This window comes from Pimephales promelas, chromosome 2 (assembly GCF_988280905.1).
Source record: "Pimephales promelas chromosome 2, fPimPro1.hap1.1, whole genome shotgun sequence".
Taxonomy (NCBI): domain Eukaryota; kingdom Metazoa; phylum Chordata; class Actinopteri; order Cypriniformes; family Leuciscidae; genus Pimephales; species Pimephales promelas.
In genome coordinates, this window is record NC_142770.1 from 9,147,454 (window position 1) to 9,291,632 (window position 144,179).

General features: G+C 37.7%; 5 protein-coding genes and 2 long non-coding RNA genes across 11 annotated transcripts in view; all 7 read right to left on the minus strand.

Annotated features, from left to right (window-relative positions):
- Window positions 1-2,597: 2,597 nt before the first annotated feature.
- Window positions 2,598-68,515, minus strand: LOC120480666 (von Willebrand factor D and EGF domain-containing protein). Of its 3 annotated transcripts, XM_089134587.1 has the most exons (34): window positions 68,252-68,515; window positions 66,868-67,306; window positions 65,882-65,913; window positions 59,740-59,924; window positions 59,441-59,669; window positions 57,398-57,463; window positions 57,076-57,308; window positions 53,003-53,092; window positions 52,667-52,808; window positions 52,274-52,491; window positions 50,603-50,676; window positions 49,028-49,304; window positions 48,043-48,245; window positions 46,463-47,415; window positions 41,637-41,773; window positions 37,732-37,893; window positions 36,381-36,482; window positions 33,605-33,719; window positions 29,019-29,269; window positions 26,863-27,082; window positions 24,519-24,656; window positions 20,617-20,814; window positions 16,309-16,476; window positions 14,120-14,926; window positions 9,831-9,926; window positions 9,660-9,755; window positions 9,188-9,283; window positions 8,972-9,067; window positions 7,713-7,808; window positions 7,164-7,259; window positions 5,897-5,992; window positions 5,657-5,752; window positions 3,139-3,236; window positions 2,598-2,837 (listed from the first exon to the last, which is right to left on the minus strand). In XM_089134587.1, the coding sequence occupies exons 2-34, from the start codon at window positions 67,038-67,040 to the stop codon at window positions 2,817-2,819; spliced, it is 6,060 nt and encodes a 2,019-aa protein (XP_088990713.1). In that variant the 5' UTR covers window positions 67,041-67,306; window positions 68,252-68,515; the 3' UTR covers window positions 2,598-2,816. The 3 variants fall into 3 exon arrangements, with proteins under 3 accessions (XP_088990713.1, XP_088990718.1, XP_039529922.2); XM_089134592.1 differs by lacking the exon at window positions 65,882-65,913; XM_039673988.2 differs by lacking the exons at window positions 65,882-65,913; window positions 66,868-67,306.
- Window positions 68,516-75,476: 6,961 nt separating this feature from the next.
- On the minus strand, window positions 75,477-83,266 carry LOC120475857 (uncharacterized). Of its 2 annotated transcripts, XR_016169587.1 has the most exons (4): window positions 82,133-83,266; window positions 81,856-82,039; window positions 81,115-81,200; window positions 75,477-75,494 (listed from the first exon to the last, which is right to left on the minus strand). XR_016169587.1 is itself a non-coding variant. In XM_039666683.2 (2 exons), the coding sequence occupies exons 1-2, from the start codon at window positions 82,601-82,603 to the stop codon at window positions 81,866-81,868; spliced, it is 645 nt and encodes a 214-aa protein (XP_039522617.2). In that variant the 5' UTR covers window positions 82,604-83,262; the 3' UTR covers window positions 81,657-81,865. The 2 variants fall into 2 exon arrangements, 1 of the variants encoding a protein (XP_039522617.2); XM_039666683.2 differs by lacking the exons at window positions 75,477-75,494; window positions 81,115-81,200 and having other exon boundaries at window positions 81,657-82,039; window positions 82,133-83,262.
- Window positions 83,267-83,943: 677 nt separating this feature from the next.
- LOC120480662 (uncharacterized) lies at window positions 83,944-88,562 on the minus strand. The gene is made up of 3 exons (XR_005623144.2): window positions 88,442-88,562; window positions 86,306-86,870; window positions 83,944-86,149 (listed from the first exon to the last, which is right to left on the minus strand). It is a non-coding gene; the product is annotated as an uncharacterized LOC120480662 (long non-coding RNA).
- An 11,864-nt stretch (window positions 88,563-100,426) lies between these two features.
- Window positions 100,427-102,074, minus strand: LOC148995794 (uncharacterized). The gene is made up of 3 exons (XR_016169589.1): window positions 102,007-102,074; window positions 101,279-101,902; window positions 100,427-101,052 (listed from the first exon to the last, which is right to left on the minus strand). It is a non-coding gene; the product is annotated as an uncharacterized LOC148995794 (long non-coding RNA).
- Window positions 102,075-111,093: 9,019 nt separating this feature from the next.
- Window positions 111,094-115,174, minus strand: LOC120486847 (calcium homeostasis modulator protein 5-like). Its single transcript, XM_089134608.1, has 3 exons — window positions 115,094-115,174; window positions 113,046-113,620; window positions 111,094-112,914 (listed from the first exon to the last, which is right to left on the minus strand). Exons 2-3 carry the CDS (start codon window positions 113,532-113,534, stop codon window positions 112,699-112,701), a joined length of 705 nt encoding a protein of 234 aa, XP_088990734.1. The 5' UTR covers window positions 113,535-113,620; window positions 115,094-115,174; the 3' UTR covers window positions 111,094-112,698.
- Window positions 115,175-121,580: 6,406 nt separating this feature from the next.
- On the minus strand, window positions 121,581-125,559 carry LOC148995795 (uncharacterized). Its single transcript, XM_089134625.1, has 2 exons — window positions 125,018-125,559; window positions 121,581-123,651 (listed from the first exon to the last, which is right to left on the minus strand). The coding sequence occupies exons 1-2, from the start codon at window positions 125,447-125,449 to the stop codon at window positions 123,499-123,501; spliced, it is 585 nt and encodes a 194-aa protein (XP_088990751.1). The 5' UTR covers window positions 125,450-125,559; the 3' UTR covers window positions 121,581-123,498.
- Window positions 125,560-125,641: 82 nt separating this feature from the next.
- The window catches only part of lrp1ba (low density lipoprotein receptor-related protein 1Ba), a 260,042-nt gene continuing 241,504 nt past the window's right edge, over window positions 125,642-144,179 (minus strand). Inside the window, exons 82-92 of one of the 2 annotated variants that reach the window (XM_039682988.2) lie at window positions 143,310-143,435; window positions 141,810-141,974; window positions 139,685-139,846; window positions 137,104-137,278; window positions 136,902-137,006; window positions 132,013-132,126; window positions 129,742-129,818; window positions 128,926-129,016; window positions 128,187-128,337; window positions 127,244-127,351; window positions 125,642-126,809 (exon numbers count right to left, since the gene is read on the minus strand). In XM_039682988.2, coding sequence (XP_039538922.2) covers window positions 126,669-126,809; window positions 127,244-127,351; window positions 128,187-128,337; window positions 128,926-129,016; window positions 129,742-129,818; window positions 132,013-132,126; window positions 136,902-137,006; window positions 137,104-137,278; window positions 139,685-139,846; window positions 141,810-141,974; window positions 143,310-143,435 — 1,415 coding nt within the window. In that variant the 3' untranslated portion in view covers window positions 125,642-126,668. The remainder of the gene's footprint in view (window positions 126,810-127,243; window positions 127,352-128,186; window positions 128,338-128,925; window positions 129,017-129,741; window positions 129,819-132,012; window positions 132,127-136,901; window positions 137,007-137,103; window positions 137,279-139,684; window positions 139,847-141,809; window positions 141,975-143,309; window positions 143,436-144,179) is intronic. The other variant, XM_039682989.2, reaches the window with a different exon arrangement.

Consider the following 144,179-nt stretch of genomic DNA (forward strand, 5'->3'; position numbering starts at 1 on the left):
TCTTTCTTAGATGTTTATCAAATCTCACAGATGTACCTGTGCTATCGCTGCAATTAGAATGAATAGGGTCTGAGGCAAAAAAAACAACAACAAAAAAAAACCACAAAAAAAAAAACAGAGAGACACAAATAGAATACTATGAAACATTACAATTTAAAATAGCCATTTTCTGTTTTAAAATATAATATGTGATGACAACTATGGATCTCCTACAGGGACATTAAAGGAGCATTTCACCCATTGCAACATTAATCTTTATTGAAAGTGGATCATATATGTAGTCGAAATGTAAAATCATTTTTTTAATTTGGTGCCCTCTTGACTGAGAAAAGACAGAAAATAACCAAGGGGCGCCTTTGTGTTAAAAAACTACAGTTCCCAGAATTCCCCAACACTGCACAGCTCCGCAAGACACACCCACTAACCCACCCACCGGAACAGCGCAAACAGAGACGCAAACACACTCTTCCGTCTACAACGCTAACATTAGCTGTTACCAGAGTGAGAGTTTGAAATTCATTTCAAACAAAATGTCTAGTTAGTTGGCTGTGGCGAACAGGACGATCGAGGGCGAGGGATGTAAGAGGACGGCGCGCTGCGCGAGGCCGGTGGCGTGAGTGATAATGAAAGACACCTGTGAGGCGCGCGCCGGTGCGTCTGTCTCTCACGAATAGAAGGAGCGAATGCATAAAATGGGGAGCGACGACGGCAGATCGAGAGAGAAACAGGCCTGATTTTATGTTTTGTTTTTGTTGTGTGTAACGCTGGCTTACTTTCGTTTTGTATTTGTTCATTTTACTATTAAAATGTTTAAATGTTCGCCGGTTCATGCCTCTTTCTTCCCACAACATTAAACCCCGTTCACGTTACATTTGTAAACACATTAACGTTAGTGAATTACTCCGCGTTTGTATTCATTTCTGTATGGTGAATTACTGCATGATACCTGGATGTTCTGAAGGCGAAACTATCACAACACAAACGTCCGTGTGCTCGTCTGATTTAGAGATTTCCTCCAGGAGAAATTGCCATCGTTGAAATTCTCTGCAGCAGACGGACTCTGTGTCCGTAGGCCGTGACACGCAGCGAGAGTACAGGCAACAGCAGGCCGCCGAGCTCGACCCAGTCCGGGCGTCTCCTGCTCCTCCATCAGCCTCAGCTGCACTAAACTATACCGCAGCTCGTAAAGATAGCCACGAACATCGGATTCAAGCAGCAGACTTTCAAAAACCCTCTTCTTCCATATCATGTTTAGTTTCTTCCATTATCATAACTTCATATCTCCACAGGGCTTGTTAGCTTAGCTAGCTTCCAAACAAGATGGCGGATATTGATTTCAGGTTCTGCAAGTGAAGTCCCACCCACTGATCTGTAATAGGCCTGTGGATGAGTGGGTGCCACACCCTTAAATAATAATGAGCTAATCATAGTCTGTTGACGTTTCAATGAAATGTGACTTCCTGCTTATCGTGACGCAAAATGACGATTTTTACGTCACGATAAGCAGGAAATAAAACACTTAAATCCTTATTCCTCCCATCTCTGGGGAAAATAAGGGAATAAACCATGACCATTCAAAAATATGACTGGGTTTCTAAAGATACAAAGCTTAATGCAAATGGGTGAAGTGACCCTTTAATGCTTTTGGGTTCCTCTGAGACGTTCCCTTTGAATTCGTTTACAAAACCTTTGAGTTCCCTTGCAAAAACTTTGGCAAAAAGTTTCTCTGTGGAACACAAAACTTTTGCAAGAAAATGAAAAGAGCAGTGACGTATATTTTTTTCCCCTCCCATTAAAATTTGTTTTCCACCAAATGGCCCTTTAGGGGCTCCGTAAAAAAAAAAAAAAAAAATCAGCATCATTACTCCAGTCTTCAGTGTCACATGACCCTTCAGAAATCATTCTAAAATGCTGTTTTGCTGCTCAAGAAACATTGCATATGTTGAAAACAGTTCTTCTGCTTAATATTTTTTTCTAGAAACCTTGATGCACCCCCCCCCCCCCCTTTATACGGTGCTTTATAGTTATTCATACTCAATCAATCAAACACTAATCGGCCACCTTGTAACCCTTTCAAACCACAGTTTGAAAGCGTTAAACAACAGCGAGTTGTTTAATGTTTACCGTCCTTTTTTGCGCACCTCAGGTAATCGTATACGAACAGCTGGATTATTAGCTATGCATGAGAGGAACTATCTATGACTGGCTCATTAATGGCCACCATCAATGAACGTTAATTAGTTCAGATGCTTGTTTGTGTTGTCACCGAGATGCCTGTTTGTATTTGCGGAAAAACTGGAGCCACTGCACGCTCAGCCAGGCGTGACAAACAGCATGTTTATGTGTTTTTTTAACATTCCAGTCACATTAAAGGGGACGTCCTCAGAGAAATAGAGTGCAACTGAGTTTCAGGCCACATAGTCAGAGGAAGGATAGCAGAGGATGCTAAATTGTCTGTGCCTTGGCTTGAATAACAAGAGAGATCGTTTTTCTGTCAAACTTAACTTAGAGGTGAAGCGTGTCATTTCCGCATCACTTAACGGAATTGTATAAATGTGAGTGGATGTTAGAAAGAAGTCAAACGAGCCCAAAAAATGTGTAGTGAAATACACGCATTTATTTCAGGAATCATTTCCACAAATATAGTAACGTTTGAAAAGCGTGAAAAAACATTATATTATACCTTATACATAAATTAATATTTTCAGCTATGATATTTACAAATTGAAAATGATATTGTAACCCTGTCAGGTTAATAAGTAGTGAAATATGGGCCCAGTGTCTTCAGTGCAGCAATAACACCTCGTGTCATTTCCTCATCCTCTCTGGACAGGAAGCTGTAAAATAATTAGAAACTCTTAAAAAATAAAAGTTATTAATTTTTCCATGAAAAGCTTTAAACATCCATTCGAGCTTTTCCATTGCACAAAAACGTATTTATAGTGGGAAAAAAAAAAAAAAAAAAAAGATTTATTAAATTGTTAAAACGTCCTTCACACTGAGAAAGGAAAGGTTCTGATGGTTCTTTGAGGAACCAAAAAATGGTTCTTCTACCATGATTTTGGAAACTAAATTATTAAGAGAGTGTTTGTATGCATGTTTTTCTAAAGAAAAAAACATATATTTATTTATAATTACCTTTCTAGAGCAAAGAGTTCCCATGAAGCCACTTCTACAAGCGCACACATTTGGTCGGACACATCGGCTTCCATACAAACACCTCTGTTCACAGATTGCTGTAAAAAAGTTTATCAAGTTATATTTTAAGTCGTAGATACATTTTTGATGGTTGATTCATTACTTTGCAAGTGTAAGTCACATTGTCAATTTGTAAGGTTAGTTCATGGAAAATGATGGAATGTGCACATTTGATGGCAGAATTGATACTGGAATGAAAAAAAAAAATCTATATTTATTATATATTATCAATATTTAAATATTCCTGGTCTAAATGATAATAATTACTTAGTGCGTGTTTTTCCTAAAGAATTTTTTTACATTTTATTTATTAACCCTTTCCCCAGTAGCTCTTTTGATCATTTTCACGAACATTCAATGGCCCCAAGAATATTTCGTTTTATGAATATCTTGCAAGGAATCAAAACAGACCCTCTGATTTTAAAACTTAAGAACCCATTTTATTCACTTGAATGTGGGTAAGTTTCATGAACAAGACAACATTTTGATCAAAGAAGCTTCGAATTCTTTTTCAAAGATTACAGCGGGCATTAAGCAATGCCTTTATCACTTGGGGGAAAACTAACATTAACCATTTATTTAATAAATGTAGTTTTAAAGATCCAAACAAATGCTGGAGGGAAAAAACACCCTAATTTTAATGTTAGTTCACCTTTCAGTGCCTAATCCTGTTCACACACAGTTCGGTAATTCACGAGATTGACAACCTTATTCTACCAGCAAATTAACTCTGTTGTGAAAAAGGCATTTACAAAAACTCAACGTAGTGTGTACGGAACTTTGACTCATTTTTGTTGCCAGATCCAGCTAGAAAAAATCACGAACAAGAACAAGCCATAAACCCGAGATTAATCCAAGACCAGGATATTGTGACCCACACCTACCCACTTTAATATCTCCATAAACTTGATGGCTTTAAGGACCAAACAACAAGCCCAAAAAGCATAATAAGTGGACATGGCAACACTTCGAGAGTGCGTTTTGTGAAGAAGCTATCCAAACACTGCAGGTTTAGTTAAAGGATTAGTTCACTTTTGAAAAAACTTTTGCTGATAATTTACTCACCAAGATGTCCATGTCTTTCTTTCCTCAGTCGAAAAGAAATTTAGGTTTTTGATGAAAACATTCCAGGATTTTTCTCCATATAATGGACTTCATTGGGAACCGGATGGTTCAAGGTCCAAAAGACAGTTAATAACTGTTTCAGATGCAGCTTCAAATGTCTTTAATAAACGATATCAGACGATGAATAAGGGTCTTATCATGCGAAACGATCGGTTATTTCAAAACTTATTCCAAAAATGTAACTTTTCTAAGGACAAATGCCAGCCTTGTTGTATTCTGTGAGGCGCGTTTGCAACGTCACGTATTACGTAATTACGTTCAAAAGGTCACGGGCGACGTAGCCGAAAGTACAGAGTCAGTGTTTACAAGTTGAACGCATAGGTTGAACGTGCAAACTAGCTCAAACACCGTTTACAAAAAAAAGGAATTAAAAGGAAAAACAACGATGTCGGACGATTTTGATTCTGTACTTCCGGCTACGCCGCCCGTGACCTTTTGAACGTAATTACGTATTACGTAACGTTACAAACGCGCCTCAGAGAATATAGCAAGGCTAGCATTTGTCCTTAGAAAAGTTACATTTTTGGAATAAGTTTTGAAATAACCGATCGTTTCGCATGATAAGACCCTTATTCATCGTCTGGTGTCGTTTAAAGACATTTGAAGCTGCATCTGAAACTGTTATTAACACTATCTTTTGGACCTTGAACCATCTGGTTCCCATTGAAGTCCATTATATGGAGAAAAATCCTGGAATGTTTTCATCAAAAACCTACATTTCTTTTCGACTGAGGAAAGAAAGACATGGACATCTTGGATGACATGGGGGTGAGTAAATTATCAGCAAAAGTTTTTTCAAAAGTGAACTAATCCTTTAACATTACAGAACATAATGATTCTTTGGTTGCTGTAATATTATTTTTGTCAAAAGTAGTGGATATCAAACATATGAGAACGCCAAAACGTTCAACACACCCGGAACGATAATTTAGGGGATTCACTTCCGTATTTAAATGGATTTGTCCCTCCTGAAACTTTACAAAGGCCAAATACTCCAAACAGAACCAAAATGGAAGTTATATCTAGTCATTTTGAATGAACTATTCCTTCAATAACGCAGGTCAAGCTCAAGGAAAAGCCATTTCAAACTCCCCGATCTATACCCTCATGAGAGTATCATTCATCGTGCTTTACTTTCAGCAGTAGACATGAATTCCCACTTCCCTGCGAAACACAGATGATCTGTCCGTTTATCAACAAACATATCACCAACAACCGCAGAGCACAGGAACGGAAGAGATGCTATTTAGATTATTTTACAGAGAACTCGAGCGAGTCTTTTGAGTGTGCTTGTTGTGGTGAGACGATTACATTTGGGATAGGAATCACTTACGGATTTGGCAGAGACTCCCCCTCCAGCCGGGACCACAGTGACAGGTGTTCGGCCCCACACATTCACCTCCGTTTAAACACTTCTGCAGACAAACAGCTGGCGGAACAGAAACAAATAGAGAAACAAGGCTCAAACCAGTGGGGTCAGAGGTAACCTGGAATTCTTCACACTTTAACATTTGTTAACATGAGGTAAGGAGGTCACTTCAAGGTCTTTTTCAGGATTAGGTTTGGTACTCACGTTTATCACATCTCTTTCCCCTCCAGCCTGATGCGCAGTCGCACACATCTGGTCCGACGCATCGCCCTCCGTTCATACACACTGGCTCACACACACCTGTGGAGGAATGGGAATAAGGTCAAGCTTTGGATTTATTCAGACCAACAGGGTAAAGTAAGTAAATACAGGTACATTTTTGCAGTCAGATAATTCCACGCCATAATTTAGAGTTTGATTGATTGAAGATGTGGCTGAAATAATCATTTAAAACTCTGTAAGCAATAATACAATACTGAATAAAAATAAACAATAAAAATAGAAACAGTTATTGTATTAAATGATAAAAAAAAATAATAGAAAATGTTTTGATAATATTATTAATAATAGTATTACTTTTTAACCTTTTATCATGAATAAATTGTTCATTCATTATGCTTTTTTTTAAATGCGTCTTATTATTATTATTATAAATACTTATTAAGTAAATAATAAGTTACGGTAGGCTATAACAGTACCAAGAGTACAATAATAACAGAAATAACAGTTATTGTAATAAATGATACTTTTTAAAAAATGATTTAATACGTTATTATTTAAATTATTTATCACTTATGAACAAGTTATACATTTCTTCAATTCTATATTTTTTATTAATAATACCATAACTATAACAGCAATGATATATAAAAATAATATTTTTTTAATCAATGGCTTAATAAATTAATCATGATATTTTTATTTATTTAACATTGTCTACCTAATAAATGTAATTATTTACCTTATTATTATAAAGTTCTTTATTCCCTCTGTATTTAAATATAAAAAAATAATCTCCCGTTTACTGACATAAATATATTTGGATTTTATTTTACACTTGACCTCAACATAAGGATATTCCCAACAGTTCTTCAATGTTATTTTAATTGGAATATTCATATAACGAGTTATTTAATTTAGTCCTGATCCCATATTTTTCATAATTCTCACAGTTAGATAACTCACTATCCACTACCTCGATCAGACAGGCCTCATGTAAACTCATGTCATGTCTGATCTTTGCTCCCAGAGCGCCATTTTAATCAACAAAACAACTCTATGCTAATCTTCCATATGCTTTGATTTCACTCCCATCATGTTATGTGCTTCACATGGGGGAAGAACAAAACTTTCAGCTTTTGGTTGGAGCTTAGTTTGTGGTTATACACGTGAAACTGACCCGACACCTGATCCTACCAGTCTCGGCTTGGATAGAAGTCCTTCGTAAACACGTCAGGAAAACAGCACTTACTTTTCTCGCAGTGCATCCCTGAATATCCCTCCACACACGAGCAGATGTTGTTTCGTACACAGTGACCGCCGTTCTTGCAAGGTGGACTGCACACGGCTGAACGAAAGAGAAGACGTCCAAGATTTGATGAGTTAATATCAGACCTGTGTTCTTTGAACATATGATGGATACGTCTGACATGACCATGAAAACGCACTCTAAAAGCTTTACAATTCACCAAAATTGAAGCAACCCAGACTTTAGAGTCATTCCCTATTATCAAAAACATCTTTACCAGACGACTGTTTCAAGCCATTAAGCGAATCATTCCTCACCACATGGAGCTGCTATGAAGGAATCGATGTATACACATCAAACATCCTGAATCTAAGGCTATGACATGAGCGAAAGACTTCCAAATGGATTTTAGGCCTGCTCCATTTTATAGTTTTAAAGTGCAATAGTCATGGTTCACACCTACGCTGTTAAGAAATTGATATCTGGCCTCTGTAAGCTGTCAAAAATAAGGCAATGCTTCAGGAAAGTTGATTTAAAAAGAAAAGCCGTTACCGTTTTGACAACGAGCCCCGTAGAAACCAGGTTGACAGGTGCAGGAGTTCGGCCGTACACAGGTTCCACCGTTGAGACAAATGGGCTCACACAGAGCTAAAGACAAACACATTTATTAAAGGGTTAGTTCACCCAAAAATGAAAATTCTGTCAGTATTTACTCACCCTCATGTTGTTCCAAACCTCTATGTGTTTATTTGTTCTGCTGAACACAAAGGAAGATATTTGGGAGTATGTTTTAATCAAACAGATCTCATTCCCCATTGACTACCATGGGGAATGAGATCTGTTTGATTAAAACATTCTTCCAAATATCTTCGTTTGTGTTCAGCAGAACAAATAAACACATAGAGGTTTGGAACAACATGTGGGTGAGTAAATACTGACAGAATTTTCATTTTTGGGTGAACTAACCCTTTAAATAAGACATAAATGAAACCCAAGCAATTGTTTTCTGATCAGATCTCACAATTGTGAGTGTTTGTGTGGTCAACATCACATCTCTGCTGTTGAAAAACTATGATTTAGATCTTCAAAGAGACTAAAACTGACTTACTAATGATTAAAAAAAGGAAAGTTATTATCTTTCACTTTTAAAAAAGTTTTGAAATTATTACATTGAAATTATACATGCTATGCTACAATATCGTTTATTCAGTAGCTAGTTCCAGGATAGGTGTTTTTTGAACTGAAACTCCAAAATCTTCTGGACCTTGAACCATTTGGTTCCCATTGAAGTCCATTATGTGGACAAAAATCCTAGAATGTTTTCATCAAAAACCTTAATTTATTTTTGACTGAAGAAAGAATAACATGGATATCTTGGATGGCATGGGGGTGAGTAAATTATCACCAAAAGTTTTTTTTTTTTTTAAAGTGAACTACTCCTTTAAACATTGCCAATTCATTTATGCACCAATAAGCAATGTTTGTGTTGTTCTTAAAACACTTACCTACACATATATTGCTTCACCTTTTTGCTTTATTAGGAGAGTCTGAGTTGATGTATATTGTTTTTTGTAAAATGTTATTAATGTGTAGCACAAAAACTACATTTTTTACTCAGGTGGACGAGAAGGAAGTTATCATCAGGCTGAAATAATGGCTGGTGTTTTCTCTGAGCCGCCAGAACGGAATGAAAAATGAACAGATAGAGGTTCTACAACAGCTAAATGCCACCAGGAAGCAGCACAAACACATATGATGGATTTAGTGAGAAGAGATTGGTCCCTCTGGGAGCCAACCACACACGCTCTCACCTGTCTCGCACGATGGTCCCGTCCACCCCGCCAGACATTCGCACTCATCCGGTGATGCACATTTCCCTCCGTTTTGACAGTGACGGTTGCACACCACTGTGTAATTGAAACCAAAACACATGTAATGTCTCCTGTGACCACTAGGGGTGTAAGAGTTTATGTTTAACATCCACATGCGCATGAAATTCCAAGCAAACATGATTTATCGGGACTCACTGGTTTCACATCTGGGCCCTACGAAACCATAGGGACATGAGCAGGTGTCTCGACCCACACAGGTGCCTCCGTACAGGCAGGGCGAACTGCAGAGAGCTGCAGGGATATTCATACGACCAAATGCACACAAAATACAGTCATATTTCACACAAAGCAAACAGCTAACACATAACTCATCAAGGCTGCACAGATTATTTAGCACAGTTGCCTCTTCATGGAAAGGGCAAACAGCACATATTGCAGATTCATATGCTACTTCACACTATTAACCCACATAAATGTAAAACGTTTAGTCTTTTTCCTGCATAGAAAAATAAAGATGTCTCCTACTAAATTTGTAAATACCACCTGACTGCCAACTAGCAATAAAGGTAGCCAATCATGGCCAAACAAAAGGTCATCTGCCATAGTCCGAACTTTCTGTTTAATAGGAAATACATCAACACAGGAAAGAACACATCTACGTACTTACCGCTCTCACAGGTCTCTCCGTGGTAGCCTGACATGCAATCGCATATATCAGGCGCGACACATTTTCCTCCGTTCAGACAGGCTGGACTGCAGATAGCTGTGAGAATCCAAAATTACATTATTCTACAATTTTATTCACAGTATTATAAACAAGTACGTGTTTGTTTGTGACCTGTTTCGCAGTTGGGGCCACTGTATCCATTCTTGCAGCGACACGTATTGGGGGCCGCACACTCCATGTTTCTACCGCAGGCATGTCTGCACACGGCTGAGGGCACAAATGGAATGCAAACACAAATAACACATGGTCAGATTCACTCCATCAACATGCAAACACCATCTGCGGCATGAAGCACAGGAAGCAAGAGTATATACAGATTATGTATGTACTATACCTATTTTAAGGGGATAGTTCACTTTGAAATACATTTTTGGTATGTTTTAGCTTACCTCAAGGTCATCCAAGATGTAGGTGTCTTTGTTTCCACAGTATTTTCAATTTTGATATTTCTAGGTCAAACTGTTAGTGTCTGTCTGTCATATAATGGAGGTATATGGGGTCTACCTCAAAGAGCATGCACAGAGAAGTCCAATTAAACATCATTTAATGACTCGTAAATGTAAGAACACATTGATGGCCTAAGACACGAAACGAGTGGTTTGTGTGAGAAAAAGAACAGTATTTATATAGTTTTTACCTCTTGTAACCATAGCCACGTCCAAGTGATCTGAGGGCATGTGTCGGAAAGCGTCGGAAGTGATCTCTCACGCGGTTGCGAAAAAAATTCAACGTTGTCTGTTGATATATCAAAATCGTCTTCCATTGCTATTTCCTGTATACACTCTTAGAAGAAAAGGTTCTATATAGAACCTTAAAAGGTTCTATCAGTGCTACGTATTCGGAACCCCTAAAAGGTTCTATACACTCTTAAAAAAAGGGTTCCTCTGGGCTCTATATAGAACCCTGGGGTTCCATACTTGGCCAATAGAACCTTTTACCAAAAAAATGGTTCTATATGGAGTTCCATATATGAAGCGGGGGATGGAAACATTTTTGGTTCTAAATAGAACCATTTCTTCTAAGGCCCCGTCCACACTACTGCGTTTTCGTTTAAAAACGGAGACCTTTTGCTTCGTTTGCATCTCCCGTCCACACTAAAACGGGAAAAAACGAAGACCTAAAACGGAGAAGTTTAGAAACGCTGCAGCTGCGTTTTGAATATCAGGAGGGCGTTTGAGTGTGGACGAGACAAAACGGAGAACTTCAGAAACGCTGACGCAGAGGCTGACGCTTGGCTCTATGATTGGGTGTTATCAGTCATGACGTATCCTTCCCTGATTCGTCATTCACAGTTTACACCGGCGCGCGCATGCCCAGTGTTGGTGAATGGTCACGTAATCCGCGTTTTCAGTCGTTTTAATGTGGACGGAGATCGTTTCTAATACGCAGATAAAACGCTGGTGTGGACGGAGATCGTATTCGTTTTAATTCTTCATTTTTAAACGAAAACGCAGTAGTGTGGACGGGGCCTAAGAGTGTATCTAAATATGTTTAGATCTTCACAGTAAAGGGTAACGCTTCCGAAATCTCTGTGTAAACAATGAGTGACGTAAACGTGCGGAGATCACTTTTCCGGCAAAATAAAAATACTGCGGAAACAAAGACACCTACATCTTGGATGCCCTTGAGGTAAGCTAAAACATATCAAAAAATTAGTTTCAAAGTGAAATATCCCTTTAAATGTGTGCCTTTCACTTTAAATTACAGTGAGTTGTTGTAAAAGTGAATGTGTTATATTTTTAGATAATTACCATGCTTGCTTTTTAAGCTTCACCCTTAGTTATTCCTTCGAGCATTCTGAAAAACTACAGGGCAGATTTGAATAGTTGGGTAACTTTCACCACATGTTTAATGAAAAAGCTAGATCCACTGCCATCTGCTTTGTAGCACTCAACACAAGACACCTGTGACTGTTTTGTGCATGTTCACACCATATTCATACCTCGAAAACAGTGCCTGAAAATAATTCATGAATGCATAAGTAATCATTGGTGAGTAAATTTCAACAATACAATATCATGGGGTTACAATAGCAAACATGTTTCTAGTGATTCTTTCACCCTATGCTCCTAATTTTCTCTGGGATGGAGCTCAAGGAATGTATTTATTCCTCATGCCTAGAGCATGCTTGGGGAATGAGCTTATTTTTTACAGCAGTTACTGTCAGTTGTCAGTCTAAAACTCGACATGCTGCATACTTTTCCGTAGTTTAGACCTTAGACGACATGCTCACAGTTTGTTCACTGACCTATTGCATGTAAAACACCAATTACTATGTAAATAGTGGTAGCTCAGATCGACTGGCTACCTTTTTTTAACCCTAGTAGTATCTTTAAAGGATTAGTTCACTTTTGAAAAAAACTTTTGCTGATAATTTTCTCACCCCCATGTCATCCAAAATGTCCATGTCTTTCTTTCCTCAGTCGAAAAGAAATTAAGGTTTTTGATGAAAACATTCCAGGATTTTTCTCCATATAATGGACTTCAATGGGAACCAGACAGTCCAAGGTCCCAAAAGACAGTTAATAACAGTTTCAGATGCAGCTTCAAATGTCTTTAAACGACACCAGACGATGAATAAGGGTCTTATCATGCGAAACGATCGGTTATTTCAAATCTTATTCCAAAAATGTAACTTTTCTAAGGATAAATGCTAGCCTTGCTCTATTCTGTGAGGCGCGTTTGTAACGTCACGTAATACGTAATTACGTTCAAAAGGTCACGGGCGACGTAAGTACAGAATCAAAATCGTCCGACATTGTTGTTTTACCTTTTAATTCCTTTTTTTTGTAAACGCCGTTTGAGTTAGTTTGCACGTTCAACCTATGCGTTCAACCTGTAAACACTGACTCTGTACTTCCGGCTACGTCGCCCGTGAACTTTTGAACGTAATTACGTATTACGTGACGTTACAAACACACCTCACAGAATACAGCAAGGCTGGCATTTTTCCTTAGAAAAGTTACATTTTTGGAATAAGTTTTGAAATAACCGATCGTTTCGCATGATAAGACCCTTATTCATCGTCTGATATCGTTTAAATACATTTGAAGCTGCATCTGAAACAGTTATTAACTGTCTTTTGGACCTTGGACTGTCTGGTTCCCATTGAAGTCCATTATATGGAGAAAAATCCTGGAATGTTTTCATCAAAAACCTTAATTTCTTTTCGACTGAGGAAAGAAAGACATGGACATCTTGGATGACATGGGGCTGAGTAAATTATCAGCAAAAGTTTTTTCAAAAGGGAACTAATCCTTTAAGGGTACATACTACTTTAAGGTACCAATATGCATTTTTTTTTTTACTAATGCCTAGTTCACACTACATGATTTTAAAATGTCGGGCTGAACTGTGCAGTTCACACTACATGACTTGCTCTCAGTTGAAGTTGTTTAGCTGTTCACACCACACAACACAACGTGATTGATCCACAACAGGAGGTAACTCACTACACGAGTTAACAACGCACTACATAGAGATACAACCACGATCGGATGATAAGAGCATATCATTTGTGACTCAATGAGAGCTGTTTCAGTACTATAATACGGTCTAAATCCTGAAAATAATCAAACAAATAACGAGTTGACAACAACACGATTCTATCTGGTCTAGAAACCATGTTTTGTAACGAAAAAACACGCAATAAAACGAACCAGAAATGACGCGAAACTGCAGAGAAGAACACAACACGCGAATATGGACGTCAGACAGAAACTAGTGCTGCACACTGTTTGCTCGACGATCTGCTCTGAGAAAAAAAAAATGCAAAAAAGAAAAAGTAAGATTTACCTGGTGTCCTCAACCCATGCGTTGCTATGATTGGCTGTACTCATGACATCACTGAGATTGAGTCGCGCGACTGCGCGAGATATCTAGCATGCTAGATATTTTTCTGAGCTCGGTGACCTGTCTGCGAGCTGTCTGCGAGCTGTCTTTGATGCGTTGTTGGCTCTTTCACACTAACTGATTGGCGAGCGTTAATCGTCCGCTAATCGCCCGCGATTTGCACGCGATAACACCCTGACTTGTCGGCGACTCAACGATTTGCAAATCGGGCTTAAATCGGGCTTAAAATCACGTAGTGTGAACTAGGCTTAAGTGTAACCCCTCCACGTCTCCGGCATGAGAGTCGGGCGCTCTAACAAGGAGGCTAAAGACTGCAGCCTCTAGCATCTGTCGTTAGAGCGCCTATTGAGATCAGAGGAGTGAGGTTTACTTGCACAGCAACTACTAGCTGGCCTCCGTTACATAAGGTACTAATATACACAGTTTTCAATATTTAGGGTACTGTCAAGTGATGTTGTACATCTAAAGGGGCAATATTTTTTACACTTTTTTGACAGTGTACTCAAGTAAGACAAACTCAAAAAAGTCATCTATACATCTAAAATTACCTCTGCACATTCGGCCATCTCCAGTGTATCCCAAAGGACACCGACCGCACCTAGGTTGCCCGTCACCTGCAAGCTCACAGTGGACACCTGGGAAGCAAGGGACATCTGCACAGGTGAAGCTTCTCTCCTCTAACAGAACCACATTTCCACTCTTGCTTTGGTGTTCACGGTTCTGAAGAGTTGGTTGGTTATCCAGAGATTGGGTGTTGCTTTGTTCACCAAGGTAGGAGAAGCTCTCCTTGGGCAGTGGTTGAGTCTCGTATGGGTCTTGGATTCCAGTCCCAAGGCCTCCATCTGCAGAGAACTCGGTCTCCGAGAAGGAGAAGGAGAGGGAGGTTAGGGCTGCTGTTAATGGTTGCTGGTTGTCGGGAGGTGTCAAAGGTTGGGATCGGGTAATTGTGGCCAGACTGGATTGCTGCCTCAGTGCCTCGACATGCCTCGAAGTGTGAGGTAAAGAGTCTTTTCCAGGCATGACGCCTGCAAATCCATGTGCCGAGACTTTAAATGAAGCATCTCGCTCCTCTGGACTTGGAAGAACTTTCAGTTGATTGTGGGAGCGAGAAAGGAGTCGATCCCTGCTGTTGGTTGAGGTAGGTGTGTGTCCCGCCATCAGCGCCCCTTTCCCTGTAACAGGTGGGAAGGTTGGCGGGTAGTGGATGTGAGAGGTGGCCTGACGGTGTGGGGTCCCCCCTAGGCGTCTCTGAGGTTGCCTGAATGGAAGGACGGGGAGGTGCAGATGGGGAACACTGTGGGAGACATGGGGTAGGTTGTTCTTGGCTTGGGTCAGTTGCGGTGAGTAGCGGGGTGCTAGATGAGAGGACAAGCTTATTACGCAAGATGGCAAGCAACATATGAAAAGTAAATACTTTTTGTTCAGCTTTACAAAGTTTACTTGTCAGCCACAACAAGGCATGGTAAAGCTCATTACCAAGCAAAAAAAAAAAAAAAAAAAAAAGAATAAGGACACCAAAATAAAAGGAAGAGATTGACTGTATTCTGCAGTTATCATTCATGCAAAATCCTCTGGAGATTTCGAACAGCCCTTTGAAGATTTTGCACAATGAGTCCATCAGAAGTGCAGTTATGATGAAATAGTGCTCAGTACTAGCTGAAAACCTTTGGTGACGCTGGCAGATTTACTCATAAACAACATATAGTCGCTTTGGCCTCTCAAAAAGATTTATTCTGTCCCCCATCCACAAGCAAGGAACAAAGACGCAATACAACAAAACACAATGCTAACAATAGAGACACACTGCCGTTTTTGAGTGTGTAGGAATCTGGGCCGCATGTGGCGACAATGAGGGAATTAGCAGAATGAAGCTGTTTCTTTTCTAGTTCCCACTGTGGCTGCTCATGGATTCACTTCTGATAACAGCACTATTAGGAATGATTCCAGCAGTGGCCCATTCACAAGGGAAATGCATTAAAAGTCATTACCTAGCTCTGAAGGCTTTTACCGTCGTGATGCGATACTGCAGCATAGGAAAATGTATTCGAGGGATTTGTCTAGCAAAATAACAGATTAAGAAGTCTAACAACATTTCCATTGAGTGAAATGTAACATACTGTACTCCGGGGATAAGAAAGGATAAGATGCAGTCTGGTAGTTTTGCTTTTCAAATTAAAAAAAAAGAGAGAGAATCAAAGACCAAAGAACTAAAACTCTTCCTCTCCTCATCCCTTTTCTAAATGAGTTTACACATTCTTTTCCTAATGCCTTACTGTCTCTTTCTGTTCCCTATTCTCATCAGCCAAAAACACATTGTGGGTCAGCAACCACCATGCCGCAGCCTAGTGCATGACTGAGCATTAGACGTTTCCAGGTCTTAGTTATCAACCGTATCAAAGCACCTGTCGCGTTCTGAGGATTACGAAAGCCTTGTTTCCTATTCGTTATGTTTTTCTCTAATTACTGGAGCTCTGCGCTTTTGGGAGATGAAACAAGGAGGATTAAGAATGGATTGAAGGGGAAAACAGTAACAGATGATTTTTTTTAAACAAATCTAAAATGCAATTTAAGACTTCATGGTGATGAAACAACTTTGAAAAAGTTCTGTTTAGTTTTGTGTTAATTAAAGGAGCTCTAAATAATATAATTCAGCCAAAAAATAAATTAAATCCAGTTGACTCATTTAGGCTTTCCATTGATTCGAAGAACTGACAGCAATGTTTCGAAAAGTACTTACGGCTATGCTTTGATTGTTTCGTGCATGTACGTCCATTGCCGTGATAACCTGGTGGACATCGTCCGCAGACATAGCCAGTGTAGGGTGGCCGGAGGTCAATGCACTGAACTCCAGGAAAACACGGCCTACTTGCACACTTGAATGTCATATTTAGTCCGTTGGGAAAACCTGAAGTAGAGAAACATGACATGGTTGCTTTTTAAAGCTAAATATATATATATATATATATATATATATATATATATATATATATATATATATATATATATATATATGTGCTCATTCATGTACATTTACTGCGTTTAAGTAATAAAGTATTCTCGTGGGTGTATAATATGCCATTGAAAATACACGGGTAAGGCGTTCTAATGTCGGTCACCATGTTGCCCCTCCATCTTGAAAGTACGTTAGCCAAAGAGGGACTTACCTGTTAATTCAAGCTTTGCCTTTCGCGTTTACGTTTGAGTTAACACTCATGGACGAGGTCGAACTGGAAGCCATGTTAATCTTGGACTACTTTGGCCACCGTAGGAGTTAAAACAAAATCGGAATTGAGAGGAACAGAAACTAATATTCACTGGATGGTCATATACCTTCTCACCGTTAGATGGGGGTAAAAATCACACAGTGTATCTTTAAGTTTGCCATAAATTTTGAATTTAAGTTCAGTCAGCCTTTAATACTAATCATTAGTATTTTAGAAGGAGATTGATGTGAATTAGGGTCAGAACCTCTCTGGGTTCTGGATCCTCTGGTGCTTTCACCTTTACTTCAACTCCTACCAACAATTTCACAGTCTCACGTGGCCTCCATATCCTACAACCTAATTAATGTTACCCAACCGCTACAGATTGGTTAAGGATTAGCTATGCAGGTAAATTGAGGTCTCGCTCATACACTAGGGAAGATGTGGTGTGAAGCAATAACCTGAAATCTTTACACCATTTCCTGAGACTAAAAGTTACCCCATAGTTTTATCCACAACTAAACAAGCTGGCATCCTTTTTACTCCACCACATAGAGGCTACAAGACTCATCTGGGCAAATGATTTTAGCAGCAGTCAATGGGGTTCACCATATCACATCACCATATTTTATTGAATAAGTACGCCCTCATCTTGCTCACAATCACCCACATGCATGCACCTGTTCTGTCGAGCTTCACGTGCCATGTCAAATAAAACAAGACGCCTGCCCTCTGCCAGCGATGCAGAGAAAGATGAAAGAGTTAGCAGCTGTCTTCCATTAAAAATAGATTTATCGGCCCTCTGATTACACATATCAAGGGTTATTGCCCGGGCTTTTTGTCCCATTTTCGCAAGGTCAGCACAAATCCCTTAGACAACGGCAGGATTTATTGGCCGAGGGGGTGACAGCTTGCATCCCCTCTGCTTGCCATTTCAATTTCCTCCATAAGTGTGATGGCAGGCAATTTGCAAGCCGGTAAGACTGTGTTAGCAAGAGATGAGGTGCTCCCAAGGATGATAGCGTCTTTCCAGAGAGTGCTATTTGTCCCAGTTCCCCAAACTCTGGCCTTAACTACCTTTCGGAAAAGATGACTCATGGGATAGCAAATCGTTGTGGACTTTACAAATCCCCTGTCGTCAATCGCGCATTAATTATGACATAGACAAGAAAGGTAAGTGCAAACGAGGGTTCGACAAGGAGACGTATTGTTCAGATTGCTTTGAGTACTGCCTGGGGACAAACGGCCATTGGGGACACTGTCTAATTTCATTTTCAATTAGTATTTACAAAAGGACGAACAGGGTACCTGAGAACGACAAGAATTCATTTAACCTTTGGGTTTGTAGCACACAGTAACTCCAATGTAAGAGTCTCTATTGGGATCCTATTAATTAATGTTTCTACATTGGTAATAACCTTTAAAATACAGACGGCAATTCCAAACAATTACACGGGGTCCCCGTCTACATTGACCCTCTGAGTTTGTAAAATTAAAATGATCTCTGCATAGAGGGAGAGAAACGATGTGCTCCATAAAAAGCTTTCCATAAAAAAGGACAATCCCAAATTAGATCTCTTGAATGTCACTATTGTTTCTTTTAGACTGCAATTTGGATTATGAAGGTAAATTATTAATACATTCTGGTTCACAATTTTTTGTCTTTGAGAATTTCAAATAATCTCAACATTATCAAACTGTTCTCGTATTTTCAAACTCTGCAACCAAAAATCTGAAAAAGGCGTCTGAAAATCTTAAAATGATGCTAAGTCTTACTGTAGATCATCTGTCTCATTTTCATTGCTCAAAACTATTTTTGAAGAAAAATGATTGTGTGGTAATAAAATAAAAACACAAATCTGCAAAGATTTCTTTGCAAAGCTGGTTAGAGAACAAATATTCCCTTGGGAACCCTGTCCAGTCTCTGTGGTTGATGTCTCTTCTTTCTATCTTTCCATTTTACTCCCAGAGGACATAACCGGAGGGAGTGAAAAGGAGAAGAGAGGGATGATGAGAAGAGGGAACAGAGCCATAAAGCCAATTTACATCCCCCATACTGATGTCCTCCAGGGGCCTGTTGTGCCAGTCCCAGCAAATATTGTTAGGCCCCTGAGCTATTTGCAACAAAGTGCTATACACATAGGTCTTATGACTTGTGTGCTCTATTTCTCATGAGATTTCTAAATCTCTCTCCCAATCATGTTCAAGTCAAATGTCTTATAATGATGCAAAACACCCAGTTTAACATAAATAATTTAACTCTGTACATCTGGTTCTTTTAGTTTTTCTGCTGAGAAAAAAAAGACCCCAATAAATCTCAGTCGTGTCTCCTTTAGAGTTTATGGAACCAACAAGAATTTGATAAGAAATGTCATATTTAAACATTTTACTCTTGAGTGCAGACTGCCGTGTCTTGGTAAAAGTGATGGAAATTTGCAGACTGATCTCATGAAGTGGCGTACGTTTGACACGCCAATTCGTATTTCCATTTTTGGCGTGCTATCAACACGCATAATCACTTTTCAGCGTGTTTATGAACGCCGGCCGTTGACTTAACGCTACATTTCTGTATATATAAATCTATGACCTGCCCCAACCCGTCCCTAAACCTACCCGTCACTGGGGTTAATACCATTTATTAGTCTTCCCCTACCATCCTAGGAAAAAAATATCGTTCCCCAGATGTAGATCTATATTTTGTTTCGTTTCGCTCGGACATTTAACGGCGTGTACATACACGCGGAATCACGAAGACATTTAACGGCGTAGACATACAAGAATACACGCGGATAGCTAAAAATGCGTATAGATAACACGCCACTTGACTTGAAAATGGCGTGTATGTTTACGCTAAAGTCATGATGTCATGTTGGAAATTTGTGACGTTTTTGAGATCTCTTTCCAACTACTCTAAGGTGTTTTTGCCCAGGAGATCTTTCAGACATTAAACATGTTTGGTTTTTTTCCCCCGTCCTGCTAAACAAGTCTGCAATCTCAAATACAATATGTCTCCTCAAGAGTTTTAGATTTGCTGAGAAAGCAATGGTTGGAGTTCATATTGAGACCATATGAATTACAGATGTCAAAATGTAAGCACAATTTGAGACATTAGATCTTTCCCAAAACTCAACATCTCAGTTATGTCAGGTAAAGAACAATGAGATTGGATGGAGAAAATTGTTAACATCTCGTGTTGTAGATTTTCTCCTGAGAAAAAGGCACAAGTAATAATTTGTAGAGTGTCTCCTCTAAAATATAAAAAAATGAGAGATTTAAGACTTAACCGAAAATCTAATTTGCATCTCATTGCAGAAGAAACAAATGATACAGTATATTGAAGAGATCTCATTTGTGAGTTCACTTTCCTGCAGGATTATGCAACTGATTTGACTACGTGCCATTTGAGTAATAGGGCCTACTCTTCGAAATAGTGAGTGAGAGACGTCCTTTACCTAACCTTGCTCCGTCGAGTCTCACAGAGAGCCCGAATGCCCGGCATGGCTAATTAGAATCGCTAATTTCAGGCATTATACCAAGACGAGAGGGTAAGAGGTGGGTGCACAAAGGCATGCCAGCAGGGCTTGTCTTGCTTTGTGCTTAGCAGCTGGAGGAAAGTCATTTCCTGGGAACATCACAAACACACAAAAAAAAAACCCAGCAAAGGAAATGACTCTAGGGGGATTGAACGGACATCACGCTGCGTCAGGGAAAGACAAAGAATCGTTTTCTGCAATGTCATGACACCAGCAGTGGGCGAATTGGCTCCAAACGAAACCCTCACGGTTTTGTTTCCTGGCCATCTGTGGACATGTAGAGACAGAACAATGGAAACAACTACTTGCCAGTTCTCTGACTCGTACTGGTGGCAGCTTTGGTGACCGAGGTCTTGCTTGGAGCTTCGTTTGACTCTGTCGAGAGGTGAGTGGAGGTCGTTTTAGGAAGGGGGGCGGCCATTTTGCTGATGGGCCTCACTGTGGGAGCCGCGGATGAGGATACAGCCTGAGAGGTGACGGGACGAGATGTGACCAATCTTGCTGGTGCTGATTAAAGAGAGAGAGAGAGAGAGAGAGAGACAGAGAGAGAGAGACTGATTCAAACTTAACGCGACAGCCTTTGCTACTGATGCCAAAAGCGTAGAATAAATAACACAGTCTCATCCCAAGACGTCATTTAACTGACCATACGTCAACATCTGCCGTTTTAGGGTACCCTTTAACGTCAGTTACATGACGATCCTGGGACGTCATAGAACTGACGCTTTACCTTTAGCGTCGGTTAGGTGACAGGGTAGGTTTAGGTCTGGGGTAGGGTTAGGATCCGATAACGTCATTTAACCGACGTTAAAGAGTTCCCTAAAACGGCGGATGTTGACGTATGGTCAAAAGACGTCCCAAGACGTCAGTTATATGACGTCTTGGGATGAGACTGCGCTGGAATAAAGGATTGGGCTAAGATATTTCTCCCGTTTTAATCTCGCAAACTATGGACAATTTTGTACAACTGGACCCCACTGTAAACCATTATGCTGCATTCATATCAAGCGCGAATAGAGCGTCAAATTCACATCTACCACGTCTAGTTGGACGCTTGAACATTTTGAATCCATTCGTGCGCAAAAATCAAGCGTTTGAAGCTAAATTGACGTGCAAATGAGTCAAATTTGCTTCTTGTGGGAGGGCCAAATGCTAGGCGGTTGTCTGTTTGCAAGATGGCTGATGTTGATTGAGCATTCATCGAGAGAGTCGCCGCTCTCTCGGGTCGGGTCACGGGTGTAGGGGTCATCATCCACCAGACCCTCCCAGTATGGCAAGTTTCACCACTCGCTCCAGCATGAGCTTGGTTTGAGAAGTGTATGTTAAATGTTTTATATTGCTGTACTCATTCAGCAAGTGATATGCTATGCTGATGCTATCAAAGCATTGTGTCAACAATTAGCAAAGAAGCTTAGCTAGTTATAGCAAGCCAACTTTCCACTACTAAAAATATATTAAGATTACACAATCATTTTAAATTGTATGAATTAGCTTTCTAAAGTATTTCAAAGTCAGAGCAATTCTGACTGACTGATTTTTTTCCCTCATAATTGCGAGTTATAAAGTCAAAATTGTGAGATATAAACTCGGAATTCTGAGAAGAAGAAAAAAATCCCTCTAATTGGACTTGATATTTCGCAATTGTGAGATTATAGCACGCAGTTCTGACTTTATAACCTGCAATTGAGAGTTTATATCTCACAATTCTGAGAAAAACAAGCTTCCATAGTGAGGTTATTGTGCATATTGTTGTCCAAGGAAACAGAATAACTTTCTTCACCTTTGAAAAGACTGCAAATGGGCATGAAAAATTATAACCCAATAAACAAGTTCTTTTTTTTTCTCATATAATATGTTTTGCGAGATACAGTATCGGATGGATGACAACAGTCCTTGTGGTTTGAGTTTCACTCCAGTTTCCACTGGAGAATGAAAAAAAAAATAGTTTGATTGAAGATATTTTTTGGCTCCATTTTCCAGTAAAACGTATACCTTGCGTAAGTTGAACATATCGTGCCGTACAACAACCCTAGCAATTTCTAATGTTCAAGGAAGAGTTTCAGTTTTGAGGCTGTCATCTCTTTGGCTTGTCAGAGAAGCTGCACACCTGAGATGTTAGAAATGTACTCCATCTCTCTCTCTCCACATGGAAACTACAGAGGAGATGTTTTACCAATTATCTCTGGACAAGAGCAGAGTCTGGCACAGTGTCCGTGTGTGCACAGTGTGGATAACTATCTTTTGCCATCTGGATTGTATTGCTCTCCCAACCCGCAATCAAAGAGGATCTGCAGATCCAGCTCTCTCTGCTCTGTTGTATTTCTGCATGCTGCAGTCACACAGATTGTGTTTGTAATGGCTGCCCAGGCCTGGATGAAGAAGTCATCAAATCACTGTCCCTCTGATGGGGGAAAACGTGAACACAGGGCTCCTGTCAACACGGGTTCATCGCTTGCAGATTATAGTCAAAAGACATTTGCAGAGCATTTTGTCAAAGCGCATGGAGGAAGATGGAAAGCAGCTGTGAGAAGCCCCTTGAGCAGCAGTGCAAAGACAAACACAATGTATCTTTTTGTAAAAAACAGAACCAAAACCAACCACAAACCAAACAATCACTGAGATTTAAGGCCCTAGGTTTATGAGAGACTTAATAACAGTAGATGTATTCATATTCAACACATTTCATTTTCAATTAATGTTTTCATCTAATTACTTTGTCAAGTGGTTTTGTGTTCCTCCCCTTTCTGCTTTTAGAGGACAATACCCTCATGCCAGGCAGTCATTGTGAATAAAACTTTATTTCTTAAATACAAATTAGATATGGTTGAAAAATGCTTAATTAAAAGAAACATTTTTTTGTTTTCAAATGAAAATGTTCAAAACATTAGAAAATATGTTAAATAGTGATTACGATGTGTACAACATAAAATAAAAATTATGTATTTCACATATATTTAAACTGGCAAGTCACTTAAGGGATAGTTCAACCAAAAATGAAAATTCTGTCATTTACTCACCCTCGTGTTGTTCCACGAACAACATTCGGGTGAGTAAATGATGACAACATTTTCAGTTTTGGGTGAACTATCTCTTTAAGGGACTGTTTAAATAAATCATGATACATCATTTTATATTCTATTGTTGTTTTAAAAACATATTTTCATTTGAAAAACCAACAATTAGTCTTTTATTCAAGCTTTTTTTCTGCTACAATATCTGTATTGTATAATATTTTTGTATCGTGAATATTAATAGCCATTTTAGTGATTACAAATGTTTAGTCTTAACTAAAAATGTTTTAAATAAAATATATTTGAAGAGTTCAGATGCAAAAGCCTCTAAGTGCCATTTGAAATTTTCTTCTAAAATGATCATTTTTATCAAGCTTGTATATTTAAGTTCAGTGATTTCACTTAAATGGCAATGATAATTACCTATTAATTGTTATTTAAGTGAAATTACTGAACTTAAATATACAAGTTTGATAAAAATCATCATTAAAGAAGAAAATTTCAAATGGCATTTAGAGGCTTTTGCATCTGAACTCTTCATTTAAAGATTATATTTTATATTATATTTATAATTATTTCATTTTAAAAATGAGTTCAAAAATATACACATTTTTGTCAAGACAAAATATGTACCTGTTTTTTTTTTTATTGCAATACATTATTTTGACTTCTGTTTGGCAATTCTGCGAGCATATTATACATGGAAGCACTCAAGCTGAGACTTTGATGCTTTGAATTGAAAAGCTCTGTGTTCCCTAAAGTAAATCCTGGGTAGAACTGCAGAATTGTGCTGCTTTGGCCTCTGTGGGTGACGTAAAATAAGAAAAGAAAACCATTTTCCCCCTTTTTATATGTGCAACAAAGCTTTTGTCAATATTTAGTTTGGCATTTGCTCTTTTTTCGGATTAGTTCACCCCAAAATGTAAATTCTGTCAGTAATTACTCATCCTCATGTTGTTCCAACCCCGTAAGACTTTTGTTCATCTTCAGAACACAAATGAAGATATTTTTGATTAAATCTGAGAGTTGGATCACTCCTCCATAGGCTTCTTAGGGATTGAAACTTGTCGACATTTTCAATCCCTTAGAAGCCTATGGAGGAGTGATCCAACACTCAGATTTAATCAAAAGTATCTTAAACTGTGTTCTGAAAATGAATGAAAGTCTTGTATGGTTGGAACAGAATTTTAGGGTTCTTACCTTTGCAGGAGATCCCATCTCCCTCCAGGCCCCGAGGGCAGGGGCCACACCTGAAAGAGCCAAATCCGTTCATGCATCTGACTCCAGGAAAACATGGCCTTCTCACACACTCATTCACATCATCCTGACATGCGACACCTATGGACAGAAAACAAATATAATTATTATAATTATTATTAGCAATAAATGCATCTGTCCACCCAAAATGGACATTTGGTTTTTCTCGCAAATGTTTAAAACGCAAATTTTTTTAACCTGCTATATTAAGTTATCTTTAAATAAAACTGAATAGCAATTGCTCCCGTTCCACCACATCCCAAAGATGCTCTATTGGGTTGAGATCTGGTGACTGTGGGGGCCATTTTAGTACAATGAACTCATTGTCATGTTCAAGAAACCAATTTGAAATGATTCGTACTTTGTGACATAGGGCATTATCCTGCTGGAAGTAGCCATCAGAGGCCATATGGTGGCCATAAAGGGCTGTGGCATTTAAACGATGCCCAATTGGCACTAAGGGGCCTAAAGTGTACCAAGAAATCATCCCCCACACCATTACACCGCCACCACCAGCCTGCACAGTGGTAACAAGGCATAATGGATCCATATTCTCATTCTGTTTACGCCAAATTCTGAATGTCTCAACAGAAATCGAGACTCATCAGACCAGGCAACATTTTTCCAGTCTTCAAATGCCCAATTTTGGCGAGCTCTTGCAAATTGTCGCCTCTTTTCCCTATTTGTAGTGGAGATGAGTGGTACCCGGTGGGGTCTTCTGCTGTTGTAGCCCATCCGCCTCAAGGTTGTGCGTGTTGTGGCTTCACTAATGCTTTGCTGCGTACCTCGGTTGTAACGAGTGGTTATTTCAGTCAAAATTGCTCTTCTATCAGCTTGAATCAGTCGACCTATTCTCTTGCATCAACAAAGCATTTTCGCCCACAGGACTGCCGCATACTGGATGTTTTTCCCTTTTCACACCATTCTTTGTAAACCCTAGAAATGGTTGTGCGTGAAAATCCCAGTAACTGCATACCACGCTCAAAATTGGTTAAATCACCTTTCTTTCCCATTCTGACATTCAGTTTGGAGTTCAGGAGATTGTCTTGACCAGGACCACACCCCTAAATGCATTGAAGCAACTGCCATGTGATTGGTTGATGAGATAATTGCATTATTGAGAAATTGAACAGGTGTTCCTAATAATCCTTTAGGTGAGTGTATCCTGATTCATATACATGTAGATGTTTGTTTCTTATTGTCACTGTGAAGAACAATAGCATTTAGAGTCAATGATACGCTTCAGAACTCTGAAAAAAATGGCTTTTTATCCGATTATCCGTTATTCAAAGTTAAGCTTTATGCGTCCAAACACACTTCTCAGATACAGAGGTTGGACTCTAACCAAATATAAAGCACATTTGAAATTCAAATGAGAAATAACGGTGAAGCATTGTTTTTAGAGAATGACAATAATTTCCTGCACTTCTTTCCTCAGCTAAAGCATCAGGAGTCCACACCAAACACTGCTTTCAGCAAAGATAAAACATTTCTAGACCGATTCATCACTGTGTTTTGGCCTGTTTACTATTCCCAGTAGCAGAATAGCATACAGATACTCTTTCCTCTGTGTGGGTTCAGTAGCTGCTGGGCATTCGTCCATTTTTTCATTCGTATTTGTGTTGTTTTGTGGCTTCTCTTAGAAGTGTGTTTGAAGGGGATCTTTAATAATGTCCAAACCATCTGCAAAGGCCCAAAGCATTACGAGCAGCAGCAGAACACAAACTTTCATCCAATCAGCAGTGTCTGTTTATCTCACGCGCATGCAAATAGACAAACTCTCTTCTGACCTGGTTCGATATACGTACGCAGTGCGCCCTTAAAACACAACAAGGTAAAAATGCTTGAGTCCTGACAGAGCTTTTCATTTCAACTTCAAGCAGTCATTGCATTCAGCCAGGAAACACTAATTCACACATCACTGGTGAAGAGACTTCAACCACCAATCTCAGAAAAGACAGTGTGTGAAAACATCAACAGTTAAGCATTTATCTGAAATTCCCTGTTGCTTTGGAGCCTTTTGTTTTCACCCACATGTATTTGGCTGTTTTCAAGCTTGGAGAAACTAAATGAGCTCGTAGGTCATTACTAGAGCCGTTTTTTTTTTTTGTTTTTTTTTGGCAAGCTACGATTTTGTAATTGGATCACAAATGAATCTGAGCCAAGAGTTTGTGCTATTTTGACCTGCTTGGTGGTAATCAATACGAAAAATGCACACACTAGTCAAACCTAGTCATAATTGTTCCATGTGAAAGTTAAGGAAAGAAAATCTAACATAATGGAATACCTGAGAGTCCAGTAGGACACTGGCATTCGAACCCGTCGACCAGATCTACACAGGTTCCGACTCCACACGGACTGGAGCCGCATTCGTTCTGCTCATCCTGGCACAGGTCGCCATGGAAACCCGCCGGGCACACGCACAGGTACTCGCCGCTGCCCGCTGGATACTTGATGTTAGTCACACACGTCCCTCCATTCATGCAGCCACATGGCCGTACTATCACCTGTAACCATGGAAACGTGGACATAACTTTAAGCTAACGCAAATAGAAATAAAACTAAAACACTATAACTTAGTTTATTTATTATCAATGCTAACATATGAATTATTATCAATATTTAAATAATCACAAATAATTACAATATCTAATGATATATTGATTTAAATTTTGATTGAATTACAAATTAGAATATATAGGTACATGCGTTTGTGTGTACAACAGCTATATATATATATATATATATATATATATATATATATAAATGTGTATCAATGTTTTTCATTCATTTCTACACATATAGACTATTATATATATATATATATATATATTTATATTTATAATTTATAAAATTACAATTCACTATATAATATAAAAACTTAATATTAAAAATATAAAAGGTATATATATATATATATATATATATATATATATATATCCATGTATGTTTATATATATATATATATATATATATATATATATATATAAAATTATACACAGTGCACCCACACATATTATGTAAACACAAACCTTTATTTTGGATGCGATTTTGACAGCCCTAATATATATATATATATATATATATATATATATATATATATATATATATATATATATATATATATATATATATACACATATATATGAAGTAGCTTGCTGACTCTCAACTTTTTTCAGCATTGTTGCTAATTACAGTCTCTCTCTCTCTCTCTCTCTCTCTCTCTCTCTCTCTCGCTCTCTCTCTCATCCTCAATCGACTGCATCTCTCAAACTCAGACAGCATTTAATAAGCGCTAGCAGGCAGGAAGCAGATGCTTGTTAGCCGCCTAGGCCCCCCAAAAGATATGCAGAGGACGTTTGTCTTTCGTTGCACCGGCTTGCTGTGACACAGGACTCGGGAGAATCCCGGTAGCTGAATTCTGCTGTCCTTATGCCATGATAAGATATTTGACATACTGGGAACTCTAAATACCAACTCAAATTAAGGTAGCACGATGATACTGAATGATTACCATATTCATTCATATAGTACAGAATATACACAAGACTCCAAGGAACTTCAGAGAAGGTACATATGCAAAAATGCACCATTTTACTTGTCAATTGTCATCAAAGTTTAAAGTATGAAAGCAGGACCATAATCCAGTCCTGTTTCAATTATTAGTTTAATCTCGCTATGAATAAATGTTATTGAATAATTGTGAATAAACCCATCTTTGAAGGAGATCATACAAGCTTGGCATTTACATGTATTCATTTAGCAGACACTTTTATCCAAAGTGAAGAACAAATTGATTCACTAAAATGAATCAGATTGCCTCAACTCACATGATAAAATATGACAAAAACGCAGTGATGTAACATTTTGTAATTCTACAACTCTGCTCATTAGAAAATGTAGCTTGTTCCTGAAAATCCAACACTGTTCTACTAAAATGTAGTCAAGTTAGTATTGTGGCTGCTTTTATTTATATAATTTTTAATTCACTTTATTTTATAATTATAACTTTTTTATAATTATAATTGATATAGAATAAATTTATTTATTAATAGAATATATATATATATATATATATATATATATATATATATATATATATATATATATATATATATATATTAAGTTTAATTTATTTAATTTAATTTTATTATTTTATATTTAACTTTATTATTGTATATTTAATTTAATTAAATTTAATTTAAGATCCAGTTCTCCACTTCAACTTAATGATCTGAAACAAAAAAAAGAGTTTACAGGTTTGGAACAACATACATTTTTAGGAGGACTGTTCCTTTAAAACATCCAAGAAGAGACTTGGATCATTATTACAAAACTAACATTATTATTTACAAAACTGAAGTTTTCTTCATGTTTCATAGAAATTCATTTCTGTCCTAAGCATAAAAATCAGTCAGGCATCAATCTCTGAATGTCTCTCACCTCCACTTTAAATCTGCTCCGGGCATCACACTCATCAGACACAGTAAAATGAAAACTGTGTGCTTCTGACTCGTGCACTTTCCAGATGAGGAGCCCGGCCGGGGAAATTGAGGCCCCTGGGGGCCCCGTCTCCAGCTGGAAGAGTAGGGCCGAGCCCTCGGGGTCCGTGGCTGTGAATTGGTACACAAAATTCTCCCCTACAAAGGTCTGCAGGCCGTCCTGTGGCTTGTGGAAGGTCGGTGGACGATTAGCTGCGGAAATGAGAGGGGAATTTCAAGAAAGAATACTGTGAAGGAATCGCAGACTCCCAGAGCTGATCGACTGCAGAGGTTTTGTCGACTGCCGCTTTAAAAGTTTGAGCGCTATCAAGCAGGATGGATTCTGATTGGCTGTCAATGTTCTTGTCACTCACCAGCTGAAAAACAAAATGTTCTGAAAGTGATTCCAACGATATCATTCCTTGGTCGTTATTGTTATAGTTGTGGTGTGGATTTCCTATTCTAAAAATTAGAACAATTATTAAAACTTTACTGTTATTGTCCTTGTTGCGAACCTTAAGACCACAAGCCTTTGGTAAGATTCCAGTAGCTTTATGTTAGCTTGTTGCTAGCTAACGAAAAACTCTTCAACTCTTTTCCCGCCATTGACATTATTTGTCCGGCTTTCCATGTTTTATATATATATACATACATTAGGACTGTCAAACGATTAATCGCGATTAATCGAATCCAAAATAAAAGTTTTTGTTTACATAATATATGTGGGTGCACTGTGTATAATTATTTTATACATATAAATACACACATGCTTGTATATATTTAAGTAATATTTTCATGTATATACTGTATATAGATGTATAATTTATATTATATATAAATATAAATATTTTACATATAAGTAATATTTTTTCTTAAATATACATGCATGTGTGTGTATTTATAAATATATACAAAATAATTATACACAGTGCACCCATATATATTATGTAAACACAAACTTTTATTTTGGATGCGATTAATCGCGATTAATCGTTTGACAGCCCCGATATTTATATATATATATATATATAAAATAGCATTTATTATCCTTAGCTATTCATAAACTGCAAACTTTAACAGACCATATATAGTCTAAATATTATTATTGTTTTTATTTTTAAACACTTAATAATTGGAACATAATAAATTGAAACATATCATATATATTTGTGTGGTAAGAAATGTAAGAAATGTCTTACAGGCACAAAATGAAAATCTGTTTTTGTAATATCTGGCATGAAGACATGTGTGGGATAAAATCTGATTTAAAGCATCGTGTGTTTGTTTCCGACAGTTATTTCCCGCTTCTTGTTTCTTGAGAAACTTGACAAAAATCGCAACGTGGAGCAAAAATATCAATCTTAAGTGACATGCAATTATCCACAACAGAACCACAGAAAATAAACCAACCCTGATCGTGGAATATGAAAGCATTCTCTGCACCAATATGTCACTCATATTCAAAATCTCATTCTCGAGCAGCGTGATGTATATGAGTTTGTGTGTTTCTGGCTGGGAAATGTCAACTAACAACAAAATGCTCCATAAATCTGTTCTGACATCATAAGGGGTAAACAAACCCAATGTATAATACCATGATAACATTCAGCTAAACATACTGTTGCCATTTTATCAATGCAAACATGCAAACCATGTAAAAAAACAAAAACAAACAAATGCTAATTGTTTCAAAATGGTCTGATGTATATTTTCCTCAGTTATGCGACAGTTCAGCTGCAGCACAAATGCTCATTTGAATCACTTAACATTTAAATTTCTTGATGATCATCTCATCTAAACTTAATTTGTCTGCATGAATGAATGGACTCTCAATTTTGCCACAGAATGGTGGGGAAAAAAGCATGGCAGAAGCACAGGGGAAATAACTATCAGGAAGATAAGTGGGTGTGAGGTGAATGGGTATAATGTTCCTTCATGCTGAATGGTGTGTGTGTGTGTGTGTGTGTGTGTGTGTGTAGAGTCTTCAGATAGCATCAGCCCGGACCTCATTTGCAGTTCAGGCAAACAGACGGATGTTTACTGGATGTTCTCACTGTACATGGGCATGGTGTTGGAATGTGTGGATAAAGAAGAGGGAGTTTTTGCTGAAATGAAATGCAACATGATCCCTAAACAACTTGACATTTTGTGTGTTTGTAATGTTGTTACACTCTAAAAAATGCTGGGTTGTTTTAACCCAACTTTGGGTCAAATATGGACTAACCCAGCCGTTGGGTTAAATTTTTACATTACATTTTTAACCCAACATTTCGGGTTTGTCCATATTTGACCCAAAATTGGGTTAAAACAACCCAGCATTTTTTAGAGTGTACTTGTGTGTCTAATTGTTTTGCTATATTTAAAATCCAAGTAAAACTCTTAAATAGGACTTATGTGGTTGGTCTTTTTCAAAAAGGCTCATCAATCTTAATTAAAATGCTATAAAACAGAAAACTATACTATTATTAAGAGAGAGATTGTGCTGTATAATAATAATAATTATTATAATATAATCAAATATTAAAATGTCTAACATTAAAAGGTACAAATGTAAAATAATTTTATATAACACAATAATATACTTTAATACAATACATAATATTACTTTTATGTAATAAATAATAATAATAATAATATTTTATTATTTTTATTATTAGTAATAGTAGTAGTATTAGATATATGTTGGGTTATATATATATATATATATATATATATATAATGTATATTAATTAAAATAATTATACACAGCACACACAAATATATTATGTAAACACAAACTTTTATTTTGGATGCGATTAATCACAATTAATCTTTGCACAGCCCTAATAATTATTAATACAAATATTTGAAAATATATTTAATATTGATATAATATTTGTTAAGAATAATATTAATAATAATAACAATTATTAACATTATGGTTATTAAATATAATGTATGTAATGTAATACAACTTATTTTAACATAACATAATATTATTTAATGATTATTATTATTATTACTGGTGGTGGTAATATTAGAAGAAAGGAGAGTTTGTGCTATATAATAATAATAATGATAATAACCATTATTATTATTATTACTAAAATAAAATAATTAATAATAAAAATATTTAATGTTAACATATTCTATATTATTATTATTATTTTATAATAATTCGATTTTATTAACAATTTGTGAAAACAGAACATTGTTTCGCCAAATTGTTTATTCAGATAATTGGCATTTTATAAAATGAATAAGACATGCGAGGGTGTGTCAGGCCATTTACGCGAGAACGCTCGCGGGTGAAAACGTAAAAATATTTTATCGGATGTGCCTTTCGTTTACACGGTGACGACGTTTTTGGGGCTTAAAAACACAAAAAAGTGAAACCACCCTCCAGAGTGGAAATCTTAAAAACGCAAAAGTCTGCTTGACAGAGAACGTTGTACGCAGGCGCGCGGACTTGGTGTTGTTGTGTGGCAGTGCTCCACATTGCAACCTAGCCGCCTGGAGTGCACACTACATCAAATAACACACTTTTGCGTCACCATATGCACACGGATTTTCCACCAATGACGCTTGTCTAAACGCAAAATAAAAAGTAATAACACAACACCACTTTTGTGTTTTCTCTTCAGATTGTTTCTGTGTAAACATAGCCTAAATAGTGTTTTTACCACAGCAAAAGCTGGTTCACTTTCACACAACTTTGCATCATGCTCAACAGCCCCTCTTAACTGTGGTAAATCCACTACAGTTCTACGTCTAATACTTCATCAGTGTCCTATAAACATCCTCCAGTTCGTCTACTGAGACGAAAACAATATTTAAAAGAACCTAATGAATTATTACACATCACGACATGCCTGAAGTCCTCTCAGTGTGATAATAAAACCAAAACTAAAGTTTATGACCTAATGCTTTACTTCACTTTTTGCAATGCTGTAAAATACAGATATGCAATGTCAGCTAATTGAAATCCACAGCTAGCATATTCCAGCTGACTCGCCACATAACGTCTCTGTTTAGCTGCTGTAAAAAAGTCTGTTCGTAAAGCGGGGCGCTTTTAACTTCTAACAAACTCAAAGTAATAGCAAGACAGCGCATCCTTTCAGATCTCCCTTCCTACATCCTTTTATAGTTTGATAATGAATAATGCAGTAAGTGCTTCACACAATATTCAGTTAAATACATCTTGTAAAGGTCACAATCAGTCAGTCTAAACAGCTCTTCGTTATTTTATAGGACTTTTTTTAAGAGCAGGGGTGGGATTCGAACCTAAATCTGCCATATGAACATCACGGCTCAATGCATCTGCAGCATGTTATGAAATACTAGACCACAGCTCGTATTTGAGATCTTTTTGAATGGATTTGTCTTTATTAGCACCAAATTAGATTTCAATTGGACTGTGCCGTAGAAGGTTGTTGGGTCGCGTCCAATGGCTTGTAACTTTATTTGTAGCGTAATGGTGTGCTGTGATTGTAACAAGTACAGATAATGTTCAATAACGTGAGCTATTGCCATAAGATCTCGGTTTGACTTCAAATCGACTGTGCTTACCTTGATTAATGGACCAGGTGTATTTGGAGGCCGTGGAGTTACACAGGAGACACGGAACAGAAGGGCTGGAGTCTCCCTCGGCAAAACACATCCCATCTATATTACACGTCCTCTCCTGAGAGAGAGAAAGAAAGAGGGAAGAACTGTTATTATTGTTCATGAAAACTAATTAAAGAAGGTCTTAAGAGATACAAACAAACAAATTATATTAAAATAGATACATAACTGGGTGAACTAAATTACATTAAACTAAGCTAAAAAACTAAAAATAAACTGAAAATAATTATTAAAATAACAGAAAGTAAAAAAACTGAAAGTAAACTAGATTACATGAAACTAAAATAAAATAAAAAATATAATACAATATGTTACTATTATCATAACCCTAAAATAAAAAAATAAAAATAAAAAAGGATAGCTTGAATTTTTTTAATTAATAATATAAAATATTATATAAAATATGTAAAAAAAAATATAATAATAATAATAAACTATATAACCCTGAACACATTTTTATCCAAAGTGACTTTTTTTGTACTTTCCCTGGGATCAGTGTTGCCAAGTCTGTGGTTTTCCTGCAGAATTGGGCTGTTGCCGCAGGTAAAAAAAAAAAAAGAAAGAAAAAAAAGTGCCTTGTGGGTTGATTTCCACCTGTAAATAAGATTTCGGTGCTCAAACACCCCCAAAACACCCCAAGACGTACAAATTCAGTTGAGAAGTTGGCCAAACGACGCTTTTGGGCTACTTTTGTTGCAAACACCTGGCAACCCTGCTTGGGATTCGAACTTACAACCTTGTTGTTGTTAGTGTTCAAATTTAGCAATTGAGCTAGAAAGAAAGAAAGCGTGGAGATATTTTGCTACTGTTCACGGTTACTGGCACTCAAACCAACTTCCCCTGTCAATTCTTTCAGATAAAGCTCAACCGTATTTGCTATAAACCACCAAAGTATAAAGCTTGGCAACGATAGCATCTCTATATTTCAAGTTTTTAATATCCAGTGGGACGTGTCAGTCGCAGCGCCCGGAGGACATGCGTGGCAAAGCAGAGACGATAAACACAGACCAAACGGATCCACCTAGATAACTCATCTCTCACGGTGAGATTACATGCTACTGTATGTGGCAGTCGGAAACCCAGAGAAAGAAAGCGCGAGCGAGTATGTCAGGTGCTCAAGGGATTGGTCTCCATGTTGTGAACATATCTGTTTTCCACATCCACGCTCTGGGGTTTTCCAACACACACACACACCCTCGCGTATCGCAGCTGTCCTGTTGCAGTTAAGACAGTAAACGGGCTATGACAGACTTTTTGCCTTTTGAGTTCATAAACCCGCATCCTCTGCGACTTATTTTCCAGTGGAAAATCCAGGCCATTAGTTGAGGAAGTCATTTTGCGCACAGTGAATATAAAGTTCAGGATGATGGACAGATGGATAAATGAACGGAAGGGAAGCTGTGCAGGAACAATCATGGATGGCTTTAATACAGTGCTAGAAACAATCTTCATCTGTTCAGAAGATTTTAAACCAAACAGGGGCTACAACAGCAGAAGACCCCACTGGGTACCACTCATCTCCGCTACAACTAGGAAAAAAAGGATACAATTTGCAAGAGTTCACCAAAATTGGGCAGTTGAAGACTAAAAATGTCTGATGAGTCTCGATTTCTGTCGAGACATTCACATGGTAGAGTCCGAATTTGGCGTAAACAGAATGAGAACATGGATCCATCATGACTTGTTACCACTGTGCAGGCTGGTGGTGGTGGTGTAATGGTGTGGGGATGATTTCTTGGCACACTTTAGGCCCCTTAGTGCCAATTGGGCATCGTTTAAATGCCACGGCCTACCTGAGCATTGTTTCTGACCATGTCCATCCCTTTATGGCCACCATGTCCCCATCCTCTGATGGCTATTCCAGCAGGATAATACACCATTTCACAAAGCTCGAATCATTTCAAATTGGTTTCTTGAACATGACAATGAGTTGACTGTACTAAAATGGCCTCCGCAGTCACCGGATCTCAACCCAATAGAGCATCTTTGGGATGTGGTGGAACGGGAGCTTCGTGCCCTGGATGTGCATCCCACGAATCTCCATCAACTGCAAGATGCCATCCAATCAATATGAGCCAACATTTCTAAAGAATGCTTTCAGCACCTTGATGAATCAATGCCACGTAGAATTAAGGCAGACACAGTATTAGTATATGGTGTTCCTAATAATCCTTTAGTTGAGTGTATATTGTATATATATATAAATAGTCAGTAATAATACTTAAAATTATATAACACATCAAATTAGTCATGAATTAATTACTAAGAAGAACTATCAAGAAATGTATTCCTACATCTCCCATACATTTTATTTCAATAGCTTCAGCAGTGACATCACTATTTATGTCTTCTTTTTTTCCTGTAGTTTCTAAAAATGTATTTCCATACTAAATTGTGATTAGTCTGTGATTTCATGCATCTATCTATTTACAATCACTTTTAAATGATAAAGGCGCAGTCAATTTCTCATAAACCGCCAACATCATGTTCGAAAACTGCAGAATGGCTCTGATGTTTATAACAAACCTAAACTTACTTAAAAGTTAAACTTTTAAATTTCCATCAGACAATGCAAATACAGTTAAAAATCAATTTAACCCATAACTTGTTGGAAAAAATGCTATGTATGCGTATTTTTTTCACATTTTCTATGCTATTTTGTAGATGAAAAACAACAACTATTTACAATCTATTGGCCTATTCAAGACTATATCATTACCTTCAGCTTGCAACGTCCAGAGGGATTCACACACAACTGGCAAATACCGTCGTAAAGGGTTAAAAATTTCCCCTTGCTGTACTGACGACCATCATTAGTCACCTGAAGAAGAAAAAGAGAGACAGAGAGGTTTAAATACATATGATAGATAAGTGAATGTGGTATTACATTCACTCAAGGTCAAAAGAGAACATTTAATTTTTAAGGTAATGTGCAGTCAAACAGCCATAATTTATCGCAAAACAAAGAAAATTTGTGATGAAGACAAACTAATTCCACATTATGCTGTTCATTACATGGCTTTTTACTAAATTTGCTACTTGGTGTGATCATTTTACATGAATATTGATTTAAGTCATAAAAATAAATATTTTAAATATCTTAAAAAACAGGTAATTATGTATGTTGGCATTGCATGCAAAATAACGTTTTCATTAAGATAATGCAAAATGCATATTCAGAAATATTTACGATCTGCAAACTTCCGCCACTGGCAGGTGATGCAAAAAAGCACGTCTTCTTGTAACACTTCAGAGCATCTTTAGCAGCACAAGTTTGAGTAAATCCAAAAGCGAGGTTCATTTTTCAACCCCTCAGTGAGTGTTTAATCCCACAAGCCTTTGAGATTAATGCGGGCAGGAGTTTAGGTGGATTTCGAGATGTATTATCTCACAGATTCGTCTTTGCTCTGACCTTCGGAGACACCCTGTGGCTCTCTGAACGCAATTTATGTTAATGATTCCTCATCACGAGCTATCCATTTTTTACAACAGTAAACACACTCATTAACACACACACATAGATCAAGGCCCACTTTGGGACCAAGCGATAAGGTCAATGATCTCACAACCTGAATTGAGTTTACAAACTTTTTAATGTTTATGTTCGCCATATTCTTAAAGGTAAAGTCAGATTGGTTTCCTACATGGGCCGTCAAAGCATAAAAATGATTAAAATGATTGTGTTGCCTTTATGGCTGTCATTCAGAACGGAAGAGCTCTCCTCCATCTCATGGTTTGATGATTTCGACAGATATAATATTTTAAAGCGCCCAGGTACGCATCATTTAGCTTGGCCTCAAACAGCGCGTGTGACGGCATAAATTCAGGCTGGTTTTAAGCGTTAAAACCCACAACTGTGAAGGAGACTTCGGGTGTAATTACATTTTCGCCAATATAGAGAAGCTGGCGCTTCATCTTTCAATCACAATGGAAAGTTTAGGAAAAGATGGCCTGCTTTTATCAGACTGATGACATTTTGATTCATTCAGTCACTGCAAAAAATGGCAGTGGGAAATCAATCACACGAACCCTCAGACATTTTCCTGTCCCTGAGATTGATGGACAGGTACCTTAATCTCCCATCTGGCATAGGGCTGCTCGCTGGCCATGAAGTCCACCGTGTCGACGGCCATGTTGCCGAGTCGAGGGACGGAGCATTCCACTGCTTTGGAGCTCAGGAAGGACGCTTTGGTAGTCCCTTCCTCTTTAGGGATCCAAACGCCATTTGTGTGCTAAAAAACATCAGCAAAAAAATAAATAAATAATTGACTTGTGGTAATAGAAGTATATTTTTGCATACTTTTAAAGCATGAAAATAATATACCGTCAAATAATACTTAAGTGTGAACTGGATGTAATGTTTTCAGACACTGTTATTTAATATTTACAATGACATGAAACTGATATTAAACATTAGAGTGCTTTTTGACCGATTGGCTTAAGTACATTACTTAAGTAACTAAATGTACAAGCAATTTTGGTAAACTAAATTACAATTTAATGTAATTTCTATCACATTTGTAATGATGTAGTTGCAATTTTGTACATTCAAATATCACACAAGAGTTAAAGGTTTTTACATGTGCATATGTTAGTAAACACATCAAATTATGTGTACTTTAAAGCATTAAATTATTAAAACATAATGATTTAAAATCAACTTAATTTCACAATATTACCAAGAGCACTTTTAGTCATAGTGAACTCTTTAAGTGCACTTAAGTGGCCTTTTATTTCATTAGCATTTGATTTACTATGGGATAATTCACCTAAAATTAATATTTTTTTAATAATTTATTTTCCCAAACTGTATGACTTTGTTTCTTTCGTGGAAGACAAAATGAGATATTTTGAAGAATGTTCTGGCCGCTCTTTTCCATATCATGAAAGGATTGGAACAACATTGCACAAATCGCAAGAAAATGTGGCAAATGAAATTAAACGTGACATTTTTAAATAGAAATATGGAAATAGTATTTGCTTGGAAAACATACTCCAAAAAACCTAACCCTAACTTCGAAAAAGGCCTTTTATTTTCCAGTGTACATACATGTGGAAATGTTCATTTTTAAAGTGACTTTTCTTTAAATTCAACAAACTTTTATCAGAAGATTAGAGCAATATTCACCTCTGAACCTTCAATGTTTGAGAGAAACAGAAACAGCTTGCCAAATCAATTTGCTCAAATGGGATGACCCCACAGAGGAGGTGAAATGCCTTTCTGGGAAAAAGACAGCGAGTGGTGGACTTTAAATGAGAGAAAAGAATAAAGGGAGCATATTCAGAATTACATGGTGGATGTATACATGTCAAAGTATACATGGCCTTTTTATAGATTCAGAAGCACTAACCTCTTCAAGGTTAAGAATGATTTTGAGTTATTGGGGTCTCCGATTATGAGGGTTAAACTCAGCCCTTCAGGGCAGCGATTTGACATCATTAAATGAACTTCGAGTGGAAAGCTTTTAAGTAAAACAATATTCACAGCACATAATGTGTGCTTTTGCATGTTGTTTACCAGTCTTATTGCACCGTGTTTTCTTTGTATGTTCTCTGCTGTGTTGACTGATGACTGTTTTTATTGCTTTCTTTATCTCATCAGATATCCCCCTATGTCGTTCCCCTTATTCTTCTAATTAAATACACAAACAGATGGCAAGCAGGTATTAAAAAAAGGCATGCGAAGATTCATAAAGACTCTTTGATGAAATATTAAAGAAGACAGGATTAGAATAGTCGACTGTGATCTTGGCCATTAAAACAAACAAAATTATATTCAATTAAGTGCGGGGCCTTGTTTTCGCGGCTATACTTCCTGCTCACTAGTGCGCATGTCTGGTCCCGAAATCACTTCTGCGCAAACTCAAGTTCCAAGATGTCAGCGCCATGTCGAGATACTGGCGGCTTCACTTCTTTGACGCAAAAAGTTTTGACGCAGATCGCAGTGTTGTAGTCGAGACCACCTCACTCGAGTCCGAGTCAAGACCGAGACCAGAGAGAGTCGAGTCCGAGACCAGAGAGTCGAGTCCGAGTCGAGTCCAAGACCAGAGACGGTCGAGACCGAGACCAGTGAGGGTTGATTACCTAATTTACTTTTATTTACTTAGAGAAATCTTTTTTTTTTTTTTTACTGAATTTGCTTAGAGTTTAAAAAAATATGATCAGTTTAGGGTAAAAAGGTCACATGGTAGGTGGTATTAAAAGTAATTTTATTACAATTTGTCATGCGCAGTTGCGCACTAGAAAATCACCAATCACTGGGCGTGTCAATCAATTTAAATAAATATTTTATTAACATACATTAATAATCATGAAAAATATTTTGAATTGAACTCGAGTGGACTCGGGAATAAGTCCAAGTCCTAAAAAAAAAAAATGTTTGAGTACGAGTCAATTCCGAGTCCAAATGCACACGAGTCCATGACCATTAAAATATGGTCTCGAGCCCGAGTCCGAGACGAGTCCGAGTCTCGAGTACTACAACACTGGCAGATCGAGTTTGAATCCGACTTTTGCCAAAATCACTCGACTCCCTTTTCCCATCACATATGAAATTTATTTCTTTTCAATAAAAATTGAGAAAATATTTGAAAATTGGAAATAAAGTGTATAACGTGTTTTATAAGCTCAAATGGTCGGCTTGCTCTGTTCTGTGATGAGCGTTCGTGACTCTCCTGTTCAAACTTGTTCATCAAAAATCTTTTTTCGTGTCATTTGGTTCATTCAACGAATGAAATGAACAAATTGACTGAGGAAAAGATTCTTTCATTTTGATAAATGAGTTCGAACAGGAGAGTCACATCAGAGAACAAAGCAAGGCGAGCATTTGAGCTTATAAAACTTAAACTTTGTTATTTTTTTTAAATAAGCGATCATTTCGCTTGATAAGACCCTTATTCATGGTCTGGAATCGTTTAAAGCCCTTTGAACAGTTTGCACTGAAACTGTCTTTTGGACCTTGAACCGTTTGTTTCCATTGAAGTCCATTATATGGAGAAAAATCGTGGAATGTTTTAATCAAAAACCTTAATTTCTTTTCGACTGAAGAAAGAAAGACATGGACATTTTGGATGACATGGGGGTGAGTAAATTATCAGTAAAAGTTTTTTTAAAAAAAAGTGAACTACTCCTTTAAGTTACCTTTTGATACAGTCTTTGTGTATATACATAAATCTCCTGACCCATCGTCTTCATCCTCATCTAATTTTCTGTCGCTCTACATAAGTCATCTGGTATCATTGACCCGATTGGCTATGAGCTACGTACAGGCGCATTTGATAAGCCCCTTTCACACAGAGATTCCAGAAAATACACGGATAATATGACCCAGCATTTGTCCCGGAATTGTTTGATTTTGGTTCATTCACACTGCCAGTGATTTGCCGGGATCTGTGAGTGCGTTCATACACAACCCGTAAAAATCCCGGGAAGACACATGACGTCAGGATGAGACGTATAACGGACGCGTCGAAAACATGTAAACGCGCATACCGTACACGCGCTGGTGAACGATCTCAGCTTCAGTACGGATAGTGAGGAGCTCCTGGTCTCTGCTTCGCTCCGGTTTGCAGGTATTTGTTCGTCCTTTCTTTGTTGATGACGAACACAAACTTTCTTCTAAGAGCAACAGAGTCGCGCGATGGCACGAGCGTCATCACTATGACACACCCTTTACGGCATTGGTCCTGGCTTTTGTTCACACAGCGCGCGTTCCGGGACTGATTACGGCAATGTTACTAGGTCCCCAACCCGGCATCAATCCCAGAAACAATCCCAGGTCGTGTTTGCGTTCACACAGAAGGCGTTCTGGCAATTTCCCGGCAATTTCCTGGGATCAACTCGCTGTGTGAAAGGGGCTATAGACAATCGTAGCACCCAATAATACGGCTCTGGGCATTCGTAAACCACGACAGGCTAGATAGGGAGGGCTTTAATGTCCACAAAATAAACACAAGTGAAATCATTAATGTCTGACCTTTAATCTGATCACGAGACATGCAAGGCCAGGTGAGTCGATGAAACCCATCCCGAAAACCCTCACGCTGTCACAGTCGAACTCACGTACATCACACAAACCGCCGTTCTCAAGATCGGTGACTTCTATTGGCTGACCTGAGGAAACCAAAGAAACAAAGAATTTACAGCAATAGGAACAAATATGAAATTGTTAGGGGTTTGTTTAAATAACATTAAGAAGTACATTAGTAATAGTGCCTTTCATAATATTTTCTGATTGTAAGTCTCTAGGGGCGTGGCCTGCCTGAAGGGCATGGCTTGTGTATGGGTTTTGACATTGAAGTTTTACTACTCAAGAATACACCCATAAATAAATACACACAATTGTGGGAGAAAACTGAAGTATTATGCACTTTTCTGTGTTACAAGGTAAAAACCAATGTTCCTTTGTCATTCATCTCAACAACCTCATACAAAAAAGAAAACGTCTTTCAGTCGAATGAGACTGCAAAAATGACAGTCTGCAGTCTACTCATTGTTGATTCATTGAAAAGGCACTATAGTCTCGTTAAACCCAGAAACTCTATTGTAAATTAATGTGAAATCTTTAAAAATGTACTCTGCAGAAACCGCCACATCCTTTCCGAAAACCACCAGTAAAAAAAGTTTACGGGGCTCAAATGGAAAAATGCAACAGCGGCAGTTTGAAAGACGTCAAAACGAAAGTAGTACACTGCCACTAACAAACACAAAAACAAAACAATCCAGGCTTTAAGCTATTCCAAATGTTCAGCCTGCTGGATTCTGACCCTGCCAGTCTGCATTTGCCATTAAACAGAGAACGGATACATGCTGAAAATATCACAGTACAATTAGAGCAGTGGAGTATAACGTTCCCTATAACTGAGGTTCTTGAATAATGCAAACGAGTAAATACGAGCTTGTTTGGGCATCTCTCAGGCCTTATAAAACACAACAACATTTAATATGGTTTCAGCGACAGGCTGAAATGACTTTACCGAGGCAGCATTACGCTTTCTTAATGCCATTATCGCTCCCATCTTGGCTCATTTCAAATCAGTGTTTTTATTACCAGAGCATAACCTTACGTTCAGATCTCCGCAGGGTGGAAGTCTATTTAAATCACATTTCTGAGACGCAAACTAAAATGGATGTTCTGGGATGGCATGCTAAACTAAGCCATAAGTGGAGAATATCTAAAAAAAAAAAAAAAAAAAGGAAGGAAGGAAAACAATAAAAGATATGCGAGAAAATGATCCTCAAAGGAGAACAATTAAGCACAGAAGTGAGTGCTAATGAATTTTAGCCTCATCAAAGAACTTCCTCCAGATGGTCTCATTTTGTGTAATTTTACACTTGGTAAAGAATTGCAATAAAATAATTACGAAAACAAATCGCCCCTTAGCACTGTTTAGGAAAGATATACTACCATCCGAGACATTCTTCAAGGTCATTTTAAATTATTGAAGAAAAAGGGTCGATATTAAATGTTTTGTTAGCTTAAAATAAAAAATAAAAAATCATATTAAAATATTATTTCATGTGATGCATTTTTATAAACATCTTTGCATGCATATTTAGCTTGTCATTTAATTTCTATAACATACATTAAAATTGTTTTACTAATATATATATATATATATATATACATATATATATATATGTGTGTGTGTGTGTGTGTGTGTATATGTATATGTATATTGTAATGTTGATGCTAATCTTTGATGCTAATGAAAAAAATACTCTTTACAATTAGCATGTTATGTAAATTTAAAACAATTGGCAAGCAAAAAAAATGTTATTAGCAATTGAACCAAGGATCATCATGGCTTTACCACACAAACTAGGACCTTAAAAAAGCTTTAATCCTCACTTTAGGAGTGCCACAAATATACCTTCCTAATCGCCTCAGAGACAAAATGTCCAGCTCAGCAGGTCAGTGAGGTGATTTTCAGACTTTCCCATGATTCACTCTGTTCCCGAGCTCCTAAAATGCAGTTCTGAACCAGACAAGCCTCGAGCATCGACGCAGTGCGCGCACACACAAATACACACACTCACACACTGTCCCTGACCGGCCAGGAAGGGAGCGTGAGAGATATTCAGGAGTTTTTAATCTCTGCCACAAGGGCGAACGCTTGTGCTTTATGTTTGAAGAGAAATGATAAATGAGGAACGATCGGATGACTCACTGAACCTGCTGTAAAAAAAAAAAAATGAGTCCGAGATGAATCCAAGCGGAGTCCTTTCTACAGAATGTGACCCCTGCCTCGCTGCTGAAAATCACAACTGAATGAAGGCAATAGTGAGGTTTTCCAGACTGTTCCACTATTGAATGAAACCCAGATATGCAGAGGTATTGAATATGGTCTGATTGCCTTTTCTATCGACTTGCTTTTCACTCTACCTGGATTATATGGGAAAGAAAGTAGTAGTAGTGCCAAATGAGTCCTGGACACCCTTCATTGAGGCAGTAATAGCATAAAATGTGCCAGAGGACTAAGAGAATATGTGTGGAAACTGAAATCTAACCTTTTATCTCTCATTCATCTGCTCTACAAGCAGAAAAAAACAACAACATATGAGTTTGGAACATAAATAATGACTGAAATTTCCTTTTTGGGTGCACTGTCCCTTTAAAAGGGTCATAGAGCAGCATTAGTCCTGTTATAGCATTCACATTTCCAAACATTCCTTTTCTACGACGTTAGTAGTATAGTATAGAAAAAAATGTTTATCGATTCAATCTTTGTGTAAAAACGCCTTTCCAATCAAATAATGAGAGATGAAAAAATAGCTGTAGTTATTACGTTCAGTTCCTTCATCAATCTGGAAATTGAAGGCCAGGTTGAGTACAATGAAAATTTGTGGAATAAAGTGTGCTCTGTCGTACGTTTTGATTAATGTAGAATGGAGAGAACTAGCATACAGAACACAGTAAACTATATACTAGCCTACATGCTAACATACATAGCATGCTAACATAACTATTTGCACATTATGAGGCCAAAAGATAAGAGAAGACATGCAAAAATCCGCATTTGACTGGATGAAGTGCAAATAAAGTCAACCAAAAACGCTTAGGCATAAATGTGTCATGGCTTCAGAATAAAAATAATGAATGGGGTTCCCAGATGTAGAAGAGGCATCAGCCGATGATCAGTTGAGCAATTAAGCAGATTTATCTAGCCGTCCTCCCTGAGCTACCTTGCACGTTGATCCTAGCGTGGTTACCATAAATCAGAGTTCGCTCTCGGAGAGGTTGAAAAACGTCAGTCTGTGACAAACAGCCCTCTCTAGCACTCCTAATCTGCTCGCTAATTTGTGTTAAAACTGCCATTTCGTCACCAAGTCAGCCCCAGGGAGCATGCGAAAAACGTCGAGGAAGATAGCGGCTTAGCGAAGATCCCAATGCTAATCAGGGAGAGGGCATGGGCATCTGGCACAGTGCCAGGCGATAGCATACCTGCATAACAATATGAAGCTTGGCTGGGAAATCTAATGGCACTTCTGAGCCTCGTCGTTATTGCCAGAAACAATCAGTCGATAAACACGCTAAACGACTTTGCCGTTCCGAAAGGAGTTCCATACATAATTTCAAATAATTCATCTAATCAATAAAAATCACTCTTGCACAAACGCAAGCCATCTGCGGTTTCTTTGAAGACATGCTTGAGGGAGTAGGAAATTATTCTTCGCAGAGTGTAAAGAAAAGGAATAACGAACAACAGCATCCAAAGCACACAACTAACAAGATACTAAAAATACACACTTGATGAAAAGAGCTGCCACAGAAATGTTGAATCTAATGCCACAGAAATGTTCTGGCACTTTGGCCACCATCTGGTAATGGCAGCTGTAGTGAACACTGTACTTGTGCCAAAGTACAGGATTTTAATCACACACATTTGGACAACAGAGCAGTAAAATTCTGACCCATAAATATACAACAACATATTACACTAGACAGTCATCCACTTACAAAACAATGCCGGTAAATGCAATGGTAGATTGCTGAACTTCTCACGTCAACTCCCATTTGTACAGTACACAGCTTTCTAGTGTTCCAGCTCTAGTGTTATCAATAGAGGCAAAAAATCAGTGTGTTGCATTTCATCTGCTTTTCCTTCAGGAACAGGAAGTGATGTGACTTTTTAAACAGGAAGTGACAGTGCAAGGATTTGGAAAAGGAAACCTCTCCTAAGAAGTTCTTCTGAGAAAAAAAAGACCAGAATAATCTCAAGAGTCTCCTCCAGAGTTTTAACAATCTATTCTCAGATCTACCGAGATTATAAACTCAAACGTTCTCATCAAAATATTCCAAGACCAAATTAGCTAAGATTTACTACAGTTGACTTTGATTTAATGTCTTTGCACTCAAAAGTTCTCATTTTCCTCAACTTCAACGAACTTTAGGAAAAAGTTGAAACCTAACCTTAACATTAAGTCACCTCGGCTGTGAATGAACAACCTCTGATCAATAAAACTCCTCTTGGACCACAATTCCTTTGAAGAAAACTTTCAAATGCTCAATAAAGGATTGATGGATGAGACTCCATTGTGTCCATTGATCGTGAGAACAAATATATACTTTCCCCAGGCCACCTGAACAAAACTCAAAGACGACCTTTATCTACAAATGCGGTCCCTACTCAAACTCCACAAACCCCTGCAGGTATATCACACAAAACATGTTGTAAAACCCCATTTGGCTGCTTATTGATGGATATTTTGCATATATTAAAGCCAAAGTGTTTCTGATAATCGAGGATCCCTAGGGGAATACATTTGAAGCAACAGACGGATGTCAAAACAATCACTTACTGATGGTGAGACTGCAGTCGTAAAAGCTGTAGCCTGGATAACACTGACATCCCCACTCTTCACATTGCCCGTTCCCATTACAGAAGTTCGGACAACGTAGGGCCATTGCAATATCCGCCAACGATCTGGAAGCGCCTTGGGTACGATGGGTCCGGTTCTCCAGCCACTTTTTCTCACATTCGTTCTCTAGGAAGGGCACGAGTGCGTCCTCCCAGGCCAAATCATCTTTCAACTGAAGATCCAGGATGCAGAGATCCACAGCTTCTTCCAGGCGTCGACCCAGCAGACTCTTGCATGCTGTGCCCACAGTTGAGTTAACCAAGGCCAATTGGCAGACCTCCAAAGCCTTGGCAGAAGTGAGGCCACTAGGTGTCGGCCAGGAAGGGTAGGCAGCTGGACGGCTGGAGGAGTGGTGGTCATCTGGAAAGAAGTAGGCTAAACTTTCGAGGTCGGTCTGACTTAGGGCCTGGGCGGTGTAAATGGGCAGAAAGTCAAGGGTTTCTCTCTTAGGCATTCCACCTGAACTTAGTAAGGGCACCTTAAATTCATTCAAGTTGGGGGCATCAACTTTAAATAATGACTCCAATTCTAACTCCTCTAAAGAAGGAGAGTTGTCTGCCTGACCTTGGGGCACCTGAGACTCCAGTTTAACACCTTTCATCTTGGCTAACTCTAACACCTCAGCCAACGTCTCCCGCTTCCGGACGTTACGGGCAGAGATAGGTTTAATGGCGTACTCGGCAGTGGCATCTTTGAAGGGGAACAAGGACGTATAATCTGTGTCGTCGTGAGATAGGCACCGAGAGACGGGAGGTTGGTTTAATAGGCCTTCGGAGGTGTGCATTGAATGGATGGAAAGGCTGTATCCCTTTTGACAAGCACAGAAATTCCACTTTATCTCCTCATTCACGGCAGGTGGCGTGCTGTCAAACAGGCTCTCTCCAGGCGCGATCCTGACACAGAGAAATAAAACAAAAATATGACTGTCTCAAATCAGCCTTTGAATTAAGCCCTCAAGCACTGCGACAAGAGAGGATTTAGAGTTCGAGAAAGGTTAGCCCATTAGATTAGAGACTTTCCTCTACTTTAATTATATTTGACATTAAAACGAGCGAATCAAGGTTAAATGGTGATGCAAACTCTAATCTGAAACCGAACTGCTCTCCACGTCTCCTAAATACTCCTACTCGAATGGGATCTTTTCCGGAAGCTTTGAGCTAGGAAACTCCCATATATTTTTGTCTTTTAGGTCTTACCAGCAAATTTCAGACCAGGACCGAAGGTTCACCTTAAAGCATGTCTAGTTCTGGAGGGCATCTTGAACTCTAAACAAACAAGCTAATTAAGTTGTTCAGGGCTACTTGCAGAAAATTGAGATTGGTAATAAAGTCTACAGGACTCCGGCCCTCCAGGACTGGGGCTGAAGAGTCCTGCCTTAGAGGACCTCAGTAGCCCAGTTCACGACGGCTCTGGTTAGACTAGATTTATTACCCTTCTTAAACTCAAGAGATCAATTAAGTACTATATATTGTTTCTTGTGAAAATGGAGACTACACAGTTGTTGTAAAAGCATCACTCACCTCCAGCCTTGAATGAATTCCTCTAGGTCTATGTGACGGTGGCTTGTGCCTGCAGGATGATGGAGGTCGTTGTGGCTGTTCCGGTCAAATAACCCACACAGGCCTCTGGTGGCGTTAAAGTCCTGACTTGGAGCCCTGACGGACAGACTCATTCCCCAATCACTGACGTCTGCTCGCACAAACGCCCCTGAGGCAAAGACGATCTGCAGGGGTCAAACAAAAATCCTCGAAATTCGTACATATATAACCTTAAACATTAAACTGAAATCATGTTCAGAATCAGGCCATGCTGACCCTTATATGTAAGGCTAGTGCTTAGGTTGCGTCAAGTCCCGTTTTATTTCTTGTTAATTTATTCATGTCCATGCATGTACTAGATCCAACGTCATTACCTAATCTAATCTAGAGTTTACCCCAACTTCAATCATAAACTAAATGCACATGTTAGTAAAAGATCCCATTTCCCTGCCAGCTGGTTGCGAGGAAATTAGTGGTGATTTGTCAAGAGTCTACATCAGAATATTACAAATCTAGATAAATGTAGCCATCACAATATACTCCCTCATGCAAACTGAGTCACAATGCAACAATGACAACATCTGCTGCACTGACAGACTGATGGTCTTTTGAGACCGAACTTTAAAATCCTTTTGCTGGGGAAAAGGCCTCTTTTCAAAACAGATGAGATCTGTGTTTACTTCTCAGACAGTTTCACCAAGAAATTGAAAATCTGCCTGTCCTGAACTTGAACTGTATACATTTCACAGTGAGATTTCCTGAGTTTGCATGTCAATGAGGGATATAGTGTATTGAGTCAAATCTAAAACAGTTGATACTGCGAGTTGCAATAATAACACAATCTTTCTTTGATTCGATTGTTTTGTCTGGATTTTCACTTCAGCATAAGTTTACATTTCTTATTTTTAAAACCTATCCACTTTAATTCAATGTTATTAGCTACCACAGCACTGGAATGTAACCGTACCGTGACTTTCTTCCCTTGATGTGTCTCGTGGATCTTAATCTGATTGGTCACGGATGGTCCCATGGACTTGACGGACAAGTGCGGGCGTGTTTCCTGCAGATGCCCGTCGCACATGTCAAAGGTCACGACCTCGTTGCCCTCTCGAGCAGCTATGCCACAGGTACACGCCACAGCGTAATGCCGACTCCCACAATCCCACTGCCTCGTGTGGACTTCGAACACACGTTTGGTGCTTTTATAAAGCAAAAACGTGCCCGTTTGCTGGTTCTCATAGCGCCTGGGTGGAACAACAACTGATTAGCACTCACATTAAATTTCTTACTGTAGCTTGATCGTCAGTGTAAATATTGGGGATGGTAAATGAAACAAAGATAGATACATCCAGTTGCATCCACTATTGCTCCAAAGTTTGTCATATTGAGTTATTTTCTGTTCTGTTTTACTCTGCTAAAAGGTCTTGGTGATTAAAACAGATGAAATCCAGAAACCTCAGTGTGCACTTAAAAAAAATCTTTAAACACAGTATCATCTCAGAGGACTATTTGAACTTAATGGCAAAGTGGAGGAGAAGCAGGAAGAAAGAGCCTTTAAAAAAAGAACTGTAAGATAAAAAAAGAGAGCAAAAAATTGAGAGAGCGAAACAGAGGCAGTAATTTCCACAGGACAGTTTCAGTATCATTTACTTTAATGGTGACTGTGATACTTTCCTATTTTTGCTCTGTACGTTTGGCATCACAGTAAACACACATTGCTCAATACATCAGCTATACTGTACACTTAAATCCATTGTCCAATCGGGCCATATGCGCCTCTCTACTGGAGGAAATTGTGGCACAGGGCCGGTGTCTGTCAAGGACACATTCACTAATGAGGACAGTTCCCGTACACATTCATAAAGATCCCTCCTTCTGGGCCAAATTCAAAGAGTACAAGTGCTAAATCTGTGCCTCACAAATCTGAAATTCAAAGTGACCTTTACATTCCTGCCTCATTACCTGAAAATGTAGCATTAGAGCATCTGTCATGTAAAAGTCACACTACTTACTGTATGTTGAAATAATCACAAGCTATCTAGAACGATTTAGAATGTCTAGCGCAAATGTCAAAGAAATAAATAAAAAGCCTTGGGTAAATTCAGTGTATTTCTTGGGAATCGAACCCAAGACCTTGGCATTGTTTGTTGTTAGCGTAATGCTTTACCAGTTGAGCAAAGTAACAGGTCATGATTGGAACATCTTGAACTGATACTCTTTCACAAAGTACAAGTGATACATGTGAGCCTCACAAATCAGAAATCCGAAGTGACCTTTACATTCCCGCCTCATTACCTGAAAATGTACCATTTGAGCATCTGTCTAGTAAAAGTCACACGACTTGTGTAAAAATAATCATAGGTAATGTAGAATAATTCAAAGCATCCAGCGCAAAAGCCAGTGAAGAAATAAGAAGCCTTCAATAAATTAATTGCGTTTCTTGGGAATCGAACCCACGACCCTAGCGTTGTTAGCGCAACGCTTTATCAGTTGAGCTACAAGAAAAAAGGGAACACACCCTAAAAACTCGTAAATATTTTACCTGCCATCAAAAGTAATGATATGTGGGTCAGTAAGGGAGTAACAGGTCGCTGTTGGAACATCTTGAACTGTGATCTGCATGCAGAAAATAAGAGGAAATTGTTAATGATGCATTCATAATGGCAGCTTTTTGCAGTGCAATTTCATCTTACGTAGAAAAATGACACTTCACTTTTATAAAAAGCATAAACAACCACCTTAGAGAATTAACTTGGTGTTGCTATGCTCTCAAAACATTCACAATTGAGACGGCATTGATGGGGATAATCATTGCGGAACTATGCCGGCTCTAGCCTAATTATAACCCAGAAGAGTACTGTCTTTTCCCATTATTAAAGGGAACCGAGCGGCTTTCATGTTTACAGACAACACAGATGGTGGTCTGGGGCCGGCGGTGACACATTATTTAAGTAGACTGGCGGTCTATTTGTGTTTACGTTTCTTTCCTTCTGAATTACTGCATTCTTGTCTGTCCTTTCGGTGTCTGTCTGGCTTATTAGAGGCTTTTTCTTTCTTTCAGCAGGGGTCAATTATGAGAGCTGTGAGGCCGAGTCAAAGTATACTTCAAATCTGGAGGGTTACAAAAAAACTAACCATGACACGACACTACTACTAGTACTTCTACACTGCAAAAAAAAAAAAAAAAGTGTCTTGTTTCCTAGTAGAATTATCTAAATTTTTTTAAAGGAGCAGTTCACTTTTAAAAAAAATAAACTTTTGCTGATAATTTACTCACCCCCATGTCATCCAAGATGTCCATGTCTTTCTTTTTTCATTCGAAAAGAAATGAAGGTTTTTGATGAAAACGTTCCAGAATTTTCTCCATATAATGGACTTTAATGGCAACCAAACGGTTGAAGGTCCAAATGAGAGTTTCAGTGCAGCTTCAAACGGCTTTAAACGACACCAGACGATGAATAAGGGTCTTATCTAGCGAAACGATCGCTCATTTCAAAAATAAATAAAAAAGTTTAAGTTTTATAAGCACAAATGCTCGCCTTGCTCTGTTCTGTGATGCGCGTTCGTGACTCTCATGTTCAAACTCGTTCATCAAAATGAACAAATCTTTTTTCGAGTCATGACTCAAAGAGTACTAGATAAGACCCTTATTCATCGTCTGGTGTCGTTTAAAGCCCTGTGAGGCTGCAATGAAACTCTCATTTGGACCTTGAACCATTTGGTTCCCAATGAAGTCCATTATATGGAGAAACTCCTGGAATGTTTTCATCAAAAACCTTGGCTCAAATACTAGTAAATTGATGAGCACAAACCTTAGTAAATCATCTGATTCAGCAGGATTAAATTAAATACTTTCCTCCCATAAATTTTGCGTCTGAAAGCGAAACTCCTACAAATGCATATGCAATAAGGTCAGTCGCAAGAATAACCCTGTCCACGTTTGTTCAGCGCTAATTTTTCTCTTTGTGTGATTTGTACATCCTGACAATCCATACGATCAACAACTAAGTTCATCATGGGTCAAGTTGTAAAAAGAGCAAGAAAAGTCCCCTTGAAAACATTACCAATGTAAATATATTGTAATGTCAAGCACTTCATTGTCCTGAAGGGCATTTCAAAGAGAACTTTGTCTTATTAAATTAAACATATTAAGTACAAAACCACTCAAGCAACTAATATTACATTTTAAGATGCATGCTTAGGTTTCTCTAACCTTCAGTGCAGGAGGGTTGTAACCTCTCCAGAGGCGAGGGCTGCCTTCGGCAGGCTGAGTGGAAAGGAAGCTGGCCCGGTTCCCGTCCCGGGTGAAATCAGTAACAGCGGTGAGAGTCACGGTACCCTGAGCACAGACGTTGTTTCGACAGGGCTGAGACATCAGCTCGACCGAGCAGGATGATAAGGCCACGTTTGAAACCTCCACGACTACATTGTCTGAGACATTCAGACAGATTATCAGTAGATACGTCCTCATTTGAAAGGGAAAACTCAAAGACAAAATGTTCTTGAGAGCGAAAGGATAATTCACGCACACTCCCTTTCAAAGCCTTTTACCTTCATACAGCACGTTTATGTATGTAACACACTAATATTAATAAGAAACACACACCTGATTCATGTACACTGAGAGCAAGAGACACTTTGCAAGGGTGGTTGTGCTGGAAACCATGGCAGGGAATAGGGACTGTGCTGTGTACGGTCAAAACGTGCTTTGTAGCATCCTCACGGATGTGGAGGACATCTGGAACAAACTGCAAAACAATTTACTCCGGCCGAAACCAGAGTAAATCAAACATGATAATACAGCTCTGTTAAGCATTGATAGTCATGCAACATAATATTTGCAATGTTTCAATGAGTGTTTAGCCAGTAATTATGGCTTCAGGCGATGTGCATGATGCATGAGCCATCATAATTATAAAGAATTAGATATAACCGGATTTACCTTAATTCCCGCGAAAAACCCAGCGCTTTCTTTAGACGCCGACTGCAGGCTGGAAGAGTTTAACAGGAAGGTGGACACACTGCAGGAGAACTGTCAATCAAACCAGACTGTCATGAAGGTCATGCAATGTAGCGTTACCAATATAGAAATCAATAATTATTTACTTTTATTGGATTTTTTTTATTAAATCATTTTAATAATGAAATGAATAATTAAAATAATTCAAATGTATCAATGTATGTATTTGGGGATGTAGTATAGCTATTATGGCATTCAAATATATGTATAAAATAAAAATGATAAAAATTTATGATTATATTAATCTATTTTAATGCCATGTTAGCAAGGTTATATTTGTAGCAAAAATAAAAAAATATTCTAAATTTATATATATATATATATATATATATATATATATATATATATATATATATATATATATATATATATATATATATATATATATATATATATATATATAATTAAAATGCATCAATTTATATATTTGGGGATGTAGTATAGTATAAAAACGTATGATTATATTAATTTATTTTAATGCCATGTTAGCAAGGCTATATTTTGTAGCAAAAATAAAAAAATATTCTAAATTTTATATATATATATATATATATATATATATATATATATATTTAAATAAAACATTTAAATTAAATATATATATATAAATATTTTTTTAAATAAATAAAACATTTAAATATATATATATATATATATATATATATATATATATATAAATAATATTATACATAACTATCTAATATATCAAATTAAGTATGCTATATATAAAATACTAAAAATAATAAAAAGATTAATAAAATGTAATGCCATATACAGTGCCCTCCACAATTATTGGCACCCCTGTTTAAGATGTGGTCGAGGACTTTTAAAAATTCTCCCTTTTTTTTAAACAACACAGAATCCAAATGCAAAAAAAGAGAAAAATCCAACCTTTTATTTAAGTACATTACTTTGGTGGTAAAAAAAAATGTTAAAATTTAAAAAAATAAAAACTTCAAATCATGTGTCTCACAATTATTGGCACCCCTGATGTTAATACTTTGTACAACCTCCTTTTGCCAACAAGACAGCACTTAATCTCCTCCTATAACATTTCACAAGATTGAAGAACACAGAGAGAGGGATCTTTGACCATTCTTCTTTGAAAAATCTTTCTAGATCATCCAGTATCCTGGGCCCTCTCTTGTGCACTCTCCTCTTTAGCTCACCCCACAGGTTTTCGATTGGATTGAGGTCTGGGGACTGAGATGGCCATGGGAGGACCTTGAGTTTGTGACTGAACCATTTTTGTGTAGATTTTGCCACACGTTTTGGATCATTATCCTGCTGAAAGACCCAATGACGACCCATCTTCAGCTTTCTGGCAGAGGCCATCAGGTTTTTATTTAAAATGTCCTGGTAGTTCAAAGCGTTCATAATGCCATGCACCCTAACAAGGTTCCCAGGGCCTTTGGAAGAGAAACAGGCCCACAGCATCACAGATCCTCCACCATACTTCACGGTGGGCATGAGGTACTTTTCGGCATACACATCTTTTGTTTTACACCAGATCCACTTAGAGTGTTTGTTGCCAAAAAGCTCAATCTTAGTCTCATCCGACCAAAGCACACGATCCCAGATGAAGTCCCAGTGCCGCTTGGCAAACTCCAGACGTTTACGTTTATCAGTGTTAGTGAGAAAAGGCTTTTTCCTAGCATGCCTCCCAAACATCTTGTTGGCATGTAGAGAGCGTCTGATGGTTGTTTTGGAGATTTTGTGACCCCAAGATGCCACTATTTGATGCAATTCTGTGACAGTGAGCCTAGGACTTTTTTTTACTTTTCTTAGCATCCTCCTCACAGTGCGTTGTGGCAAGATAAACTTGGGACCTATTTCAGCCTTGTTTGTCACTGTTCCTGTTGTTTTAAACTTCTTAATGATTCCTCTAACTTTAGATATGGGCAATATAAGGTGAGTGGCTATTTTCTTGTAGCCATTGCCTGACTTATAAAGGTCATCACACATCTGCCTCACTTGAATGGTGTGTTCTCTTGTCTTTGCCATGTTGACAAAAAGAGAATTAGGCCTCTGTGTCATGTCATATTTATACCCCCAGGGAAATAGGAAGTCATGAATTACTAATTAAAAGTTCCTAGATATCCTGACCAACATTAGCAACTACAGAAAATATATATTTTTTTAAAAATCAATTACATTTTTCAGCGGAATTGTTAGGGGTGCCAATAATTGTGGGACACAGGATTTGAAGTTTTTATTTTTCTAAATTTTTACATTTTTTTTTTACCACCAAAGTAATGTACTTGAATAAAAGGTTGGATTTTTCTCTTTTTTTGCATTTGGGTTCTATGTTGTTTAAAAAAAAGGGAGAATTTTTAAAAGTCCTCAACCACATCTTAAACAGGGGTGCCAATAATTGTGGAGGGCACTGTATATTCTTTTATTTGAATGCCATGTTAGCAAGGATATATTTCAAGTAAAAAATAAATAAATTTACAAGGAACCATTAATACAAGGAATAATTATTTACAAAACCAAATAACAGCAACACAGATGGACCAAAAATCAAAAATATTTTTGTTTCATAATTTATCAATGTATTTGATTCACTTACATGCCATTTCATGCCATATATGGCACTGAAACAAACTATGATGGCTTGAATGTCCTTTTGTGTTGAAGAATTTTCAGGTCTGTTTTGCCTGTATATGGGAATTATGGAGAGCCCAAGGTGTGTATGTGTGTGTGTGTGCGTGTGTTTAACTAAGCCCAGCTGTGACATATGTTTAAGAAAACCACACAGCCCAAACCAGAATGATGCTGTTTCTCAAACTGGGGCCTCTATGATGTAAAAACATGTTTTTTATAACCACAGGTAGCGAAGCATATTTCAAACTCTCTCTTCAAACCTGCTTCAAAATTCACATCAGAACAAACAAATCAGAATGAAATCAAAACGAAGTTCAAGACAACGTTCGGCCTCAGTGTTATTTATGGTTTGTATACGTGGCCTCAATTTGACCTTTACTCGTTCATGACCTGATCTCACTTCCGCTGGAACACTTTCTGCACTCATACGAGAGGTCAAAGGGCATTATGACTAAAGACAGCCCTCACAAAAGACCCTTTCCTTTCTTGGTCTGGTGAGAACGAAGTGTGTTTAACGGCTGTCTGGAGCACATTACGCCACAGGGGGAAATAAATCTGGAAGACAGTGATGCCGTTTTAAGACTCTGGCGCACAAGATGTGCCCTATATTCTGAATCTTACACAATTCAGTTAATTATTAAATAATAATTAATTAGTTAAGGGAATCTTAACTAATTGAGGGAATCTCCTCAACCACCATCACAATTCACTTATATTTTTACCACTGCTGAAAAATATGTAACATACAAAAAAAAAAACATGCAAACGTTTGTTTGATTTCAGTTCCGTTTACATATAAAACCTTTCCAATAGCTATGTTTCCATCCAAAGTTAAGAATTCATTTATTTGCAAAATTGGAAAATCGCATAAAACATTTGAGAATTTTTCATTAAAGTAACTCGTAAATTTTTCGTTAAAATTTAATTCAGAAAATGAACTCTTGCCTAAACTTAAAAATGAAAACGCAGCTTGAAGCAACAAAATCATAGTCAATCACACTGTTAGACCTTACCAGGTTTTTTACAGTAAACACTGTTGCCAGTAATTTACTGTAAAAATGCACTAAAACTAATAAGTTGTATTTTTTAGTTAACTTGAGTTTTAGTGCATTTTTACAGTAAATTACTGGCAACAGTGTTGCCAGTATTTTACTGTAAAAAACCTGGTAAGGTCTAACAGTGCAGAACATATTGACTATGATTAATTTAATTTGCACACATGGATTTTGGGCCAATGAGATTTGAATGTGGGCGGGGCTTCCCAGCCTACAATATCATTGTGTAACACTGGATTCACTTTAGAGTGCTTTACTGAACAGTGTAGCCCTTTTAATTTTCGAAATATAACCTTCCAAACTAAATTGTACATTAAAAATCATTTCTTTTACCGTTTCTCCCAGCCTAAAGTGAACTCCGTTCATCTCAACCAGCGAGTAGAGTCGAGTCGTTGTGTCTCGTCTGATCTCCACCTTCATGGTGTTGGAGGAGTATCTGGCCCACACCACCTGATACCCCACAGGCCACATGGACGTCACCCCAGCGAAGGAGCATCGGAGGTGGACGCTGCTGCCGACCAGCTCTGGGGCCACCAGGGGTTTTGAAGGTAGTGAGGGGACGTTTGCTTCACAGAGGAGAACAAGGTCATGAGATAAAATGTTTATACAGATGTAATAAATCAAAATAAAATTGCTAACATTGAAAATAACTTACCCTTACATAGACCGTTAACTACGGTTTCACCAGGTGGACAGGATTTAGGCGTGTATTGTGAAGCAACTAAAAAAAAAAGAAAAAAAAAGCAGTTTCACTTCCCGTTTATAATTTATATAATTGCTTTGTCTTATCTTTTGACATATAAGAGATGCTAATAACATCCTCATTATAAACAAAGCATTTATGCTCGTTTTGATATTTGCATATGACATATGAGTGCAAGACAGCGACGAATAGTATACACATACAGTATGGATACATGCATTTTCATCCCTTTGCCAAAACCCAAACCCCAGTAGCCATGGAACTGTCCTAAATCCGTGAAATATTGCTACATGAATTCAGTAATCTGATTTGCTCCCCTGCAGAACTTCAGTCACCAGAAATCGATCCCAAACTAAAAATGACCTGAATACTCTTGCACACGGTTGATGATACAGTCATTTATTTGTATCGAAGAGATGTTTGAGAATGTGAAAGGACACAAGGCCAGAGAAAGAGAAATATTGATCATCCATATTAGAAATTGAATGGTTTCTCTCTGGGCTGTTGAACAAGGAAACATCTTGTTCTCTTCTACTGGTGCAAGCATCTGCTGTATGTTTTAAAGTCTATTACAGCTAAATTATGTCATTAAAACCGATTCAAATCATGTACATAAGCAATGTACGTAATCATTTTTCAAAAAAAGAAAAAGAAAATAAATTATATTTTGCACAATGACCATGAATGCATTTTTAGGATCATTACGATTTGTCCAACTTTGACATTGTTTTCATGACTATATAACATATTTTCACCCCAAATTTTCATTGCAAAATGTTTTATTCTCATTGAAATGAGAGAAAAATAAAATCATGGTTGTATTTGTTGTAATGCCATAGTACTTTCAATTTATGCTGATTTAGATTAATAAATAAATAAAAGCGAAAAGAAATAATCAATATTAATACAAATATTATTATTATTTTTTTTTTAAAAACTAAAAAATAGCCATTGGAAATAATGTTATTTTTAAAAAAAGTAAACCTAAAAAGTAATGACAATTTCTTGGGTATTATTAATTTATTGATATTAAAATAATATTTAGTCTTAACACTTCGTATTTATTTTTACTTCCATTATTATACAAAAAAATAAAAATATTTAATACATAAATAAAACAATTTGATTTTCCAAAAAAAATTGATTTTCTCTTTTATTAAATAAAATTTGAATGCCTTTTTTTGCCAGAAGATCCATTACAATTACTGTTTATACTTTTACATTTTATTAAAAAAAAAATATATATATATATATATATATATATATATATAAAGATAATAAAGCAATTATTTATGTGTGTGTTTGTTTCTCTTATTGAAAAAAAAAAAAAAAATCAAATTGAATTTTTCTTTAGATTTTTGGGATGAAATGTGACCTGGACATGTAGTCGCCATATTAAAATAAAGTTATTTATTTTAGGTATTAGTTTTGAAATAGTTATGACGCTTTTCCATTACCTGTACCAGCTCGACTCGACTCATTGCAGACAGTACCGCCACAAATAGTACCCGGTCGTCATAGCGAAGCCTTTCGTTCCTCGTTGCCCCATTAAGCTCTTACTGGATCCTCTCTTCGGCAACCAAACAAAGGAAAGTCTGCACCTCCTCGTTTGACCACGGCGTATTCTTCCGAGTTGCCATAATAACAATAGTTGTAAGTTTAGAAACTGTCTCTGGCCAAACTATTTTAAAATGGCTGGATTACTCTGGATACTCCATCTGGCACATACAACGATGACGCAGTGAATGGCGACGATTCTCTTTGACCAATCAACAGTCGGCATTGTTTTCACATCACATTTTAGTATCACCTCAGCTCGCTCAGAACCTCGCCGGAGGTGATACTAAAAAAAGTACCCGAAAGCAGTTACAGCAACGTTTACACAGTGGAAAACCAGACAAAGGCAAGCCGAGTCGAGTCGAGTCTAGCTGGTACTGTGTAGTGGAAAAGCGTCTTAAGTAAAGTATTGGGAAAACGAGTCACATAACTGCGTACCTTCTGCACAGTATCCCATGCAACCTTGTGTCGGCTGAAGGAAGTACAGCAGGAACTCGCCACAGTTCCGGACCGAGATTGGGATGCGGAAAAGGCAGCAGTCTTTAGTGCTTCCGTGAAAGAACTGCCACGTGGCACAGGCCGAGAGCTGCTTGACCTCTCCGGGCCTTGGAAGATAGCTGTCCTTCAGAGACAACCACACCGGAGCCTGCGTACCACAGCGGTTCATCTACAAAAAGAGACGGAGATCAAGAAACTGCAATTTGGAAACTGGTCAGAACTGACCTGAGACTGCTCACCTCAACACAGCGGGTCGGCATCTCCGCAGGTTTGTTGTTTATGGAAAACCGGTACCATCCGGGCGGCAGCGAATGGTCACAGACCAGATCCTGTATCGCTGTGTTCTGAAGTTCAGTAGAGTCGAAGTCAACGCTCCGATATGGGTTCCTCAAGGTCCTGTATCCACCGGGATAGCATTCTGGAGCTGGGAGAACCAAGTACACCATCAAACAAAGGCCTGTTTCCCTGAATTACAACCTTTTATATTCATAAATGAGTTTAAAACAACCTTTCGGCAAAGACAAGGTCAGCGCTCAGAAGGTCGAAAACTGTGTCATTACAGTGGCTTGAAAACGTCACTCGGGTTCATTAAAACCCAAATGGGGGTTAACGTGACCTCCTCAACGGCTGACGTTTAACCAGGGTAAAAATAACACACCTTTATCTGACCCCCTTTTCCTCGCTCATAACTTTACGCTGCAAAGGTCGGAGAAATCGGCGACGTGTGTCCGGGTCTCACGGCAAAACGGAAGGGCAAAAATAGACGTGTGACTTTCAGGCTAAAACCTTTTTAATCCCTTGCCATTTCTTCAGACAGCACATCTGTAACACCTAAACCCTTCTTCTTCCGGTATCTCAGAGCTCAAGTGGATCGGATGTCACCATCTCGACTAATTACGCAAGGGAGGGAGAGCGACAGCCACTGTCTCACTTTTTGTATAAGGATGCCTGAGGCCACTATGGTAATCCTTTAATGCTCCTCCTGAACATGCTAATAGAAAGTTTGGACGAGTTTGCAAGAGTGTCTGGTCATCGCTGTTATTGTGTAATGGAAGCTGAGACAGGGCAGATAACAGCATAGACAAAACAGACTAGTGGGAAGACAGTACAAAGGAGTTTCACTTGGTTATAATGTAAGCAAAGTAACAAAACAAAGTTGTCAGCAAAGCACAACAAAACAAAAGAAAAAAAGCAAAGCAAAGCAAAGAAAAGCAACAAACAATGTCAGTGAAGCCAAACAAAAAACAAAGCAACAAAACAAAAAGATAAAAGCAAAACTACTAAACAAAAAGATAAAAGCAAAGCAACAGAATAAAGGGAAAAAAAAAAAGAAAAACAACAAAACAAAATAAATATGTTTGGACAAAATATACCATCAGGACAATTTTAACTAAGGAATTATAAAAATAAAATAAACGCCAAATCACAATGGCTGGGCACCATTACATCATAAAATAAACATAAATCATATTCATACCATATATAAAAGGAGAAAATATTGTATTATTATTTGCTGTGTTTTGTGGAAAGAAAATGTTGAAGAGGAGCAATAATAAAAAAAACTATTTTCACTTGAAAATATGAAGATCTATTTTAAGTTCTTCTCTCAGTGGCGCCTCAAAGACAGACTTTGTTCAAAGGAACATGTTTCCACCAACCATTTGAAAGTCCTCATAAAGAATAAGGGCAGATGACCTTTGACCGGTGTGGAAAAGAGCAGAAAATCTCTCCTCTAATCCTGCCTGCTTTACTGAGGGATGACGAGGCCAGGTCGAGAGGTCTTTCTGCCCCACTGAAGCGCTGATGAGATCATGCGTCGGCTGGTTTAGAGTCCATAATGCCCTGCTCTTTCCAGCCTAATTCAAGGACCATTACTCTGCAATTACGTCCTAAGCTTTACTCTCTGAGGTGTAATGGGGCAGGAAGAAGATAAATATATTTAAGTGTTCATTTTATAAATTCTTAATAATGGTTTGGTGGGGAGATACAGGGATGATTTGAGGGGACGCTTCTTAAGGGGAGGTAATGGAGTTTCAAGGTGGCCGACTTAAAGACACGACGAAAGTAAAAGCAGCTACTGGTTGCTCACTTTACTTCCCAAGCAAACATTCACAGATTCAGAAAGACATATGTAGGAAATCTTCACTGTACTGGTTTTGATGTGTCTTATAGTCAAATAAAAATACATTTAAATTTAAAGAAAAGCAAAGTGACATCACAACTGTAAAATACAAAATGACCACACCAAAGTAACATCACAAACGTGAAATAGAATAAAAACATTCGGCAAATTGACAACACATCCTTAAAATAAAGTAAAACTATTTAATTGTAACAATAGCAAAATGACATCATAACTGTAAAATAAAATAAAAATAAGATGAAAAAATAATAATAATAATGACCACAGCAAAGTGACTTACACAAACATGAAAACTGACATCACAGGAGTAGAAGTAAATATACCGTGTAATATTATCAAATATAATCTTTTATTCAACCTTAAATATATCACACCGAAAACTCAGAGAAGAGGTCCTGTGTTACGTCTGAACAGAAAAGGTTATGTCAGTAGCTCATAATTAACCTATTTAAGACAGCAAGGCACATTTGGCATCTGTCTGGTCTTGCAAGGGTGACAACCACAGTCAGATCTTGCTCTGTAAGGTCAAAGGTTCCACAAACAGTCGTTTTTTTCAGCCCTCAAACAAAAGCTGGGACAAGTGCTGCTGGGTAAACACCTCAGACGGCCCAGTTAATTTGTTGACTTAGAGACAGGGTGCATTTCAGACACTTACACGATTTTTGTGACCAAAATACAGTTTTTCCTCACATTTCATATTATTTCCATCACAGTTTTGCATTCACTCGAAAAGTTTGAAACGTTTTGAGAGATTGTAAAAGTTTTCTGAGTAAATACAACATTTCTCGGGGAATGCAAACTTTAGCCAGCGAAAAAATACGTTTTGTGCTAGCGTATACGTTTCAAGAGAACACAAACGTTTTGCCAGCAAACGTAACGTTTCTTTTGGGAATGCACAACTTTTGCGAATGAAATATATATATATATATATATATATATATATATATTTGTTGCCGATCTCATATTATTTCCATTACCAGTTTTGCTCTTCCTACGTTTCGCGAGAACACAAAAGTTCTTCCACGTCTTCCACGTACGTTTGCGAAAAAGTTCGCAAACGTAAAGTATCTTGGAGGGAACGCAAAATTTGTGTGACCAAAATACAGTTTTTCCTCCCATTCCATATTATTTCCATCACAGTTTTGCGTTCAGTCGAAAAGTTTGAAACATTTTGAGAGATTGTAAAAGTTTTTTGAGCAAATACAAAGTTTCTCGGGGAATGCAATCTTTTGGGAGCGAAAAAAATAAGTTTTGTGCTTGCTAGCATATACGTTTCAAGAGAACACAAATGTTTGCTAGCAAACGTAAAGTTTCTTTTGGGAACGAAATATTTTTTTTTGTTGTCCATCTCTTATTATTTCCAGTTTTGCTCTTCCTACCATACGTTTCGAGAGAACGCAAAAGTTGGGAGCAAACGTAACGTATCTTGAAGGGAACGCAAAATTTGTGTGACCAAAATACAGTTTTTACCTCACAGTTTTGCGTTCACTCGAAAAGTTTCGAAACGTTGAGAGATTGTAAAAGTTTTGTGAGCAAACACAAAGAATGCGGAACTTTTGCGAGCGAAATATCAGTTTTACACGTACTAGCATACGTTTCAAGAGAACGCAAACATTTTGCCAGCAAACGTACATTTTTCCCTCCCATTTCATATTATTTCCATCACAGTTTTGCGTTCACTCGAAAAGTTTCGAAACGTTGAGAGATCGTAAAAGTTTTGTGAGCAAACACAAAGAATGCGAAACTTTTGTGAGCAAAATATCAATTACTTGGGGAATACAAAAGCTTTTAAATATCACTTCCCCCTTCCCATCTCATATTTTTTTTTCCATCAACAAATGTGAGATATAAAGTTACATAAAGATATAAAGTCATGATATAACCTGCCAAACACTATATAGCCAACTCAAGACTCAACCCAACTCCTATAGAGCAAAAAATTCAATAAGAAGGATCCTACTGAGCCAAACAAGCTGCAAATAATCTTTATTTCAAGCATGTCTAAGGATTGCTAAAGCTGGAGAACTTTCACACAAGTTCAGTCAGTGTGTGTGTGTGTGTGTGTGTGTGTGTGTGAAAGGAGTGCAGGGCTGGTTAATGGGAGTTATCTGTTGTGACAGTCTGCCTCTCGGCTGAATGAAGAGCTGATTACACAGCAGGAGAGGAACAGCTCCAGATATTCACACTCTCCAGCCCCAGTGAGAGACATTCTCATTCAAAAAATGGTTTGGCAAGTCTGGGTCTGTTACGTTTATGAAATACCAGTGACCACAGTAAACTGTCCTTGATATTAAAGCGAAAGCCTTTCACAGTTGCACACGCACTCATGCATTTCCTCCTCTCGCTCAGCCAGGACTTCATCCAAACCCTGAGGATTCAGAGACATCCCTTTTTCACCCCATTGTGTTGGTTGAGGCTTGTGAGGGATGAGATCCCATGACCCAAACACACAGCTGTCAGACATTTAATAAAGACTGAAAAGGCAACGCTGATGATTCACAGGAAAAATATCACGGACAAGGATATATGACGAGTGGACACCGCTGGGAGTACATTGAGTAAGAGATACCAAGAATTGAGACATTTAGTCAAATGTCTTGTGTACAGCTTTGTTTATCCTCAAAACTCCAGACAAATTGAAGATTATGAAATAAATACCGTAGTTAGTTCACCACCACCACCACAAAAAAAAAAAAAAAAAAAAAAAACGTATAATGACATTTCTTACAATAATGTTGGTTCCAGTGACGTGCAATTAAAAAACGAATCTACGAACTCTATGAACGAACTTATCTACTCTCAAATCACACTTACGGAAAAATATTTACCTCAACACATAAGGCCCTGATATACAGAAACAATCGAACTGGTGTGACGTCATTTAGAACAAAATCAGAAACGAATTTCATCTGGAGTTTGAAACTATGGAAGCTTGTTTCCACCCACAGAATAAAACATAAAAAAGGTAATTGTGACGTTTTAACTCAAAATTATGACTTTTTTTTCTCACAATTGAGAGAAATAAACTCGCAATTCTGACTTTTTTTGTGCAGAATTACATGTTCATATCTTGCAAATGCAAGGTAATATCTCACAGTTCTGACTTTATAACATGCAATTGCAACTTTATATCTCGCAATTCAGAGAAATAAATTCAGAATTGCGAGATGTAAACTCGCAACTGTGAGGCTCTGCATTCTTAGACACGGAAAAGTTCTCCAGTTCATTTCTTCTGTTCAGCATAAACACACTGGAAAGCTGCTTTATAGTAGAAACTGAAGTTGTAAGAATTTTAATCGAAAGCGATACTTCATGTTTTACACTATAAAGCTACTTGATTTAAAGCAATAGTGCCAAGTGACTGACTGGAATGCCCTCATCCCAAGGCGTCATATACGACACTTTTGCCAAAGCATAGACATCCAACGCACATGGCAACTTTTAGCGTCAAATGAGACAATTCAGTTATGGTAGGTTTATGTATGGGGTAGGGTTAGGGTTAGACCACTAGGAGGCGCCTTCTGCCCCATATATATCTGTGTCTTATTTGACGCTAAAGGGTGCCATGTGCGTTGGATGTCTACGCTTTGGCAAAAGCGTTATATATGAGGCCTTGGGATGAGAACGGGCTGGAATGCCGCACTGCAGATGTTGTGCAAACATCCACATCGCTACGATCTGATGCTTTCTTTAACTTTGTTTTCTCACCTCAACCAGATTTGCTGTGTGTTCATATTGTTACTGAGAAGAAAGCACATATTTACAGACAGTGTGTTGCAGCATCGGGATGTTCGCTAAAAAGGTATTTTTATACTTCTTTTTGCCCCTAAGCAAAGAACTTTGCTGCGAGCATATCAGTGCCCCTGGTGGTCTGAGAAGGAATGGGATGGACAGACATTTATTTTTTTTTACAAAATTGGATGAACAATGTTTTCAGAAAATGTTAATGTAGTCGTATTTTGATGGTCTCTAAATCTATAAATAAAATGAAATACTTGAAGCGTTCGTCAAGTAAATATACCTTGCAATTTAAATAATTACAAATTAAATTGATAATATGCAGGCAAGTTGCGAATGACTGCGTGAATGACTGCAATAACACAGTTCTATAACCTGTAATGGCACTGAGGCATGATAAAAGGACAGTAAAGATATCACAACCTCACTAATCCGTTTGACCCCACAATCTTGAGGATCACATTCCCACAATTACTGCATCCCTGAGGCGTAATACTCACCTACTGACTGCTCTAATGACTGCTCAAAACATCTGCACAGACAGAGAGAGAGAGAAAGAGAGAGAGAGAGAGAGAGAGAGAGAGAGAGAGAGAGAGAGAGAGAGAGAGAGACAGACAGACGGTTGCTGTCTCCACAGAGCACGTTAATTCTATCCGAACTGCGCAGACTGACTCTCCATTTGGTGCGCAAATGGATGTCAGTGCGCAGTTAAAGCAAAGTTTCGCTCAGATTTCAAACAGATGCTCAATCCCCCTGGAGAACCGGGATATTGAGCACTAATGGAAACAATGTCTTTGGATTGAAAACACATTTATTTCAACACCATGTTCCTGACGCAGCCAGACAAAAATCTTATGCACAAAAATAACAATGTTTTAAACATGTTAGGAAGTAAAATAGCCAGCATAAAAAAAAAATTAAATAAAAAATAAACAACAATACAGATATCATATAAATTATCAAATTAACGAACGCAGTTGAAAATAAATAAAAGACCTGTTACCTGGTTAATAACAAAAAATAAATAAATAAATAAATAAATAAATAATAAAAAAACTAAATTTAACCCAAAGCGTTATCCTACTTATAAATAAAATACTGTAAATATATACAATAAGAGAGTATATATAAACAAATCAATGCAATAATACAAAAATAACATAAAATAGCCTAGTTAAATTAGCCTATAGGCCTACATGTTGATATAAAACAATTGAAATTGTAATAATAATACATATTTCGTGCACGATGTTTGGGAATCTTTTGAAATGACCATGTGAATATGGTAAGTTCTTGAATAAACGCGCATTGCATTTCAAAACGCAACGCTTTAAAAGTGCACGTGCAACCGCTAAAACTTTAAATATAGTCACGTTATTTCCACCGATAGCGCAATCTGCTGCGCCACACAGAAACAATCGTCTTAAACGTGCGCACATGCATTAAGGCATCGCTAGTATTGAATCAAAGCATGTTTTTGACTTACCCAGCTGCGCAAGTAACCTCAGAGGAAGCAAACACAAGCACCAGATGCAGATGGATGACTTTAAAAACACTTTTAAAACTTCCATGTCTGAGTCTCACAGTTGCGCGTTTTTCCACGGGGATCCCATCGGAAAGTTTTGTCCAGTTTGAACACTCTGCTCCTGATGTTGGCATGTATTCCTCCCAAGACTAAGGAAGTTTCCTTGCGCACAATATATTGTCCTTAATTTATGGGCAGTAAGAGGAGTCTTGGACCATTTTTGCCTTGTGTGTGTGCGCGTGTAAACAGTCAGCTGTCTTGAAAGAGTGAAGGGGGCACTTCTATAGCCAAAAGCCCTCAATTAACTGAGAGTAGGAGGACACTTACAGTACAGGGAGTCTTTAGTGAAACACACTCACCAAAATCACTGAAAACCTCAGAGAAATGTAATTTAATGAAGCTGAAATGGAGAAAAGATGATTATATCCACATTAAAAATGGGCGAAATAGCTTTTTCCAGGGGGGCATATTCAAGAATTCACTGTTAAATATGCTTCCCATTAGAAGAGAAAGGGTTTTTTTTACAGAATAACTTTTTAAAGGTCTACAAAGAATTTGATAATATCTAGTTCAATGCTTTTGACCTGATGGGTTACAACAGAAAAAAAAAAAACAACGAATGCAAATAATATACCACAACAATATACGCTGAAAAAATGGTTGTTTCGACTTTAATCTCGAAAGGTTTTGACTTTAATCTCGAAATGCTAGTTTTTTTTTATTTTACGTTTTTTTTATACGTCTTTGTGTAAATGTAGTTTGATGGCGTACACGGTGGCGATGCGGGTAAACCCTACGGAAGCCCTGAACCACAACGTAAAAAACATAATAATAATCTGTAAAAAAAAACATATAGTATTTCGAGATTTAAGTTGAAATGTTTCGACTTTAATCTCGAAATTCTAGATTTTTTTTTTTTTTTTTTTACAGATTTTTTATTTATTTATTTATTTATTTTTACTTTGCGGTTCAGGGCTTCCGTAGAAATTGCTAGTAAACTTCACAAATAATTACAAAGAAAAAGCAAGTAAAGAATTTAAAAGCGGAACTTTTGAATTGAAAGTCTTTAATAGTATTTTCTTATCTTACAGCGTATAGCAAAATAAATAATGTTTTTTTTCAGTAATGGTATAAAACATTTGTATTTATTGTTTTAAAAGTTAATGTTTATTGTATATACAATATAGGCTATCCTACACATACCTGTACTTCTGCTGCTAATTCAACAAAAAAAATTCAATAGCATTTTTATATTAAGCATGTAATCTCATATATTTGGGCCTATAGTTGAATATGAATATGGAAACTCTATTGAATAGGAAGATAATACTGTAATTAAGCTTACCTAACATAATATTTTCAAAGTACTCAGGAAGTCCAAATCCATGCATCCTTCATCATGATCCCATTCCTCTCCTTTTTCCACATGTAAAGTACAGCAAGTCAGACGCAAACAAACCACAATACTAAGTTCTCCATACAAAACAAGTGTAACCAAACTCCAGCACGAAACCACATCAAATCCATAGAAAATAATTGGATTACAAAACAACACAAGAACAAGCACATGCCCATTTGTGCTACAGCTAAAAAGCCACATGACAACCAATTAGGAAAAAAACAGAAAACAGGAAACTCAAATTATAAATAAATTATATGACAGCCTTCATAATAAGAGTCCTCAAACCATAAAACATTAATCTGCTGCTAAGTAGGTCTGTCTTTCTCCCACTGTCCTGTTACCCCAATATAGCAAGAAAAAAGTAATAGAAATGTGTAAATCTAGTACTTGACAAAGTATTTTTATCATTAGCATAGATGAAAATATGGTGCTTAAAGAAAAAAAGAATGGATTAACATAAAAAAAGGTCAGTAAATGCTTTTAATGGACAGATAAATCTATATTTGACGTCAAGCTGATGTGGGAACAATTTTTGAATGCTAACATGTAGAAGGTCTTCAAAGAGCCCTTGACCTCTTTTAATGTTTGATACCTAAAGCCAATTCGCTGAACTGTAAAATAGCTAAAAGACGATCTGAATACACAAATAAATCATTTTCACAGTTAAAGGGTTACCACCTTGCGCCTCTCTGGGATTGTAATTCCCCAAACAAATTCCTGACTGGCCAAGTATATCCATCTCAATCCGTTGGCACAGAGCGACTCGGATGCCACCTGGAAGAGGGTAAGATGGTTGCGCTGCCTGAGGCTGAAGTTTTAGCCCTTATATCCGCTTCTAATGCCTACAGTGTGGCTGAGAGCAGAAGTCGAGGTCCCTGTCATGAACTGGCTTTAGTGAAGGTCTTTGGGTCTCATTCGCCCTCAAGCTGTTGGATTAAAGTTCAAACCACATGCCAAGGAAGAGCCTTTAGACCCTCCTCACAATTGATGTGCATCTCTGAGAAGGGATTTTCCTTTGAGCTGCAGCTTTGAATAGAAGATCCCCAGAAGTTGTGATCAAGGATCAGTCTGAAATCTTTTACCATCATGAGAGAAGTTTTCACAGATCATCTGCCTGGGATGGAAAAAGCTTCTAGACTTTACTTGAGAGGAGCCTTTAACGGTCCATTTTTTTTCACTACCAGACAACTACCATTTGATGCTTCAAAACGTCCATAAAGAGATCGCAAAACAATGAATTGACTGGTTTAGTCCTAATTTTCTTAAAGGGATACTCCACTTTTTTTGGGAAATAGGCTCATTTGACAACTCCCCTAGAGTTAAACTGTTGAGTTTTACCGTTTTCGAATCCATTCAGACGATTTTCTGATATTTAGTAGAATATCAGTAACCAGACAGTTTCTGGTCTCATTGACTTCCATAGTAGGATAAAAATATACTATGGAAGTCAATGAGACCAGAAACTATCTGTTTACTGATATTCTTCTAAATATAAAAAAAATCGACTGAATACATTCGAAAACGGTAAAACTCAACTGTTTAACTCTGCGGGGACTGGTAAAATGAGACTATTTCCAAAAAAAGTGGAGTATCCCTTTAAGAGACATGATTAGGCTTTTACTCACATAAACATTCATCAAGGATCAGTGTTACGCAGCACGTTTGAGCTTCAGTAAGAGCCAATGAGGTTCATTCTCTTGTTACGCAGCGCGTTTGAGCTTTACAAGAACCAATGAGGTTCATTCTCGTGTTACGCAGCATGTTTGAGCTTCAGCAAGAACCAATGAGGTTCATTCTTATTTATTTACTTCAGACTTATTTATTTCAGTTAATTATTCATCTCTAATGCAATGCTTAATAGTGCTCTTGTGCATCTGTTCATTAATGATAATGATGTTTTCTAAATATGTGACAATGAAGACCCTACTCACCTTAGAAAATGAATTATCTAGACTAGGCATTCAATCAGAAAATGAACTACAAACTTCTTCAGCTTAAATGTGAAAAACATAAGTAGGACTTGTACTTTTTTTTTAAAAAAATAAAAACTTCTGGAATAATGCATGTGCTAAATCAGGATCTTTCATGTTTTAAAAAGGTCATGCTGTCGCATAAAGGTGGCAGTTTAGGAAACCTGTCACTCGGAAATACAACTTCAAAGGTCTCTTATTAAAATGTTCATCCTTTCCACACTTTCCAGTTTTCCCTTGGAAAGCAAATGACTGCCTGAGTTGGCAGCACGAATTTCAGGTTTCTTTGTATTTTCAAAGCATAAAAGTATTGAAATTTGATTTAAAAAAGATGAAATTGAAATGACATTGACATACAATTAATGATTCTTATTTCCTGTCAGATTAAGTTCAGATCTACTGAGGCCTATTTAATGCTAACTTCTCAAAAGCTATTTTAGGCAAAAACTATTCTTATCAATGCGTTTCATGCTGAGCTTTTGACTGAGAGTGTCTCGCTATCACAAACAAACACGTGTTTTCCCGCCATCTGAAACTGGCTTTTGTCAGTATATTGTGTTGACAAGGCTGCAGTCTTGCTTTTTTTGCTCTAGCGCTCATAAACAAACTTCACGGGGGGTTGAGTGTCAAATCAGCAGGTAACAAGCCAAGCCGTCTCAATTCTCTACGACACACTGCGTCATTAAAGTGAGTGTTGGTCATTTATGAAATGTTGATGCGTGCATTCAAGCCCAAAACCATCAAAACCTTTGTAGGGTAACTTCAACAAAACTTAGAGGAAAATTATTCACTTAAACTGCTTGGCTGATATCTAGCACACATTTACTGTAGTTTATAGTGATATCTTATTTGGACTCTTGTATAACCTATAAAACTGAGATTTCTTTACCTTTTGTACCATTTGAAAATGTTTTCAAGTTTCATTTAATTCATTCTGATTGTTAAGTATGTTAACATGTGCTACTTCTAGCAAATAGCTAGCTATAGTCCATCAATTTAATAGTGTGTCACTGAAATAAATGAAATATAAATAGACGAATGAGTATAAAATAATACCTGAATCATGCCAGGAAGCCTTTAAAAATTGATGTTGAGACCACTTAAATTGGGTCACTTAAAATGACTTAATTCCATGATGTTGAAGTTACATGAATAAATTATGTTTGTTTAATGAAATCCAGTTATGTGGAACCTGTTGACGAAAAAAAATAAAATTAAGTAAAGCCAACATACCATTTTTTTAGTGTACTTTGCATGCATTATAAATCAATTAATAATTGTTAAATTAATAATTATTATAAATTAATTATTAATTGTAAACAATTATTTCAACCCCATTATAGAAAGTTTGGAATTCACATGCTGATAATTTGATAATTTATTGAAAAAAAACAAACAAAACTTCTTTACAAAAACATAAACATTTCATAGTGATTCCAAACTTGCAAATTTTAATACAACTTTGTACCAATAAAATATTTGGAATTTATAAAAAAAGTGAATAAATAGTATTTATCAAAAAAAAGTTTATTTATTTATTTATTATTATAAAATTAATAAATCACACACCACTATTGGGGGAAAAAAAAAACATAATTTTTCTCATACAAAATATTGTTTTAACCAAAATGTTTCATGGTTGAAAGATATGGGGCTGAAATTTGATGCAAAATCTATTAGTACTAGAAAACATAATTGCAGCACCACACTGCACTATATGTGTCAATAATAATGATAACAGCAATATGTGTACCCCGCATCTACCCGCAATCTAACCATCCCCCCAAAAAATACCCATCATAGGCTGGATTTTACCACCAGCTCTCCAAACAGAGGGGTAAACAAAATCTTTACGACAGGCTGTTAAAAAGCTCTATAAAGTTGTGTCTGCAAATGTTTTCAGCCCAAACCCGCATCAAGACATCGGTGTCTGAGTATTAGGACTCTGATAGCTCGTCCTCTCCTAGAGCTTTCCCCTGACCGCTTCAAGCTACTTCACAAGAGAGAAAACATCATCCGGATGCTTTGATCCTAACCCTCTCCCAGGGAAGCACAGACTACAGGGCTGAAACCTGTTCCAGATGTCACCCGCGATGTTTACGATGACAAAACGCAAACTAAAACTGCACGTCAAAGGAGGAGCTGACTTCTCGCTGCTGATTGTCAGTCATCCGAAGACTTGCTGCTAATTGATGACACTATAACGACAATCCAAAAAAGCCTCCATTTACTTTATTAATAAATATATATTTTTGTCTGAGTGTTTGGCATGGTAATGGATATGATAATGTTGATATGTTTGGCCTTGGTAGAATATATCTGTTATACTGATGCTGTTGTTATTAGCAAGTAGGGGATTTGCAACTGCCAAAATATACATACAGCGTATATGAATTATCCATATCTACACAGGTTGAGCTGGGGAAGGTGGAGGGTTTCATGCACTGCAACTGCTAGCAAAGCTGACCAAGTATCAAGCTCATTGCCTACTGATATAGTGAGACAAAGATAAAAAAAAACAATTATATAGGCTATATTATAATACAAAATCCTTATTTTTTGTAGTTATCAAGGGTCCATGAAAAATAACATTAACCAATAATATCACAAGCCACTTTTGATGAACCAATCAAATCGGAAGCATCAAATTCACATTATCAGATTAAAAACAGCTAAAGGAGTAGTTCGCTTTTAAAAAACTTTTGCTGATAATTTACTCACCCCCATGTCATCCAAGATGTCCATGTCTTTCTTTCTTCAGTCGAAAAGAAATTAAGGTTTTTGATGAAAACATGCAGGTTTTTTCTCCATATAATGGACTTCATTGGGAACCAAACGGTTCAAGGTCCAAAAGACAGTTTCAGTGCAAACCACAAACTGTTCAAAGGGCTTTAAACAATTCCAGACGATGGATAAGGGTCTTATCTAGCGAAACGATCACTCATTTAAAAAATAAATAAAAAAGTTTACGTTTTATAAGCTCAAATGGTCACCTTGCTCTGTTCTGTGATGCGCGTTCGTGACTCTCCTGTTCGAACTCGTTTATCAAAATGAACGAATCTTATTTTTAGAGTTCAACGAACCAAATGACTCGGAAAAAGACAGGAGAGTCACGAACAGTAAAGTGCATTAGAAAAATCCTGGAATGTTTTCATCAAAAACCTTAATTTTTCATCTGGATGACATAAATTTTCAGCAAAAGTTTTTTTTTAAAGTAAACTACTCCTTTAAAGTGGATGTGTGTAATTTTTTATATATTTTTTTTTTTGCTTAAAATTCTCTAAATATACAGATAAAACTGCAAGTGAATTCATTTACATTGACCCCCTCTGTGGCAGTATCAAAACATTACTTTGTCCTTAACCAATAGTGTGTGTTTGGGGCGGGGCTATCAGTTTGGACAACCAATGACAGAGAAGGGAGTACAGAAATTACACATTTAATTTGTTTTTCAATTTTTTTTTACAAACTTAACACATTTTTTCTTCAGGTGTCTTATTTCAATGCCAAATCAATTTTGAACAGTTAACACAGCTATGTACCCCAGAGCAATAAGCATAGTACTCAGTATAACAGAGCCAGCCTCTAATGTTGGAGGAGTACTGATGTCCTCCATCTCAGAGGTGTCTGAGAAACACTATAATTAGAGTATAAAGGGGTTTTACGAGCCCACATCATTCCCAGAGCGAACAGCAGGACGTTTTGAGGTTCGTTACTGTAAACCGCAGGAGTTCTTCTCCACACTGGTGTCCACCATATGTGATTTATTGTTAATTAACCATCATTACAGATCAGACTGCACCCATTTTATGTAACCATGTGCTCAAAAGTTAATTAATCATCCTCCTCTATCAAAAGGTTAAATGTGTACTCATTACTGTTAAATATATATATATATATATATATATATATATGAAGAGTTCAGATGCAAAAGCCTCTAAGTGCCATTTGAAATTTTCTTCTAGAAGGATCATTTTTATCAAGCTTGTATATTTAAGTTCAGTGATTTCACTTAAATGGCAATGATTGTTATTTAAGTGAAATTACTGAACTTAAATATACAAGTTTGATAAAAATCATCATTAAAGAAGAAAATTTCAAATGGCATTTAGAGGCTTTTGCATCTGAACTCTTCATATATATATATATTGGTTTGCTTTTAACACACTTTTTTTAAAAAGTCAAGCTTTTAATGTTGTTTACATGTCTATGTGGTGTTTATAATATGCTTTAAGGCAAACCATCTGCAAATTCATACGTCAGCAACATTGCTGAGCATTTTCTCCTTACAGCTGCAGTGAACCAAAGACACCCTGCGTTTCAATGTCCATACTATCCATCCTAAACAGTAGCTTATGTGAGATTAAATTAAGTGTTTCCCAAAGCAATATTGAATATTCTATGCTAATATTCCCCACAACCCAGGTTTAAGTGACTAATCAAAGTTTAACCTGATACAAATAATATATATTTAATGTTATCTGTGTTATTTTTCATCTGCAATAAAAATGTGGACTTTTATAAAGATCCGTTTGGCCATGAACTTTTAAATGAATCATTATGCATGAATATGAGGAGAGTTCTTTGCATGAAAGATCAACGTGCTCTCTGCATTTCTCTCCAATACAGTAGGAAATGAAATGTGGAGGATTTTATCTTTGACAAGATGATTGACAGCCCTGTGAAAGACGCTACTGAATGACGTGAGAGTGCATCCCAAAACTGAGTGCTACTCACTCAAAAGTATGAGTTTCTCTTTTCACAAAAAGAGTACATACTTTTAGGACGTGGTATAAGTAGGCGAATTGAAATGCAGCATTGGTTTGAAATCACTTGTAACTACCTTGTAACCAGAGCCATATTTAACCAATCATGTCAACGTGTGATTGTCAAGGACTAGGCAATTTTCACTAGTTAAAATGATAATTATTGATATCTGGAATTGGATTTCTACAATGGCAATTTTTGATATCAGCAAATTACATTCCCACTAATTCTTGATATCAACAATTACATTTTAAATAGTTAAAATGATAATTCTTGATAACAACAATTCTTGATATCTGTAATTGTATTCATACTAGACTTACTAGACTGGTGTCCGTTCCAGAGTCGTTGGTGTCCGTGCCAGAGACGTTCTAGAGACGGTGGTGTCCGTTCCAGAGACTTGGTGTCCGTACCGTAGACGGTGGTGTTCGTTACGGAGATTTTGGTGTCTGTGCCGGAGATGGAAACAATCACATTCATGATATCTGAAATTATCATTGTCACTCAACGTATTCTCATCCCAAAGCGCCATATACAACGCTTTTGCAAAAGCGTAAATATCCAACGCACATGGCACCCTTTAACGTCTAATGAGACGCTTCGGTTATGGTTAAGTTTAGGTATGGTGTTGGGTAAGGGTTAGACCACTAGGGGGCGCCTTCTGCCCAAATATATCTGCGTCTCATTTCACGTTAAAGGGTGCCATGTGCGTTGGATATTTACGCTTGTTACTAGTGAATTGAATTATTGATATAAAAAATGAACCTTGTTAGAATTACAAGAATAGACATAGTGACAATTGAATTCTTGATATCAAAACTAAAGGTTTTTACTAGTAAGAATTGTATTTCTGATATGTGAATTTGGAAAAATCAATCCTTGATATCAATTACACATATAAAGAATTAGTATTTCACTAGTGAAAATGTAATGATATCAAAAATTGCCATTGTTACTAGTAGAAATCTGTTTATTTTGATAGGCGAAACTGTCTTTGTAGTGGTAAAGCGGACATATCATGCAAAATCCACTTTTTTAGCCCTTAAATGCATTTTGTTGTATATTTGGAGTGTTTATAAGTACAGAAAAGATGAAATTATTCTCTTCAGGTGCTTCGTTTATATCTTTATATTCTGTTTTGCTAATTTTTTTCAACCTGTTCAGATTTTTCTGTTCTCTATGAAGTTTTTTGAGCAAGTGCGTCACCGTATTTGCAGCGGAACTGCCAAATAACATTTGAAAATAAATAATAATAACAAATGACAATTGACTACCGGTCCACCACTTCGAGCAATCCGCCATTATTATTTCTCGCTCCGATTTTGTAGTCCGAGCTCAATGATGCAGAAGTTACGAGAGGGCAAGTCAAAATGTTCGGTTGTTGGATGTACGTTAGTGACCTGAAGCACTTCAAGGATTCCAACTTCAACAACATCCGCCAGTATAAAGAAGGGTTTGCCGATTGACTTCGTCTGAATGAGAGGTAAATTCCTTCTATCTTTGGAGACGACGAACAGAGCATTTCGATAAGCTGTAAATATCTTTAATAAAAATAAAGTACTTTACTTTCTTAAAACACATGGTGGTCATGGTTTAGCAGTACCTTTTTTCTTTCTTTGTTTTTGTTTTGAAGTAACGTTACACGTCTGCAGTATTATTGTTCTTGAATTTCATCAATGGTCATTTAACTGCGTTGTTTTCTGATGCTTTTCTAAACGTATCATCAATACAGATTTTTTTTTTTTTTTTTTTTTGTGGTAAGATTAGACCGTAGTCATTTATCTTGTCAGTGTGCTTGTTTTAACAAGAGAAATAGTCGACTTTCACTAATAACACAAAACAGTTAACTCACATACCAATTATATCCATATGAAGAAGTGGTTGTTCACTGCAGGTTCGTCGTCGTCTTTATCAACTCGCTCGCTCTGGCTCGAATATGTAAGGCTTGATGGACAAGTCTTCTGTTGTTGACATTTTATTAACGTGTGAATAAAAATGTTCTTTGAAGGTATCGTATATCTCTAATCAAACTACAATAATGGCCGAACGTGTGGAGTTGAACTGAACGTGAACTCATCGACCTGGAGAGCGGGCGGGGTGTGACGCATCTCCTTTTTATTTAAAGGGGACGCTTTAAAACGGGTCGCTCAGAGACGCACATCAAAAAAGGGGTAGATAAGGGGCCTGTGGAGCTATAATAATGAGGAATTCAGACCCAAGCATTGCAGTTATGTTTTATATAGACCACAAATGTATGATTTATATGTAAAAATGAATGATTTAAAAGCATGATATGTACCCTTTAAGAGAAGGAGAACTAAATGGCGTGGGTTTTTTTTTTCACCTCCGCTCCGCACGTGTTCTTAAAGAGAAAGACGCGTCTTTTCAGCTTGCCACTATAAATTGCTATTTTTATGCACTAATCTAGTGAATTTTCCCCAAGATATATTCAGAGGTGATACACAAGATGTTATAGAATAATAATTAATTGAAAACCCAAATTTATTTTTAGACTTTACTGAAAATGTACAAGCGCGACATCCGACGGATTTTCCCAGATCGCATCACATATCAAGAATTCATTTCCTGAAAATGAACAAAAGCTAAACCGGCTTGCCATCCCAGGAGTGCATCTCTGAGCTACTGTGAGTGTGGGGGCGGAGCTCATTTGCATATTCATAGAACACGGTGTATACATTCAAGCGATTTTAAGCCATGAAGAAAAAAATTCAAGGAAAAAACTCTTAAATATGTGATTTTGATGATCAAAGATGAGTTTTAAGGGATGAAATTATTGACTATAGGGGGATTTTAAGTAACTTCTGATCTTCTGAGCTGTTTCTGTCACTGTAGTGGGTGAATCAGCGTCAGCAGAAATATCCTGTCGCTTCTCTAAGAAAACCGATCAAACAGACGTGGAGGTGGACGGTTTGAAGGCAAGTTCAGGCGTGACACTGCATGTAAGATATGGACTGGTGCAGAGAAACAGAATGAGAAAGAGGTGAGCTGATGCAGGGGTCAGCGGGGGTCTGTCTGGTTGTTGGTGTGTTGAAAGTCAATAAAATTTTCGCTGCGGGGGTTACAGCATCACGATAAGGAGAGCTCCAGACTGCTGTTTACTGATACGATATATCAAATTGGCCTGGTAATTAAAACTAAATCAGAAGCCTGAATGCACAAGCACTTATTTACATTGCTGCTGATCGGAGTGAATAATTTATAATTATGTCATTTTCAATTGCAACCTAAATTAAAACAAGTCAGACTGCCAAAAGAAAGAAAAAAAAAAAATCAATACAGTTTTCCAGTAAAACATATCTAAAAAATGCTTAGAACAAGATATATTTACTCAATAAGAAAAAAACAAAATGCATTAAGAGTAAGTTATGAGAAAATTTACATTTGCATTTAATAATTTATCAGTTTGGAACAACTTGAGGGTGAATAAATTATTTTCATTTCAGGACCACCATCATCAGCGAGCTTGACTAACGTGACCTGCCAGAACTGACGCTACGCTTGATTTTTGGGTAAACTATCCCTTTAAGTAAACATTATTATAAATACCCTAATACAAATATTACTTCTCAAAACAACATGATTGTTCTACACAGAATAATAAAACAGGCAAGGTCGCAACCTCAAGGTGGGGAATCTGTGCTTTAACCAACACGAAATATCTTTTTTGCTAGACTATTTTTAAATCAATTTGGTCTGAACTGACCTGTGCAGATTTAGTTTATTGATTTGTGTCATGCTGTCAAAGTCTGGCAGACTCATAAAACGCCACATCTGTGCACATGAACACAGACACACACAATATTCCCTTCAAAACTGTAAAAACAAATGAATGACAGAACTGCTTGCTGTTCATCTCTGGACCAGGTGTTTTCGCAGATAAGACCGTCCTGAGGAGTGAGAACATGAAAGCATAGGCCAAGATGAAAAAAAAAAAAAAGGTTTCACTTGTTAAAATAAAATCATTTTAGATAATCAGTTCAAAATATCAATATATAGGCCTAATAACAGTTATAGCCTAAAAATAGAGATATGATGAAAATGGCATCACACACATTATATTGAAAATTCAAATGAAATTAAACGAGATGTACATTAGTCGCAATGTTGGATATTTTTATTTTATTTTAGAGTACCAGAAGCATTCCCTCATTCCCAAGTTACTACGTCCTAATTAGTTCTGTCCCCAAACAGAAGGTGAAGTATCCCTGTTTTAATTTAATCAAAGCCTGTTTCTAAACAGTAATTACAGCGATTAAGAAAATGAAATGTGTTTGAGGGGAAAAGGAAGAGGTTTTCTTCACTGCTTCTACTCTCGGCTGATTACAAGCCACTTTGAGAGCTGACTGGCAGCCAAATGTTACACAGTTATTCCCGCACTGTAATTACTAGAGTTAGTGCTGAGCTTCAAAACCCTTACCGCATCCTCAAAATGGTGGGAAGAATCACAGAGGTAAGCATAATGGCTTCTAATGGTCATAAAATGGGTTAAATAATAGATTATGGATCAATAATTTGCTGGTTATCATGGTTCAGTTTGGTGGCAGTCGTACCTACGCTGTCTGACTGCAAAGGTCAATTCAAAACTTTACACATTTTGGTACCAGTTTAGAATAATGGTCCGTCATTGAAGTCAACATGAAATCAAACTCGACCCATTTACTTTGTTAATGTACATTACTAGTCCTGTGGTTAACAATTAATCTGGAAAATTTTACTCAAAATCTTAAAATTTGCTTAATAGATAACTGCAGGAAGCAATGCAGGACAAATGAGTAAAAAAAAAACATTTTTCTTTTGTCAAATCAACTTAAATAATTGATTTAGTTCAGGTAACACGTGATTTTGAGTTTCTGATCATTAAATCATTCTTCTTCATTGTATTAACTCACTTTTTCCGTTTCAATTAACTTAAAATTTCTTTTTTTTTTAAGTTAAACCAACAATATTTTTTTTACAGTGTTGGGTGGGCGATGTTTTCCAGATAGCAATTACTTAAACTAAGTATATCCAAGTGTATTTATATGAGTATATATCATCAGTGGAAGGATTTATGAAATTAAATGAAATAAGTCTGATCTGAAATTATATCACTCTCAGAAAAAAAAAGGTACAAAAGCTTTCACTGTACCTTTTCAAAAGTACCTAAAGGGTGCATTTTGGTACCTTAATGGTACATATTAGCACCTAAAATGTACATAATAACACCTAAAATGTACATATTAGCACCTAAAATGTACATATTTGCACCTAAAATGTACATATTTGCACCTAAATGTCCATATTAGCACCTAAAAATGTCTATATTAGCACCTAAAAATGTACATATTGGCACCTAAAATGTACATATTAGCACCTAAAATGTACATATTTGCACCTAAATGTCCATATTAGCACCTAAAAATGGACATATTAGCACTTAAAATGTACATATTTGCACCTAAATGTCCATATTAGCACCTAAAATTTACATATTAGTACCTACAATTTACATATTAGTACCTAAAATGGACAAAAGTTTTCCCTTTTGAAAAGGTACAGGCCCAGTGACGGCGTATACCTTTTTTTCTGAGTGTACGCCTGTATGCTTTGACGAAACAGCATGCGACATAGACAAACAGTGTTCTCCAACAAGATTTTATACAGTCTGACTAATAAATTCATCATTGTAGTTCATAAATTGTAGTTCATAATGACTCTTAAAAACTTATGAGAGTGCATGACTAACTGCATCTCTGCTGTGTTCTGCTCAACAAGGAAAGAAAACGATTCCATGTGATGTAAACCGGTTTTAAAAATACCTGCAATAATCTTTTAGGACTTTAGGTTACTAATTAATGCTTTTTAAAATAATAAAAAAATAAAAACTCACTTGTGCAGAAGACAGGTTTCTGCATATCACATTTTTTAAGGAACTTTGGTGAATAAATTGTGCTTCTAATCTCTTGCGTTCTATGTTTTTTTATGTTTAATGTACACCGGCTGGTGTGTGAGACTGGGATTTAGTTTGACAGGAACTTTCAGTGCCCCCTGCTGCCTTTAAATACTCACAAAAGTTTTTGAAGAACTCCTGGGGACTTGAGTCGGACAACTCTTTTACTGGATTACCGGCTAGATTCACGCAGGTGACACAACGCCTAGATAAAACATTCAAGACATCTGGATTAGTGGATTCATATCATCATTTTCTTATCAAAGTACTTGAAATCTGCAGTGAAGAATTATGAGTAGCTATAACCTACCTGCAGATATTAGCCGCTAATAAAATAATCTTCTTTGACTGTTTGACGCACTAAAAAGTTCACAAAAGCAGAAATCTGGAACTTCAAATTAAAGATAAACACTTTGGAAAACTTTGAATGTGCCATAGCGTTGATTATGCTAAATGAGCTATTTCACTGTGAAATAAGAAACTGGCATTAAAGTTTTCCTACATGTGATGCAACATAAATATATTTTTGCATGTCTGTTTAAAATAAATGTTTTATTGTAAAATAAATATTAAAATTATATATATATATATAACATAATTCTATAGGTTCGCATTGATTTGAATTAATTATATATATATAATGAATTAAAAATTTCACATCCACACTATATCATAATATTTTTATTTAATTCAGCCAGGAGGTCCATTTTAATTGAACACATTTAGATATATCAAGACAGTACAGCAAAGGAAAAACAAACAACAGAGATATATTTATCAAGTACAAATAAACAGTGAATGTTTGAGCAGACGCCACCCTCGAAACAGTATTAATCTATGTGTATTAGTATGTAGATCACCCTGATAAGTTCAGACAGACCGCTGCAGTTCAACCTCTGAGCCGTAGACGACGGATAACTCTGATAGTTGTTTTGGTTTACCCTGCTTTTCCTGATGCTCCAGACATCTTGTTCTACAATCCCAAAAGGTTACAGCAGCCATGACAACAACGCTGAGGGATACGAGCAGAACTAAAGCTGAAAACTAATAAAACACACAAAAATGTATACGTAAATAAATATTAAGACTATAAAGCTGTATAGAAACATTTTATTTATATAAAACTAGTACACTAACCCTTGAGTAGAAAATGAGTTTTTCGGTCAGTTCTCGCAGGTCTGTTGCGTTCACTCCAGGGTCCTTCACTCCAGTGGGTTTGCACCATTTTATCTGGAGTTCTTCATCCAGCATGTAATCGCCTTCCCAGTGTGTCATTCCACAAGCGACATATTCCCCCTCAAACAACAACAGAAAGACCCATAATGAAGATGGAATCAGACAAAGTACAAATAGCCCAGCACAATTAGAAGATGACCGTCTGCAAGGCCTTTGAATGAACATCATCACAGCCAGAGCCAGAAAAGCAGGTCCAAGAAAGATGAAGCTGATCAGTGTCATGTTAAACCCAGTAGAACATGGGCAGGAAAATTCCCGATCCATCAACTTCTGCAGTCCAATTAACGCAAAGCAAAAATGCAATACACTGAAAGAAGCTGTGCTACTTTCTAGTCTTTCTGGATTGTTTGAAAACCACCCGAGAAACACCATTTTTTTTTTTTTATGAACGAGGTGAAACAGCCCACTTTAAAGATCACTGGCTTACTTTACACCTACTGAAGAACTGAGAGCTTTTAAACAGAACAGAAAATTAATATCTGTTCACCGAACAATGTGTAGCAGCGGAACTCATATCCTACAGCAATTTGGGATATTTATTATGAACTATTTGCAAGGTCATTTATCATTCCATGAGACAAAGGACAATGAAAAAGGACAGTAGAAACTAATTATGGGGATCTGACTCCACTCCTTTCTTTTAGTAATTCAGATGTGCTCCATTGAACAAAATTCTATGAAATTCATCAGAAGTAAATGAAATCGTGTTTGGCCAACAAAAGGAAAACAAACAGCAAGCATTCATTGTCCCACATCATGGCACATGACAATGCCATACAGCAAATATTTACACTAAATTTAGAAGACATTAGATTAAGTGTTACTGGCTTTTCACATTGAACAACTGCAAAGGTTGCATAAGAACTCAATTAATATGTAATGTATTACAAAATAAAACATAGTTGTACTATTACTAAAAGAACCAGCACAATCTAAGCTGTGTTTGACAATGCTAACATAGCTTGGATGTGCTGGTTATGTTGTTGTTGTTGTTGTTTTTCTAGATAAATCGCTAATAAAGTGATATTTATGTATAGGCTATATGTGTTGTTGATCAATATTACCGTCGCTGACTGAAAACGCTCCAGCATTTTCGCGCCTGTTTCACGTGTTTACCTCACTGTGAAATCATGGTCCACTAGTTCTTCAAAATAAAAGTGACTCACACACGAAAGACAAGCAGCACCCCCAGTGGTGACCAGGGGAAGTACAACAATAGACCTTATTCAGAGCAGCGCCATGACAGGTATGAATGTGAGTGAGGCTGTGAGGGATAGACTTACCGTGTTTCCAATGGCATCCGCTGTAAAAAGCGGAATAAAGCTCCTAGATTACTTACAATTTTCCACAGCTTACATTGTCGGGAGTTTTTTGTCAACTGACATTCCTTGGAAAGATATTTTTCCAGTGTTGAGCAGAACAATCCGAAAACACATTAAATAACATTACAGCCCATTGAAAAGATGCATGACTATCCCTCACAGCCTCGCTTTCATTCTCATTAAAAATCAAAGATGGCGCTGCCGTGAATAAGGCATAGCCTATAGTCTTGTTAAAATATTAAGTTATTATACATAGCTAGCCTATTTAAGTAAAAATTGTTTCAAGTGAATATTTTGTATTTTAAGCAGAACGATAATATTTATTGTCTGCCAGCAATTATATTCTCAGACAAGAAAACGTACTGAAAAAAAAAAGAACAACAACAGAAATCAGTCTACTTTCTTTATTTGTGAACCTGTGTCTTACACAACATATTCACACATGCATATATGTTTTATATATGAGTTTGACAGGAGAGACAAGTGCTTGTGGTAACACAGGGCTTTTTTCACAATTGTCAATAAGGATTTGACTCTATGGCTAGTGGATACATTTATGAAGTTTTTGTGGAGTTACATTGATTCACTCATTGACTTGCATGTACCCTCATGTTTAAATTTTACACAAGTTGACACAGCTCTCTGAGGTTTTGACATTTTTTGGGCAAACAGTGTTCTGTGCTCGTCTGTGCAGCAAACAGAACAGTTTGGATGCTTTGCTTGAACTTTTGTCATTGCATTAGAACTGGTTACACTGTTTTTGCTTGTGAAAACCAAATGATGTTGCCGTAGGTGGAAACGTGCAGATTAAGGGGCGGTGATATTATAATAAGATCCCCTTTCCACTTCAGAAGGGTCGCGAAATCTGCTCGTAGGATAAGGATAAATATTGATTAATAACTTGACTAACAACCACTCAAAGGATATACATTGAAGCGGTAGTGGATACAAGAATTTAAAAAAATTAAGAATAAAAGAATAATTGGGTGTGTTCACACTTGTATTTTGGTTCGCTTGGTGCGGATCGAAAAATAAAATAAATTAGTCCTGGTCCTCTTAGTGTTTACATTGGCATTTTTCCACGTACCTTAAGGCATGGCGATGTTCACAACCTAACCGACTTTTATTTATGGAGTTAATATTGTGCCAAAATTGAACAAACAAATCCAGTATTTTGCAAACAAACTCGATCTACTTTGCAAAGGAAAACTCGACTCGCTAACAAACTGAAAGCAATGTGCAAGTACAAAGGTTAATTTGAGCGAAAATGCAGTGGAGTAACACATATGCATTGTTTTGCAAATATAAATAAATGAGCTTAGACAATATTTCACAAAAAAATACAAACCACCTTGAACAAATACCAAAACTAGAGTATACAAATGCATACCTGTCTGTTATGATTGTGAGATTTGGCTTTTTATGAGATGTCTCGGGTCGATTTTCTCACAAATGTGTCCAGGGCGATTTTCTCTCCTCTTCTAAAACAGTAGATGGCGCTAAGATAGGGGATTCATTCATTCAGTCTACAGCTGTGGAAAATGACAGATGAACAGGTGTGTTTCTGTCTTACTTTATCCATAATCAACTTTTTTGAGGTTTTCTTTTGCAAAATTTTATTACATATCTAGACAGAAAAATGCACTTTAGCACTTAGTAGGACTTCACTCTCGCTATAGGGGAATCAAAATTTACTTTTTTTTTTCGTTCTCCATAAATGAATGAGAACGAAATAAACTGTATTTGGGAGATAATCTGGACACATTTGTAAGAAAATTGAGCTGAGAGATCTCATAAAAAGCCAAATCTCATTCATAACACATATGCATTTGTATGCACTAGATTTGGTATTTATTCAAAGGTTACATGCAATTTGTATTTATTTGTGAAATTTTATCTAGGCTCATTGATTTATATTTGTAAAACACAATGCATATGTGTTATTTGACCTTTGTACTTGCACTTTGCTGCATAGTTTTTCTTTTTTAAAGCAGATCGAGTTTGTTTGCAAAATGCTGGATTTGTGTTTAATTATGGCACAAAATTAACTCCATATCACATTTTGTGACGCTATGTGTCTTTTTTGGTTCTTTTAGAAGTTTTTGGTGTGCAAATCGCTCCAGAGTACGTTTGGAAACAGATTGAGTGCCATCTTTTCAGGGTTCTTGGTTCTCTAGTTTTGTGCGCAACAGGGTTCAGATGGCAGCGTTCGCACTTATTCAAATGGACTGCACAACAGATCAATCGCACCGCTTGAATCAAACCAAACATACCAAGTGTGAACACAACCTAAGGCATTGCTGTGATAACACCTTTTTGGAACCTATATTTTTATGTGAATGTGTATATCCCTCCAAAATTCAGCTGTTTATTCATTTTTAGAAAAAGCAAGAAGTGGGTGTGTAGTGATGGAGGCGGTGGGGCTGAGCTCTACATCATCCTGTCTATGACGTTCAACGTGTCTCACTTTTCGTCCGCAGAACAACAACAGTTCACTTGGGCACCAGTCACATTTCCCACTTATGCAGCTGTCATAGATAGCCACAATGGCAAGCGACAAGACACTGAAGAAAGTGATCAAGACATAACCTGCATACTGAAAGAACAGAAAGAAAAACATTACTAGAATTTGTATTCATTGGATATAATTTGTCATTTGCCTACAGATTGTGAGGTCAAGAACGACTATATTTAATATTTCCTTTATGATATTACAATAACAGAACAAGCTCATACAGTATATGATATTTACCTCAGATTGATGAATATACTTGCGAGTTAAATCTTTTAGCTCCATCTCCTTTCGCATCCCTTCGGTTGGTTTACACCACTGTGTTTGTAGTTCATCATCATGAGAATAAATTCCATTCCAGTCTGTCATGGCACAAGCAACATATTCACCTTTAAGTAACAAGAAGAAGATCCACATTAAAGGTGGAATCAGACAAGATATGAGAGCTTTAGGATAGCTCCGAGGCGTATCATCTTCCACTCGTTCAGGGCAGTGAAACCATCCGTATTTAAGAGGCCTTAGAATGTGGAACATTATGACGAAGAGAAAAAAAGCAGGTCCAAGGAAGAGGAACAGTGTTGCCACTGCATTCTGATCATTTCTACACGGGCATGTGAAATGAGCAGCCAGAAACCACAAAAGTACAACCAACCAAATGGTCAACAAGACAAAGCCTAAAGCAGCACAACGTTTAAGGAACTTGTCACTTTCCTTCTCTTGAAATGGCATCATCTTCTGAGGGGATGTGATTGCTTCTTTCGGTTTTATTCCGGTTCAAAAGCTCTTTGTATTCTCGACAGATTCCCTTAAATGAAGAAGATGAGAATTATTATTCATTGCAGGAGAATGAAGCAAATGGTTTTGAACATAGGCTATATAACATTTCACTCTTAAAAATGAAAATCCTTTACCACAAAGGTTCTTTATGTTGGAAAGTTTTTGACACTAAGAAAAATGTATTCATTGACTGGTTAGGTTCTTACCAAAAACGTTTCTTTGGCATTGCTATGAAAACCCCAAGTTACAGAGTGAACAGAACAAAAATTAATAATTAATAACCTTCATAACAGTGTTGTAGTCGAGACCACCTCACTCGAGTCCGAGTCGACACCGAGACCAGAGAGAGTCGAGTCCGAGTCGAGTCCGAGACCAAAGAGAGTCGAGTCCGAGTCAAGACCGAGTCCATAGAGAGTCGAGTCCGAGTCGAGTCTGAGACCAGAGACGGTCGAGTCCGAGTCGAGACCGAGACCAGTGAGGGTTGATTACCTAATTTACTTTTATTTACTTAGAGAAATCCTTTTTTTTTTTTTTTTTTTTTTACTGAATTTACTTAGAGTTTAAAAAATATGATCAGTTTAGGGTAAAAAGGCCACATAGTAGGTGGTGTTAAAAGTAATTTTATTACAATTTGTCATGCGCAGTTGCGCTCTAGAAAATCACCAATCACTGGGCGTGTCAATCAATTTAAAGAAATATTTTATTAACATACATTAATAATCATGAAAAATATTTTTAATTGAACTCGAGTGGACTTGGGAATAATTCCGAGTCCTAAAAAAAAAAATGTTCGAGTACGAGTCAATTCCGAGTCCAAATGCACACGAGTCCATGACAAGACCAAGACCATTAAAATATGGTCTCGAGTCCGAGTCTCGAGTACTACAACACTGCTTCATAATTCCTAAAAAGCTGACAGTTCATCGCAATCTCACACTCTCTTATTATCAAAGCTGACTGCATAATGAATCTTTCATAATATCCACACTTTATTTGTTATAATTTGAGGATTTGAGGAAAAAGTCAGTTTTGCAGTTTTGAGCGGTGAGTGGAGTCAATCTTAAATGCTTCTGATTGGCCATTGCGTTCAAGAAATCAACACATATGCCTGTGATTGGCTCGCTCACGCTGCAACAAAAAGTTACGAATGAGAACTCTGGCCCGTAAATCATTTCTATTTTGTTTTAGTTGTTCTGGTTGCTTTTCTGCATACTATTAATGCAAATCTATTAGTTTTTATATGTTTTATTCATAGATATTTTTAGTTTGGGGGAGTCCGCGAATCGTTTTATCCTCCCCCACCCCGCGCACACACCGAGTGACTGCATTCCAAGCGCTCGCACTTGGCCATCAAATCTTGTCGCGCGCCACACTCCATATAACGTTGTGAGTGCACGTCTCTAGATCAAAGGCAAAGTAACGGCCCCTCCTTTTCAATCGAGCTCGGCCCCGGGCAGAGAATCTATAAGCTCTACCCCCAGAGAGCATAAGAAAAAGGTATAAACGCATGTCGTGTTTTACATCGCATTAAGAGACAGAATTACTTTATGAATTTTATTTTTCCTGAATCACATAATAAAATCTCGAATAACCACCTACCTGCAACTAGTTTGAATCCACTTTGATGTATGCAACTTTCGGGGTCTGCTGCACAGTGCTCTATACTTTTTCCGATTCTTTTGTCTTTGGAGAAAGCACACATTCCTAAAGTAGGCTATAAGCTCCTCCTTACCTTACACAAAAAAACAGATGTGTCCATGATGTTTCAGGTTACACAAGTCTGCATGCCCTACGTGTTTTGCAGCAGCATTGGCACAAGACTGATGTTGGATTCTATGCCACTTTTCATGCAGGCATAAAAACCTCTTTACATCCATCTTGTACATTTTGTTAACGAAACATGTGACGAAAAATATTCACTGACAACCTTTTTTTCTATGACTAAAACAAGATGATCAAGACCAACGACAATACATCTGTGGTTTAATCAACATGACCAACATAATAATTTTCACCGGAAAATGTCATCTGAACAAGATCCACTTTTGTTCTGGTTCTGACATTGCAGTAAATCACTTATCACGCAAAACCGTGCAAATTAGACTTTGTTCTCAAATTTTTAAAGGGGGTGTGAAACACTCAGTTTCAGTCAATCTCATGTTAATCTTGAGTACCTAGAGTAATATTGCATCCATCATATCTCCAACAAGTCTTTAGTTTTATTATATTTTTAAAAGAAAGATAGGCTGTAACTAGTCTTTCCGGAAAAAGCAGAGCGGGTGGAGGCGTGCAGGCCCGCCCACAGAAATGACTGGGCCCCTGAAAAGGTCCAGTGAATGGGCCCTCCGCAAATCTGCTAAACTACTCATATCATGCGTGCTCTCTCTCTCTTTCTCTCTCTTTCTCTCTCTCTCTCTCTCTCTCTCACACACACACACACACTAACCCAGCAAATACAGAATGTTTCTTAATGTTCCCCTAAGTTACGTTCCCATATGGTTCCTATTTGACTATTTTTTTTGGGAACAAAATAAGAACGTTCCCTGTAGGTTATTTTTTAGGTTCTCTTTTTATAACCAAAAACTAACGTTCCCAGAACTTAAAATTGTTAGCTTGGATCATGCATTTAACAGAGAGACTTGACCAACGCATGTTCTCAAATCTTCCTGTTAGACGACTTCGTGTCGAGTGTGTGAACTGAAAGCGCTTCAGACGATTCAGTGCGTGCTGGAAACTGAACAGATCATTCAAACTGATTCGTGAACCGATTTAGACAGATCTGCCAACTTGTTTGATGAAGTTTTCGAACAGAATCGACTCAAAAGAGTGATTCATTTGTGAATTGAGAGTCGCTCATGCCCAGAAAAAATAAATAAATAAATACAGCTCGCTTGGTATGAATGCATTTAACAACAACAAGTGTTGCATAAAAATAAAGTAACGAGAGAAAAAGAGCAAAAGATTTTTTTTTTTTTTTATTAGAAATGTCCTCGAGTTAAAGAAGCCAAATGTACACTTAAAAGTAAAATGTTCCCCCAAAAAATACTCAAGTAAATGTAACGAAGAAACGTGAAATGCAGCTTTGGTGACTACCCACCTCTGGTTAAATGCAGAACATATTCGCAATTCATTGGTGGTGGTTCTGTCGCTAATAGCCTCCTGGCTATCGTTAGCCTGACAGGTTTCTGAGCTGACTGAAAAAAGTTGGTCAGTCGAATTTTGTTTGGGTCTAAAGACCTTGCAAGCTCCCTCTTCCTCTTCTTCTTCTCCTTTCTCTTCTGTCACCCTGATTTATTACCTGGCATTGGCAAACCAACTAAATGTACTACAATATAAAGTTAATTATTTTGTTCTTGTCACTTTTCTGCTGACCGCAAACTGGCGCGAAGCACTGGCAGTTTTGACGTTACGTAAAAAACAAAATAACAAACAAAAAAAAAACGACTCATACCATTTTCTGGAGAGGGGTGTTTCATAATGACACTGGCTACATTTTACTCAAGCAGCATTAAATAAAATGCATTTTTAACAATTAATGGTGCTTTTTTGGTTCAACAACAGAAAATATGGTAACCTGATATTTAGGATGAACATAATTATCGTTGGTCTGCATGGGCCCCAGAAAGCGGCTGGGCCCCAGAAAGCGTTCCCCTTTATCCCCCCTTATGGACGGCTCTGGAGGAGGACGCGTGCCGTGTGGTCGGAGCTAAATAATCACGAGCGTGTGAAGCTTTAAAGCCCGGAACACACCAAGCCAACGGTCGGCCGTCGGGCAGTTTTTGTGCGTCGGCCAACTAAGTTTCCTCGGTGTGTTCCGCACGGTTCCGTGCCGTCGGCTGAAAGTAGTCCTCGTTGGCTTTGTTTCGCCCGATTCCATAGATATATACACTAGACCTCACCTGGGGGTTCCAAGCATGCGTCAAAACCGCCGCCATCTTGGAACAGGGGTCTTGTCATAGGAAGTAGCTAGGTAATGCTGCTATCTCTGCCTTTACTTCGAATTCATTGATGGTGGCGGACTTTTGTGCAGCGTATGATGTTCACGGATGAAATCTGAACTAGGAAGAATGTTTAAAAAAAAATTAAAAAAAAAATTCTTTCTGGAATCAATGATAAATAATGATAAATCTGACCGTTGGAACAAACAAAAAAACAAGAAAAATCGCATTCATGATGATTTATGGTGATTTTATTTCCGTTAGACCTGTGTCTACTACATTGACGCTAATGCATTAAAGTGGAGGGGCTCCCCTGTTTCAAGATGGCGGCTCTATTGACGCATTCGTTCCAATGAACTGCCGTATCCAAGGTGAGGTCTAGTGTATATGTCTATGGCCCGATTTAACATGTTGAATCGGCGTCGGGCCGTCGGGGAAAGAGAGAACTCTGATTGGCTGTTCAGCTTAGTGAAACAGTCAGAGCACAAGAATAAAAGCAAAACAGCAAGCAAAGAAGTCAAAACGGTAAAGATAGAAGGCTGTTCTTATGTTACGTCTTCTTACCCGAGTGTTCCTTGGTGAATATTCAATATTAACATGAGCGGAGTGGAATAAAGAAAGAGTTTAGCAGGATTGATATTCAAAACGGGAAGCACGCGCTGCTTTGTTTACGGTGTGTGTATCTGCAGCCGGCAGCGTCAGTTTTCCTTTTTGAATGATGAATATAGACTAATATATCTGCAGAAGTAGACAGTTGGCTCATTACACGCAGGCGCAGAACGCACATTATAGCTGACAGTCGCCTGCAGTTCTCTCTGTGTGTTCAAGTGCAGCTTTTTACCCCGACGAGAACGGACGAGAAGTGACAACATAGTCGGCTTTCATCAGCGCTAGTTCGTCGGTGGCGGCTTGGTGTGTTCCCGGCTTTACGTTGAGAGTGCCTGGAAGCTGTGACATCCTTAAACAAACAATGGCTAACAATCAAATTCAGCCACACATTTTTGATCCAGAATCAGATCCCGAGGCTAAACAAGAGTTTTATAATAACAACCTTTGCTAGACTACATTTAAATAGTAATCCCTGCAGAACAAGGATCTAAACAATACTAAAGGTGCATTCATACAGAACGTGCAATTAAAATTATAAATGATTTGAACATGAGTGGTGTGTTTTTAGAACACCAAGTCAAGTTTTAGGACATTTGTGTGTGTCTACTCGTGGTTTATGAAGACATGATTTGGTTTTACAATAAACAAACACCTACAGTAGCCACCTAAACAAATGTATTTAAACAAACACACACCATACATCGCATGCTCCATAGATACATTAACTATACGTGATCATGTTGTTTAGCCTACTTAAGTTACACGCCGATAGACACACAGACATTTGAAGCAGTTCTACTCACCGCCTGCAGTTTCAACGCAAGACTGTTAACCTTTAGTGTTGGGAGTGCTCCATCCTTGAGAACTAAACAATTAGCAAATCCGGCTTCGAACTGGGCCTTGTATATAAAAAAAATCATCTTGAAATCCATGGAACAAACAAGAACTCTCGCACAAGTGTGTTGATGTTCTTGAAAAACAAACTCCATCCACTGGGGCGTATTCCAGAAAGCAAGTTATGTGACATAGCCGGGTATGTTTAAGAGTAAGTAAGCGGATAACCTCAACTTTCGGTTCCAAAAACGTATGTTAGTAGTCATGGCAACTCACTCTCTGAACTTAACAAAGTCTTTTGCATTTTACAGAGGGTGAATCTGTTGTCACTGGTGATTGTCGTTTGAACCTTTCTGGATCAGCCATCAAAATGATACGTTTTATTATATCATATGCTGTGAGAATAGGCAATAAATCTCCACCTCCAACATCAATACACACAACCGGCACAATCGGGAACTTAACTGTCAATTTTGTCCCTGCCCCCTTTCTGGGGAAACAAACTAGACTCTCCATAGACTTCAATACAAAATAACGACAAAAACCAACCAGTCTGTACACAGCCGACAGGCGTAATTAACTTAAGAAATCACTTCTATAAAACATGTCAAGAATATATATGTCCACCCTGCCTGCCATAGAACGTGAAAGATAAAGATAAATTTTTTTATGCCCGTTATCAACTAACGTTAGCCCAAGCTACCTGCCATCACCATCATAAATTCATAATACTGTATATACATTAAGGTTTTTTACTTTAAAAAAAAATCATTCACTGGTTTACCTGGTGACTCGATGAGGTACAAGTAAATGTCCGGGTAAGACACCTCTGGCCACTGGTTGGAGTTGGTTGTTACACCAATTTGACGCTGGGAGAATAAAGGGACATGTTTTTAAATTGGCGAAATTAAGTTTGTTTGTGTATGTATCTTTCACGCTCTATGGCAGGCAGAGTGGACATATAATTACTTGACATGTTTTATAGAAGTGATTTCTTAAGTTATTTACGCCTGTTGGCTGTGTACAGACGTTGGTTTTTGCTGTTTTTTTGTATTGAAGTCTTTGGGGAGTCTAGTTTGTTTTCCCCCAAAAGGGGGCGGGGACAAAATTGACAGTTAAATTCCCGGATGTGCCGGTTGTGCGTATATAGCCTACAAGCCGAGACTCCTCCTTTACAGATGTGACGTAATGACGCTAAGACATGCTCGAATTTCCCGCCGGGTTTACAATGGTTAAAACATTTTATGTGAACAAGGAATATGATCAGAGTGTCCCCAGTGGTCACCAGAGGAAGTTCAAAAATACTAGGGTACTTTATATGTTTTTTTTTTTGTTTTTTGTTTTTTGTAAAAAAAAGTTTTTATGTGACTTCATATCTAATCTAGCCTGGATGCCAGCCCGAACTCCGCCCACAACATTTTTTGGTCGGGAAGTTCGGTCTGGACTCGATCCATTGAGGAGTAATTATGATCAGGCAAAAAAATGTTCGGGCCAATCAAATTGCCAGGGCGGGTTTTATACGATGATGGACAGATGATCTGCAAGGACGTGATCATCACGTTATCAAAGAGTGCTTAACTGGTCTCCCTCAAAGATGACTGCAGCTGGAGAATTGAGATGTATACATTCCGCTGTCACGTCTGTTGTGAAATAAATCGACAGCGCATTCATTTTAATAGACAAACAGAGAACTGCAATCAAGGCATTTGTCGATCGGAAGGATTTTTGCCGTCCTTCCTACATGATTCAGGAAAATTGTAACTTATCAGCTGGCTCTGACGGTCGCTAAGTTAAGAAGATGGGACATAATGAAAAGCCTGTGGTCGTTGTGGTTTCTCCTTTGGTCGCACTCATGAAGGACCAAGTAAAGAAGCAACATTTGTTATTTTACTTCTAAAATAAGTAAGTTCTGTAGTTGACAACTGTGCAAAGTATTTGACTTACTGTGTTGCTCTGATTGGTTGTAGGTCTACCGACTATCCAATTGGGTGCAGAGGGTTTTTTTTTCCTGGTTCGGTTAAGACACGCCTCATAATCAAAGCCATATGGAGCAGATTCAGACTCACATTCTGACTAGAATATGAGTATGACAGGCTATATCTAATCGTTTTTTAAAACAGGAAGATAATATTTTCTCTTTTGTGCCAGCCTAAAAATCACTACCAATAACAGAACTGTCAATAAAAGCAATATGATTAACCACAGAAATCAGGTACTTTAATTGTCTTCACAGATTCATTTTTCTTTATAACAAGATTTCTTACACATGACATATGTTCCATAGATCTATAACCTAACATCTATAGTGTGACAATTATAACACGTTTAGTCATCTGTATCCTATTTATCACCCCCCCCCCTCCGAAAAAAAAATTGACGTGTTAGTATATTATATAGTTTTAAAATAGTTAATAGTTAGTTTTAAAGTTGTAGTTAGTTTTAAAAAAAATAATACAACATTGGATAAGGAAAAAAAGTATTCAAAACATATCAATATAGTTTTTTTTTTTTTTTTTTTTTGCAGTGGTGTCTGAGCTGTGGAGGAAATTTCTTCTCCACACCCATTCGATCTGAAACTCTGGGTTTGGTTCACATCAATGCAAAGTACCTTCAGTCTGTTCCTTGTTTTGTGGATATTTATGAGTAATATAAAATACAGTAATTATTATTATAATGCCCAAAAAAAAAAGCATCACAAAACCGGTAATCTGGAAGGGGGAAAAAAAGAACAAAATCAGTATACATACCTTAAGATGACATATACAATTGCTATAATAGTGGTAATTGTCATTTAACAGATATTTTTATCCAAACTGACATCACAAATGTACAAGGATAATCAAAACTTAACTTGAAAGAAGTTATAACATCTATGACATAAACCCTTTTTTGTGCATGTACACATGTAAATAGATTCAGTTATTGATAAACAGCAGATAAATCTACCAGTATCAGAGAACATTTTCTAAATATTCTGCTGCTTCTGGTTGTTTGTTTCACTTTTTGTTTGAGTTTTACACTACATTTCTGAAGACAAGCATGACTTATGACTTACCTGCGATTTAGCAAAAAAATCCAGAGTCAGAGCTTGTAGTTCAGTGTAATTTTTTCCTGGAACTGATTCAGTCGGTTTGCACCATTTAAAATGTAGCTGATCATCATATAGATACATTCCATTCCAGTATGTGTTTTTACAGGAAACATAATCACCATCAAGGTACACAAGCATGATCCACACAAAAGGTGGAAGCAGGCTAAGCAATAATTTGACCACTGGTTTAGTAGCTGTGATTTGTAAATTAACACACATTGAAGCTAAACCAAAAACAAAAAAAAAAGGTCCAACAAAGATGAGGTTGGTTAAATGTGCATTCAGATTAACATTGCATGGGCATGAAAAATCTTTATCAACCAAAGCTTCCAAAGGAATTAGCAAAATGCTCAATGGTACAGAGATGGCAATTTTCTCTAGCTCGCTTTTAAAAGGTCCAAACATTTCAGTTATTGAAGGCATCTTCTGAGGTCTACACAGCAGCACACAACCTGTAAATTTGATGATGTTTTCTCCTCTGTTTTGTGGTCTCAGGAAAAGCTTGTACTCTGGCACTCAAGGCTGGACAGGCCTCTACAATTAATTAATAACATCATTATTAATATTTAAAGTGCACAGAATTAGTATATCTATCTGTGTGGGTGTGGATGTGGGTGTGTGTACACATATCAATTCATCCACATTTTTGATTTCTAAATCATATGTATGGAAATAACTTCATTAAATTAATATGAAAACAGACATCAGGTAAAAATATACATTTTTCTTTTCTGACTTTTTTTTTTTTTTTTTTTTTTTGGCTCTTCTGGTCCGCTGTGATGTGTTGATGATTTTCAATTTCTGCTCCCAAAAATGTTACATGCAATGAATGCTAGAATAATCATGCAAAAGAATATAAATATATATATATATATATATATTTCACTCTTATAGCATATCATAGCTCTTTTACCTCTTTTTTAAAATGTGTAGTTAGTCAGATCTTGCAGTTCAGTCTCTTTTCATCCTTTTAGAAGTGTTAGAAGTCACTACCAGTTAAACTGCCACTGCATCATCAGCACATTGCTTTATAAGGTGGCAACCCTTGTGACTTACATGTGACTTACACTAGTTTCATTTATGAACACTTCTGTAGCATTCTTTTTTGTTCTGTTTTATTACCATGGAGTTTTGGTTCTGTTTTCCTTTTTCTCATACTTGAGTTTTCCTATGATCATTGCCAAGTTGCAGTCTGCTGAATTTTGGGGGCTGCTTTTTGATGGATCTAAGGACATCACAAAAACTGAGCTGGAAATAGTTTACATTGTTTCTGTGTGCAGCAACGGAGAGTTTACCTCAGATTTTATTGGTCTGATTGAATTGGGTGCTGAACGAACTGCCCATAAAAGACGGACTTCTGAGACTTTTCCAGGACACTGGTTTGGATGACAGGACAACAAATTTCGTCGCTCTGTGCACAGATTGGGATCTTCGACATACACATAATTTTTCTTACAGCACTGAATGATGATATGAACAATGGATGGAAACAAGAGAGTTTTTCCCTTTGCTTGGCAAGAGACAATATTGCCTGTGATGTGGACAAAGTGAACATGTGCAGGTAAACACCAAGATGAAAAAGGAGGAAGAAGACCAGGGAAACCATTGTATGATCTATAAAACCTTAAAATACAACATAAGAAAACATCTAGGTTATTAATGTAACCTCGTTCCCTGAAGGAGGGAATGGGAGATGTAAGGGCGATGTGACAAAGTAATTGGGATTGCCTTGAGAGACCAATCTACTTCGAGAGTATTAAAACGAGCCAATGCATATTGGCATGCAATAATTGCATCTTGCAGCGCGGGCATATAACAAGCAGCAGGTGCATCGCATATTGTTTTACGCCGATGTGCAAGCGATGGTCAGCAAACGTGGCGACGGGACGTTACTGTACGTCTCCTGCTCCCTTCTTCAAGGAATGAGGGTTATATTAGTAACCGAGACGTCGGTTACTTATAACCGCAGGATCACAAGACTAAAACCAGGTGATCACATGACAGACAAAAGAGAGGAACAAGAAACAAACACCCGAAACGTGACAGTCAGATGATTCCTTAGGGCAACAGCCAAGGAATTTCATCTTGATAATAAAGAACAATCACGGAAGATTGTTGAAAGAATCAGAATTATAACACTTTATGAACACTATTAACAATTAGCTAAGCTTTAGTAAATAATGTATCATTAATAAAACAGTATTAGACATTAATAAGCAGTTTACAAATACAGCAATAATGCTTTATCCTTGATTTAAGCATATCTATAATGTGTTTAATAATTGTATTTTCATACTTTATGAATGACCAATTTATCATTTCTAAATTAAGTATTACACTACATTATTTACAAACCAGTTATTTAGGAGTTGTCAGTGGTTTATAAGACCATTTAGAAAGTGCAAGTAAGCGGTTAATAAACTATTTAAATGTACATTTATAGCTTGCATGTTATTTAGATATGTCATTCTTGCAGTGTGTTAATAAACACCTTATTAACATGTCCATTTCTGCTGTGATTCATGATTAATTCAATTAGTTAGACATTTAGTAGTGGTCAGTTACTGTAACGGTCACCGTAGCTCTGCACTACATTGCTCAGAATCCTCTGTGGCGCACCTGTCACTCTACTGAGTTCAAATCACCTGCACCTATTCCAAATCAGCAGTCAGCTCTATATGAAGAGTTCAGATGCAAAAGCCTCTAAATGCCATTTGAAATTTTCTTCTTTAATAGTGATTTTTATCAAACTTGTATATTTAAGTTCAGTAATTTCACTCAAATGACAATTAATAGGTAATCTTCATTGCAATTTAAGTGAAATCACTGAACTTAAATATACAAGCTTAATAAAAATGATCATTCTAGAAGAAAATTTCAAATGGCACTTAGAGGCTTTTGCATCTGAACTCTTCATATAAACACCCAGTTCACACTCAGTCAGGGTCAAGCCTCCAAAAGGAACAGACCCTAACCAGTCTCCAAAGAACTCTCTGATTCGTCAACTGTATACTGTGAACGTATACTCACCTGAAAATACTAATCTCTATCTCCATGTTCTGATGTTCCCAGAATCTGCTCCTTGATCCATGCTTCCTGAATCCTTGTTAACTTCCTGTGTCACGTATGCTGATGGATGTGTCTGAAAGAGAAAAGACAAGTATCACTGAACTGTGTTTGATGTTGGTTAAACCAACCCGATCTCACGACCAAGTCGTACGAATTCGACGAATGATTAAAAAGTGGCTAAATCGTAACAATTCATATGACCTCACTCGTACGAATTAGTACGATTTGGTAAATCGTACATATTTTACGAATTGGCCAACTCGTATGAATTCATACGAATGACCCCTTACCCCGCCCCTAAACCTAATCATCACGTGGGTTTAGACAAATCGTACAAATTCGTACGAGTGAGGTCGTACGAATTAGACACTTTTTATTCATTCGTCGAATTTGTATGAATTGGTCGTGAGATAGTGTTGGTTAAACTGAAAAGGATCTTCTCACCTGGAATCCTTCCTGCAAAGTATCCTCATCGAGTTCACCTCTGAAACTTTGAATACTCACCATTGAACTTGAATCACTTTAATAAAAGTTATGTTTCATGTTTATTCACTTACCTCTGTCTCTGAGCCTGTATCCTGACAGTTACCTATGTTTCTGAGCTCATCAAAAGTGAGAACTATTTATGCCTTGTAAAGCATTTACAAACATGTATTTTGCACTGTTGATCTAATGTTTAGTTAGTAAATTTGACACTGAACTATTTTATTATATATATATGAAATAAAGTTTTATTTTGGCACTCCTGTAATCCAGTGTTTGAACTAATAAATTAGGCATATAGTTCTCCCTTTAGATGAGCTAAAAAAAAAAAAATTAGTTCACTGACAACTACTAAATGTTTTACAACTACTTGAATTTACCATGAATTACATTAGTAAATAGTTAATTCATTTATAAAGCATTAATAGACATTAATAAGCAGTTTTCTAAATGTAGCAAATGCTTTATTCTTTAAAAGCATATCTATTATGTCTTCAATGATTTTATTTTCATTTATTAATGATCATTTCTAAATTATGTATTACATTCCATAAACAAATTACTAGGAGTGTTACTTGGGTGTTGAGAAATGTGTTCCTTTGGTGCTCTTCAGTTTGGAGATCCAAATTGTTTCTCAAATAAAAAGGAAGTCTGAGGCACTCAAAAGGAATATAAGTTTTAAAAGCCTTAAAAGCTGTATAAGTTTAATTACAAACCAGTTATTTTGGAGTTGTCAGTGTTCATAACATAATTTAGAAAGTGTAAGTAATGATTAATAAAACTGTTTAAATGAACATTCAGACATTCAGTAGTAATAGTTACTCAGCGTGTTGATAAATGCTTTAATAACATGTTTTTTTTTTAACTGTAATTCATGGTAAATGCATTTGAAATTGTGGTGGACAGAACTGCTTCAATGAAAATAATAATAATAATAATATCAATTTTTTTAGTCTTCATTTCTTTTGTTTGCTTTTTCTTGGGAGTCAAGGTGAACTGTGGAACAGTTTGTTCACTCAGTTCACAAGTCGGATCTAAAAACATATGGAAAACACCAACCATGCCAATTTCTCCTTGTTTACAAAGAGAAGAGAAACAAAAACACGACTGTGTTTGGGAGTTCCTCCATCTTTGCTGAGATTTCAATGTTTGTGATTGGTTGATTCTTGTCACATGATCTGCTGCCCACTTGCGGAATTCTTACAATGCGAGATCTCGCTGTCACCTAGTCGTGCCTGGAAATTTTGTTACACATGAGCGTTCAATTAAGCCTATATATAAGAGAAAAAGGTGGCAAAATAATTACATTGGTTTTATAATCATTTATGTTTATGTTATACTGCTGTTTATGTTTGTCTTTCTTGGTGAAACCACTTCTGATTCAGATAGCCATGTTTAATCAGGTATTCATTGAAGTAAAGATGTCTTTTAAATGGTTGATGATTTAAAATCCCTGAATGATTTAAAATCTATCCCTCACCATGTATCAATATAAAGCATAATAGGCAGATTAATGGATCACAATCATTTATTTGAAAAAATACAACAAAAATGTATCAATTGAATTTAAAAATGGTTATATTTGATTTGTGACACTGAAGACCTCAACAAAACAATTGGGAAAAGTGAAGGAAAAGGTGAAGTTCACATTTCATCAGTTCATATTTCCTGGGAATTCAACCAGTGAAAACAGATGTAAAGCAAATCAGTAATATTAAATGTCTATGCTATACGAATTCAAAGAATACTGCAATAACAAACAAGCACAGAAAGAGAAGAGACATCAACAATACTTTTTAAAAGCCTGCTATTTTACTTTAACACTAGACAATTTAGCTATTTATTGACAAACTGATTTATATTAGAATATTAACAATCAAGAAGAGAAAGTATGTAAACAGCAAATTAATCGCTATCACTGGGCTAGAACATCAACCTCAATCTATATATAAAAAGTTAGTTTTTTTTTTTCTTCAGTTATTCAAGATGTTCAAATTATTCAGATATGTCGTTCCTTAATCTGCAGTGTGGGAAGTGATTTTGTCCTTGGTTGTATCCGTTTTTTTTCTAGAAAAACAAGTTTGGCATAAACTTGTAATTTTCTGGCATTTTTTTGGACAGTCATAAACTCCAACACAGATAATTGACAACAAAATGAAGACAGAGCTCACACCATAACCACCTGCCTGGAGGAAAAGAAAAATGTTCAAGAGAAATAAATATTAGTTGAATGAATGTTGTGTTTTCTTAAACATAGACTTAACTGTTATCATTTTCTTATGTTATTATTTTCTTATACATAACTGTTATAGACAACAGATCCAGAGCTGCGAGTTCATGGTGAGCTTTGTTATATGTTTTAAATGGTGCATTACAATAACAGGAACAACCCATAGAGTTTATGGTATTTACCTGAGAATGATGAATATATTTTAGAGTCAAATCTCGTAGAACCGTCTCATTTTGGAAACTTTCGACGGGTTTACACCAAGACCTTTTTAGATGATTATCAAAAACAAGATCTCCCTTCCAGTCTGTCATGGCACAAGCAACATAATCTCCATCAAGTAACAAAATGATGACCCACATTACCGGTGGAATCAGACAAGATGCAAAAGCTTTAGGACAGTTCTGCTGAGTGTCATCATTTGAGTTCTGCTGAGTATCATCATTTGCTCCTCCACAACAATTACTGCATCTCTCTTTAAAAGGCCTTAAAAGCAGGAACAATAATTCAAAAATAACAAGAGCAGGTCCGATGAAGATGAACACTGTTACTAGTACATTGAGACCATGTCTACACGGGCATACAAAAACATAAATTTCCATGAACTCCTCCACTCCGATTAGCAAAAGACTCAATAGAACAATAATTGTAAAGGGAAAACTTTTCAGAAATGCATGCACTTTCTTTAAGAAGTCTTGGTGTGAAGACAAATAGGATGATTCGTTTGGTGGCATCTCAGTCTCCTGGACTGTGGAAACGTCTGTAAGCTGTTCCATTAGATCTTTATATGGTACAAAGATCCCCTTCAACTGAAAACATAATTTAATTAACTTCAGCATAATTCAGTTTACACTTCTGAGATACAAACTGCAGCAAACACTTAGCGGGGTAAAAAAAAAAACATCAGACCTACCTCAGACTTGCTCTTGTGTTCGTCCTTCTTGTCCGTTGTGGTGTGTCGTCTGTGATCATTCATTCCTGTTTCTGTTTTAAAACTTAAAGACTGCAGTGCCATGCATTCTGACAGAAAAAAAAAAGAAGCGGTTTCCGCAAGAACTCAGGAAAATCCAACTCACTGGGAAATAACGTGACACTGCCTACACTTCTGCTCCAAAACTTACCAGATACAGTTTGCTGTTCTAACACTTTCGGCTATGGTGTTTGTATCACACTGAATTACAATACCCAGACAGCAAACTGACATTGAATCAACGTGGAAACGACGTCTCTCATGACATTGAAACAACGTTGATTTTGCTCATCGAATTAACGTTGAACCAACATCAGACGTGGCATTCTTCAAAGCCAAATGAAATCGAAAATTGGTTTGCTTTCATAACGTTGAAACAACGCGTTGATTTCAAGTTGATTTTCCGTTAGTTTTGAAAAAATGACGCCTCTGACGTTGGTTCAACGTTAATTCGATGAGCAAAACAATGTCAGATCAACGTTGTTTCGATGTCATATTTCCACGTTGATTCAATGTCAGTTTGCTATCTGGGTATTATACTCGCTAGATAACTATTATCAAAAAATAATCTATTAGTATGCTAAATGCTAAGTATATTAAATCCTCCTTAACTAAAACAGAACTTGGGACCCTTGACATTGCCCTGACATTTGTGATTATTTCGGTTAAAATCTGATTACCACCAACACAGGGGGTTAACAGCTAGTATAGCACAAACTATAACTGATTTAACATGTAAATTTAATGAACATGATGTATGAGACATTACTTACCACTAGCATTTGCACAGTCATTGCTTATAGAGTCAATTTAGAGTTTAAATTCATGTACTTACTCTTCAACTACACCTTCAATAATCATGACATGACACATGGAAATAATATAATGGAGGTTTAATGCATGTTTGTGACAGCTGTCATTAAGTCTCATTCGCTCAGTTATGACATTTTGAATGCAAATATGACATCGTTTAAGGTGTCTTTGTTTTGACACTTTGACATAAACCAATACATCATAACCTGTCGGTGTCTTTGTCATGACAACTTGACATTACTAAGACAACACAACCTTTCATAAACATGACATAGCAGATTAATTATCAAACTTAAGAAACCACCTAGCTTTATTGGTTAACATTACATGAAACTGTCAGGTGGATGATTTTGACATTGGCAGTCATGAGACCATTATATCTCTGTTGTGAATAGTTTTCTTGACCTCAATTACAGTGATTTGTCATAATAAAGAGAGTTTCAGTGAACATACATGTACTAAGCTTGATGAAGTCATTCAAATCATTTGATATGGATAAATATTGATTAATAACATAAACAACCACTCAAAGAATATACATTGAAGTGGCAGTGGATTCAAGAATTCATCTTGTCACCAAAAGGTTATTTGGGGAACCAAAAATCGTTCTTCTTTGGGTGTGTTCACACTTGTATTTTGGTTCGTTTGGTCCGGATCAACAACAACAACAAAAAAATCGTCCTGGTCCTCTTAGCATTCACAATGGCATTTTAACACCAAAACTTAAGGGGTGGTTCAGGATTTTGAACTCGTAAAGAGCTTTTAAAATGTGTAAAGGAGTCAAAACAGCGTCGGGAATCCCTCTATCACACACAAACGAAGATCTGGCATGAGGAGACAGAACCTGTACCGAACTGTGATGGGAAACACCTTGACTATGACGAGTCTTTTTAGGGTCGCATCTTGTTTATAGATACTTTTGGTGTGCATTGTGTAGTGGGACCTCTCTCTTCGGAGGTAGAGCAACTATAGAAATGCCACCACCGGCTGAAACGTGACTACGCCACCCTGTTTACCAGGGAAATATTAACACTATAGGTTTACTGTCTCACACCCGGAGACACGCAGGAACGTGATTGTCAAAAGGAGGGTCAGAGACGTGGATACAAAATATGCAAAAGTTTTATTTAAATATTCACACCATTAAAAACATCAAGAAAGAAATAGGTCATCAGCATTCCCCACAAAAGAAACACAATAGCTAAAAGGGAACCGAGGCTTAATGGCAGACACCTCTCAGGGCGCACCAGGCTTCTATATAACTCTCAACACCCTGTGTACCACAGCAATGCACACACATCGCAATCCAGTCCAGCACAGCACTCTGTGACGAGCCCACCACCACACGTAAGGGTCTGATAGAGGACTGCCCTAAAGCCTCGGCCCCTGCAATGAGAATGAGAATTACCACCAGTCTCAATACTCACAAAGCACTTACACCAAGTATACATACACAATTACATAAAAATAACAAAAAAAATAAAAGTCAAGGTTTGCCGTCTGCGCTGTGTTCCTATTAACTCACTGGCTTGCTACCAGCACATTAGAAGGACAACAAACCTCAACAGATATTTGCAAAACACCACCAAACACAATAACAAAAAATAGAAAATACTCAAAAGAAAATGAAGGCAGTAAACAAACAACGATTTGAAAAAAACTAATGAAACCTCCAGCCGTACGGTGACTCGGGCTGGAGGCAGGTGACACACAAAATACTTAAACTCGGCACACACGTGTTGGAGTTGTTATAAAAATCTGGAGGTAAGCAGCAGCGTCAACCAGCGTTTCCCACCAGGTCTTATTAATCCTAAAATACAAACAAACATATTTGCGATACAATACAGGATTGGCGCTACACAAAAATGGACGTGTCACATACCTTTTGTTCATAAGCCGACGCCCACCTACACCACGCCGGACATCATCATCCACAAAGCACGGGAATGCGAGAGGGACATGCACAGGGAGCACGGTCGCCGCCCGCAGCCCACACGACGAGCTATTCCCACCACTAAACCCCGCACAGTTATTATTAAAACACATCGCAATCAAGGTGTCGACTAATTAGCCAACACACACATACATTACCTCAAGTATCGGAGAGACGGGACTGCCAAAGAGACAGCAAGAGAGGCATGCAACCGGAAAGCTGGGGCCGCCAACAGCCGCGAATTATCCTGAAGCTATAAACGACACAATCGGTTATCCCAAATCCTGCACCTGTGTTCACTAAACGAGACAGGTAGCACATACCTCAAAGCGGAAACAACACCGAAAGCTGGAAGGGGCGGTCCCCGAGCAATGACGCAACTCAGACGGCACACGCACACAAGGGTGAACGATTCCTTTTTATTTTGTGCCTCCTCCTGGTAATTGGCCCTCACTACCCCCAGCGCATCAATTTAATTATAGAGCCCCACTAAGTCCACTACAATCTACCCCCCCAACCTCGGATCGTCGCCCCGACGGTCCCAGTCAACTCTACTTAATCCCATGGCCTAAAAATGCGTGTTATACCTTGCATTTGCTGAAGGGAGACCCCGCCCATCTCTCCCACCGGGCGGGGAAGATGATGTCGATTTGGATGTAGGCCTGCAGTTAAACGGCTTGTTCGGCGCAAGACAACCCCATCAGCCCTAGGCAGGCCCTCAGGCTGGGGTCCCCGGGTACTGGCCCTACTTCTTTCTGGATCCAGTTGTCCTGGCTCTATCATAAGAACTGGTTCTGTAGGTTCCATCCCCCCCTGTGGGCCCGGTTCCGCTTCAGGTGCCAGCCCTCTCAGTTGTAGTTCAACTGCGAATCGGTCAGGCTCCTGTACCACAGCCAGCAGATCCCCCTCATCCTCGTATTCACCTACTGGGTGTGTGTCCCCAACTGGGTCACAGAAGGGACTACTGCAGTCTGCGGCCTCAGTATCTTTACAGACTCGACTCTTTACCAGTGAACGGTGCACGTTCCTAGTCTTGGTAAGGTCGTCCACAGGCGCAATTGTGTACACGACACCACCCTCCTTCGGTGCCCTCGTCACTTGATAGACCACTGGGCTCCACAGGTCCTGGATTTTGTGACGGCCCCTTACCCCATAATCCCGGAGGTACACCAGCTGACCCTCCACCAGCGGTTCATCTCGGACATGTTGATCGTGATGGGCCTTGCGTCTGTCGGCCATCACCTGCAACCGTTCGCGTGCTCCTGCAAAGGCCACCTGTAGTCTGGTTTGGTGTTCCAAAACCCAATCATGCACACTACCCTCAATAGGCTGTGGCTCTCTTCCCAACAGAAAATCCACGGGCAATCGCGGCTCCTGCCCGAACATCAGGAAGTGAGGTGATTCCCCTGTGGACTGATGGGGGGTGCTATTATAGCTGAACACTACCTGGGGAAGACACACTACCCAGTCACGTTTCCTGGACACTGGCAGTGTGCGCAACAGATTGTGTAATGTGCGATTAAAGCGCTCACACTGGCCGTTGCCAGCCGGGTGATATGGGGTCGTACGAGACTTCTCCACACCATAGAGGTTACATAGTTGACGGATTAACAAGGACTCAAAATTTCGACCCTGGTCAGAATGGACGCGGCCCGGAACGCCAAACCTATAAAACCATTCCGTCACCAGTACTTGAGCCACTGTCTCGGCTCGCTGATCCCTTGTTGGAACAGCCAGGGTATATTTACTAAACACGTCAGTCATTACTAAGACGCTATCAATGCCAGAGTGCGTAGGCTCCAGAACGGTAAAGTCCACAGCGAGGATGTCGTTTGGCCTAGACGACATTAACCTCCCCATAAATCCCTGGGCGAGTGGCTGGGTGTCCTTGGCTGACTGGCACCGCTCGCACTCCTGACACCAGCTTGCCACCTCAGAGGACAATCCCGGCCAATAGCACCGCTGTCTCACTAGCTCCAGTGTGCGCTCTCTGCCCTGATGACCATGTTGCTGATGCAACTGTCGCAAAACCTCGGGCTTCAAGACCGCAGGCAATACCAATTGCAACATCTCTTCCTTACCCTCGGGGCAGTAAACTCTTCGATAAAGCATACCGTCCCGCTCAACCAGACGGTCCCACTGACGGAGCAACGTTAGGGCTGCCTTAGTCAGCCGGCGTCGTTCCTCATGGCTCGGGCGAGTACCACGTCTCCAGAATCGCAACACTTCCCGGATAACAGAGTCGGCTTCTTGCAGTGAACCCAACTCACCAACTGAGTAACCGGGAAGCGTAGAGATCACGCATTGGGTCAGTACTCCAGCTGAGTCCAACCCGACCATTGGCCGCAATGACTCAGGAATTGCAGAGCCGGGGACCAGCCCGTCTAAAACCCCAGGATCCACGGGGTCCCGCCGTGAAAGTGCATCTGCGTTTCTGTTACTCTTACCCGAACGGTACTTGATGTCAAAATCAAAGGCCGCCAATTGAGAAGCCCAACGCTGCTCCGTTGCTCCAAGTTTTGCGGAGGCCAGGTGGCTAAGGGGGTTGTTATCTGTAAATACCACAACCTTACTACCCAACAAGTACTCGCGGAATTTCTCTGTCATGGCCCACTTGAGCGCAACAAACTCCAGCTTCATAGAGCTATAATTGGACATGTTGCGCTCCGTGGGCCGTAGACTACGGCTGGCATATGCCACTGGTCTTACCTTACCTTCATATTCCTGGGAGAGGACTGCCCCCAACCCCTGATAGCTGGCATCCACCTCCAAGATGAAGGGTTTAGAAAAATCCGCATACGCAAGAACAGGAGCGGTAGTAAGCTTCTCCTTCAACTCCTCAAAGCTCACCTGACATCTTTCACTCCAGGCCTCCTCAAAGTTCCTTCCTGTCTGTTTACCCTTTACACCAGCAAACTCCCCTACCAGCTTATGCAGAGGGGCAGCCACCTTGGCAAACTCCGCTACAAACCGCCGGTAGTAGCTGGAGAACCCCAGAAAGGACCGTAACTCTGTGACACTAGATGGACGAGGCCACTGGGCCACAGCCTCTATCTTACTTGGGTCGGTGGCTACTCCCTTGGAAGAAATGACATGACCCAAATATCTCACCTCCCGCTGGAGAAAAGCGCACTTATCCAACCGAGCCTTTAAGCCTTCCCGCTCCAGCCGGTCCAAAACTAGCCCCAACCTCTCCAAATGTTGAGCAATAGAGGTGGAAAACACCACAATATCGTCTAGATATAAAAGTAACGATTGGCACTGTTGGTCCCCGAATATCCTCTCCATAAGTCGCTGGAAGGTAGAGGGGGCATTGCACAACCCGAACGGCATGCGGTTCCATTCGAACAACCCAAAAGGTGTGCAAAAAGCGGTCTTGGGCTTGTCCCCCTCTGTGACCGGGACCTGGTTGTACCCACTAGCTAGATCCATGGTAGAGAACCAACAGGCCCCCGTCAACGCATCCAGCGACTCCTCAATACGGGGTAAGGGAAATGCGTCTCGTCTAGTCTTGGCGTTTAACTGACGGTAGTCCACGCACAGGCGAAGACTACCGTCTTTCTTTTTAACCAACACAATTGGCGATGCATAAGGGCTGCAACTCTCCCTGATTACCTGGGACTCCAACAGCTGGTTAATGTGGGCTCTAACCACCTCATACTCAGAAGGGGGGACACGGCGATGTCGCTGCCGAACGGGAATGTCATCCAGCACTGGGATATCGTGTGAGATGAGACTGGTGCACCCCAAATCGCCATCATGTTCCGAAAACACCGTCTGATACCTACTAAGCAAAGCTCTTACCTTTTCTTGTTCTACCTCTGGCAATGCAGATAAGTTCAGCGCGGCAATCTGCTCCGGAACAGTAGAACTGGCTACCTGAGTACCCTGGGAATAGGCACTAGCGGTACAAGGTCTGACTTCCGTAATACCCATGGGTAAACTAACAACATGCACCCTAACGAGGGTACCCAGTACTCGACGGCGAAAAAGCAGGACATCGGAATTGCCCATATTAACCACTGGCACATACACTGAACCTCCAATCACTCGCACCAAAGCGGGGGAGGCTAACAACCCCTCTGGTAACCCTGACTCAGAGGGCTCAAACAGCACTGTACTACCTGCCAGCTGTTCTGCACAAGTCGCTGCAACAAACTTAATGGTACCGCCTGCGACGCGACATACCCGAGGACCGCGCACCCTCACCTTAGTCATATCAACCGATGACTGCTCCCTACCTTGATGGCAGTGTTGCAGAGCCTGGAAAACTGACGGGGGCGCGCAAGAAACTGGGGGAAAATTAAACAAAGCAGGGCCATGGTGTCCAAAGAGCTCCCGGTAGCATCGCCCGAGAACGTTCATCCCCAACACACCAGGGACTCGAGAGCGCAGGCCACCAGGAGGATCCCTGACCACCAGCACCCCGCAACGTGTCACCATCCTACCACAGAGCTCGATGTCCAACTCCATATAACCAATATATGGGATGGAAAGACCGTTGGCGGCCCTCAGTTGTAACCATGAACATGACCTCAATTGCTCTTGACCCCGCGACTCAAAATACTGAATGAAACAACTTTCCGTAATAGTTGACACCATCGAACCTGTATCGATTAAACAAGGGATTAACACACCGCCAATTAAAACATCCAAATGGGGACAGGGGGACATTAAATTTGGACTAGAATTAAACTTGTTACCGTCGGAGTCTGCCTTTTCCCCAACCGAGCTGTGACTCTTCAGCACGGCGGGAATTAGTTTTCCGACGCAGCAGACCGCGACTGCCTCCCTTCCCCACCTGCTGCATCAACGTGAGGACGCAAAGGCGACTGGGACATGACGCGTTCCCCCCCACATTCCCGTGCAAAGTGGCCTGGTTTTTGACACCGCCTACAGATAACGGGCCCACCCCGGAAAGGCTGGGTGCGGGAATGGGGGCCCTGTAACCGGGCAAAACTCTGTGTGAGCTGATTTAACTGCTCCTGTTGTAACTTTAGCATTTCTCTCAACTCTTGCATTTCAGATTTTTTAGGTAGACTACCATCCCCGTGTACTTCGAACTGAAAGCCATGTGCCGCCGGGACGGAAAGACTTCGACCCCTTGCCCCACCCGGCATTCCCTCCCTCTCCCATCGGATTGCTTCGCTCCGCACCTCTAAGAGGGTGGAATTGGGCTGGCGACGGACAAACTGTTTTAGTTCACGGCGAAGGGAAACGTCACAAACATATTCTACAAATTGATCCCTCAATAAAACCTCTGCATTTAACATGGTGGTAGGGGATTTCTGTTTAACTTTCTCTAGGAGCCCCATCAGGGCCAGGGAAAATTCTAACAAAGTCTCCCCATCCCGCTGTCTCCTAGAGAAAAAGGCCTCCTGTAGGGCAACATAAGACTGGGAGCAACCATACAGCTCTTGTAAAATCAAATAAATTTTCTCTGGATCTCCGCGCTCAGCCGCAGGGCGATGCCGAATTTCCTCACGTGCCTCTCCTGTTAAGTGATCAAATAGAAAAAACGCTTGATCAGCCACAGACAGATGACGTGTTCTTATACAGGCTTTCGCCTCCTCTATCCAATCATTTATGCCAATACCCGGCCTACCGTCAAATATTGGACATTTTCGATCCCTTGGGATAAACACGAGCCGCTCAGTTAATGAAGCACCACCACTCGCTGATTGATCAGCAGGGGGCACAGACGATCCTCTAGAGGAACCGGCCATTGGACTCAAAGGAGCAGCTCGGCTCTGGTCTTGACGCAATTTCTCATTATCTGCCCTCAGCTGAGCAACAAGATCCCTCAATTCCCGCATTTCCTCCTCCATTTTTATTTATTTATTTTTTTTAACTTACCAGAGCAACCTCTGTAAGCAAGTAGCACCAATACGGAATGCTCCCGATCTCCTGAAATGACGCTGCTGCTTGTCACCAACACTATACTTGAAAACACAAAAAAAGAGAGAAAAAAAAAGAAACAAACAAACAAACAAAAAAAAAAAACACTAATGCATTCATAAAATATACAGTCAACAATTACCCAGACAACAATCAGTATCCACGTCTCAGCCCAACAGAGAAATTCTACAACCCTGCCGACTACGCCAGAATGTAGTGGGACCTCTCTCTTCGGAGGTAGAGCAACTATAGAAATGCCACCACCGGCTGAAACGTGACTACGCCACCCTGTTTACCAGGGAAATATTAACACTATAGGTTTACTGTCTCACACCCGGAGACACGCAGGAACGTGATTGTCAAAAGGAGGGTCAGAGACGTGGATACAAAATATGCAAAAGTTTTATTTAAATATTCACACCATTAAAAACATCAAGAAAGAAATAGGTCATCAGCATTCCCCACAAAAGAAACACAATAGCTAAAAGGGAACCGAGGCTTAATGGCAGACACCTCTCAGGGCGCACCAGGCTTCTATATAACTCTCAACACCCTGTGTACCACAGCAATGCACACACATCGCAATCCAGTCCAGCACAGCACTCTGTGACGAGCCCACCACCACACGTAAGGGTCTGATAGAGGACTGCCCTAAAGCCTCGGCCCCTGCAATGAGAATGAGAATTACCACCAGTCTCAATACTCACAAAGCACTTACACCAAGTATACATACACAATTACATAAAAATAACAAAAAAAATAAAAGTCAAGGTTTGCCGTCTGCGCTGTGTTCCTATTAACTCACTGGCTTGCTACCAGCACATTAGAAGGACAACAAACCTCAACAGATATTTGCAAAACACCACCAAACACAATAACAAAAAATAGAAAATACTCAAAAGAAAATGAAGGCAGTAAACAAACAACGATTTGAAAAAAACTAATGAAACCTCCAGCCGTACGGTGACTCGGGCTGGAGGCAGGTGACACACAAAATACTTAAACTCGGCACACACGTGTTGGAGTTGTTATAAAAATCTGGAGGTAAGCAGCAGCGTCAACCAGCGTTTCCCACCAGGTCTTATTAATCCTAAAATACAAACAAACATATTTGCGATACAATACAGGATTGGCGCTACACAAAAATGGACGTGTCACATACCTTTTGTTCATAAGCCGACGCCCACCTACACCACGCCGGACATCATCATCCACAAAGCACGGGAATGCGAGAGGGACATGCACAGGGAGCACGGTCGCCGCCCGCAGCCCACACGACGAGCTATTCCCACCACTAAACCCCGCACAGTTATTATTAAAACACATCGCAATCAAGGTGTCGACTAATTAGCCAACACACACATACATTACCTCAAGTATCGGAGAGACGGGACTGCCAAAGAGACAGCAAGAGAGGCATGCAACCGGAAAGCTGGGGCCGCCAACAGCCGCGAATTATCCTGAAGCTATAAACGACACAATCGGTTATCCCAAATCCTGCACCTGTGTTCACTAAACGAGACAGGTAGCACATACCTCAAAGCGGAAACAACACCGAAAGCTGGAAGGGGCGGTCCCCGAGCAATGACGCAACTCAGACGGCACACGCACACAAGGGTGAACGATTCCTTTTTATATTGTGCCTCCTCCTGGTAATTGGCCCTCACTACCCCCAGCGCATCAATTTAATTATAGAGCCCCACTAAGTCCACTACAATTGCATTCATACCATTTCAAACCGCACCAAAGTTTGTTTGTAAGCGGATCCATCTTTTCAAGGGTCTCGGTCCGCTTGTTTGGTGCGCATGAGGGTTCAGATGGCAGCGTTCACACTTATTCAAATGAACCGCACTAACAGAGCAATCGCGTAAGGGTTAATTTGAAACTTTAAATCGAACCAAACATGCCAAGTGTGAACAAACCTTAAGGCATTGCTGTGAAAACACCCTTTTGGAATATTTTTTTTATACATCCCTCCTAAATTCAGCTGTTTATTCATTTTTAGACAAAGCAAGAAGTGGGTGTTTGATGGAGGTGGTGGGGCTGAACTCCACGTCATCCAGTCTATAGAGTCTCCCTTTTCGTCCACAGAGGAACAACAGTCCACTTGGGCACCAGTCACATTTCCCACTTATGCAGCTGTCATAGATAGCCACAATGGTAAGCGACAAGACACTGAAGAAAGTGATCAAGACATAACCTGCATACTGAAAGAACAGAAAAAAAACATTACTTGAATTTGTTTTCGTCATATTGTGAGGTCAAGAAAGGTCTAATTAAATATTTGCTTTAAGATATTGCAATAACAGAAGAAACTCATACAGTATATGATATTTACCTGAGATTGATGAATATATGTGCGAGTTAAATGTTTTAGCTCCATCTCCGTTCGCATCCCTTCAGTTGGTTTACACCACTGTGTTTGTAGTTCATCATCATGAGAATAAATTCCATTCCAGTCTGTCATGGCACAAGCAACATATTCACCTTTGAGTAACAAGAAGACGATCCACATTACAGGTGGAATCAGACAAGATATGAGAGCTTTAGGACAGCTCCGAGGCGTATCATCTTCCACTCGTTCAGGGCAGTGAAACCATCCGTATTTAAGAGGCCTTAGAATGTGGAACATTATGACGAAGAGAAAAAAAGCAGGGCAAAGGAAGAAGAACAGTGTTACCGCTGCATTGTGATCCTCTCTACATGGGCATGTGAAATTGAAAGCCAGTGCGTACAAAACTGCAATTATCCAAATGGTTAATATGCCAGCGCCTAAAGCAGCGCAACGTTTCAAGGAGGAGTCACTTTGTTTCTCTTGAAATGACATCTTCTGAGGAAAGTTTGATGATGCTTTTGGTTGTTTCTTTCGCTTTTAGTCCGGTTCAAAAGCTCTTCGTATTCTCGACAGATTTCCTTTAATGAAGAAGATGAGAATTATTTTTCATATCAGGAGAATGAACATATCAATATAAATTTCATTCTTGAAAATAAAGGTTATTTGGTAACACTTTACAATACGGGTGCACTAATAAGCATTGATTCATGCTTAACTAATGCACAGATAATACTGAATTAATGTGTAACTAATGATTATTTAAGCTATTCATTATTAGGAACTAATTAAGAGTATGTAAGGTTAATGTATTAGTTCATACATGAATTGTTATTAATTAAATATGTAATTGTGGATTAATTCCATAATAACTAATGGTGTCAATTAATATGTTAATTACCAGAATGAGCCAAAGCCTTGTATTTCAACTTCCAGATAATATGACAGGTACACTAATATGCATTAATACATTTAATTGTTACTGCAAATTCATGTGGAAATTACTACAATTACTAAATGACTAGTTAATAATGATGTGCCCCAGTAAGTAAAGTCATACCATAATGATACCTTTGCAAATCGTTAGCTAATGATTAATTAAAGCAGACAACTAGAAGTTGAAGTGCATAGCTTAGACTAATTGTGGTAATTAACAACTGCGTAACAAAACTAGTTCAATGGATAATCAAAACTAGCTCAAAAGTAGCCCCATGACCAAATCCCAAATATCCCATATAAAAATATGCCATTCACATAAAATAGTTGTAAAATAAAATAATAACTCTTAGAAGAAAAGGTTCTATATAGAACCTTAAAAGGTTCTAAAGCGCTACGTATTTGGAACCCCTAAAATGCAATGTATGTGAATGATCACAAAAGTCAAGATATGGGGGTTAAAAAATGTAATTAATCAATATCACACGAAGAGTGACATTTCAGCTTTTATCTTTCAAAAATCAGCATGATTAAAATGTGATATTAAGTTACTACAACAGTTTAATAAACAATAACTTAATTACAATTACAGAATAATGTAATATATGAATAAATAATAGCCTATAAAGAACCTTTGTGCCAAAAGGGTTCTTTTTTTTCATTAGATAACCTTTTTTTTTTTTAGCATAAAAGTTCCTTTGGAGTTGAGTAACGAACCCCATGCTTCATATATAGAACCCCAATGAACCCTTTTTTTCTAAGAGTGACGTATAAATGAAAACCTATACATTTGAGTCCTCACCATACTTAAGAAGATCGATCACAGTTCTTGCATTAGTATATTTCAAAACAATTACTTCAGTCAAATATTATTTATACAATATGTCAAACTTATTTTGGAAGTATCCTGAATTATTTGATGACTTAGAATGTCATTTTTCAATCGTTTGTTTAAACAAAATGTAAACTTCCAGTAAGTGTTACCTCAGAGAGCATTAGAAAAAGGTTTAAAGCATTTAAGGCGAGTCACTACCCATGTCCCATCACATGAAAAGACTAAATGACTTTGAATTAGACTTTTCCTGAATCACCTAATAAAGTCTTGAATAACAACCTACCTGCAACTAGTTGAATTCACTTCGATGTATGCACCTTTTGGAGTCTGCTGCACAGTGCTATATACTGTGCATTTACCACACCCTTTTCACCCATATTCCTCTTTAATTCGCCCCTTACTTTACGTAGCAGACAGATGTTTCAGGTTACACAAAACTGCATGCCCACACGTGTTTTGCAACAGCAATTGGCACAAGCAGGCATGAAAACTTTACATCCATCTACTGTTAATTTTGTTAACGATATATTATTTTTGTTACAATATATTGTTCTATATGTTGTATTACCGCTAATTACTAATTTGTTTTATTTATTATTTTCATGTTATCACTGTGAGGCTGAATTGATACAATCTGTGTTGTTAAGAGCACTAATAAAGGTGACTTGACTTGACATGGGGTATTTTTGTGTCCCTGTATGAACCAAACCCATCCTAAATGTTTGCTGCCAAAAAAGCTTTTTTTTTTTTTTCAGCTAGGATTGTTAAAGAGCCCCTCTCATGGATTTTTGAAAATGACTGTTCATATGGTGTGTGAAGGGAATAAAAACATCCTGCAAAGATTTATATCTGAAAGTGCACCGTATATAAAGTTATTGTCTTTCAAAAGTGAGAGTCGACTCTGAGTCTATGAAATGAATTGTTTTTGAAACGAGTCATTAGCTGGTTCGTAGTGACGTAGAGAGGTCATTGGCCGCGCGCAGTAACTGGGAAGTGTAAACTTGAAGTTTCACATTCAAATACTTCATCATAGCGTCATGTGGAGAAGACGCTGTGTCCTACAATGCAAAGATAGTTCAGCCACTTTGTTTTCATTTACCAGGGACGAGCATGTGAAGAATCGGTGGTTAGAGTTCATATTTGCAACGATACCACAACAGTATAGCCCGATTGTGTTCTCATCATTTTAATTACGAATCGTTCAAAAACATAAATGAATCAAATGTGGATTCGCAAGCGGTTGTTCCTGAAGGAGGGCTCAGTAACTTACTTACCCAGTGTAGATGGATCAGCTTCCTCCTTCGAATCCCAACCTGTAAGTATTGTTAATAATTGTTGCTTTTATGGGTTTTGAACGGTTTTGTAGCGTTGGGGCACGAGGAGGGAAGGCGCAATAAGTACAGTATGTGTGTGCGTATGTGTGTGTAAGTTACGCTCAGCGCAGCTTCTAGGTCTCCAATGTCAATTTTTTTTTAAATATGTGAAAGGTTTGTCGCTGTTATTGGAGTTGTCATAAAGAATAGAGCGTCTTGTAGGGGTGCGCCAAAATATCGATATGGCGATATCTCGCGATATTTACCCCCGCGATCGATTCTCGATGTGCTCTTGCCAAGGATCGATCTTAAAAGCCGTTGTAAAATGCTCTATTAGTATCCATTACATTTTGCCTTGATGAGACCCTTCTCCAGAAGTAGATAGGGGGCGCGCGTTGCGAGTTTGGCTGTTTTGAGCGTAAAAAAAAGCGCAGGCTACACTTGAAAATGGCGGAGTCAAGCGAGGTCAGCCGAAGCGAGAGCAGAAATTAAAAGACGCTCCAGCAACATTTAAATCCAAAGTGTGGACTCACTTTGGATTTTATAGCAGTGCGGACGGGGCAAAGATAAAAAAGGACTACGCAATATGTAAGAACTGCTTTGCAAAAGTCCGCTACACGGGAAACACGACAAACATGCACAGCCACCTGTCGCGGCATCACCCAGAGCTCTGTGAGAAAGCCGCGCATGGTGCTGGGTCAAAGTCGACACCCCCCGGCGTAAACACCTTTTTCCAGGCAAAGTTACCACCTTCTTCTGCGAGGGCAAAGTCAATCACAAATGGGATCGCTGTTTACATGTGTAAAGGGTTTGTTCTGAAAAATGTCTATTTTTGGATGCACTTTAAGTTGGGTACAGTTTAGATGCACTTTATCCCTGATATTTTTATTTATTTTATTTTTTATTTGAAAGCAGTAGCTTAAAGGTTTATGTTTCTTGCACTTAATAGTGTCACTGTTCATATTTATGAAGGACAATCAGTATTGTTTACAGTTGCACTGAATCTGTCCTCAGCCTTACAACTATTTTGCACCCAAATGGTGTCACCAGTTGTCAAAGACTACTGATTGCAGCAATTTTACACTAAAATAGTGTCTGACTGTTTTGTTGCAACTGATAAGACACAAGTTGTATTTGTTATTGTGTTTTATCCAAAAAATAAATAAATGGAAATTCATTTTGCTAATTAAAAAAATCTTTTTATTTCTTAAAACATGATATATTGTGAGTTATTACTGATAATATATCGATTATCGCAGTATCGCCATATCATGATATTATCGGTATCGTGAACAATGTATCGCGTATTGTATCGTATCGGGAAGTAGCCAGTGATTCCCAGCCCTAGCGTCTTGTAGTACTGCAGTGCTTTATCAATATGTGTATGCGTTATGCTAACAAACAATAACTAACTGGGTCTGTCATCTGACCAATCACCGCCGATTAGCGTCACGCAAAGGAGTGGTTTGGAAAAATGAGTCGTTGTACGAATCATTTGGGAGTCGGTGAGCAAATCAGTTAAAAAATAAATGCATATTATATTTTTGTTAAGACCGTAACGTGCAGAAACCTTCACCCATTTATTGGAGACAAAATAAATGAGTAAGGCTGACTAATTTCACATAAGCCCATCTTGCTTTCAGCAGAATTGTGTATGTGCTCTGTATACATTTACGGTAGAAAAAAACTTCAGACTGTTCATAATTAACATGGGGGCTGACTGCTTCCAGGAATCAGTGTCTTTTGAGTTTATAGCATGGTGACTCAGACCTTACATGCCAGAGGAACAAACGTCTCAGTTACGTAACCCTCGTTCTCAGGGAAATGGAAGCTTTAGCGTTAAGTTCTGCCAGGAAGACTCAATTGTCGCGTCACTAATTACCTTCTCATCTATCCAATCAACGCATTCTCACCCCAAGGCGTCACCTTTGACCATGCTTCAATATTTGACGTTTTAGGCGCCCTTTAGCGTCACTTACATGACGCGATCCTACGGCGTCATCTAACTGACGCCAAAGGAAAGCGTCAGTTAGAGGACGCGGTTAGGTTTAGGTGTGGGGTGGGGGTAGGGTATCGCGATCCTAGGGCGTCATCTAGCTGACGCTAAAGGGCGCCTAAAGCGTCAGATATTGAAGCATGTCCAAATGCTTCCCAAGGCGTCAGTTAGGTGACGCCTTGGGGGTGAGAATGGGCTGATCCAATCGTGTCTAATGCTTGCGGTATAAAAGACCGGTACTTACACATGTTTGAGTTCGCAGATGCTGACGCTTCCATTGACCTCCATCCTCCACACCTCTTCCAAGATGGTTCCTTCCCTTCCAACCTCCCCACCACCACCAGGATGGCCCCTTCCTATACCTCCCAGGGGGTCGGCTGCGCCCCTGCCTTCGTCTTTAGGCAGGAAATGCAGAGTCCGGACCCTTGGGTTGCGAGCTATGGACGGGGCCTACGCCAAAGAACTTTATTGCTTGTTGGGCTGTCAATAAATGTATTTATTGTTACAGTATTCTCCAGAGTCTTTCTGGTAGAACTGAGACATAGCGACATTTGCATAGCGTAACTCTGCCCCACATCATGGTTATATAAGGAAGTACGCTGCAACATGCAGATTTGTTTCCTGCTGAGGAGTCGCGACTGAACTCAGGTGTTTCCAGCGGTACATTGGAAGTGGCAGGATGACATAACGTCAGATTGAGGGTTACATACGTAACTGTGATGTTCCCTTTCGTTGTCATTTCAAGGTACGTCGAATGGCGACGAAATGGGGTTACCAGTCTAATCACGCCAACTTCTTTGGCTGTCTTCCAGTGCCCTGCGTAAATCTGAGATCCCTGTCGTAAGACTAGCACAGACAAAGGGTGTCCACCCCGTAGGGTGGAATACGTTTTTGTTTGTTTTGCACCACAAAACCCTCTTTCAAATCTTATGGGTAAATTTTCTTACATTTAGATTTATGCACCATATTGCTGCATCCACTCACAAAAAAAATACATTTTTGATATTTAAGGTAGGCAATTCAGAAAATATCTTCATGGACTATGAACTTTAATTAATATCCTAATGATTTTTGGCATAATGGCATAAAAGAAATATCAATAACTGCGAGTAATCACTGGTTTTGTGGTCTTAAGACACTGAAACTTTAAAATTTAAATGTATTAAACAAAAAATGCTTTGCATTGTACAAAATTATCACAAAGTAGTATTGATGGTGTGGAACAGAAACTCCATGGAAGCTTGCAATCCTCATAAAAGTGGCTTGATTTTGCAGGGCCACCTATTTGAATCAGGGACGTAGCTAAGTATTTGAGGGGCGGGGCTAATAAAACATTTCAAATTAAAAATTTAATAGTTCACTTTTGGTAAATGTATTGTTTAGTTCATGGTTTTAAGAAGCTTGTGGACATACTGTAGTGGCGGGTTGTTTTTACAAGTACAGTTTGTAGATCATCAAAGTTAGGGGGGCAGCCCATGCGTAATCCCCATCTAACAAAATAAAGAGCACCAGGCCTGTTAGATGTGTATTGTTCTCAGAGTCACATGGACATGAAAAAGTGTAATCTGCCAAGATCGCCAATGGAATCGTCAAAACGTTTGCTGGTAAAGTACTGAAAAAAGTAGATTTGGCCAGACCAGTCTTAACTGTGAATAGTAATAAAGACATTTTTGAGGTTTATTTAATGCCTTTGAATATGTTCTGGTGTCTTGTGCTCAAAACGTTTGGTGCACGAGATGGACAAAGTGTAAAATTCAAGTTATTACTTACTATTGGACAACAACAGCAAAAAATGATGACATCAAACAACAATCTGACAAGGATGATAGAACCCCAGACAGCAAACTGACATTGAATCAACGTGGAATTGCCGTCTCTCATGACATTGAAACAACGTTGATTTTGCTCATCGAATTAACGTTGAACCAACGTCAGACGCGGCATTCTTCAAAGCTAAATGAAATCGAAAATTGGTTTGCTTTCATAACGTTGAAACAACGCGTTGATTTCAAGTTGATTTTCCGTTAGTTTTGAAAGAATGACGCGTCTGACGTTGGTTCAACGTTAATTCGATGAGCAAAACAATGTCAGATCAACGTTGTTTCGATGTCATGTTTCCACGTTGATTCAATGTCAGTTTGCTATCTGGGACAGCGGTGAGTATATAGTGTAATGATGATAAGTAATGAAGAACAGCTGGAGCGGATCAGGTAATGACATACATACACCATATCTTAAAGCTACATGTAGCAACAACATTTAAAAACTTTTACAAATGAAGTGCAGTCTTGTCTTGCCATCACAACGACATTAAGGCTGAGAACATTTAGCACATTATCCACAGTGCAGTAAACCACACACCTTGTTTTCACTCATCAATAACACTCTTGCACACATTGAGGCATGCAAACATGCAGGTCCGCCACCTGGTGTACGATGAAAGCGAGTCTCGACAAGCACAGCGGCGAATGACGCACTGGGTTACCGCCACAACCCGCACTGTCTGCCGGGAGCCCGACGGTGCTGATGTGGTCATGACTCATGACCTTCATGTGAGAACATGAATGCAGTCCCAGCACGAGGACAGGAAACAACCACATTCAGAAACGCACGGGTTGAATGATCGCTTTAAAAAGACTCACTGTCACATCTGTGCTTGCCCTTTTAAGGAAATTTTAGCTCTCTTACAGTGCTGAGGCGCATAGGGGAAATGGCCGCAGCATAACCAAGGGGTAATCCACCAGCCGGAAGCAGACTACCGCCATTGTAGAAGACTATCATCTGCTGTTAGCATTCCATTGACTCCCATTCATTTTGGCATCAGCGAATGACTTAACATCTGAGGTGTTTAAAAACTCTATTTGTCCATTATTTATTTCTAAAAAAACACGACAATGTATAAAAGTCTCTATTACTTTGTATCTTACGTTCTGGCCCCATAGAAGCAGTTTTTGTAAAAAATAGGCTATTGATTGTTTCATAACCAATCGACTCTCCGTCGCACAGTAGAGAGATTACCGTATAGACAGGCTGAGACAGCACAGTCTCACCCCAAAAAGTCATATAACTGACGTTTTGGGACGTCTTTTGACCATACGTCAATATTCGCCTTTTTAGGGCCCCCTTAAACGTCGGTAGATGAGGTTATGGGATCCTAACTCTACCCCAGACCTAAACCTAACCCGTCACCTAACTGACGTTAAAGGTAAAGCGTCAGTTGTATGACGGCCCGGGATCGCCATCTACGGACGTTTAAGGGGGCCCTAAAAAGGCGGATATTGACGTATGGTCAAAAGACGTCCCAAAACGTCAGTTATATGACTTTTTGGGATGAGAATGTGTTGGCTGAGAAGCTTGCAGGCAATCGGAGGCATAAAGTCAAGGGAGAATCCCATAGAGTCAAGTCAAGTCACATTTATTTATATAGCGCTTTTCACAATACAGATTGTATCAAAGCAGTTCACAGTGATAACATGAAAGTAGTACAACACAGATCAATAATATTGTTAAATATGAAATATTAAATAACCCCACTAAGCAAGCCAAAAGCAAGGCGACAGTGGCAAGGAACCAAAACTCCATCAGATTGGATGGAGAAAAAACCTTGGGAGAACCCAGGCTCAGTCGGGGGCCAATTCTCCTCTGGCTTACATTCATATTGTTTATATATAAATATTAAATATAAATATTGTTTATGTATAAAAAGGCGCCATAACATATCGCAGGCGTTGAGTTGTCTCTTCACAGGCGTTGGTCTTCTCATCACAGGCGGTGGGGCATCCGAAATCCCCATGAGAGAGTCATAAAGTTGATCGGACATCTAATACTCACGCTCTCCGTCTCCGAGATTCAAGGTTATCTCTTAATTTAGGTTTTTTTTTTTACCTGCAATATGCTCTTTAAACATGCAAAAGTTCTGATATAATTATCTTTGTTTATTTTTTTTACATCTCGAAAGCAGCTGTTTTAACAGGAACGGTTGACTTATATCCAATACATGCAAAAACTATAAAAAGTGAGGGGCTGGCCGGGCCAGCTGTGACACTTAAGGGGTTAAACCCATGGGCCCAAATCCATTACATTTTAAAAACAGTATTATCCTATACTAAACCTAAACTAATCTTGACAAACTATATATCATTTGAAAGCTTAGAATCTCTAGTTTTCATATTTGGTGATTGATTTTCAAAATATATTACAGAGGAGCCGTAATTTATCAATTTTCATACTCTTTCATACTCATACTCTAACCTTTATTTTGAAATTGTGATGAACATGAAAAATCATGAAAGAAGGGTAGAAACCTGTTTGTTTTCATGCCAAGAGTTCAAAAGAAAGCCTCCATTCAATTATTTTATAATTATAATAATTATTATTTCACATGGAAATGGAGGCACCCTTATATGGGCAGTAATGGAGTCTGGTTGTGCCCTAGTGAAAAAGTTTGGTACTGCGCCCAAACAAAATCTCACTGAAAGCTCATTTTTTGAGATATCAACCTAAAATTTGAAACACAACTTATTCAGATTTTTGGCTTTGATTTTTTAGCAGTTTTAGAGTTGCCAGGTTTTGAAAATAAATATTTTATATAAAATATGAATAATTACATTTTTTTATATTGTACATTTTCATAAACTCAAACTTCTATAATTTTTCTTTTGTTTTACATTCTTAATTTATTTCACTTCTACAAAAATCTGCCAAATGTCTTCTTTAAAACGAGACCATTTTTACGTCTATATTCCAACGCATTCTTGAATTACAACCATTTAAGTTCGAAATGTGCATTTTCATCTATATTCAAAAAAAAGGTGGGGGGGGGGGGTAGACACTTAAGGGGTTAAATCTATTATGAAGGTAAAATGATGGCATAAAGAATCACATGTGCAGGGTAAGATGCCTGCGCAAGAGAAGATTTGTGAAGGTGTAAATCGCCCTTCAGGTGTAAGAAAAAAATATTTGCAGCATTTAACTGTTATTCGTAAGTACTTGTATTTTGAAGCTGGAGCTTCATGCTAACACAAAATAAATAAGAATGCATTCTTCTGAATTTCATTTTTCCGCGCTTACAATTTTGGCACGGTTTTTGCGCACAAATACGGCCAAAAGCATTGCAGACCTGTGAACAGCAATTTGCAAGCGAAAACAACAGAGGCAGGAACTGCAAAACAGATTAATTGCGTAAAATGAAACTTAAACTTACAAATTAAACTTACAAATTTTTCTTACATTTGAAGTGCAATTTACAATTTTTTAGCAAATTTATTTTACGCCTGCAATCTTATGTACTCTTTCACAAATCTTACCCTGCGATTCTTTGTCATCATTTTACCTTCATACTGTTCATTTATAAATATTTATAACAGTTGTTTGACATATTTAGGCAGACGGGTGCTGTTCTTCCACTTCCGAGCTCTGTGTTGGTTCATCAGGTTTATTCAGTTGCTCCAAAGTCCTGCTCTTACAGTCGCTATAAATGACGGCAGCCATGACGGAAACACAGAGGACTGACAGTAGAGCAAAAGCTGAAAGCTAAAACAAACAAACAAAAAACAACCATACAGGGATAAGATGGAATAACAGTAAAGATATTCGTCAAAATTGCCTTCTTTTCCATATAGTTTTTTGAAATTAGTAGATTTCAACCATATACAACTTACATTCAACTTACAACTTGTTATATAGATAATTTAATCTTTAGCTATTCTAATATTTAGCCTGACTACGTCAGACTTTTCGCTTCTGTACTCAGACAGTACTCGCGACATGTCTCTTCGTTTTCCTCCGGCTTGAAAACAGCCGGCCCAATCAACGAACAGAGGCGTGACGTAGATGCTGAGTTTAAGATTGGGGAAATTGAAAACGACCGCGGAGATGAAGACACGGGCTGCAACGCATTCTCATCCTAGGACGTCATATAGTGACACTTTTAAAATTTAATCTAAATCCAACGCACATGGCACCCTTGAGCGTCAATATAACACGCACAGAGCTTTGTTCGGTTATGGTAGGTTTAGGATTACACCACTAGGAGGCGCCTTATGATATTATATATCATATACACATAGTATATGACGCCTTGGGATGAGAACGGGATAAATATTACGAAAAAAATAATTCAATTCACCATTTGTGACGTAGAAATAAGCTATAACGTGCATGCGTGTTCTTTGTATGCGTTTCTTAGAGGTTGAATTCATATCAAAATCTGCCAAACTTCCAATACTACTTCTGAATAGGATGTCTACGTCATAAATTGTGTGAAAATTGTGAAAATAATGGTTCATATCACTCAAAACACATATGGAAATTGGGGCGCCCTTATATGGGCAGTAATGGAGGGTGGTTGTGCCCTAGTGAAAAAGTTTGGTACTGCGCCCGAACAAATTTTTTTTTGAGATATCAACCTAAAATTTTAAACACAACTTGTTCAGATTTTTGGCTTTGATCTTGTCTGCAGTTTTAGTGTAGCCCAGGTATTGAAAATATATATTTTACATAAAATAAGAATATTGTACATTTCCATAAACTCAAACTTATATAACTTTTTTCCGTTTCACTGTGCCAAAATGTGCCAAATGTCTTCTTTAAAACAAGATCTTAAGTCTATATTCCAAAGCATCCTTGAATTACTACCATTTAAGTTCGAAATGTGCATTTCCATGTCTATTCAAAAAAAGTTAAGAGGTTAAAATGTCGGCCATCATGATCATTCACATACTAAACAGTGATGGGTCTTAGTCAAATTACAAACGTTACATTACATTACATTTTGTATGAGCTGGCATTTCCTTCGGAAACTGCAAATTTATCTAAAAACTACATTGATTTGAATTGGTTTAGTTGATGTGTAAAGGTTTGCTCAATAAAACAATTAAACACTGTAAAGTACACTCACCCTTGAGTAGAAAATGAGTTTTTCGGTCCGTTCTAGCAGGTCTGATGCGTTCACTTCAGTGGGTTTGCACCATTTTATCTGGAGTTCTTCATCCAGCACGTAATCTCCTTCCCAGTGTGTCATGCCACAAGCGACATATTTACCCTCAAACAACAACAGAAAGACCCACAACGAAGGTGGAATCAGACAAAACAAAAAATGCTCTGCAAAGTTCTCCGATTTACGTCTGCAAGGCCTTCGTAAGAACATCATCACAGCCAGAGTCAGAAGAGAAGGTCCAAGAAAGACGAAACTGATCAGTGTCACGTTAAGACTCGGGGTACATGGGCACAAAAATTCCTGATCCATTAAGAATTCCAATCCAAATACTAGCACAGTAAATGGAAAAGTGCCAAATCCAGGAGTGTTTTTCAGATTGTTCGCAAATTGCATCTTCCAATGTAAATCTGGTCACTTTTATGAGGCTTTCCACATCTCTTACCTTCTGTTCTATGGAAAACGAATCCGCTTCTCCTGAAATGTAAATGATAGCCTAGTGGGGCAAACCAGTCAAACAAGGAAAATAACATCATTGATTTGCATGCAAAATAAATAAGCCATTGTTCAGTTTGTAAATAGCCTGAGTTAAGAAAAAAACGTTTTATTTGGTCCAAAATCACATTAGGTGGATCTATTATATTCCAATGACTAAATTATTTCATTTCCCTTTATACAATAGCAACCTGTATGATTGCAGAGTGCAATATCAAGCTATTTAATTTCTTAATTAAAAAAACACTTCAGTTGCAGCTCAAAGTGAAGACGGACCAATAACATACGTCGTTTTGTATAAAATGTCTACATTTAATACGTTTCCAGAAAATACAAGCAAACCGGACGTACAAATCAACTATAAAATTATAAAACGTTTTTTTTTTCCTCCTATAGTTGTTTGCACAGAGAATGTGTTTTTTCATCAAACATGTCATTACAACAGTCCCACTCATGTCATTTCACAACCAGTGAGTGAAGGTGAGTGACATAAAATATTGTTTTTAGTCCTTATAAGTGCTGAAAGATATGTTTTGCAATATGCAAATGAAATATAACATGTTTTCAAGTTCTACAGTTGCGAAAACAAAGACATTGTGGGTTGGTTTCACTTTCGGTTTTGACTGCATATTTGAAGCATCTGGTGAACTTAAAGAGAAATATCAAAAATAAAATCTGTGATGAGAATATGATGATGCATTTATTAAATAGGTGTCTCTTTTTTTCTAATACGGCTAAATGTAAGAGGCAACTTGGGAATATCTAGGCATTGGTGATCGTACCACCAACAGAAAAAACGTATACATAGTGAGTATGTAAATAAACCTATATAAAATTCTCTTTAAATGTGTATAAAGCCTTTTGAGATTGAGCAGCTGTTTCGGTTCATCTTTTCGTATTTGTGTAGTGCATTTACAAAGTCACAAAGCAAAGAAAAACACTGCATTTGTCATTTATAAAAGACATTTTGGTAGCAACTGAAAAAAAAAGTCGTGAAAAGTAAATTGGCACGTGTATTTGAGACACAACGTGAGATGATTTAACCTGACTGGACATAAAAAGTTCTTTGTTTTATACATTTTATACAGATCTATATAAAAACAAAGCAGGAAAAGCTCGGCTACGCCGCCGTTTCTCGAATCGTCGTGTCCAGTCTCTTTGGGAGTAAATCGCGTCTCATGTCGAGGTGGATGACTGGCTTTCGACAGTGCTGTCCGTCATGGTACATCTTTGAGTAGATGGGGTTTGAATAGTTCATGGCCTGTGAATATACAACGTTTTAGTTTGGTTTATACTTAAAAAACTAAGGGTGTGTTCACACTTAAAGTTCAGTTGTCTTGGATCTTTTGGAAAATTATGTCTACATATGATGATTTTTATCAGCTGACAACTCATGAAGAGCTTTTAAAATGGGTAATGGAGTCAAAACAGCGGCAGGAATCCATCCGTCACACTCAAACTAAACAATGTGACTAAAAACAATTATAGTTGAGCTTGATATTTCATTTGAACCACACCAAACTTCATGTGAAAGTTGACCAAGAACCGGTCCACTTGTTTGGTGGTCACCAGGGTTCACACTTATTCAAACAGAGCGATCGCACCAGTTTGTTTTAATCCAGCCAAACCAGCCAAGTGTGATCACACCCTAAAATGCTTCATTTAATGTAGTTTTAAGTGATAATGGGAGTCCACCTGTCCTGGAATGAGCTCCTTTGGAACGTTCTGGATAGGTAAAGTGTGTGCAGTCAAAGGGCGGGCAGGGGGCAAATTGCGTTGGTCGCTTGACTTCACACACCAGCCCTGAAAAACAACGGCCATTGTAAATTAAATGCACCAAAACAATGTACACATTAACAAACTTATAGATTCAAATAATACTAGGGATGCACGATATATCGGCTAGCATATCGGTATCGGCCGATATATGTACATTTTTAATGTTATCGTTATCGGCCTGGTAAGAAAATGCGGCCGATATATTAAAGCCGATAAATAATGTATTATACCCTCCAGCTGAGACGCTATGTTTTTGATTTTCTTGAAATATTATTGAAATCTCTTTAAAAAATGTGGATCATGTGCAGCGCAAATCTGTCATATCGGCTGAGAACATCATTATAATTGTGTGTTTGGGACATGTATTTAATTGTGAGACTTTTGTTTTTGTAATGAGGCTCTCAAAAATTGTAAAAAAATTTGGATTTAAATTTATCGGCCGATATATCGGTTATCGGCTTTCAAATATAAAGAATTATCGGTTATCGGTATCGGCCAAAATTTTCATATCGGTGCATCCCTAAATAATACATTTGGGGAACGCAACCTAAATGACATATAAAGCAAGAGTTATAAGCTAAAATCACTGGTTAGAATACGTTTTTGCGCACTTTATATTGATTTGAGGTGAAGAAACAAGACTAAATTAGAGAGAAATATTCAACTTTTTTACTAAATTTTCTAATATTCTACTATTTTACTAAACCAAGCAAAACCAATTAAGTTTAGATTGTCGAACACCGAATCCGAAATTTCAACGCAATCACGATTCGTAACTGTTTTCCGTTTTGGCTAATTGGTGGATAACAAGTGCAATGAAAGTGATGCCAAGCACTTACAATTCCTACTTGTTACGTACCTTATGAGGGTCAAGGGTGAAGCTGGGGTGAAGAAAGCTTCCGACGTCTACGTGATTGTCGTGTTCAACTTCGTACATGTTATAGGACGGATTTCCGATCTCCACGTTCAAGCCACCGTTCGCCATGGGCTGCCGTTGAACCTGCTTACCTCTGTGAAGGGGGTTGTGGGAATTTTAATCATTAGAGAAGATTTATAGGTAGTTTGAGCCATGTGTTTCCATTGAATCTATATAGACTTCTTTATTACACTCTTAGAAGAAATGGTTCTATTTAGAACCAGAAATGGTTCCATCCCCCGCTTCATTTATGGAACTCCAAAATGGTTCTATATAGAACCATTTTTTTGGTAAAAGGTTCTATTGGCCAAGTATGGAACCCCAGGGTTCTATATAGAACCCAGAGGAACCCTTTTTTTAAAGAGTGTATAGAACCTTTTAGGGGTTCTAAATACGTAGCACTGATAGAACCTTTTAAGAATCTATATAAAACCTTTTCTCCTAAGAGTGTAATGTGAGTCTGATTGTCTCTTACGCAGTGATGATGTTTGACAGGATTTTTGCCACAACAAGGGGTAATGTATTTTAAGTTTATTACATGAGTAGCTATCATTTAACACACCAGCTTAACACTTAATCACTGCTGGTTTATGAGATTTGATTCAGCAATATCAATAAATCATGTTTAATATCCTGATTAGACATCTAATACAGCTAATCACAGATCTGTTTATATATTTACCTTCGACATCTTTTGCAAATAAGGAGTCCCACTGTGACAGAAGTGATGATGCATACAAGAAGAACTAGAGGCACTATTATGGCAATACTCCCTGGAAAAAAATTACAAACAGAACAAAAAATTAATTACATTTACAGTGTTTACATAAATACATAAAAAGGGAGTACTAGAGTACTATGAATGCAAATGTACACATACACATACATATATATACATACGCATACATATATATGTGTGTGTGTTAAAGTAGTTTTCTTATTTAACGTTGAAAAATCCATAAAATACTTTATGAGTGAGTTGTTCTGCAATGATGCTAATGCTCTCTTAGCTAACATAGGAAGACATGCACAGGAGTTAAAATGTCACGCTGAGATATGTCCTCAAATGTCAGATTTTCTCTGCAGAAATAAAATGAATGTCTGGAACCGTCTGACTGACGACTAGAAGAAAGGTCATCACTACAAACTCGGACAGAAGGGCAGAGCAGTTGCGCTCTCTCCTTACTGACGAACTTGTTATTAGGCTTCAAGATGGACGACTAGGAAAGTGTTGACTATAAATACACTTAAAAATAAATGAAAACAATTGGTGAAAAATAGTTTAATCTAATTGAAAACGTAACATTTCGCCCAATATTTATGTGCGACAGTTTTTTTTGGTACTTTTATGCTGTTAGCTTAGCAACATGTGCTAACACCGTTTGTTGCTAAGCTAACCGCATAAAAGTATCAAGTATTCCAAAGTATCATTGGAATCAATTGTCATTGCAATGTAGTTTTTTTTTAGAAAACGTGCACGTGTGTTTGCGAAACTCACTCCCGCTGACGTTTTCTGAGCGGTTGGTCTTGGCTGCGGGTCTTTCGCACTGTGTACCTGACCAGTTTGCAGAGCACCTATGAAAAGAAAATCAAAAACAAATCACAGCTGGAGAAATTTGACGAGACAAATCATCATATCATTAGATTTATACAAAAAAAAAAAGTCAAATTGACAACTTTTACCACAATAAATAGATTTTCACTCTTGTGTTCCTTGATTTGATTTACGGTATCATTTGCAGTATTGATTTTGGTTTTGACAAACATGAAAACACGTTTTAATGATAAACGCAGGATAAATCCAGGCCCGAGGGATGCATTATTCTTACTTGAGACGCATGCAATGTGTGTGTTTGACTTTCCTGGATCTAAATGGCATGCGTCCACAGCAGAACTCGACCGATGTGAGAGATTATGCTCTTATGAGAGATGGTGGCGTAAATGAAACTGTTCGAAAACTATGTTTAACCAAACTTCCTGTGGGATTTTTTCAGGAAAGTTTCCTTTCAGGAGCAGGGAACATACATCTAAATAAAGTTACGTAATTCTTGGCACTGTCTTAGGGGCTTTGCATGGATAGGGTACAATATAGGTTTTAATTATTTTATAACAAATACTCAGTGAAAGGATTATAAAACTCAGAAAATATTTTTTTATTTGTGGTTTTAAGATAAATAAATTTAAATACGAGTAAATACACAAATTATAGTGATTTTTTTTGTTTTAGTGTAGTTTTTTTTTTACTAATAAACAATAAATAAATATGAAATAGCACACAAATAGCATGTAATAATAATATAGTTAATTAAGAGTATTAGTGATAAGATATTAAATATATTATAAAATATATTGCATATAAAATTGATCAAATTGTATATTAACATTATACATAAACACTGCCTTTATATATATATATATATATATATATATATATATATATATATATATATATATATATATATGAAGAGTTCAGATGCAAAAGCCTCTAAATGCCATTTGAAATTTTCTTCTTTAATGATTTTTATCAAACTTGCATATTTAAGTTCAGTAATTTCACTTAAATAACAATTAATAGGTAATTATCATTGCCATTTAAGTGAAAGCACTGAACTTAAATATACAAGTTTGATAAAAATCATCATTAAAGAAGAAAATTTCAAATGGCATTTAGAGGCTTTTGCATCTGAACTCTTCATATTTATAGTATCATAAGAATAATAAATTCATTACATAAATATATAATATATTATAATATACCCTACTATACAAATATTACATAATGACTATTATAATACATATGAAAATTAATTAAATAAATAATTTTTAGTACATAAATTGAATTTAGGTTCAAAATGTTTTAAGATTTACTTTATGATTTACTATAATTTACTATTTACTAATACAGCTAATTTAAGATTTACTATATTTTGTAAGATTTTAATTTTAAGGCACAGTCAAAAAGGTCAAGACTTTTGACAGGCCATAAATACACATTTTAAGAGGATACAGATATTTCTATATGTTTACGTAAAGTGATAATAGCTGTACGTCGTTTAACCATGCAAAGCCACATGTCCTATTCATCATGTTCATGTTTTTTGTCTACTTGACAGGACCATACAAGCAGTTAAAATTTGTGCTTTTGAGCATCACATTGACTACTCTAAAATATATCCAAGTTTCATTTCTACAGTATTGTCCCTTGATAAGATATTCTAAAATGTTTGCTGAAATGTGAGGGGTGATGTACTCGGTTTTGTGTGATACTGTATATTGTATTTTTATGCTAGGTCTAACATATTTAATATAGGTTTTACAACCAAAAATCATGTGATTATTAATTCCAAGCAGTCACAGGACATCGAAGTGTACCATTTTCATGAAAAGTGCCTAACAAAATGTGTTAAATATGGGAAAACAAAAGAGCAGCAAAACAAATAAAGGACTTCATGAAAATTGCAAACCAAATCAGATGATAAATAATGGATACAAGAAAACCAATCAAAGAGACGTCGTCCTCAGCATACGCAGGACTATAATCACTATATAATTACTCCAGTTATAACAAACACAGAAATGAAACATACACCTACAGCATGGTGCGTGTCCGGGAAAAGCGAGTGCAATGTGTATGAAACGTGCTCTTGGAAGCTGTGGGAGTCGGTTAGCGATGTCTGTGTGTGACGGCATTCCACGAACAGGCCAGACACATGCTGGCGGATGGGATTGTGGGAATGTTTAGCAAATTTAATGAATCAGGAAGACCTACTTGCAGCGAGGTTTGTTATGGGCGGTGAGGAAACAAAGGCCCTGGTTCTGACAGTAGTGATCACAAAGGTTAGCTCTCTCGTCACACCTCGGGCTTTTAAACTCGTACGGGCAACTGAGGAGAACGCAACGAGACGAAAGGAGACACATGAGGAGAACAGAACAGAAAAGAGGCCGGAGATACACTTACACACAGTGCAAACAGCTGGAGGCTATAATACCTTTCTCATAAAGACTGGGCGACGTCAACATGACAGTTAATTATCATTATAGTTCAGCCGCTTCATGAACATTAATTCATGAACCCTGTCAAGTACATGACTGGGAAATATTTCACAAATTAAACTAAATTAAGCAAATAAACCCTGCTTTTGGGACTATTCTAAAAAGGCAATTAATGCAAAGCAAAGCATTTAAAATAAATAATCTCATTCTCATTATCGCAATTCAAAACATAGTTAATAAATCTCATTCTCATTCCAATAATGCAATCAACAAACAAACAAAAAAAAAAATAATAATAATCTCATTACCGTACATTACATTCTCATTACCGTAATGTAAAATAGAATCAATTAATAAATTAATATAATTTTGACGCAACAAATACATCTAATTCTCATTACCATAATGTAAAAAGAAAAATAAATAAAAGGAAAAAAATCGAATTCTCATTACCATAATGCAAAAACAATTCTTCAAGTTCTTTAAAGCAAAAATAAAAAAAATAATTTATAATATAATATATAAATAAGAAATAAAAAAATATTTTTTTTCTTAATTTCTTAATTAACATTGATCTTCGTATTAATGCAAAAAAAAGTAATTCTGTATTGCAATTCTCATTCTTATTACATTAACCCCTTCACTGTCACCCCCCTTTTTGAGAATGGGGGTTAAAATGCACTATTTAAACTTAAATGGTTGTAATTCAAGAATGCTTTGATATACCCAAGTTTGGTCTTGTTTTAAAGGAAACACTCAGCAGATTATTGCTGAAGTGAAAACACTTTAAAAAAAATGAAAGTATGAAAAAGTTATGGAAGTTTAAAAGTACATTAAATCAAATATATTGTACTAAATATTTTTTATTTTATATAATATATATATATATATATATTACGAAATATATTTTACTCTAAAATTAGATATCATAATTAGATTAGGATTTAATACAAATATAGTGAAGTAAAGTTTGATGTCCCGGTACCGGAACGGTGGCAGTTAAGGGGTTAACACAAACACAAAAGAATAAAATAAATTCTCATCGTCATAAGCGTAATGCAAAATATTAAAAAAAATAATAATTTCTCACTCTCATTATAGCAATGCAAACAAATTATTTAAATAACCTCATTCTCATTATCTTAATGCAAATTAAATAAATAGATCATAAAAATAAAATAAATAATTCCAGTAAATAAATAAAATACATAAATCCCCATCACCATAATATGTTTACGCATATTGAAAGTTGTTTTACAGTGAGGAAAATGATTGTTGACAATTATACAAACAAATAAAATAATAATAATAAAAAAAACAGTCCAATGCATTGCGGTAATGAGAATTACCGCATCATAAAAATAAAATAAATAATTTCAGTAAATAAATAAAATACATAAATTCCCATCACCATAATATGTTTACGCATATTGAAAGTTGTTTTACAGTGAGGACAATGATTGTTGACAATTATACAAACAAATAAAATAATAATAATTAAAAAAAAAACAGTCCAATGCATTGCGGTAATGAGAATTTGGGGGGAAAAAAGTCAAACTGAAAGAAATTTGTGGATCACCAGAATATAACTTACTTTTGTACTGCAAAAAAATAATTGTGAGCATATCATAAATATTCGAACTGTCGTCCAACCCTACTTGTATATAAAACAAAATCTTCACCAGAAACAAACAAACATCTGAACCAGAAATGATCAAACGAAAGACCTTTCAAATCATGACTTGCTGGACACTCGAGTCTTTTTGTTTAATTCCAATCTACACGTAACACAAGAGTGTCTGCCGGGCCAAGCTCTAATGAAATGCTGCTGGAGAAAGATAACGAAACAGAGTAGGGACAGACAAAAGACAAAAAAAAAAGTCTCTGATGAGGTGATGTGAAATCAAGCAGGTCTGAATGAGCAGGACGCACCGCATCTTCACGTTAATACACTCATTTTCCAGGTAATATCTGAATGTAATATCTAGCCACTAACATTACCAACCCTTCACCTTCAAACACCAAAGAAAAACACAAGATTGAATCATCTGCATGCAAATTGATTCCTTCCCGAAGGGCACAATGGCTGAATCAGACAATCAGTGGCAACAAGAGATGGAAAGAAGACCAGGTGTCCCAATAAAGACTTTATGTCCATTTTCAACAAGATTTCCTTTGATAACACAGAAAAGAAGGCAACCAAACTAAGCCTGACTTTAAGAGGGTGATGCATACTTCTATGAACACTTATTCTTCCTGAAAGGCCTGCTTTTTACCATACCTTTCATTTCTACTAGTGTGATCCATTACTGTAGAAAATATAGGCATAGGTTTTTGAGGATGTACCGTCTTCCTTTTCACTGCAGATACAAAGCCTTTGGCAAGCAAGAAAAGTGGAGGCAGGTGAAAATATATAGTCTGGTGGGGTTTATTGTGTGTGGAAGAGAAAAGTAAAAGCTCCATCACGTCGGCCAGACAAAACCCGAATCATTTCAGCAAAGAGAAGGAGTACGTCCACTGCCGCATTCAGTATCTGTACAATGGCTCAATCGCTTTGTCGCTCTCTTAGGCTGTCTATCAATTTCTTTCTTCACATACATTTTTTTTTTCAAAGGACAAGAAATTTCCGCCATTTTATGCAAAAAGGATTCACATTAGCTGAAAAACGGTAACACTTTCCATCCATTTCACTGTGGTCGGTTTCTCTCACTTAAAAGCCATTGATATATTTGCAAATCCATTTGGTGACACTACAGAAAGCATACTTAGTTTGTCTTATATTGTCAAGGTTTCTTCAGTCCCTCCAGAAAAACGTGATTATGGGATTGCAATATATATATATATATATATATATATATATATATATATATTAGGGCTGTGCAAAAATAAATTGCGATTAATCGCATCCAAAATAAAAGTCTCTGTTTACATAATATATTTGTGTGTGCTGTATATAATTATTTTGTATATATAAATACCTATGCATGCATGTATATATTTAAGAATTATTTGCGCTTAAATTCTGTAAATATATACATAATCTATATTATATAAGTATAAATATTCTATATATTAATAACACATTTTCTTAAATATACATGCATGTGTGTGTATTTATATATACAAAATAATTGTATACAGCACACACAAATATATTATGTAAACACAGACTTTTATTTTGGATGCGATTAATCGCAATTAATTTTTGCACAGCCCTAATATATATATATATATATATATATATGTATATATATATATTCATTCATTTTTGCAGAATTTGTATTGTATTCCCTTTTGTAAAGCTACAGAACTTGTTAGACTCATCAATGTTTTGTAAGTTTGATATTTTTAAGGTGAGAAGATGAGAACTGAAATATTCCCAGCACTTTTTGTAGTATATATGCTTGCTTATCATAGGAAGTAATAAGATATGAGTCTTTATATTAATGTAGTAGCCTAGTGAGAATAGGGTGTTGGGTGAATCACTTTGTTTTTTCTCTTTTTCATCACATAAAATTGCATAAATATCCCACATATTTTATCGCATTTTTTAAGAAAACGGGCCTTTTGCCCATAAAAATCCCCCAAAAAACGATGCAATTTTCTGGGAGGACTGTTTCTTGAACCAAAAACACAATTTAGTTCTTCACGATCATTTTCCAAACTTTAAATGAACCAGGCTGTTTCGCTACTGTACCTTTAAGAGTATATGCAAATGAGCGGCTAACCATTTATGAACTCACCTTGGTGTGTTTGTGAGAACTGAATAAATAATTATTTGACACCTGGGCTGCATCCGAAATCACATAGTCTCTGAGTAGGTACTTATTTTGACTAAATAATTACTTTGCAACACTAAAAAAAGTATGTTTTATATAGTATGAATGTTGTTAATTATAACATGCTACAAGATACCACTATGTTTTAGGGAAGTATGCTATTTCGGATGCAGCCATTGTCAATCAGAGACAGAATTTTCAATGAACCAGTTGATTCAGTTGAACCATCTGAATGATTCATTCACAAATCTGAGTGAATCACTGAATCCAGAAAGAGCAGTTACTGACTTGAATTTCGCACACAAAACTATTGTATGGCTTCAGACGTATTATAATATAGCAAATAAAGTCATCACATACTTATACGGCACTTCACTCCCTGTTCATTGTCATTTCATAGAAAATAGAGACTGAATTTCTTCTTTAGAATAAATTTTGTCATGTGTTCTGCTGTAGAAATGAAGCTAGACACATCTTAAAATGATTTTTGGTTGGGGTGTACTGTCCCTTTAAGGGATTTTTATGGTCTGAATGAACTGCTTTTTTCCCTTCAGTTTTACCATTTTCTTCTTTGTCTTTTCATACTCGTATACTGCGCTCTTTTCCGCTCACATCTCTCACTGGTTTCCCTGCCACTCTCTCTAAAATACAAATATAGGGGTCGATGTAAGCGGCCGATTAAGGACCCCTGCTGTGATAATTCAGTCTTTTGCTATAATACTCCCTCTCTCTCGTTCACCTTTACAAAACATTCATCCTCCCAAGTCAGATGAGCAGAAAAAAAAATCCTATTAAAGCAGTTGCCGGAGGGAGTAATTTAAAATGAATGAATCTAAATAACGACAGGCAATTTGTTGCCATAGAAAGCTATTAAGAAATTACTCACTGACAGAACGGCAGGCCCGTCTCTGAGTCGAGGTGGCAGGTTCCGCCGTTATAACAGTATCCGTCACACAACTGACAGCTGGCTGCGATTCTGCCGTTCGTACAGCTGCGAACACACACGTGAACAACAAGGACGAAATTCCATCTGGTTTTTCTTGATACTGATACACACAAAAGTGCTAATGTAACTATTGAATACACACTTGCAGGCGACGTCTCCAGTTTCTTCGTCTACGATACACGGGGCCCCTCGGCAGCGAAGACATCGGTCTGACTCGCATTTAGGCCCCTCGTAGCGGGTGGGACACACACACTCCACATGTCCCGAGCCGGACAGCGTGCAGCCTTTGGAGTTCACGCAATAATGGTGACAAATATCTGCGATCAGATAGAAAGAAAACCCATTATTATGACTAATCTGACGCAATGTATGCTAACTTCCTGTCACGTCTTAAACTTCTGTAAACTTATGACACGTTTTAAGTGCTCTACATAGACAGCAGCTCTAAGTATGTAAATAGTGCTGCTAAACAGAGTTTGATGTAAGTGTAGCTGGTTCAAATATTATGGAAATCGTTAGTGAACTTCATTAAAAACGTATTTTTTGTGCTTTTGTATTTGTGTTCTTAGTTATTATAGGGTACTGTGTACATAATTAATTCTAGAGGGAATCATGCATGTGTTACCGGTTCTACTCCGTGCTAACAAGAACACTAAAGACCGCAGTCACTAGCATCAGTCGCTAGTGCGCCTCTTGAGGCCAGGTAAGTGAGGTTTACACAGCTCTTATTGGCTTACGTTCATTACATTGACCCCTCTAAACCTGACTATCAACCGGGTCACGGCACCAAATGTAACCAGTTACTCGACCTGCACCGGATTCGAACCGGCGTCTCCGGCATACGTGCTAACAAGTACACTAAACAAGTACACATCCTCTAGTGTCAGTTGCTAGTGTACTTCTTAAACCAGGGAAGTGAGGTTTACATGCCCAGGTCTTACTGGCCTACATTATGTTAGCATGTTGCTACGCTAACTGTGTAATACTTTGAAGGAGTAGTTCACTTTTAAAAAATTTCTGCTGATCACCCCCACGTCATCCAAGATGTCCATGTCTTTCTTTCTTCAGTCGAAAAGAAATTAAGGGATTCCGGGATTTTCTCCATGTAATGGACTTCAATGGGAACCAAACGGTTCAAGGTCCAAATGAGAGGTTCAGCGCAGCTTAAAAGGGCTTTAAACGACACACGACGATGATAGTAAATAAAAAAGTTTAAGTTTTATAAGCACAAATGCTCGCCTTGCTCTGTTCTTTGATGCGCGTTCGTGACTCTCCTGTTGGAACTCGTTCATCAAAATGAACATGAATGAATCTTTTTTCGAGTCATGACTCGAAGGATCCTAGATAAGACCCTTATTCATCGTCTGGTGTCGTTTAAAGCCCTTTGAAGCTGCACTGAAACTCTCATTTGGACCTTGAACCGTTTGGTTCCCAATGAAGTCCATTATAAGGAGAAAATCCTGGAATCAAAAACCTTAATTTCTTTTTGACTGAAGAAAGAAAGACGTGGACATCTTGGATGACATGGGGGCGATACGTTTTTTTTAAAAGTGAACTACTCCTTTAATAATCCAAAAATATGACAATTCCTTTGTTAATTTTGAATTAGGTTGAACTATTTGTATTATTTTTCTGTATTGAATGAAATATTTATAATCTAGGGCTATCAGTTAAGCACGTTATTAACGGCATTAACGCAAACCCTTTCATTTTTTAAATCGCGAGATTAACGCTCTTTTTGGCCTTTGTATTTTTTTCACATACTTTTGCAACAGGACACGCCAAGCGTGGCGCTGCGCTATGAAACCCATTCATTTCAATGGCTTGCGCTGTGTGAGGTTGTTTTGTTGCTTTGTCGACCAAAGCGCAAGAGCAACGGCGCACGCATTGCGGTCAAAATTCTAAATAGTTGACCTTTTGCCGCTATGACGATTACCAGCGCGGCCAATAGAAATTTTTGGCATCGAAAACGTTTTGAAAACTGTCGTAGCGCTACGCATTTCGCATCCTGTCGGAAAGCACCGGATATAGCTAGACCCGGAAACACACTTGTTGCGAGCCGGCCAAATAGTAACTAGGTTAACGTTACGTTTTGAGTGGATGACGAGCACGAGACGCCAAAATGGATGCTAATACGATTCGGAATTGAAAGTTTACTTTAAAAAAAGTTGCCATTTTTTTGTCGTTGTGAACTGAACTATTATCATCGCAACACGTCCAGTCTGAAGTACCACTTGATTGACACACAGCTGATGCGAATTCTCCGCCCCCTCGTTAATATCAGGACCTTGTCGGTGTTTCTTTCACCCTTTTATTGATGGACAGTGTTACATTGTGTGAGAGATTATTTGCTCCAAGTAAGAAGTTTTAGTGTGAAATTGAACACAGTATATGGCAACGTTGTTTTCAATAAAAAAAAAAAAACATTTGTACAAAACAAGCCGATCCACTTTTCCATGTTGATAAGAGCATTAAAATTAGAAAAAAATAATGGGACAAAAAGAAATCAAGAGAAATTTAGAATAGATAAAAATGTGCGATTATTCGCGATTAATCGCAATTAATCGCAATTAAATATTTTAATCGTTTGACAGCACTATTATAATCCATATTTTTTAATGAGATCTTGTAAACAGGCTTGTTATGCCAACAATGTTACACTAGGTTTGAACTGAGCTACTGTACGACAAAAAACATTTATGGTAAAACAGAATCATACTCACGATGTAAGCAGCGTTCCCCGGTGTACTCCGCCAGACAGTGGCACAAGGGTTGGTTACCCAGGGTCAGGTCGCATGTGCCCCCGTTCAGGCAGTAACCATCACAAACACGTTTCTCGCACAGAGGGCCGGTGAACCCCAGAGCGCAGTGACACGTTGGCTTTCCTTCGGTAGAAACACTATTTTAGTGACTTTAAATCTGAACTGGATCATGTTTATGCAGTTACCAGATTTGAATAATTTACATAAACAACTCATTGACTCAAGAGTATGTGCTAAACTGAGCAGGTCTAAAGGATGTAAAAATGGTCCTTCACAGTGTGCTATGCTTTCTTAGCCAACAGGATTTGATTATTTGAGTTACTGTGACACACAAAAGGCATTCTAGCGGGGATTTACGACACGTTCAGCACACACTCAAAGCCAAGGGATGTTCTGTCTAATGTTGGTGGTCCATCTGCCAGCTGGTGCGAATGACAGTTTTGAACACAAAGACGCCAACAGAAACAATTCCTGGCTGTTTCTCAGACGTTTATGGGCTCCAACTGGTTATCTTCCAGCGTTTGGTCCCTGCCAAAGTATTATTTCGGAATAAGAAGGCGAAACATGGAGCAGTGATTTACGCAATGCTTTGGTAGTGATATATTTTTCGTAGAGGTTACGATAACTTATTGGCAGAGGAGCGTCTGGTGGATTCTCATGTGGTTGAACAGCCAATGACAAAAAGATATTAAGTGAGCATGACGTTGCACTTTGGGGAAACAGGCTGTTGGGAGTTGGTGGGCAAGAATGTGAGTGTGTGTGTCAGGGGAATTACAATAGCGTTTGCTTGCTGGAACAATTACCAGCTATTTAATTACCTGTCCAAAACCCTGATGTCCATGTGTACCCAGTCTTTCAGCTCGATAAATTAAAGAATGGGAATCCTGTCATCATTTAATCACCCTCACCAAGTTCCAGATCAATTTCTTATTTTATACTTTATTTTTTTATGGCGTGTAAATTTTATGGCCTTTGGCAGGTGTGGCAAAAAAAAAAAAAAAATAAATAAATATATATATATATATATATATATATATATACACACACACACACACACATTTTTTTAAGGAAAAGACTTAGTCTTACCAAACTTTCAAATCAAATTTAAATTAAAATAATAATATTTACACTAAAATTATTTATTATTAGATACATTTTTTTTTTCATATTTAAATATATTCCCCATAATATAATAATATTTTAATGTAAGTAAATGGTGACCATTTAAGCTCTAAAAACAAACAAATAAAAACCTAATTACTAATACACTTAAATCTGGCTTGAAAAATACTACAAAAGTTGTATGAATCACTTGACTGGTGCTTTTATTATTTTTTTAGTGTCAATTTTTCGAGCGTGACCACTTTTAAATATAGGGAAAAGAGCAGCATGAACATTCTACTACACTTCTCCTTTTGTGCTCCACGGGGAAAATAAAGTCCTACAGGTTTGGAATGCTGACAGAATTGTCATTTTATGGTTTCTTTCTTAAGAAAATATTATTATTCAGTCTAAAATTTATATGAAAAATTCTCGCCTTCAGGAAACACTGGCACAATTTGAAATATTAAACTTCACAATATCCTATAGCTTTCATTTCACACTATTCAGAGAACTTAGGATGACCTGAAACAACCCAAGGCAAACACAGATGCAGTATATTCTGTGCATTTATTTACTGAAAAGACAAAGAAACCAAAAAGAATGAGAAATCCCTCCTGTTTGAAGTTCGCTTGTGGCCTACTTAAAATTTTGTGGCATCACGAAAGCGTTGTTTGTGTATCTTGATCGTTTCTCTCAAAATGCACAATACGAATGAACAATACTTTAATAATAAAATCTGAATTATTACATTTTTATTTATACAAAAGAAACAAACAAAAAGAGAAAACAAAATGATTCAATATTTATATGTACAATAATTGATTATTTTTCTACAAATTTTTTGGTGTCGACTGCACAACCTCCAACAATTTTTCCACTGATAGTTTTTAGAAAAAGTTAGTGTGTCAACCGAGTCAAAATATGAGAAAAAATGTTCATGATACAAATAATTTCCAAATATTGTGCAGGAAATAGCGCCTACCTAGTGGTGATCCCGTGCAAGTGCCTCCGTTGAGACAGTAGTCCTTACAGTGGCTGATCTCACAGCGTTCCCCGGAGTAGTTCGGCCAGCAAAAACAGCGCGATTCCCCTCGTTCGTTAGTGATACACCGACCTCCATTCTCACAGGCTGGACGACAAAGATCTCCTGAAATGCACACGCATTTTAACCTTCAACCCTTTAGTTAAGCTAATTACAATTACTAATGACAGTTTTACATGGATTTAGGTGTCGGACAAGGACATTGTTCTCTCGTTTTTTCATTTAAATATGAATATAAAAAATATATAGTTTTATACTAACAACATAAAACGAACTATGCTAAAAGGCATTAGGTTAGGCTTCGAAGGAACTTGAAACGAGGGGAAATTTCCCTTTAAAACAAGGCTTTGAGAGAAGTACTGTATTTAAAAAAAAATAAAAAATAATTTTTTGATGTGCCTTTAATTGCTATAAAATAAACAGATTATTTGCCAGTAGTTTGGTGAATACAAACAGAGATTATATTGTAAAATATTATTTAAACTATATATTCATTCTTGCAATATTTTGTTTTGTACATACAAATGCAAATGTATCATGCCCCAACATATTTTTTTTTAAAAGTGAACTGAAGTTAAATATTACTTCATTAAGATTATTGAAAAATAAGAATGTTTAATATAAAATTTGTATCATTTTATTTTTTAAATGTATTTTTTAATTTATTTAGGTTTTTCAATTATTTGAAGCATGACAATATGTGCATGCATTTGAGATTTATTTGATCCGGCTTAGCATTTCATGTATTTTCTATTTGTATCAAAAGTTGTATAATTATGTTGTTATATAAGTTCTGCAAGTTTATATCTTGTTTTTCCTCACTTGTTGTAAATATTGGTACAAGAATAATAACTATAACGGTAACTACATTGATATATATATATATTAGCATCCACACCAATGCATGATAATGTCCTGTTTATTATAACACGCTATGTAAATGCTCGAGCTTGTTAAAGCAGGTTGGAATCTGATTGGCTTTCATTCATCAGCTGGAGAAAATCATGAAAGTGATTAACAATATCGTTCTTCTGAGTTATATCGATATAGTTGTGGTGTTGACACTTCTTTTACATATCTTTATAGTTATATCATTATAGTTATCGTCCTTGGTTTGAACGGACCATAATGAAAAAAAGACCAGTTTAAATATTAGCAGTTAGCATGAGCAATCACGACACTGTCTCTCACTGCTAATCAAACAGCTCTGACTGAATGAATCCTAGCGACACGATCCCTGATTTTTTAACATGTAGGCTTCAGGTGTATTGTGTGTGTGGGCAAAGGACCCTGCATAGTAAACACTTCAGTCAAAATCACTCAAGTGAAACATTCGAGTTTGACATGCCGAGCGCTCGGGGCTTCTCTAACACTACGGTCACACTAACACTCTGTTCGGGATGTAGGAGCATCCTGCCATGTGCGTTTTGACAGATGTACCTGAGATGTTGGTGTCCGTGCAGGTCCTGTTCACCAGAATTTTCCCCTCAGGGCACACGCATCTGGCCCCGCTAGGGTTCAGCAGGCAAAGGAAAGCGCAATTCATCTTTGCACATGGGTTGGACACTGAGAGACAGAAGAAGAGAAGAGACAACCAACATAAAATGGGATATATAATGCTTTTCCTCACGCTTTTAAACACTTTTATTACATGGACTGTCCAGTTCTGCTCCTGGAGGGTCAAAAGTTCAACCCCAATTAAACACACCCGAACCAGCTAATCAAGGTCCTCGCTCTGCAGAGGCAAGTTGGACACACTGACAGCAGTTTGGACACACCTGGTTTAAAATATAATAACCTGAATCTTGAATGAAAGACAAAAAGATATAAAAAAAAAAAATGAATTAAAAATTTATAAAAATGGATGACACTGAGAGAGAGGAAGAGAAGAGAAAATGAACATTAAATGGGAAATATATGATGCTATCATCAAAACAAAACGTAAATAAACCTGTAAAAAAAAAAAAAAAAAATCAGTGAATCATTAGTGTAGCAAAATATTTAGTTAAAGGGTGAAAAAAAAATTAAACAAACGACATCAAAAATCTACATATTTAGTTAAAAGGAGAGAAAAAATGTAAACAAACTAGTTAAAAAAATATTTAATATTTAGTTAAAAGATCAAAACATCAAAAAGCTAAATATTTAGTTATATAGTTACAAAAAATAAAGAAAAAAAAATAAACAAACCAGTTCAATAATCTAAATATTTAGTTAAAAGGAGAGAAAAAATGTAAACAAACCAGTTAAAAAAATATTTAGTTAAAAGATCAAAATATCAAAAAGCTAAATATTTAGTTATATAGTTAC

Coding starts and splice junctions, on each gene's coding strand:
- LOC148995795 (XM_089134625.1), bottom strand. CDS start 125,449: ATGCAATTTGCGAACAATCTGAAAAACACTCCTGGATTTGGCACTTTT. Junction 123,652..125,017: donor AACTCATTTTCTACTCAAGG/GTGAGTGTACTT, acceptor TGTTTGTTTTAG/CTTTCAGCTTTTGCTCTACT.
- LOC120475857 (XM_039666683.2), bottom strand. CDS start 82,603: ATGGTGTTTCTCGGGTGGTTTTCAAACAATCCAGAAAGACTAGAAAGT. Junction 82,040..82,132: donor AACTCATTTTCTACTCAAGG/GTTAGTGTACTA, acceptor GTGTTTTATTAG/TTTTCAGCTTTAGTTCTGCT.
- LOC120486847 (XM_089134608.1), bottom strand. CDS start 113,534: ATGTCATTTCAAGAGAAACAAAGTGACTCCTCCTTGAAACGTTGCGCT. Junction 112,915..113,045: donor CATATATTCATCAATCTCAG/GTAAATATCATA, acceptor CTGTTCTTTCAG/TATGCAGGTTATGTCTTGAT.
- LOC120480666 (XM_089134587.1), bottom strand. CDS start 67,040: ATGCCAACATCAGGAGCAGAGTGTTCAAACTGGACAAAACTTTCCGAT. Junction 27,083..29,018: donor GGAGCAGATTTAAAGTGGAG/GTGAGAGACATT, acceptor CCATGGTTACAG/GTGATAGTACGGCCATGTGG. Junction 7,809..8,971: donor GGGACCATCGTGCGAGACAG/GTGAGAGCGTGT, acceptor GTTTGTCTTTAG/CTCTGTGTGAGCCCATTTGT.